The 144179-nt window shown below is 40.2% G+C and overlaps 1 protein-coding gene across 2 annotated transcripts; it reads right to left on the bottom strand.

The window, feature by feature from the left end:
• Positions 1–34176: 34176 nt before the first annotated feature.
• cdh8 (cadherin 8) lies at positions 34177–118224 on the bottom strand. Of its 2 annotated transcripts, none has more exons than XM_046399291.1 (12): positions 117785–118224; positions 115240–115773; positions 84951–85245; positions 61950–62069; positions 55766–55933; positions 55310–55497; positions 49917–50164; positions 42843–42979; positions 40509–40630; positions 39659–39776; positions 36483–36734; positions 34177–36314 (listed from the first exon to the last, which is right to left on the bottom strand). In XM_046399291.1, exons 2-12 carry the CDS (start codon positions 115495–115497, stop codon positions 35821–35823), a joined length of 2400 nt encoding a protein of 799 aa, XP_046255247.1. In that variant the 5' UTR covers positions 115498–115773; positions 117785–118224; the 3' UTR covers positions 34177–35820. The 2 variants fall into 2 exon arrangements, with proteins under 2 accessions (XP_046255247.1, XP_046255326.1); XM_046399370.1 differs by having other exon boundaries at positions 34177–36308.
• Positions 118225–144179: the final 25955 nt, after the last annotated feature.

Below are 144179 nucleotides of genomic sequence, written 5' to 3'. Positions count from 1 at the left end.
TGACATACCTTTGCTGTTGAAAATTTTGAAACACGAGTAATGTCATTGTGACCTTTGGCTTTACCATTTCCTCACTATCGTCCTGCAGATGCGGGTCTGGGAGAATATGAGCTGGCATGCTGAACACCCCCAAAGCAGCGTTTTAGTGGTGCAACAGCACTTACACATGTGATCAATAGAGACAGTTGCCTGTAAAGGTCAGGTGGAGCTGTTGGTAAACACTGAAGTGAAACTTGTAATGACTCTTGACTGAGCCTTTTGATCAGCACCCAACACTCGCCTGGTGAATTGTGCCTGGGGAGCAGTTTGAAGTGTCGCTGGATAGTTGTAGGCTCTTCTGTGCCACTTGACTGGAACATGACTGCGGGGCAGACAGAGGCAATGCCAAGAAATAAAGACAAGATTGATTAGTATTACTTTGATACACCTCCGGCAAACCCTCGCAACACCCACACCCACCACTGCCAGAAAAGGAGCCAGCCTGAGTGTAGTATTCCTAGTCAAATGTTGCTTAATTAAAAGAAAAAGCGCTAACCTTTTCTTTTTATCTAACATCATCTGGGGCTATATGCTATGTATCACCACCAAGGCGATACACAGCACCTTATACAGATTCTACATCACAGTAAAAAAGGTATCCGCATGATTATGAACTGAAGAACCAAACCAAAGCGAACCAAATGTAGAGCTATTAAGCACCATTTTGTGTCTGTTTGTGTTCATTCATCTCAAACAGGATTCAATTTAGTTGTCATTACAGACAAAACCCATACTACTAATAAGAAATGAGGCCATGAGGAGGTGGGGGCTGTAAAACACACTGTAAGGACAACATGCATCATCAAGCTTATACCCTTCGTCCACACCTGAGACTGCAACCCGACAGCCTGTAACACACACGAGTTATACAGTAACAGCCAATCTGTCCATGTAAACACATGAATGCATGTGACAATGAGCATTTTGTCAGACTGTTTATTCTTCTCCTTCCTTGTCAGGGTGCCGTGTGCCATGAGGCACCTTGCTGCAGGCAATGCAGACGTGCATTGGCTGGTCCTATGTGCTTTTCAACATGGCAACACTGCACACAGGTTAATATGATAGTCCCCCGCCTTATCTAATGTGACGAGGGGCCTTTCTTGGCCGTGCCACAAAGCAGCTTTGAAGCATCTGTCAATGCCCTCCCCTGGATAAATGTCATGTGTGGAATATCTCAGGTGGCAGCTGCGCCATTGCAATGGCAACGGCAGAAAGCCATGAAACAGCCCAAAGCCTTACACTCCTAATCTTGGGAGGACAAGAGAGGTTTCCTTATTTCTCTGTCTCTTTCTCTCTCTCTCTCCCTCTCTCTCTGTCTCTCTCTCTTTAGAACAGTCTGCAAGGTCATACATCGGCAAAATAACAAAACTTGTGGTGGATCTTTTCCTACTTTGTTGCTTTCCATTTCCCAACCATTTATTGCTTTTTATTTTATCTATCTGATAAAAGGATGTGTGTGTCTGACGTTTTTCCATTTAGAGATATTGTTTAAGAACCACTGCAAGCCAAGCATCTGTCTCTCAGAAATTTTTCAGAGGCCATTTTATTCACAGGGCTATTCACATAATGTCCTTTTTAAGGGAGAAACCCCTTTGATAGCAATGGTTGACAAGCCTCCTGTGGCATTGAAACTCACTGAGCCTTGCATGCTCATTGTAATCTTTGTACCTGCCATTAGACTGAGGTGGCAAAATGGAGAAAGCCTTGAGAATCTAACCGGATTGTTTTGCTGTTGCATGCAAGGAGAGGTTTCTTTTGCAGCTTGGCAACATTTATTTCGAGAACTTTTAATTCTGCTTTATTTGTGTAGTGTGTCATCCATATTCTTAGTCCTGAATAATATACATCTCCCATCAAAGAGCAGCACTTCCTGCATTAATTCATTCAGTCATTTTTGCAACTAAGAATGTGTCCATGAATCATGAATTGAGCTTTCAGGCTACAAAATTAGATCAAAATAACGGCCTTCATTTAAAAGAGGGAGGTCAGTATTCACTATATAGCTTTTGTTCAATCACCACAAGAAATATTGCTTTACTCACTTTCATTTTACATAGAAAATAAGATACAGAGAAGAGATATATTTGGTTATGATAGTTGTGAGCAATGGATTATCACTGGGAATGGGTTTTTAAATGTGAGCATGTGATAACCAGTTGTGCTGTGGCAGCACTTATATTCCATAACAGCTTGATTTTGAGAATGTCTCCTTTACTGCTGAACTGATTTTTCAGTCACCTAGGGGCAAGATGTGAACTCAGCACTGACACATAAGATGATCTTTTATTCATCTCACAATGAAGAAATTTACAATCATCACTGCTTAAGTTTCTGCAGGGAACTTGTTAACAAACTGTTGCTTATTATACATTCACAGCTAAGGAGTAACATTATCTTTCATTTGGAATTGCATTTGGCCCCGCATTCATTTTCCTCTATTTTTTCCTTTTTTTTACCAACTCCTGTGGGAAATATTTGTCTCTTCAGCTGCCAAATGCGCCACTATGTTCACTAGCAACTCACTAACTGTGTCTGGCTGCTGCTAAGTTACTAATGTACAGTGGGATTTTAGAGTTTTTGCACTAAAAACAGCTGCCTGTTCCAGGCACAAATTGGTGAGAGTGACCCTAAACACTGAAGTTGTGGGCTGGACGGCAAAACAGAGCGGAGCTTCAGATTCAGGTGATGATTCTCTGACGTGGTTCTTGTCATTGATTATTGCAGTGATATTCATGGTTTGTGTTTTGGGCCGTTTAGCATTTGTTTTGCGTTTGAGATGTGTGTGTTTGTATAAAAGCCCATCTAGGGACAGCCAGTACTGCAGACAAGCTCAGGCTATAAATGAAAAAAGTGGTGTGTTTATTCCATATGCTCTGTATAAAAAAAAAAGGCATTGCAACCCGAGATTATTTGTGACTATTATGACAAATTTATCATCACATACATAATCAGACCTCTGTAGTGTTTTACACCCCAACTCTGAAGAAGAAGAACACAGACAAGTTTTTCCAGAATCCTACTGCCAAAACGATCAGCTGATCATTCCTGAGGCAAGGAGACACCATCTACCATGGATGAGGGAGGTAGATGGATTAGGACTTGCACTGTCCAAACCTATTTTTGCACTGCACCACACCTGAACTGTAGTGTCCAAAAACAAGCATTAGCAATCAGCATTAAACAAGTGATATTAAGGACTTTAACATTAGAATAATAACACAAAACACATCAAAACAACAATATCAAAATAGGGCTGCTGTTCAAGAAAGAAGACAGTTTCAGTGGAGCAAGTGGAGAGTGAAACCGTTTCGGCTCAGTGTGGATGCAGATTACTGTTGTTCTACTTATCCAGCAAGAATGGAGAAGCCTTTCCACTCCAGTAAAGACTTGGATAATTGGAGTTTTGTATTAAGATTGACACCAGATGAAAGTTGGTTATTAACACGGGGTGAAGCGTGGCAGATTGTTTATTAGAATCCTGTCACTATTTACAACCCAAAACGGCAGTGTCTTGACATTGAGAGTTCAATTGAAAGTGAGGTGTCAAATTGATATTCTGGCAAAGGCAAGTTTCAGTTGTGGACTTTGTTTCCTTGCTGCTTTTGAAGTGACCAACCAAACTGAAAATGTACAATAAATACTGTGAGGTGTCCATTTTCAAAATCAAATTGCTATTGTTAACCACAACAGAAGATGCTGCAGTATAGATTTGTGGAGTAAATATGTTGCATCGTTGATATCTCCATTTAAGCTTTTCTTATTTTAAAGGTAACCAGGGAGGTGAAACAGAAATGAATCAACTGCAATTACAAACAAACTGCGTTGACATTTAAAGTAAGATGAGGCTAAGCTGTTGTGTCAATACTGAGACTACAGTCACATAAAAATGCAGATTAAAATTACATTATTTTGCTGAAAATGTGATACAAATAAAAAAAAAGTCTGTTTTTTTGAGCCTGTCCTTTTATGGATTATGAAAAGGTCAATGGAAAAACAATGTTTTTCCCCTATTTATAGGCTTTAGGCAGTCTTTAGACCTGCAAACATCAGGAAGACAAAAAGGTGTAAGGTGACAGTTCTGAGAGTAGGACTAAACTTCAATCTGAAACACCATTTTATTGATACACAAATGAATTTTCCAACAAATTCCTTGGAACAACTAAAATACTGCGCAGAACCCTTAGAACATACAGTATATGTATATATATATATATATATATATATATATCCCTTACTGTGATAAAATACACAAATGACAACCGTGTCTCTTGCTCCCCTCATTATAAATCTCAGTTAAACAACAACAGTTAAACAAGTTACCATAGCTGAAAATAATTTCATTACAAACATGAGGTCATGGTGCTAGGCAGGGACCTTGAATTCTTTCGATCTAAGTGAATCACCAGGGTGCCATATTTTTCATTCAAATCGGCAGAGAGATGATGAATTTCGCACCTGTGAGTTTTCTGCAGTAAGAATGAAGGGCAGAGGAGGTTTGCAGTTCACAAGTACATGCAGCTGGGCAGTTTGGAGGTGGAGTTTGGTTATATTTATATGTGTGCATGCACATGTACCTGTGTATTCTGTATGCAGGGATATACTGTACTATATACAATGTCAAAATATATGCATGTGAGCAGGCTCTTCAGACTTTTTTCTTTCACATCTTGGTGCTGTCGAGCCCAACTCAAGATCTTTGGCAGAGCTCGAAGCTGTCCTTGGTGTGGGGGTGTGAGGAAGGAATTGGTGGTGGAATGCTTTTGTGTGTCTGTGTATATATGCATGTGCAAGGCAGCTCATGTCTGGCTTAGTTTCTCAGTGTTTCTGCTTTACCCTTCCAGTAAGTCAATGTGCAGCGATCTGCCATAGGTTGGCCAAGTCTGACTCAATCTCTTTCACTTGCACCAGTTCTGACTCCTTTTCTCATTCTTATTCTTGTTTTCTCCCTCCCTCCCTGACAAACACACACACACACACACACACACCTCAACCTAACCTTAAAGCAAGTCTTCACCATAATATTTAATGATTTATGTTGTCTTGCATTTTGTCCCCATAAGCAAGATGGGTCCTCACAGTGTGACTGTGTAAACAGAACATTGTCCTCACGACTACAGGATATGCGTTCACACACACACACACACACACTCACATGAAAATGTTAGAACCACCATCCTCCTAAAAACACCATGACTTTCCTAATGAATCTGTGCAGATTTTGTGAGCTAAAATCTGCTCCTGTAGTGTGAAATCACTTGATATGTTTTGTATTTGTCCTGTTAAATCCGGCAGCATCCTGACTTCAGCCTAGCAGCTTCAGTTTCGAAAAACTGATGATGACATGAAGCGTGAGTCTTCGGTGCTGCAAACACGCCACCAAATTTGACTCATCTGTCATCTGTCCCCTAACCCTTTACAATGAAGATATTCAAAAAATGCAGTGTTCTGCAGCCCCTCTACCTTCAAACCTCTTGTCTCTCTTTTCCCTCCTTGACAATGTACAGCCTGATTCCCTCTCATGACTTGCGAATAGAAATGGGAGCAGTGCTAAATTATGCACAATGGGGATATCTACTTTCCTGCTTTCTCACAAGATAACAGTTTGTTGTTCCATCCTTTGTTATGGACGGTGCATGCCCATGGGATGATTAGTAGAACAAAGGATGGGAGAAAGCAGACCTGCTTGTAGTTCAAAACAAGTTCTCCATGCCTTTGAAGACGCGCACTTACTTCAGGCAAAAGTGGGTTTGGAAGAGATGTGAATGCTGTTGGACGTGCACACACATACACACACACTCACACATAGGTTCGTACTCACAGCAAAGTGATAACCAAGACTTTTGACCAGTTTGATCTCCAGCTTGCTTCCTGGTGACACACACATGCAATTAAGGAAGTGCTTGGAAGGGAACAGATAGTGTGCACCCTCAAGGTGAAGGTTACGAGAGAGCTGTTTAGCAAAGATATTTGATCCATTATACATTGTTTGTGTCTACAGCTGGTACAACGAGAATAATAAATATTGTATTAGCCGTGAGACCTACATCTCCGTCTCCCAGACAAGTTCATAACAATCTCGGCAGGGAAGGGCGGGACCTCCTGTGGCTTTTTTCCAATCCTCCTCTGTTCTTTTCCCTCCTCCTCACTGAGATCAGCAGCAAAAAAGACTACTTACAACATACAACATGTGCACCATAGCTAGGCAATCGTTGCATTTTTCATTTGACCAATGAGCAACCGGAACACCATCATCAGCAGCTTGTTAAATATGGTGATCACTTTGTCACAAATCAGACTGCTGTTGCTCCCATTGTTGCTCAATCCCACTGAGGTTTTAGAATTTGCCATTTAGCCTGCAGTCTGTGTTGTACTGTGAGGTATGTACTGTTTATATATATATATATATATATATATATATATATATATATATATATATACGTATAATTATAAATTACAAAACAGTATTTATAACAATAAACAGACTTTACAGAGTATTCTGCTGTTTTTACAGTTTATCATAAGACACATGATTTCTACATGGGGGTGGGGTTAGACAATTTAACAAATAAAACATTGATGCAGCACCACAGATACCAAAATCACATTAATTACTTACCACTTCCACAGTTACTACCACTACTTCCACTATTTGTGGAGCTGAATTCACATACTTCAGTACAGGCTGACTTAAATCTGCATAACATTACTCAAAGTCAAACTTTCGTCGCTTCAAGCTGATGCTAAGTTACATTAAAAAGAGTATTTCTAAGCCTCTGAAGGTAGGCTTTACAAGTTGATGCAAAGTTTTTTCAGCAAAAGTAATGCCATCATTGAATAAACAGATGAATGAGTCAGAAAGTGTCAGTATTACTGACTGCCCTGCTGTTTCGTACCTGGGTAAATTTTGTGGCTCAAGCATCTGACCATAACTCAGGGGAGTGAAGGTTTCACCACAAGCTGTCAATCTGCACACTAACTGCTACTGGCTGGAAGGGAAGACAAAGATACTACTGTCCTTCAAACTTATACTCTGTGGCTTCAGGTAAAGCTTTTATCCACGTATAATTGAAATAGATTCGTGTTGCTGTGATCATGGTGACTATCATGATTTTATGTGCTTACCTACAGCAATTCGTTTTCATGATATATGCAGTAGTAGTTTTGCATATGTTCTGCTGTCGACCTGCATCTGTTGTTAGAGGCAGTTCCTACACATGGTGGGTTATACTCACCATGCGTTTTCTGCAGCCTACCTTGTTTATGGTGGATTGCTATTCCATGACAAAGGCATTGATGTTGCTCTGCGCTGTTTTCTCACCTATAACTGCCTTGCCATCTGAAAGCAATTTCATCTCTCAGTCCCTGAATAACTGGTCTGGTGTTATTAGGGTCAGACATCACAAAACTCCAGTGGACACAAAGAGAAACTGTACTCCAACCAGTTGTCATGGTGTTAAGTATAGTCTGGAAAATCACTGAAGAAGTGTGGAGACTGGTTTAAGAAAATCATATCACTTTTGAAGGCAACTGTAAAATCTACGCCGTGAAAAAAGAGAATACAGATAACCCTTGTCGACTTGAAAATTAACCAAAGAATGAAGAAATTCTGTTTATACTCTTAGTATAAGGGTGTGGAATCTGGGTGTAATCCGTGTATCATTCATGTATCATCTGATATTCCACTCAGAATGAAAAATCAAAAAATGGATGAAATGATGAAATTTTGAAATGTGATACAAAAATAAAAATCAGTGATTTGATTTTCACATTATAACAAGATAACTTTAATCATGTGAAAGACTTTCACGTTACTTCAATCCAATCACAGCCCAGTTCTGTCTGTTAGACGTCTTTTTTGTTTAAGGTTGTGCTGAACTCAGGATATTCACTCTCTCTGAGTGAGTAAGGTTGGATGCCTGTCTGCTGCAGCATGGTGGAAATCTCAGCATGCGTCTTGCCTGATTCAAATAACTCCACAGTTAAATTGCCGCATGTGTCCAGCGAGGCCATTGTGCCGATAGATGGCCAAAAGCAACACGCAAAGAAGTAAATGACTTTCCAGTCACACAAATCAGAGAAATGAAATACAAATGGATTTATCGGAATATCCTCACCATATAGATGGCTGCACAGGTCATCTGTGTCAAGCACAGGACTTTCAACCATTACACTGCTCTTCATGTCCTGTGTGAAACCAGAAATCACCATTGACTTAGTTGTGCAGCTATGTACATCCATCCATCCATTTTCTATACCGCTTATCCGTCAGGTTTGTGGGGGTGCTGGAGTCAAACACAGACAGAAACACACTCTCACACCTAGGGGCAATGTAGAGTAGTCAATTAACCTAATGTGCGTGTTTTTGGGATTGTGGGGGGAAGCTGGAGTACCCGGAGAAAACCCACGCAGGCACAGGGAGAACATGCAAACTCCACATAGAAGGGCCCAGACCGGGAGTCGAACCTGGAACCCTTTTGCTGTGAGGCAACATTGCTAACCACTGGACCTCCGTGCCGCCCTAGTTACGTACATTTACTTGTATAAATGTACTTGTCTCATATGAAATGTAACTTATGTACTTTACATAGGTAACTAACATATTTATTTTGACTCAAACCATTATCTTTTCCTGAACTTAAATCAGTGCTTTAAGTGTCTCAAAGTATCCAAACTACAGTACAGTAGGCCTGTTGCTGACACTCTCTAATAGTCTTATATATCATTTTGAGAGTCCTTGGCGTAATACTTATTTTGTTGTTTAGGAAGATGTGTTTGTCTTGCAAAATATGAGATGTTAATTAACTAACTAATTAATTAATTTCCCTTCCAGAATGCATGATGTTTAAGTGGACAGAAATCATGGTCACATGGCAGAGATGTATGCTTTGGTTTATAAAGCATAAGACCATGATACTGGAAACCAACAAGTTGAGGACTGGTCATTAGCAGAAAAAAACATTAGAACACTTATATTAATGTTATGCTAACAGCTAACCTGTCTCAGTGCAAAGTACCAAAATAAGCAGTCCCTCTTTAATTTAACCTAATCAAGCTTTCACCGCAGAGGTGGCCAGTTTGATGATGAGCCGATAAATGACTTTTGTAGTGGTGTGATCAGTTTTGGAAGGAACTGGCAGAGACATTTTGCCAATAGATGCAAAGCATTTTTTTATATAGGTTTGAGAACTTTTTGTTTTCTAATTCCTAATTCTTCAGAGATATATAGAAATATGTATATAATAAAATCTAAATATAAAGATATATAGAATAAGATATAAAGAAAAACATCAGCAGTATTGTATCAACATGACTGCTCTGATAGATTGAAGAAAACATAATCACAGTAGCATAAAAATTCTCTCACTGTAAAAAAAGTTGCATATGAATATGATACTGTGTGTATTTCTTAGGCTAAAATATAGTTTGTGTGTGTGTGAGCAGTAGACCCGTGAAAAGGATAGGAGGCCTGGGCCATGTTCATGTTTCAGTATCCAAGGGAAAATCCAGGAATATGGTATTTACCTGTGGCCCTCAACTATATAAGATAAGTAAAATGTAATTTTCCTGTGCAAATATGTGTGAAATTAAATATACAAAAAAAGGACAGCTTTACAGGGCCTGGATTTATCCTGACCATATTTACTAACTATTTTATTGCATGTTCAGTTTAAGAGAGAGAAATATCACAAATGATGTTATGACATTTCATGTCTGGGTGGTTCCGCATTTCTGTGGCAGCATGGAAGGAGATATGGGATAAGTAGTTCTCTATTGGCAGTGATATACCACTCTATCAACAGGCTGAAGGAGGGTTGTGATTGAAACAAGCTACAAATCCCCTTAAAGTACATTTTTATATCAATGATAAGTTGTAGATGATAAACAGGTTGGGTGCACTGCCTCTAAATCTCATCAGAGGCCGAGCGAGAAGTTTTCAGACGCGCTCCGTATGCATCACAAGCCGAGCCACTTACATGCCAACTTTTGCTGGTTTCCAATCCATTTTTAAAGTTGGTCGCATTTCCAAGTCTGGATCATATTTTCTGCTCTGAGATGTTGCCAGCTACAATCAAACTGTATTGAACTTTAACCAGCCCAGCCATTTGCATAAGCTCCATTTTCTATTTGATGTGGTGAGGGCACACTCATCACTCAAACCTTACAGGGGAGTGTTTTTTTTTTGTTTGTTTGTTTTAACAATACCTTCCAGCTTCCAAAGTCAATTCAACATCTTGTGTTTAAATGATACCCGATTTTCAACCCTCTCGTGCTGAAGCCATCCTGTGGGGGAGGGGGACGGGGGGTGTAAATCACTGGCTCCAATAAATAGAAGTGGTTAAATGCTGCATAAATGGCACATGGTGCTAAGCAAGTCTTCACAAGTAAATCAAAGAATTGCCTGGAGTGGTGGATATAATCAATAATCAATCAATAATCTAAAGTCTTTCACATTTTTTCTGTGTCCAAGGGTTAAAAGAATGCTCTTAAGACATGTCTGTTTACATTTCCTAAAGGTATTATTTTTAGGAAAAAACCATAAAGGAAAAATTAGCAAAAAAATAAAAAAAATTACAAAGTCCCATATGCCCCAAAACATAAAACACTGGAGGAAAGACAGTGTTGTACAGCTCCGACAGGGAGACAGCTCAATAAGTATTTCATTGGCAGCTATATCACTTCCCCAACAAACTAAATTTCAGAAATTGAAATCATACATCTGCACTTCCTAGAGTAATGCACTGCAATAAACAGTGATTATAGGCTCCATATCCTCTGGGAACCCCATGTAGTGCTGTGAATATACAATTTACTTGATTGATCAGTCTGAATGAAAGGAAAAACTAATTGAACTGTGAATAATGTCGAATAAGTCTCTGATGGAGCCATCAATTGAATCATTTTGTGTACTTCCTAACATGCTCGCCTTTACAGCATATACTTCTTCATGTGGGGCGCTGAGAGAAGGATCTGATGCAATAAATTTATTCAGCTACAATCCTCCAATTACGACACACAATAGCTGTTTGACTTTGAAAATCAATTTCAAACAACTTAATTTTGAAAAGTTACATCAGACGTGCGATAGATTGTAATAACTCAGCATCTGAAAAAAGTGATTCTGAACAGCAATGAATAGTTAGCTATAAATATGTGCACAACATGTTAGAGGAAATATATATGTGTGTGTGTGTGTATCTGATATTTTATTATGTATTGTACTAGATGTTTGATTTTATTGTTGTTGCAGTTATTGTTGTTGTAGACAATGCATGCCTTTGTTAGACACTAAGAAAATGAGAAAATGATAGAGATGTCAGGAAGAGAATCAGAGACAGATGCGCCCAAGGTTCCCGGCTGCATTCAACCTCAGGATGTTGCCATTTATGATTTTGCTTAAGGATGAATGTCATTCTTAAGCATAGAGGATGCCCCAAATATCATTCTTGACACCAAAATTGCAGTGTGCTTCTAGATTAGCATATCCACACCCTCTACCATGCCATCCCACCCTGTGGGGCGCATAGTGAGTCACCAAGATAGCAAACGAGTGCAATTTTGGAATAACCTCAATGTGTTTTTGGAAAATACCAGCTCGCCAGTGCAACACTGTGTTCTGGGGTCTGCACCAGCGCCAAAATAGAGGAGAAGTTCTTCTTCTCCCAGTAGCCCTCCAGTGGATTTTATTTCAGAAAAAATGTGTGGTAATTAATGGCAAGTGAATTGTGCCAAGAATTACATGTATGATGTTTGTAAAAGTAATTGATAATTTTGCAAGTCATGAAAGTTGCAGATTGTTGTAAAAATTGTGAAGTATTTTAGTTTTTAGTGAGTGTTAAACAAGACAACATCATCATATATGTATAATTCACGGCATAATTCAGACCAGATCAAAAAATTATTTTTCCTGCTAGGGACCTTGGTCCCATTGGAGATATCAGAAGGGGAGGAACTTCACCTCTCTGACAAACCTTTAATGTCTTTGTTAAACAATAACTCTAAACTGCCTTATTCATCATTTGCAACAGAAAAACTCTACAGGAAACAAAGGAGTGAAGATGTTTTGCCCAATTCTTTTGCCTTATTATGGGTATAAGATGAGCAAAAGATAAGTCAAACTATCAGAAACTGGAAATTGCCCTTTGAGGCAGACCTACACTTGTAAAGCTGTTAAGTCGAATCCCACCAAATCCCCCCCACAACAACAGCGATAAAAACAGATCAACTTGCTGTGATCGAAGAAGCTGAGGCTGGCATCAGAGTGTCAATAAGAGAAGACCATTAGCAAACTCATATATTAGTGTAAGTGAAAAATGATTGTAAGGCACATTGCTAAGTAATTTCCATGTGTGTAAGTGTGAGTGAGTGATAGACAGAGACTGGAAGAGGGACAGAGCAAGAGTAAGGGAGGGGAAAAGGACAAGGAAAGCAAAGCAATTTGTACATTTCCGCCCACAGCGCTGCCAGCTCTGTGATGTGAGGGTCAGAGTGTGACTAACCTACTAGCACTGGCTGGGCTGCCCTTTCTGTCTCGCTGCACCTGTTTCACCACATTAAACACTTCACATGTTCCTCAGGGTCCCAGCTCCACACTGTTCCTAACACTCCGAACAGAGACTCGAGAAAATGCTCATATACTCATTTGACAATATGCACAGGCACGCATTCATGAATACACACACAAACGTTGGGCTACCATAAAATGGAGTGAGAATGAAGGTCGAGAGTAATAAAGATGATGTATTGAGTAAAGGTTATCCTGTCTCTAAGATGCTAATTGTTCTGTCAACAGTATTCATTTGCCAGGACTCCCAAAGGGCATGCATCCATTTTGTTTGTTCCAAGCAGATGGGTTCTCTCTCTCTCTCTCTCTGTGTGTGTGTGTGTGTGTGTGTGTGTGTGTGTGTGTGTAACAGTGGTAGCTCAATGTTGATATGTGACTTTATTTATGCATATGTCGTGTGTTTGTGTTTGCGATGTGCACACATTATTCGCGTGTGTCTCTGTGTCCCAAAGAATGCAAGTTTAAATTAACGCCTCTACATCTGCATATGTTTGTATGCATGGAAACATTTGCACACTGCAGAAAGACTGAGCTTGCACTCAACTCTGAGGGTAAACTGAATCAGATGATGCTTTCAACAGTGGTATGGCTGGGGTCTGAAGACACTGGTGGATTATTAGTACTTGTGATCTGGCCCAATAATCAAATTTGGCCTCAAAGTAAAATGTGTTAGAAAGAAGAAGAAAGAAGTACAGATGACAAATATACTTTAAATAGATCACTCACTAGGTCACTACAGACTGTTTCTCGTATCTAAAATCTCTTTTTAAAATCAGTCTCTATCTGAAAGGTGAACAAAATTTTGTCTGCTTCAGCAGTTGGGTGGACAAAATTCATCAAGTCTTCAAAAATGGTTAATTAGCTAATAAATTAATTAATTAACATTAACTAATGCTAATGCTGAGGTCTTCAGAGGGAACTTTTAAGCAATCAGAAAAAAACTAGGAATAAAAAGGAAAAAGTTGCCAAATGAGACAAAAGGAGGGAAGGAAACCGATCAAAGGCAAAGTGGCCTTTTTGTGATCACAAATAGCTAATGTTTTAGAACACTTTGATATTGGTATCAAACACGACTTGATAACTGTGATAATGGTTATCTTGTCATTAAATGAAGCAATAATGCTGTAGTAATTCCTTTCAAACATTTGATCATGATACACGGGGTAAAGTAGGGATACTTTGGGAGCAATACATATTCACAGCCATGTAAAACAGCTGTACATATTGACAGAATGACAGAAACATAGATAGCTGGTGGAATTCTATTTATATTTCGCCATTCATCAGCAGGTCTTCTGACCAATAAATCCACAAGATTCTGTACTTAATTTGGCATATTGTTGGTCTGTCTTCTGTTCTTTAGAGGACCTAGAGGCCAATTTTGAGGATTTAATGCTCATTGTCTGTATAACAAATTACAAAATATTGACTTCACTTAATTATTGCTTTGTACTCACTGTCAACCCAGCATAAGCAGTAACAAAAAGAACTCAGTCCTTTATTCTGCATCTTCATCATTATGGCTTTTGCAACTGTTTCTCTCTTGTTGATGCTAATTGTGACTTTCTCACATTCCACTTCCCAAAGATCACTTGTCAGTCAAGTTGAGTGTGATGTCTTATTCCTTCAATTCTGAGTTGATTTTCAGTGTGTTCATCCTCGCTGGCTATGGGCTATGTCTGCTCGTGTTTGCCAACCATTTCATTTCTGAAATTACTGAATTTGACTAAATTACTCTCATATCAAGTAAGTTCACATGTGGAAGAATTATGTATTGCAATAAAAGTACTGTGACCTGAAGGCTGAAAGAAAGAAAAAAAAAAAACGCTTAACTAAGCCCATGAAAAGGTCAATACAATATAGTACTGCTAAATATAAATGTCATACATATTTTAAAGAAAACATTTTCAGATGAATGACATTAGGTTGAGTCTTCAGTTTGGTAGTCATATGTTCAGAGGCAGGCATGGAAGAAATGGATCTGGGAACAGTAGGTTAGTCCCTTTGCCACAGGCTTGCTTTCAGTTAAAGAGACCACTCTGTCAGAGTGTGGCTGGTAATGAGGGGCACACAGCGACACAGCTCACACTTACACTGTACATTCTTAAGGTTAAATCATATGACAGTCTCTAACTAAGTCTTTTTTGCCTTAAAGGTCAGCTGAATATTTTATTGCCAGCCAGGCCTGGCAGTGTATTGAAATGGTAATGTAGATACCACTACAGGACAGCTTCAGTGGGGGAGGTCCCCTGAAAGGTCAGACAGTCTCTGCACTGCTCCCTCATATTCATACACAGGAAGCAGCGGGCACTTAGACACACACTGGTACCCAACAGTCAATGACACAGTTTCACGGGAACAGAGGCGGACTGTGACTTAGACACAAACACGTGAACCTATGCTTGTGTATCTTTGTACATTGTTATTAGTTTCCTCTTTTTCATTGCTGTTAAACTTCAGTGCACTGGTTCATTTTGCTGTATCATTAGAGTGCAATGCAATTTCCTGCCCAGAATCAAGGGATGGACATGAAATGAAAATGACTCAGACTGGTTGCTGTACAAAAGCTTAGAGCCAATATCTGAGGTTGTGACTGGTAGGACATGTTTCTCCTTCTCCTGCAGGATGTCGGGAAATTTTAGCTTGAGGCAGAACAAGAACTCTGTACAATAAGGTTACGTAGAAATGGTGGATCTACTTGATATAACTGATACATTCATGTCTGACAGGTGGAGATGATGAGGAGTTCTTAATTTGGGAGGAAAAAAGCATCCAAAACACTGATGTTCACATCCATAAGGCCTGCATTCCATTTAAATGGATGGATATCTTGGTTTGGTCCATGTTGATTCAGTGTCACACTGAGACACTTAAATGTCATGTTTATTGTACTGCAAATACTGTGTGCCTCCTGTGCACCAGTACTGTGGTCATGCAATTACTAGCAATATGTTGGCCACAAGGAAATCCAGCACTGCTGCTGCACCATGAATTCTTGTACATTCATCCAATTCATGCACCAACGACCTTTAGCCTGCAGAAAATAAAAACATCTGGATGCTTATAGAACTAGATATTTAACAGACAGAAACAAGAGTAATATCAGTCATCTTATCTAACTCAGCAAGAAAGCAAAGCAAAGAAATTAGTGTATGTCACAAAAGGTGTGAAGAATCACTTTAAAAATCTGTCTAAATTTTAGAATTCAGGGGAAAAAAATATTGTGATATCAAGCTAAATAAAGTGAAGACAGCTTTTTAGTGGCTCTGTTTTCAGTTATGGTTCAGACCTCTGCTCATTCTGAAGGAGGAGCTATGATGTAACTTATGTGAGGTCCCTGGATCCCATGTAGTAACAACAATAAAGGTGCAATTTTTTTGTTATGTTTCAACAGGTGCAGCAAAGCAAACGGAGAAGTCGGACACACCTACACAGTTCTGAGAGAAGTTTTAATCAGATATAGAAATATAAAAATAATTAACAATCACCTGTGTGGGTTCAGGATGGAAAGATTTTTTTTTATTTTTATCATTTCAATTAATAAGAAAAAAGTTCTTTTTCAACTTTTGTACTTCTGGACAAATGTGAGAAACAAAAACATATTAAGACTGAATATATTTTATTTTTAATATTGTAAAATTGTCAGTGAGTTACTTTGCACACAGTTGTACACAACACTACACAAGCTGGTGTGTATTTATGCCAGCTTTAGTCAAGAGAAGATAAACAGAAAAAGAAAACAAGAGCAAAACCTTTATCTCCATAAAGTCAGCTTTTCATGAACGAGAAACACCAGTCTGCTTTCTGCTCTGTGCATTTTTCAGTTAATCCCATGTATTTTTAAATGTTTTTCAGTTTAAAGTGTAAGAGAAATCTCTCCACCCATAAAGGAACACTCAAACCTTGAGTTTATCTGAAAAATTAAAAATACGCAAATCTGGGGATATGTGGTTTTCACTTGACAGTGATGGTGTTGTGTTATGGAATACTTCTGTTTTTGATAAGATCCTCCCAGCACATATAGTTGTTTCAGAGACAGTTTGTATGACCTTCAGGACAAGGACAAGGCTGAGGGATGAATGTTAACCTGTAGATATTCTGCATGGATTCAGAATGTTGACTTGACAGTTTCAGTGTCTGATTGTCCACTTTAGCATGCACAGCTGGGTTTCTTTGTTGAATGATGTTAGAATTACGACAGTAGTGTCTACATTCATAATGAGAAAACGCCACAAATGTACCATTAAATGTTCACCGCCCAAAGTTCATTCATTCACTCTCATGATCTTAACAAACACTCTCTGAGCTCATGTTGGATATGCAAACAAAAGGAACATGCCATAAGGCATTACAGGTTGCATGTAATAAGAGTGTGTGGTATGTGGAAGGTGGGAAGGAATGGACAGTAACATGGTGGTTTTGTCAATAGACAGAGAATCATTAAAGTTTCACAGCCACTATTTTAATCCTCTGACAACACACACACACACACACACACACACACACACACACACACAGTGCTCTCTATTTTCCATCCCTCTCTTCATCCCTCACTTCCCTCCATTTGATTTTGTCTGGGGTCAGCAAAGCTTCCTTTCCTTTCTTCCTCATGGATGCATTCCAGGCTGAGTTTCCACATATGCTAGGTGGTAGGGAAAGTTGCTGACGCTGGTGTAACAATGTGGAGCCCTGTAGAGCACATCTGTGATTTCAGCCCTCACTGAGACCATGCTGTGCAGCACAAATTAACCTACTCTTGTACACACTGGTGAACGGCTAGAATGAAAAGGCAATTTTTCATAAATACCACCAAGTTTTCCTTCTTGTGGTATTGACACTGCAGATTTGGTTTATGTCTTACAAACACAATATCAATCACTTATCTTGATGAATTAAATTTTAGAAGTGAAGAAGATGAAGAGATTTAGCACCTGATTTTACAGTTCCTCTAAGATCTATAGCATGGGTGGCACCATGGGTAGGCTTACAAGGCTTAAGTCCTGAATGTCGCAAAGCATTTATACCGTTCATCACACATGATATTTTTGTACTAAACCCAGATCAAAGCTGATTAGGAGCCAAGGTGTTCTCAATGCAGCAGTCACAGCAAAGTGCCGCGTGGTCGTTTTGCTCAGTCTATCACTGATACCTGAAGCACAGCTGGGTGACTTTTAAGTGGGCAGCTCTAACACCATAACAATCAAGCCACTAAACGACACAAGTAAAGTAAACACAACACATGACAACTTTATTAGAACTAAGTCGTAAGAGCTTTAAAAACTGTTCAGTCAAACTGGGAGCTTTTAATACTATAACCAGGGGTGATTGATAAGTTTATGTCCGGTAAGAGAAGTTAGTTTTAGAAAATCTAGTATATTTATTTTTAAACATTGTCCCCACATACATTTACTCACTTAATCCAGTGTTTGTGGAGCGTATGGATCCTTCCTTGGTAGATGCTGGATTGCAGAACAGGACAGAAGCATCAATCATGGCAATCCTCAAGGGTTGCAACCATGTTCTTGTGGACCTCCTTCGGTGACAAGCCCTTTAAAACCAAGTGTGTGGATGACTGCTTGAATGCAGATATCAGCGGTGGGAGAAAAAAAATTAAAAAGGGAAAGGACAACAGCATTATTTTACTTGTTGCCATTTACAAACATGCGAGTAGACGACTCTCAGCACAGTGTTGTCCAGTACAACAACACCACTAAATACAGCCTAAAGAATAATACTTAAATTTAAAAGGCGTGGCAGATCTGCTTTGTTAAATTGTATGAATTCATTTAAGTATACCAAAAAAATTGGCGGAGATGTTTTTAAAAGGAGGCAAGAGCTGTTTTCAGTCGATGTATTTAAAGTAATAACTGTATTTTTTTTCACTCACTAATAATGAAGTATTTAGCAGGCAGATAATTCCCCAAATGAGCTGAACCAATCTGTAAACACAACACTGAGATGTCATTACCTTTTAAGCTGATACAAGCTGTTAAAGAATTGTTTATTTAGATATCCAGCAGTTATGGAGCATCATTATCATTCATATTTCTGTCCACCAGAAGAATGGAAGTCCAACATTTGCTCTGTTTCAGCTCTGTTGTTGGTCTGTACCAACTCCTGAGGGAAATATGTGCATCTTTGGCTGCTGAATGCTCCACTATGTTCACCAGCTCCTCTGTGTGTGTGTGTTTGCTGCTGAGCAGGTAGTGGACTGTGGGTTTATCAGAGCTGAAAACGTATGCCTCCCACAGACAAAAAAACTGCTGGTAAAGCTCTATAATGTTAAATTTGGTTGATTGCTGGCTAGTTTGTCAGAGCCTGTTGTTTAGTACTGGGGAGGCTGTGTGCATTGATTGATCACTGCTTTTTTTTTTTTTTTTTTTTTTTGCTAAGCTGGATTTGTCATTGATTAACATCTTCCCCAAAAAGTGTTTATTCATATGAATTTAAAGAATAAATTAAATTAAATCAAATTATAAAATAAAATAAAAGAATATTAAAGAAACATAAAGAAAATTGAATAAATACTTTATTAGTAAAATCATAGACAAAATTAATCCAACATGTTTCCAAATCAGCGTGGAAACAAAACAGCACCAAACCATCTTTTTATCCGCTCCTTCCAACAGCTGCACTGTGGCCACACATATTTAGATCAATAAGACAAATAGGAACGCCCTGAAAACAAAGAGTGTGCCGCCCAAGAACTCCATGAACCTATTTATAACTGAGGCTTTGTCCATCGGAATAATGATCCCACAGCAAGGCTGAGACATCTCCCCAGGCCGGGATCCATATCCCTGTTAAAGCTGCCACTGCTGCAGCCAAACACATGCCAGGAGCAAGAAAATAACCCCTGGCAGTGGCCTCTGTCATGTCTTACACATTATTCAAACATGCACTGTGGGCTTCATCAATCTTCTGAGTGATGGAAAGGTTGTTTGTTAGATTGAAACTCCCAGAACTTGACTTTATCAAATCTGATGGAAAGAGGATGTGGTCGAGCAGAGACAGCAATTTGGTTGTTTTGGAAATAAACTCCAAGTATGTAATTCATGCAGACAGTGTAAAGTTAAAAGGAAATGCAGGGGAATTGCTCAGTGCAAATGTTTAATTTATGCAAAGAGTAATGTGGTTTTCGGGGAAGATGAGGCACTTAAATATTAGTAAATACGATAGATGCTCTCATCCGCTGGGGTCCCTATGAGAAACCAAATGCAGAAAATTTAATTACATACTGTAGGTTTTTGTCTTTATTTCCTTAATGTAGCCCTCTAATGGAATTACTTGACTAAGAGCAGGATTTTCATTTATCATTTGAAATTCAGATGGGTGCATTGTGGGGAAACTTGCTGACAAAACTGAAACACATGAAAGTGAAACACAAGGCTGTTTCACCCCATTTAATTACAGACAGCAGAGGACAGAAACAGAGGGAAAGCATAAAGACATCCAGAATGTGCTTACAGATGAATATTAATAATTACTGTTTTTTTTAAACAGTGCTGTGAAAAATTAAGACTAAACACTGTGCTTGGTCTCTATTATGTCACTATTGTGTATGCTGGAGCAAACTCAAACTTGTGGACAAAGCTATTGGATTTATAATGCATCAAGCTAATCTACTAGCTCAGTCTAATCATTAAAGCCGAGGCCAAATCTTTGACATATCGATCAGGCAAGGGTTATTCAGGGTTAATGTGTCTGCTTTTGCTCAGGCATTCTCTATATGTATTTACTTTATCAGATTTCAGTTGCTGTGACTGCCTTTTCTCTTCTTTATTTTTCTTTTTGGTTCTCAGTGCATGAGAACTTGTTATTGCTGAAGGGACTATTTGGTGAAGGTTTTTAAATTTTCCTTGATTTAGATTATATTCGATTATCTATTTTTTCTGTACGGGCAACTGTTCAATGACAGTAAAAGTCTTGAATCTTGACAAAGAAATAGTTAAGTTCAAAAATACCATTTTGTGTGTATCATGGACCATAAAGGTGCATTTTGCCATATGCAGAACAACACAGTCTCTGTGTGGAGGCTTACTTTATACTTTTACAATTGTCAATATGTGTAGTGGAACAATAAACTCTAGATCTGGATACTTTAAATTAGTAAGGGTTGGTTATAGTGTAATCTCTTGAAACAGTGCCATTAATGATAGTCAACAGTTGTCATAACTGTCTACATATTTTTTGCATCATGATGGACATTTAGCTACAGTCAAGCTAAGCAGAGCTTTCCTATAATGAAATGCATGTCCATTAAACCCATACTTGTTTTGCTTTTTCAGTAAGAGTGATAATGACTGTTCGTTTTGGGGACATTACATAGAATTTCATTCATTTCCTGGAGGCTTAACCATGACCTAACCATAACAATAAACATTACTTGCCTAATCCTAAGTCTTCACCCTAATATTTAATGATTTATGCTGTGGGGACTTGCATTTTGTCCCCATAAGTAAGACTGAGTAAACAGGTTTTTGTCCCCACAATGTCACACACACAGATACTTGGTACACAGTTTGAAAACCGATTCATTTCCAAAAAGTAATGTGTATGTAGAGCGGCACAATGTGGAGACCAAAGCACTTAGCACACTTAGCCAATCAGTGGACACTCACTTCAGTTCTGCTCTGCTGCCTGGTGCACCAATTCAAGGCACATTCTGCAGTCATCTAAATAATCAGTTAGTACTTCCACCCTCCACACACTCCCAGCGCTGCATTTAGAGAGTGTGCCATTTAGACCTAGGAGAAGACAATTAAAATTCAAATGTGAAGCTGAACTCTTTGTGCTTTCTTACATGTTACTTACCAGTATGCAGCGATCACAGTGATGAGTGACATAATTAATTCTGAAATCAGCATTTGCTAGAGTGTTTCTCCTTTTTTTTTCCAGCCCTGGACAAATCATGGGATTCATTGGATTTCTTCTGAAAAGCAATCAAGCTGCAATTATCACAGCTTTATGTCATGTTATTGGTGTCAGAGAGTGTTGCACATTTCCAAGTTAAGATGTTTATCCCACTCAGGCACAGATTTCCTCCATTTTGAACTGAATAAATGTGAAGTCATATGCCATATATACAAACGTGTTTCTGTTCGGCCTTTAAATGTTGAAATAAATTTGAAAAAATTTTATGCAAACACTTGTAATAGGTAGCTTTGTATTACTTGAGTGATATAATGACAGTTGCTACATTTGTTCAATTCATACATTATATGTAATTCTTTCATATGTGAGAGATGGCATTTATTTATCTCCTCTGTCCACACACACCATGAGGTGTTTTTTTGGCCACCTTCTTATGTTTTATGTTCTAGTCCTTCTCATGGAGATATGGAATGTACAACCCTAAAACGATAACCAAGGTTAAGTTCAGGTTAAAGAATGGTTCACAGTATCACAATATGATAGTATCACAATTGTAAAACAAAGAATGCTGGTGCTGAATGTAGACTGACACCTGCTGTGTTCACCTATGATGGTCATGCAAGTTCCTGCATTGGCACTGAATGTGGCTGGCTGTTTGCCCAAAACATAATGGCTAATGCAGACGAGAGGTGAATGTGACTTTTAGAAGAAGAGCGGTTTTCTGGCTGAGGCTACAAAAGCAGCAATCAATAGGTGCCTGTTACTGCAGCAGCATGTTAAATACTCAATATGTGGAAATTCTGTTTCACATGTGAAAAAACTCAATCACACATGGAAGTAAGTATGTAATTCACATGTGAAAATGTCTAATACATTTCTAATATGGACATTTTCATTCATACACTTGTGAAAACATCCAGTTCCTGTTATTTCAGTTTCTCATGTTAAACATTTAGTTATGTGGAAACAGCAAGTCATATGATAATATGTGTTAAAATGTGGAATTGACATGTGAAGAAGAAAATTTCAATTTGTATCCACATACAGAAGTTCTAATCCACATGTGAAAATGTAAATTTCACATATGGAAATTTTCATATGTGAAAAAAGCCAGTCACTTGTGAAAATGTCCACTTCACATTATTTTCTTTTCACATTTTAAAATTTTAGTTCACAAGTGAAAATAGCCAATCAAGTGAAAATGTCCACATGATTTGCTTTTTTGAGACATTATCAAAAGGGTCATGCTAGATTTGTTTTCACATTCTTTCTATGATGACCCCTTTCCTCTCCTTGTATTTAGGGTGCAGACAGCTAATATTCACTAACAATCCATTATTTTGTCGCATTGATCAATCTGGTGATCAACAGTCGTAATACAATTGATGCAAAGAGTGAAAAGCTATCTTCATCTTTGAGATACATTCTTAAATTGAAATTCCCATTGAAGGTCTGGGTCTTCAACTATGTCCAAGCATACCAACTTCCTTAATATTCAAACAGCGCCAGTGTCAAACAGATAGTGGCAAGCAGGTAAGATAAAGATGATGAAGATATTTATTTCCCTCTCTTGATTTCAATAGTGTTCTGTCAGGAGATGCATTCATTTAAACCTACACTGAAAAGTCAGCTAGCTGCTAGGCTAATTTATGCAAAAAAAAAAAAAAAAAAAAAATACTAATTGCTCTTGTTGTTGTTTGTGGAGCCTAGATTAAGTGAACTATTCTACACTTAACCTGTTACAGTTATTTACAATTATTTATGTTTTTTTTAAAGTCCAAAGTCACAAATGAAGGTTGTGACACTTTCTTCTGTAACTGACTGTGGTAATTTGGTATATATATGATACCATATAATATATAGTATCATTTCATATTGATTGAATGGCCCTGAACTGAAAATAAATTGTACCATTGCAGATTTATCATATCGGCAAATATTGTGTCTCTGTCCAAAGAACTGACGATGAAACTTGTGATTTACACCTTTATATCGACAATAAACGCTGAAATAAGCTCCCCAAATAAATAAGCTGCTTCTTTTAAACCTGACCTCAAACTTTTAGGAACTAAGAATAAAGTGTGGAATGTGCTACAGAAGAACACAGCTTATCACCCAAAAGTGTCCTGTTTATACTCACTGATCTCCATCACACTTCTTTTACTCATAACATCATGCCAAATTGGCATCAGTTAAGTGAGAACCCTACCTTTGAAAGTTTAGAGGGGCCTGTATGCTTTTACAGTAGCCTTGAACTGTAAAGCAGAGAGCATGTTTTATTCCGATTTCAGACTGAGGTGGAATCGGGCTCCCTTCACGTCCATCTGCAGCTGAGAGATAGCCAGGGATTGATGCACAATCAAGAGAGGAGGGTTTCAGTGTAGTGAAATCATTTTTCTCTTTTTTTCTACATCTCTGTTGCTCCCAAAAATCACCAAGGTTCATGTAGTTCCTCTGTTGTTTGTCTGTCTATCCTTACCTTTCTTTCACTCACTCACTCACTCACACACACGCACACACACACACCTCTTGTTGATGGTTCAGGCTGACTTGGGCTATGTGGGGAAAAGAATCTGTGAGTGCAAGCCGCTCATGTTGAAAGAAAAGTGTCTATTACCTGAGAGATAGAGAGAAAGGGCCTAGGGTTTGGGGTTGGGGTTGTGCTGGAGGGTGGTGGTGGGAGGGTCAGAGTAAGGAAGGAAGAGGAGAAGGAGGAATGGAGCAAGAAAAAAAAGGAAAAGAGAAAGAGAAGAGTGCCATTGTCCCCAGGGACATAATTAGGTCTAAGAAGGCTAATCATTGGACATAAAATACAACCTCTCTTCCTGTATTAACACATAACCTCTTCCCTTCACTGCCAAGGGGGTGGGGGGTGGGGCGGTGGAGGAGCCCATAATCATTTATCCGGTGTCACATCACTTCCAAAGAGAACGGGGGGAGGGCTGGGACAAGGTGCTTTGAGGCAAAAATTATCTGCATCAAAAGCTTTCAAGAATCAAATGCATTTCCACAGGAATGTGCAGCTGACGTGTATGAGAAGCATGAGAAAGAAAAGACAGAATAAAATGAAGCCTATACATCTGGCAAATTAGTAAGCCTCATATGTTCTGTCCTCCTATTCATATCTAGCTGCCGGTGTAGGTTCCTGTGCTCCCCTGCTGGTTTGATGCGTGGTAGGTATCAGCCATTTGCCAGCTCACTGGGGTGTCTTTAGATCTGTCTCCAAATGCCCATATTGGAAAATAAATTATCCTGGGTTGAGAACATATTTGTAATGATTAAAACATGCAGCGCTTATAAAAGATTCACATCAAATTTTTGAACTTTCAATCTCTTTCATCAATTCAAAGTTGTTTGAGGAAATTAATTGATTTTAATGATGCATGCGTCTGAGACGAGTCAATCATGAGACAGGCTGCTGTTGACCTGAATACTCACTGTCAGGGTCAATATGGCAAGGAAAGGGTGAACTTGACAGAAATTCAGCTCAACCAGCATTCCCTGTCTCTGGACAGCAACATTTGGCCTGCAATAACCTTAGCCCTGTTGCTTGTTGCTTTTTTCCTTGCTATCTCTCAGTGTCTGCCTCATTTTCCCCTTCTCTTTTATTCTATCCTTCCTGATATCTCACCTCCCGTTCACTTTGTGTCCCTCGGCCCCGTCTTTCTCTCTCCTGCTCGTAAAATGCAATATTTATCTGAGTCTGTTTGAGTTCACTCACCCTTATCATTGGGTGAGCTCCCCCTGGCTCTGAGGTGGATTAGTGTAGGACTCATTGACATTACATTGGTCATGAAATATGCACATCATGATCAAAGGTGATGGCAGGAGAGATAGCATCTCTACAAGAGCTCACAACCTGGAGTTGATGTGCTCCTTGAAATCGTAAGCAACGGTGGATCTCATTGTGCAAAGCTGCAGTGTTACAAATAAATTACTTTAATAAATCATCATTTTGAGTGGATGAATATGTTAGGTGTGTAATGGAGAAAGATCCAAAGGGAGAGGGACAATGTATTTATCTATTTCACAGATATATGTACATAACACTTGGATTTGAATACTTTGATTTTAATTTGACTTTGATGGTATTGATCTTTTATAACTCAGCCCAGCTGGAGGTTAGTTCCAGTCATCTTTTTTACCTGAGGCTCTGGACAGAGAAGCCTGCCAACATTTTTCACATCAAAACATCTTACAGGATGAATAATACATTTGGGGAGGAAGAATATTAGGTTTAAACCAACAAGATTACAAGCCAGGGAACATCAATAAATGCATAAAGCCTGTGAAAAAAGTCTCTGCAATTTAGTATACATAATCAAAATTGAAGATCTGACACATAAAGAAAGGTTTACCATGATTCATGATTCATAGTTCTTTTTTTAAAAAATCATGAGTATACAGAAAGTTTAGGCAGGAGTTTAGATATAAGAGAACAAGTCTACAACCTTGCTGCTGGCTACTGGGCTGTGGGGCTTTGAGCTTAATGCTAATGTCAGCATGCTAACATACGCAAAATGACAAAGGTAACTTGCTGATTTGCAACAGGCATTTGTACCATCTTTGCCAAGTAGCATACTAATATTGGTACAATTGAAGTGATTAGTCTTCCAGGTATAAATAAAAGTATGGTTGAGTGAGTTCACAGTGATCTGTTCAACCATCTTAACTATCTGTATTTGTACACTTGGAATGGACAGTGTTTAAAACTGAAGTGGATGAGAAGTTGTTAATTAAAGCCTGCCACCGATATGGATTTGCAGGCAGATATTTGATACTAATTAGAACTTTATTTGCAGAGCATCTCCAGAATTGAGCTCATATCATAGTTTTGATCACAAGAATAAAAACTATTTACAGAACAAGCTTTGTATGACCTTAAGGAATAAACTTCAGTCAACTATCCACTGAGGATTTCAGAAGATACTCATACTCATAAAAAGCATTTTATCTGTACTGATACTTGTTTCAGTTGTGGTAAGTGATTAAGGCTCATCCTCTTGGCACCACGGATAGTAACTTTCCTGACAATTCATCCAACAGTTCTGGGGACATGACCGCCTGCATAAAATTACACATTAGTTATGTCAGCCTGGACTGGTGCACCAATCAAACAACAGACCATGCTTTCCAATCCTCAGGTCACACTGCTAGCTAGCATGGCTAAAAAAAAAGTCTAGCTTTCAACAACAGAACCATTCTGATCCTTTGTCGTGTGTTTTATTCTTGATTATTGACACTTTATTGTGTGTACATGTTCACGTAGAATGCATTTAATAGTTAATACCCTGCTAATACTCTTTAAATTCCATAACTTGTTTAAATTCAGAGAGTGTCACCTAAGGTGTCACGCAGAAGAGGCTTTAGATATACTTTGTTTTGATTTGAAACTTTCTCACTGTGGAACTGTTGCCCGACATAGCAAACGTCACCCATCTCTCACACTCAAGTGAGTTGAACTAAAAGCAAAAGGCAGTTCTAAATAGTTCTATGACAAAGATCTTTACACAAACAGACACACAAAACAACACAGGTTGATGTGACAGTGTTGGTCTAAGTCAATTTGGCTCAACTAATTAGACTCCTTTCACAATGTATGCAGTCATTTGATCCATTGTTAATATAAAGATATTAATGATAGCTTCTTTAAGGATGTGACTTTGTTAATGGCCACTATATATTTAGGACTGGAGTTTATGTGTGCATCATTAGACTACAGTGTTAACTCATAAAACTTTTTGTCCATTTACAGAATTTGGATATTTTTAAGCATATAGATGGTAAATATATTCAAATAGAAACTACATAATATAATCACAATACCATATAAAGCCTCATATTTTCAATGTGTTTGAAAGAAAAAATAAACTCATGATATTTCAGTAACCAGCTACATTAACTTCTGGCAGAGTAGTGTCAAACAAAGACAAACACAGTCCCATGCATCTGCTCATGAGACTCTCTCTGTAGTCCAGCAGGGCCAGGCTTTCTTCATCCCGTGAGCAGCTGCGAGGGGACCAGTTGGCTCAGGAGCCGTAAAAGGTTCCGGTAGTTATTTGGCTGAAGCCGAGACAGCGGTGCATCGTAGAAACGGCAGGACAGTTATGGTGCAATTCCGCTGGCTGTGCTATCTACCAACAGAGGTGCTAATTAATGCTAATTGCAAGAGGGGGTCAATTATACACTCCATGGTGCATGATTAGGACCACTGTGTTAGCGGCCAATGAATCAAAACAACAGCCATCCTCTCCTCTGCTGAAACCAGAACGCAAAAACATATTGGTGTTGAATTAAAGGTGCAATAAGAGGGATTTTCTTTTTCCCTCTGTGCAAAATGACTGTAACATTAATCCAGGGAAAGGATATAGTTCTAACACTAGTTTAACAATTAGGTTAGTGCGCAGATTCCTGGTTTTTAAAGCTTGCTTTCTAGCCTGTACTCTTGTTTTTTGCAGCAGTGAGACAATGATGTTCCTACTTGCCCCCACCTGCATTCCACCTGCTCTGCAACTGAGAACGCTGGGACAGAGATCAGACATACGGATACGGGAGTACCAGACACTTCTTTTAGACCTTTAGATGCAGGTTAAGCAATATGAACACCTGAAAGTTCTAACCTCAGCTCAACTGGATGTCAAAGTTTGCTGAATTAGCTTTGGCAACATAGTCCTTCATGTCAACAAAACTTTGAGAACTGCTAGCAGAATGAATTAGACCAGCAGCTCTGACCATATGGTGTTAATGTGGTTGGGCGGTTCAGTGACCAATGGTGAAAACACAAGATTGGTTAGACCATTAGCATGATTCTTTTCCAGTACAGAACACACAATGGGCCCCAAATATCTTTGTCCACTTTGGAAACAAACTTTGAGACAGCCTGCCTTTAATCTTTGATGATTTTCATTATCCTTTGTTTAGACAAGTGTGCTTACTTCACTACATATAGCTGCACCTGATCACACCATTTACTTTGATTTTCTTTTGTAGTGATGTTGTGGAATATTTTTCACAGCAACCTCAGAAGATGAAAGTGGACTAAATTAGACATGTAAACAGTGTTTGATGGAACTTAATTAAAAAGTTACAGTTAAGGTTATTCTGCCTGAATAAGTTCAATCATAATGAGGGAATAAATTCACATAATAAAGAAATGGGTTTATTTGTGAACTCTGTTGGGACTTTGTTACTGAGAGGAAAGGTAAGAAACTATTTGTTTAACAGAAATTGCACAGGGCTTCCCTTTTTAAATACAGTTATATGTATGTGTTTGTAGAGGCTAATGAACTAGTTCTAGGTAATACAAAGCCTTTTTTGGAATAGTACTGTGAATTAGATTACAGACAAATAATTATTTTTTATATTTATAATTAAAATTATTTACAGTCATTTCTAAATTGTAGAACACTAGAATGGGATAAGCTGTAAAACATTTTCCTATAGGCAAAAGAAGGACACAAATTCTCACTTCATTGGTGAGTATTAATTTAAATAGTGCAAATTTGTATTATGTATTCACAATTGCCACTAAAAAATATCTTAAAGGGACAGCCAACACAAATTTCAAAATATGTACGTGTCCTCCAGTGATATGTACCCATGGAAATAGTTAGAATTTAATTTTCTCAGACTTTAAGATTTTCACCATGGAGATATTGAACAACTGCATGTCATGCCTGGTGTTTTTGGTTATGCTTTGTTTATTGATTTTTGGTAGTCCACGTGCCATGTTCCATGTTTGTCTCTCATGTGTTTTCTATGTTTTAAGTTCAGGTTTCAGTCACGTCCTGGTTTTCTGTCCTTTTGTTTTTGAATCCATGTGTCACGTTTCTTGTGTTTCCATGTTTTATGTTTGAGTCCATGTGCCTTGTTTCATGTTTGTTTCTCATGTGTTTTCATTTTTTATGTTCAAGGTTTCTGTCACGTCTTGGTTCTCTGTCTTTTGTTTTTTGAGTCCTTGTCATGTTCCATGTGTGTCTTGTGTTTCCATGTATTATGTTCAAGGTTTTTGTCATGTCCTGTTTTATTTTGAAAAGCGTCACTTCCCCTGTGTGTCCTGTTTTCTTGTAGCTTTGCTTTTAGTTTTCTTGATTGCTTTCTCCCTCCTAATGTGTGTCACCTGTGTCTCGTTGTCATGTCTATTTAGTCCTTGTCTTCCCAGCCACCTTTGTCAGAGCGTTTGTGTTATTTCTTGAATGTCTTCTTGTCATGCCAGGATCTTTTTGCCTTGCTTTGCCAAGTCATGTTGTGCTTTTGCCAGGAAATTTGCCACAGTAGGTGTGCTTTTTGAGTTTTTTTTGCTTTATTAAAATAAAGACTATTGCTTGGACCTCCACCTCTCCTGTCTGCCCTTTTGGCTCTGCATCGGGCTTCAGCCGTTTTCTGCATCAGTGACGCTCGTACCTGACACTGCACTGAAAATGAACTATTTCAGTCTTACATAAGGAGTACTCGCTAGATATAGAAGATCTTTTACTATGTTGATTATCTTTACTAGCATCTTCCTGGGGAGTGAAGAAATAGAAATATATTATTTATATGGACTATTAATGCACTGTTCTGTTCTTAATTAATTTTTGCAGTAGTATTTGCCTACCACTGCCAATCAGACCTGCTTCCTGACTGACACAGTTCAGTGCTTTTTGTCATGGTCATAACTGAATCCGATAGAACCACACAGATATCATACACACACTGCTATAATCAGCGAAACTGACTCTTAATAGTGGTGTTGGGATCACAGGTGTCTATTGTGGATGGATGGTATGAAATCAAAAATGTGCACCTTTATACAAAATGATGTGGATGTATCAAAATTATAATCGAACAGACCATAGGCTGAAACCATGCAAATACTCAGGAAGCTTAAAAAGTGTATGCTAATGGGGCAGGGGACTTTGTCAATAGCTTTCACTCCTGCCACTGCATGGACAAACTACCTATGACCTTTTATGGCTTGTCTTTTTGTCAATAAATAAATTAACCCAATTATTAACTGTGCTGTACTTAATAAAACACATGGAGGTTAGAGAGTTAGTAAGCACTAAGTGGCACATTATAACTGAATCAGACTTGCTGTTGATTCATTTTGCAAATGTTTTTTTTTTTTTTATGTTTCTATTAATAAATTTAACTACACCCCAAAAGAAATATGGAACTGGGGCTGGAACTGTTCAATGCCATTGGATGTATACAAATGCTGCATTATTAACTAATCTGGGGACTTGTGTGTGGAGGGACCATATAGTTTTTCAACCTTTATTACTTTCATTAATATTGTGTTTACATGGTGCATATTGAAAAAGGAATTAGTGTTTAATCAAATTCCCCCAAACTAATTGGCTCATAGCAAAACCTGCACAGAAGGACGGGTTGGTTTCTGGAGCTTTAGGCAAAATATCCTAAGAAATCTCTCATGTGCAGTCTGCTGTGTGCTTGATGGGCACTTGAAGGGAACTGGGTGCATGCAATACACAGATCAGTGGGAACAGTGAATCAGTAGGGGTCCACTTCTAATTTTTGCCCTAGAGCTTCCTAAATCCAGCCCTGAAAACAGCACAGTGGAAAAAAAAAAACAAAAAACAAACGTAGTATACATATCTCAAAATCCAGAACAGAAAACAGATTTCTTAATTTGTATGCAGCAAATTAAGTTTGTTTGTAATTGAGGGCAGCCAACAGTAATTACAGTTTCTATACCACGCAAGCGGGAGCCACAGGCCTGCCTTATGAAATCTGGCAGATATCAGCAGGGAACAACAAGTGCAAGGTTGTCACCCGAGGGACACTTCCATTACGTGACAAAAGTGAGAAGATAATTTGATTTACTATTTAGTTAGGCAACCTCTGTCAGACCTGCAGCCATACACAGCAATAGGGTTGCATGAAGATTGACTACAAATGAGTTTGCTGACCTCCTGGGGTCGCACATTCCAGAAAACAATTTGTGCTATCATTTAGTGGAAGATATCACTTGGTAAAATGTGTTCCATGGCTGATTTTTGCCTAACTGATCAGGTGCATAAAGATAGCAGCCTCCAGGTTTAACGTCACTTACAATTGCAGAGGGCAAAAGCATTTGAAACACCAGTACCACTTTGGCAAGTTTTTAAAATCATCTCATCTTTGTTTTCATTACAATAACACTATCAAAAGGAGCAGTTTCTAGTCTTCATCATGTTTGTCTGTATGTGTGTGTGTGTGTGTGTGTGTGTGTACGACAAGCTCCATACATAGGCATATGTGCAAGTGGATTTGCGCAGTTCTGTGCTTTTGAGTTCAGTGAGGCACAGCAGTTAATTGATATGATCAAAAGCCTTTGTTATTTAGGAGAAACCTCAAAATCAGATAAAGATGAACAAAAGACTAATCTTTCAACAAGATTAACAAAGAGGAGACAATGTTCAAAAAGAAATAAAAATAAAAAAGGCGAGAAAATTGGAAATTGCATTATATCTAATCTGCTTTGCTCTTGAAAAAATGTAATAAATAACGGGGATAGATAAGTATTACTGTATCACAACACCACAGTTTACACCTCAGACTAATTAATGTAATGAAGGCCGTTCTAGTGCAAAACTTTTATCTCCCTGGGTTCATACTCTCTGAGATGGGAATAGAAAAATTATTATTAATACACAGTGGTCTCAAAGCTTTTTCCCCCCTCTTTGATAAGACAAGAAATGACTTTTAATAATCAAATTATGTCAAAAGAAGGTTTAAGATTATACTGTCTTGGATAGACAAACTAAGTGACAAGAATACACACAATGATCATTTACCCTTGATTTCCTTCATTGTGTGTATTTTTCATGCTGTTATGTTCCAATCAGTTTGACAGAGCCTCGCATCATTCAGTTCCTCTGTCGGCTATATCCTTCTCAAAGTTGAATTGTCCCAAATTCATAATGTCAAACTGATAAAGCACATCCTTAAGACAGTATATTTTCTGAACAAGCACAGGAAACTTTTATAAAGAAAAGGTTATATTATAAATAGGTTATTATATTATAAAAGGTTGCCTTCAACATCAGAGACATTTTCAAGCCAAGGAAAGGCTGCTGGAAAATGATAAGCATTTTTTTTTTTCTCGTTGTTGATGTGTTTTCCAATTGTGTTACTGTTGTGGGGTGCAGGTTCAGTCTAAAGCTGTAATAATAGAATTTTGAGTCAAGAGGGTTAAATGTCTGTTTCCACAACATCAAGAGATTGAAACAGACTTTTATAATGTTCAAGGAGTACAGGGTGAGAATATGCTAGGTGACTGAGTGAGGAACAGTCAGGGGATTATCATACTACATATTTTATGGAAGGGAATGGTCCAGTTCTGTTTCCTGCTCTTAAATTTTGGTGTTTGGATATTATTTTGTGAAATTCAAGGTTTTCAAGGCGATAACTTGTGATGAAACATTGGCATATGCTTACATGCTTTGTGTATTAGCTTTCGGTCAAACTGCCTTCCATTGTACTACGAAAACACCAAAATACAACCAGGAATGTACTGTTTCAGGGAACTCTGCTAACATCTTTTTTGAAGGGGTACTTTGGCAGTATACAGCAGTATTCCATGTCCATGTATATTCCCATGTTGTTTTTCTAAGGACAGTAAAAATTAAATAAATTTTGTCCCTGGCATGGCTTAAGTTCCAAAAGTAAACTGTTTTGCTCAAGTTTACAACAAGTGCAATTTTGCCATAAATTTGTAGTCTCCAAGCCAAAGTTAAGATAATGCTGATGACATCACTATGACATTATAGGGGTTAAGTCCCTCCAGAGCCACAGAAGACATTACACAACCATTTTCACAGACTGAGCCAACCTGTTCTCATTATCAATGCATCAGCACAGCCAGTATTTGCTCTGTAGCCCAAACACTTTCTAGGTATGACACACCAGTTTCCACTCTAGCTTCCACTTAATTTTCCACTCACTCCTGGATGTGCCCCTCCGTTTTAGTGGTATAAAGAGTGAGAAAAGTCTGAGTTGGAGGGTTGTTGTGTTGGTTGGGTGGGTCAAACACAGTTGTTCTCCCAGGAGACCAGGGTTTGGGTCCAGCAGGGGGGCAAATGCCAGTTTGGTTTATTTGTCATTAAATTACTGTAACTCTTATAAATTACAAGCCAAGCCATAACTACACATAATGTGATTGGTTGTACACATGGTATGACCATTATCATTTCCTATCACAGTTAGTTATTTTACCTTTAAACAATAAGCTTTTCCTAAACCTTGTTTTGATGCCTAAACCTAACCAAACTGTTAGTGTCAAATAAGCTCCATTCTTATTGTGTTGCCGGCCACAAACATATCTCTAAATTACAAAACATAAGTAGCATATCTTATGTTTGTACCATGACTAAACTTATAAGTAAAAAGTTTCACAGTGGTAATTAAAAATAAAAATCATAACTGACAGGTAGCATCTAACTTGACAAGAGTTAGAAGAGCCTTGCTGATACTAGAAGAGTAATCACACCATCATAGTTTGAAGATGAGAACCACTGATCAAGGTGCTGTATTTGATGAGGTGGGAGTGAGAACACGTTGGCTGAGCAGTATTCCTCTCATAATGTAAAATTGTGGTGGGCTCTTTAAATGCTGATGTTCTATCTTTGACTTTTTATTGTCAGTGATCTTTCATCTCCATAAGAAAACCACACCCATTCAGAAATATTTATAAAAATATATTTCACAAAGTAGGAAACAATACAGGGTATCTTAGATTACAGTACAGGGAGTAAATAATTGAACATACACATTTATAAGCATTAAAGCACAGTAGAAAATATGATCTGCATGTAGGACTATTCCATATATATTATTTAGTCTACCGAGGACTGCCATAATACTGTATCAGTACAAACTGAGTATGCACGCAGCTGTAGTGCCATTGAAATTCTCATTATGTGCAAGAGCTAACGTGCAGAGACAAAACCTACCACCTCATTGAAAGCTAATGACATTAGCAGTAACTCTATGTACAGTGTAAGTCTTTTTTATTGATATCATACAGTGTAAGCAGAATATGCACATAGTCTGGATTTGTATCTCTGTTTTTCTTGGGCTAATGCAATCTGTTTTTCCTAAATGAGATTTTATGTTTGGAGGGAGCCACGTACTCAGGTATCAGTTGAACTATTGTGCTGTGCTCAGTCACTCACTGGCTTTGCCTCAGAATATATAATGAGATATATTTTACACAGAATTAGCATGTGTCAGAATGGTCCCATTCCTGCGGTCCCAATTAATCAGATTAATCTGTATTGTTAGACTAACTTAGAGCTCTTGTTTGCTTACATCTAGTCTATATTATCAACTGCAATAAATTCATGATATGGTTTGGCTGTTATGAAATAGTGTTCAAGTGGTTGAAAAAACAGCTGAATGTGAAATAATCTAAACACACTCACTTCAAATCGTCAGCACGGAAAAAATGATTTAAGAACAGAAATACAAAAACTCATCAAACAATAATGAAGAATCAACACGTCTCTTGTCAAAAAACAGTAGATTACAATTGTATTTAACGTTGCTTCTGTAAAAAGAAGGCCTCAGAGTTTCTACATTTATCTTTTTTCTCTTCACTTCAGTCTTTTATAGGCTAGTGACACTTGCGACCCACACCTGTAGCGTGTAAATACAAATAGTTGTATAAAGCAAGCCTTTCTGGGCTTTAGATAGTTTATAAATGTGGCCACCAGAGAAGATATCAAATGATAACAAATTCACCTTAAAGCCAATACTGGTTTGTCTTTTTGCTGTTTTCAAATCATACATACATTCATCATTGTAATGTAGACCATATATTGCTTTTCATTGTCATTTTGTTTCAGGTCGCCGATGAGCTGGGTGGCTTAGGGAGACATGAAACAAGAGTCCCTCTGCAGCTTCTGAGATCCAGCTTGCTGTCCATGGAGCGCGGAGTATGGTGTCCGCTCAAGCTTCAGAGAACCCCACGATATTCATTATTTCCTGTCATCAAGCAACTTCCAGCAATCCCAGGGTTTTTCTGCTACTGGCAGTCACAGCAAATGACTAACACCCAAAATACTGCTAGACACTCCACAACGGAATCTAAGATACACTCCACAAGAATCATAGATCTCCTAATAAAGACATTGTTTGGCTCAACACTTACAATGCGCTTGACGTAGTGGATGACAACTGCTATACCTCACTCTAAGAAGAATACAAAAAGGTGGCCTCCCTTGTCATTAACTGTTTTTTTTTTTTTCTTTTTAAACACCTGTTTCTAAAAGCCAGCAAACCCCCTAGCGTTTGATACACAAGTATGTGGACAGAAAAAAAGAGATCAGAAAGGTCTTTTTTTTCTAACAAACCAAAGGTCAGGTCTCGCGGTCACTCTCACCCACAGAGTAGAGCTCCCCAAGTCTTCTGAAGCGTGGACCCCACTCTCTGAGATAGTCATAGTTCTGGTCTGAGTCTGATGATGCCGTCTCCAGTGAGCTGAGGGAACCGGCAATGGATCCCCGGCCCTCGTATCCATAGATCTGGATGGAGTCGTAAGGCGGCGCTGTGGGATCATTGTCCGCCTCATGGAGCCGTACGTTGATGAATTCATCCACATCAACACCGTTCGGGCCTGAGTGCTGGCCTGCTCGGGGCATAAACTGTAGGTCAGGCTTGATGTCCTTGCGTGGGAGGTAACCATTGATGCCATCCGGGTTCTGCAGTGTCGCAATGTCGAAGGCCTCTGTGTCCTCCTCGCCTCCTCCTTCATCATCGTAACGAATAATATTCTCCCTCACATCTTCGTCATCCTTTATAATCAGGGGCTCATTCTTGTGTCTCCTCAGGGTCACAAATAGTACTACTATTACTGTCGGAAAGAAAGATGGAAAGAAAGGAGGGGGAAAAGAAGTCGAGGTCAAGCTTTGACAAGTTAATTTTTTGTCAGTACACCAGATTATGGTCAGATTCAAGGTCTGATGGTGAAAAATTTCATCCCTTCATGGCAGTAGCGTTACAATGCAAAAAAGTACCTCACCTAACAGCAGTATAATGCAGGCCAGGATGGCAATGAGAGCTCCCATACTGAGGCCGATCGGTAAGACATAGGCCTCCACATTGCAGGACTGGACAATGCCGTCTTTACTGCACCCACATACTCGGATGGTCAAGGTGTTGGTGCTGCTCATGGGTGGATTCCCATTGTCCGTCACAATGATTGGTAGGAAGTACATCTCCTGTTTCTGTCGTCGGAAGGTATCATGCTTGGCTAGTACACTGATTGAATTGTCTGTCAGAGAGAGGTAAAGCCAGAGATGAATTTTTGCAAGTATGTGTGAAAAACCCATTATTATTCATAGTGGCAACAGACTGAAGATCTATTATTAAATTGTGTGAAGATCAGTGCAGCATGAGGGTAAACTAATTTCACATCAATCGTCACTAGGCTTTCTCACATTCCAATGCTGTAGATGGATTTCAGCCACCTTCTTTTTTTTTCCCACAGCAGTCCAATTTTGGGAATTCTGAAGGTAGGAGAGCCCGAGTTTTCTGTACGTATTTGAAAGCTGAGGAAATGAAGGGACCACGGCAGGCAACACCAACTTAGAAGATGGCACATGTTGACCCAGAAAGGTGCCAGCTGCTCTTTGATGACACTTCTGTGAAGCTGTCTGCTCATTAGCTGGCTCTCCTTACCCTGCTCACATTATCAAACACTTGCATTCCCATAAGAATCTACTCCTGCTGATCTTATGGAAAACGTACAATTTCTGATAGTCTAACCTTTGCCACTCTGCTTGAGGGTGCACTGAAGACAGGGAAAATTGAGCTGGTGAGATACGTGATACAGAGACGAGCCATGTTGGATCATTCGCGTTGACAGAGCAAACTTAATCAAAAGATGGAATGCTTCATGATAGAATTATTTGCTTTGCATGATCTGTAATTGATATGAACATATGCTCAGATTTATTTTCTTATGAGTGCTGCCACAAAGTGGTACACTTTGCTTTGTGAGCACCAACATGTCTTATTTCACTTGGATCATTCAGGAGTGCTTAATGAGTATGCAAGTGTCTACTATACTATATTTAACCATCAGTGCTTGATCCCATATACAGGTCATTGTCATTTTCCATTGCTATTTATGATAAAAATAAAATAAAACATTTCCCACATGTCAGCTCATCCACAGAGGAAAAAGTCTCAAAGAAAAAGACATTCCTGCAGGAGTTCCTGCAGTTTTCTCCACTATGAAAAATATAGTTTTTCATTCTCCTTAAGGCACCATCTGAGAACCAGAGCTGTCAATAATTGAATAATTACCAATAACTAGACAATGATCACTGCTTCCTCGCCTTGTTGTAACAAGTTAAAAATACATAAAACAAACAAACAAACAAAAACAATAATAATAATGATGGAATTCTTCCTTAGGGGTAGAAATTATAGACCAATGACTGTTAACATAATAATAATAATAATAACAAAAATAATAGTAATAATAATAGTTTAGTTTATGTTAATAAACAACATCCAGCTGATGATTATGAGATGCCACAGGTTAAGATTAGGAGCGGTAAAGAGGACTAAAAAAGTCACTTAACTCTGTAATGTCAGTTATAGAGCGATAACTAATCAAACTAATCAAAAGTTTGCAAACATTAGCCAGCACAAGGTACTGGTCATGCCAAAACAAGTTCAGTTGTAGTTGTATTGAATTGAGCATAGTTGAATTTCATAGCTATTGAGTTTAACTTTATATTTGTAAGAAGAAGATTCAATAATAACACGATTTAAAAGTAAATCATGGAGTCTGAAAAGAATTTCTATCAGCAGAACTACATTTTTGGCAGTATGGTGAACGTATGTTGTCTCAGTTACTGATGATGAGATGCTCTGCTCTGCTGCAACACTGCCTCCTGAACACAGTTGTTGTCAGAGTGCACGATATCTTGTATACAGCCTGTCAGAGCCCTAGCCGTTTTCCACCGTGTGGACAACCCATAACCTCTTCACTGTTCAATTCCTACAATTAGACTCATCATCACAAACAAAAGCAGCACACAGAAGCTCACAGGAGCCTGTTGCTCTTCACTGAAGTGTCTCCCACAGCTGCCGATTCAGATAGAAATAGTCACTGAAGTGCTGGGGGATATGGTGTGATGGGCTTCTTGTCCCTATTCAAAATTAGCAATACCATAGACAAGTGCTTGGTGTGGTATATAATATATAGAGCTCAACCACAACACATATTTACTTTGGTTTCAAGCATGTGAGAAAAATAGAGGCTTTTTTCTTGTTTGGACTAATGCAGAGCTGCTGTGTTAGTGGTGAAATATTACATCATAAAAAACTATTAAACCTCCTCTTAACAAAGGGACAGGGTTCAGAAACCTGCAGGTTTTATACACTTTGAGGTTCAGCCACAATTAAGGCTGGGTATTTTGCAATGAGTCAGTGCCTGTTAAAACAGCTCTTCATTTTTTTTTTTTTTATTTCACATATGTGACAGGAAAAAAAGAATTTGGTTAATGTGTCAAAAGATTATTGTGATTGTTACACTGGTATATCATGTTTCTCCCTGTTAATGTAAAAGTAAAATGTCTTTATTTTTGTCAAAAGATAAGACAGGCTAGTGGATTTGATGACCTGATTTTTATAGACTCTTTTCTCCGTTAGAGAGAGGTTGCAGTAAGTTAGCCCGCAGCCTGTGCATCTCAACAGAAGGCTTGTACCATATGAAGATTTTTTGCCTTGAGCTGAAAACATTACACAATGTCATCATGAACACAGCCTGTTCAGAGCCACTTATGGAAGGAAGGCAGAAGGAGAAGAATGGAATAAATACAGAGAAAACCGGCAAATAAACCAATCACAGTATTTAGCAAATAAATTTAGCACCATCTGCCATGTGGTAACAGCTCCTAAGGAGTCACCCTACATTGAGCTGCAAGACTACCAGGAAAAGCCATTTGGATCCCATTCATTTAGTTTCCCTCAAAACGCATTGGGGAGTAAAAAGAAGCTGGTGTCCAGACAATTTCACATCTGCTAATTGTGAGCTACACTGATCCACCAGATTTCATCTCGAGTACGACTAACATGCCGCGGGTTAGAGATTAGACTGGAAAGCCATTGGAGAAATTTACAGAAACTTCAGTCATTCTGCCACAAAAGAGTTTCTTCTCTATGATTTCTTTTGTTACCCACCTTGGTTGTTTTTGATGGTGAAATTGGGATTGTTGAGCATCTCCGGGACGAGACGATAGTCAAAGTAGTGTCCCTGGATTGGGTCGTCTTTGTCCACTGCGCTGACAGTCTGAATCACCTGTGTTGAGAGACAAGAATATACAAAGGAGGGCTCAAAGCCATTAGGAAAGGCAACCTATTCATTATTCTGTTTTTGCCACAACAGATTGCCTCAGTCTAATACTGGCTGGATCACACCTGATGAAATATATTCCCTATTCATTCCTGGATTTTGAGATTATTATCAATGAGGTCCTGTCTAGTCTGGCACACTTTCAGGCTCCTGGCTCTATCTGTTAATCTGTCATCATAGGTCTTATCGTGCTGTATGTCTTTATGATTGATTGGAAATTAGAATTCAAGGCCTGCAGGACAGTTTTTTTTTTTCATTCCTCCCCTTTTTCGTCATCCCTTTCAATAAAGCTCCGTATTGTACATACGCTAGTCCCCTGAATGAGGTCGACTGATGAGAAGAAGAATGCTAAGTACTTGTCCAGAATTTTTGGCCGGGGGAAGCATTATGCCATCTGGAGGAAGACATGAAAGACAGTCTTGAATTATGATCCACTCTGATCAATCCTGACTGCTCTCATTTCCCCTTTGCTCAGTGCAGACTGTGTCAAGGGAGGACTGTTGCAGGGAAAAAAGACTGCACTCCCACCTCTGTAGTTTCCCAGTGAAATAAATAGGCTATAATTCACAGTGGCCAATCATTACAGGGGAGGAGAGAGAAAGGGAAAGGAAGTGAGAGAGAGACATGGTGGGGGGGGGGAGATCACTAGGTTGATGAATGAGCTACTTCTTTCCTTACCTGTCCAGGTTTTCCATTTTCACACAGAAAGGCCTCGTATTCGGTGGCGAATTCAGGGGCATTGTCATTAATGTCCATTACTCTGATGGCCACAATTGCCCTCGAAATTTGACTGTGGTTCCCTAATATACAGAAGGGAAATCAAAAAAGGGGAGAGACACATGGAGATAAATGAGAAAAGACAAAATGGAAAACTGACGGGGAAAACAAGGTTACACATGAAATCCCAGGTAAACTGTGTGACCTAGTTTTAATTTCCTTTATTTTCCATCTTTATTTCTCCCTTCATTTCCTGAGCTGATGGAAGGACAGATGATAAGCCACATCAATCTACATTTCAGCTGGTATCAACGATGCAAAACAGGATTCTAGGCAACAGAAAAAAAAATCCATTCATTGTGCTTTTGAAAATCCCCAGTACACTGTAATGTTTAAAACATGAGGGTTAAAACATGCATATTAATGAGTCATTGGTAAGTGAAGTCTAAAAAGACAATAAAAGGCAATTTAATTAGATTAGATTTTGATTGGAATTATTCATCACTGGTAATTGACTGTCCCTTTCGTCAGTCCCCTTAAACGCTTGTATTTATTAATCAGTCGTGCAAATGCCAACTTTTAAAGCAATTATCTATTAATGTGGGTGCGAGATGGCTGTGTCACTGTGGCCAATGACACTTGTGTATTCTTTTTTCTATTTTATTGGTTCATTTATTCATTTAAGGCCATACAGCTTACTCCTTAACATTACTTTCTAAGAAGAATGAAGTGCATTGTCTTGGTGTTATAGACTAAACCTAAGATTTCCTGAGCTGCAAGGTTGAAAAAAGGTTTTCAAAGCAAATGCAGCTTGTTGATCCCCAAGAAGATTTTAGATCATCGGGAGAGTGTCAACGATGAAAATGTTTGACTAATAACTAGGATTAAAGCGAATCTATATGTACCTTTTGCTGAACAGTAGTCATTGCAATTACAAAATAATGGTAAATTGAAAAGAGTAACTAAAAATGATCTGATTTTTTTTTTTAAAAAAAAGAAGTCATAAGATTACTTTTACAGATTTTTGCCCCTTTTTTCTTCCTAACATACAGCAATGGACAGGCCACCAGACAGGCCAGGAGATAAGCTGAAAAAGAGGTAAGCGGCAAGACACTTGGATATTGACAGTCTGATAGACAGTGATAGATGGATTAGGGCAAAGGGAGACTGAGCAACCACCCCCACCCCCAGCCCCACCTTCAAAAGTGACTTTCCCTCAGCAGCAGACAGGGAATAGAATCTGATTAGTTAGATGTCAACTGGTGCGAGGCAGCAGAACGCGCCTCCGTTTGGGTGGCAAATGGCATCAGGATAGAACTGGGAACACATCTATTCCTCTTCACGCCAGAGAAGACACCAGCTTCCCCTCCCCAACCGTGAAGAATAGCAAAACTGCCATATTTATTTTGGCAAATTCCTATTAGGTGTTCTCAGAGATGCCACTATCTCAAACCACAGTTACTTTGCCAAGAGGCATGAAAGCGCAGTTTAAATGTATGGGTGCAAGAAATGACAAGGCAACCAGCTTATCAAATGAGACACATTCAATTCCTCCAACGGGCTGCTACGATGCTAGGATTTGTCTATGCTGCACGGCCAAAACATTATGACAGCATTTGGGCTTTCATTTACTCTGACAATTAATGTGTGTTTCCTTTGATTAGGGAAAGAAAGAGACAGATAGAGGATGAGACAGAGAGAGAGAGGGAGAGATACAGAGCAGAAGAGGACAAGAAAAAAAGTTACAAGCTGTGTCAATTTCTATTCCAATAGCTTTAAGGGGTACATTAAGCTTTATCACAACATACAGCCCCCCTGAAACAATCTGTATGCAAATAAAGTCTTACATATGGTTTGAGCTGTTTGTAGCTCTGCCGGCAAGATTTTCTACGTAGTCAGTGAGTTTTGCGGTTCGCAGATGTTCTTTAATCTGTAATGGATCCTGGCATTGGAGCAACCCACTCTGGAGCATGTCTTTAAAACTGTTTATTTGATACGTCTTAATGTTCTTGCACTTTCACAAATTGACTACTGGGCTGTTTCATTCAATCAAAACTCAGCAAATCAGCGTATTTAATGCCTCTGTGGATTCAAATGCTAATTGTTTGTGCCATATTCTCTGAGCGATTAAAAGTGCTGGTTTTCAAAGTGCAGAGGATTGTATGTGGCACGTCAGTGGTTCCTTTGACTAAGACACCCCATGAAGTCGCTCCAAGAAGAAGACATAGTACACGCCTTCCTGTCATTCTCAGTTTGTGAAACTCTTTGTGAACACAGTCAGGAGAGGTTACTTACTGACTTCTGTGGCTGTTACTGTGATATTGTGCCACATGTCTGTCTCCCGGTCCAGTGGTTTGGCCAGTGTGATCTTCCCATCGTCCACGTTGATGTTGAACTGCCTCTCCAAATCTGTGTGTCTGTCAATGAAGTACCTGCAAAGATAGATAGATTATCAGAAATTTGAACCAAAACTCTTTTGCGTTACTCCTTTGCGCCTTCACATGAGCTACAGGGGGCATTAAAGCCTAATAAGGTATGAGAGCCCATCATAGGCACACCACCTCCTGCAAAAAGACCATTAATACATGTTATGTCAGGGTAAGAGATGGGGTGTTGTTAACCCTGTTAACCGCTGAATGGCCCCCAGAGGGTTTGAATTAATGAGTTAGGACAGCATTGTGTCACACATAAGATCAGGAAAATGGGGGAAACGGGGTGGTGGGGGTGTGGGGGAATGGGGTGAGGGGAGTGAACCAACCATCATTGAGCCATTTATGTGATTTTTTTTTTAAATCCACTTTTAGACCTTTGTTAATACAGCAGCACACTTTTGAAATCACTCAAACACAGTTTTAAATTACACATTTGTAAAACTTCTCTTTTCTTCATTCTATTTCTCTGTTACCTTGCCTGTGACACACTGACTTTTTGTCTTAAAAATACAGTTGCAAGACATAACCCCCTCCACCCAAAAAACAAATAAATAAATAAATCCAGCAGCGGGTATGAAATTGGAATGCACATAAAAGAGAATTTTCAGATGCCACTTGAAGCTGTGAAATCGGTCTTTCATGTTGAGACTCGCAAAGAGCCAATTCTTGGGACAAGCCCACACAAAAAGGGCTAAAAAAGAATCTGTCATTATGGGTCATCTTTGGTTTCACACGTTTCATTTGCCATTATGCGTGACTGTCATAAACATCCTACTCGCTCAAAACACAAGGCCGCATTGATTCACGTGAGCTAATTACACCGTGTACTACACAAGTGTTTCCATATCTCCGGGACAAACTGTCCCTGTTCCTTTCTCTCTCTCTGTCTCACTCTCACATCTTCCCTCACAATCTCTTCCCGCTGTTACTCACTGACAGTCAGAAAGTATTTTTTTTATTCTTTTCTATCCAGCTGGGTCTCAAGCTCTTCCTAATCCAATCCCCCTATCCAATTCTTTGCAGACCCTCTTCCCACATAGGCATCCCTCAACCACCAGACGCCCTGCTCACCCTGTCTCCCTTCCTTCCTAACCCTGGGTCTGGTATCATCTCGCAGTGGAAACGTTCATCCCTATCAGTCCAGACCTGTTTATATGAGAGAGAGAGAGGAGAGAGGGCAAAGAGAGCATAGACAGAGGGATGGAAAGAGAAATAGAGAAAGAGCACCAGCAAAATCCAAAGTCACAACAGCAACAATTTATATGAAGGAGGACGCTGCTTATACAAGAATAGTAGGAAATGAAATAAATAAACCACTGGCCCAGATTCCAATTGTTGGGGAGATGTACCGAGCCGTGACATTTCCATTTTTGAGATGAAATGGTGTAAAATCCTCTAGACGCCGGGCTGGGAGAGGTCCATGAGGACCCCCCGCCACCCCCCCCCATCCCCTTCCCCTTCTCTCTTTCTCTGTTGCCCTGCAGACGCAGAGCACTTTCAAGACAGGCAGACAGCAGCAAGCCACCTGGGATCAGTCTCTCTCCTGCAGACTGAGTGGATCCCAGTCAAACTCTGACAGCCTCACGTGGAAGCGAGGAGACAGACCCTGAAATGTTCTGCCACCTGTCACTCAAACTGACAACGTGATGTGAAAAGAATTAAAAGCAAATAAAAAATGATATCCAGCGTTATACGTGCATGGTTTTCCTGGGTGTGATGTGAGAATGTGTGCAAATGCGTGCGTGTGTGTGTGTGTGTATCGTCTGGCTTTGCTGTGCTCTTCACAGGCCTTTAAATGGCATTTGGCTGACCCCAGTCAGCAAGTCGAGGCGGTTTGTAACAAATATTTTAAAGCAATGAACCATTTTTACAGACATCCACACATATTCACCCTCAGTGTAAAACAAATGTAATATGCTAATCAGAATACATCATTGTGGCACAAGCTCCTCTGTGCATAAAAAAGATAAACATGAGCTGTAATCAGTGAGATCATTATTTTTTTTTCTCCATTCATATAAGATCCTTTGGTGCCATTGATGTGGCATCTCTGCATTTCACACAGATCACTTGCCAATCAAACTGTATGGCCAGGACTTCTTCTCTGGTAGAGTTTCTGTGGGTGGCAATCTTTTGTCTCTGTAGCCATGCTGGCTATCACTGCTCAAACTAACTACCAATTGATCGTTCTTTCCCTTCACATAATGTGTGTCAAACGATTTTCTCCAGGAAAGATGCACGAGACACTGTGCAGCAAGAGTAAAAGCTTTCATCAACTAAATGCACAATAATAGCTTGCCATTGTAAATCCTATTGTGCAGTCAGTGACACAACAACACAGGTTTCTACTGGACCCTACTCAACTATTATTACAAACTGGTCTTAAATCATGAATTTAAAACTATTAAATTTACTTTTCACTCATCTGGAAAGCTCAGTGGGGAACATAACGAATCAAGCTGAGAACACAACACACTCACCTTGACAGTCCAAAACATCTGCCACCATCTAACCTCGAGCACTGAACATGTTGCACCAGTCTGTGTCAGAATGACTTAGTGCAAAGTAACAGTACTTAAAACTAACAAACCAAAAGAGCTGAATTAAACAAGAAATCCTTTGTGACCTGTGGATTACCTCAATACTTGTCTGTTGCATACACTCTTACATGCATACAGCATATTCAGCATCAAATTGTATTTCTGGTGAATCCCTCACCTATATGACATTGCTGTATGTCAGAGTAGAGCCACCGTAACTACCGTTAGCTACAGAATGTCTTGTTTTTCTACATTCAAAAATTACTCTCTAAATTATTATTAGTTATTTAAAAATTGTGACTATAGCACACAGAGTTGGAAAATGAACACCGTAATGAATGCATCTGAATGAGCTCAAAACTTGCTTCTTAATTGTCAGCCAACTTATCAGTTTCATATTCATATAAAGTATATGTTGTAAGCAACTGACAGAAGGAAAAGAAGACAGGCTAAAAGTTGAGAAGCCAAGGGAAGGTGTCTGTGCTTCTTAACATCTGTATGCACAATGGTTGCTGAGTTTTTATCTCTTTAAGAGTGTGAATGTGAGTGACTGAGTCCCTGTATGTTGGAAGGAGAAGAAGTGAAAATGATTAAATGACTTCTTTCCCCCTCCACACAGAACCAAATTCCTCTGTGACATTCCTGCTTGTTATTAGGCCAGTATGTCCACCGGGACGATCGCAGAACTAATTTTGCCCTCCCCTGAATGCTGACCAGTTGTGTTTGAACACTATATTTTATTCAGGTTGCATCCCACGTCCTTTTTTTTTAATGCGGAATGTGATTCTCCTTGAGAGTCTAACGTAAATCATGAACTAACACTGAGAACAGAAAGCCAGCTGGATCTTTCATATACTGTACTATATTAAATTATCAAAAATGAGCCTCTCTGACATCAAATCCCCCTTAGTTTCAAAACCATCTCCATTCCATGACTGCATGTATTTCCATTATGCAGCATGTCAGCTGTCAGGTGTGCTAAAACAACATATGGGCGTCTGCAGAAAGAAACAGTTTTACAGAATTCCATTATGGTCCTGCAATCTCCCTCAACAATAAAAGAAAAGGAGAACAAATACAAAAATGTTGTTTAAAATCCAAACTAGTTTTTGGCAATGTCACAGTATCAATACTTTGAAATTCAGTCACAGCTATTCTATGAAATCCAGCAGTTCGCGTGATACAGTCCTAGTGACTGTCAGATGTCACAGTGCCTTTTATTTGTGATCAGTCAGGTAGAAAACGACAGAGCACAGGCTCCAGAGAGAAGCAATACTGAGGGAGTATTTCACGGAGTGCACCTGAAATGTTGTTGGTTGGATGCATTAAGTACAGCTAAGGGGTTGTTTGTCTCCTGAGTGTAGAGGACATGGCAGCCCCACCAGAGCACTCGCCCCAAGTGGTTTAGACTGGTTTAGTCTGGTCCAGCTGGAGGGGGGGATTGAGACAGAGAGCGATTCTAATCAAAGGGGTCAACTGGAGAGCTCGTCCAGATGGTGGTCAGAAGAAAGTCCACACTAATGCTGCTATTACTTCTGCCACCCCTCCACTATAGATCCACTCACTAACTACAGCTTTGTTTTAGGGAGCTCATTTCTCTTACCAGTTTTTGAAAAACAGGGTTAGAGAATAAGAGGGAGAAATGAAGAGAATTGTAGGCTCTTAAGTAAAGTTTAATAATTTGAGTCTAAAGATCAACAAACTGTCTCTCACCAAGTTTCTTCTTTCCTTGGATAATGGTCATTTTAGCACTGAAAAAAAACGTTATAAACCGTATAATTCAGACATCCAGTGTATTTTTTTTTATAAAATATATGAAACAATTTGGCCCCAAAAGAAGAATAATTAAATGATTAAAACTTCCATGGCCATACATTAGTGCATCACAGAGGCAAATACTGCCATCCATGGATATATTTCTTTTCCAGCCTCAAAGCCTAAGTTACTCTACATCATTACTGATCTGCAAGGGTTTGAAGAGGTGTAAAACATGTTGTGAACCTTCGGTTTCACAGCTGAAAAAATAGTATTCTTACAGCCCTATTGTCCTGTTTTCTTCACTTTATTTTTTGTTACTTCAACTAAACAAAGACCAAAGTCATTTCATTAGAAAAAAGCTGATTTAAAATAACCAGTAGTTATTTTGGTAACTGCTCATTATAATAACTTTGATAACTAAGTCATTATTTAAGTAATGTTTCAGCAAAAATCTGGAACTGTTCTGTGGTTCTAACTTCTCCAGTGGGAAGATTTATTGCTTTTACATTAATCTATCAATCAATCAATCAATTGATCAATCAATGTCACTGAATATCTATGACTTTTTACTCTTGGATGGACAAAACATGTGAAGATGTCACCTTGGACTAGAAAAGAAATGCTGACCAGCAGAGTTTTCTGATGTTTTACACACCAAATGATTAATTGCTTTTTAGCAGATCAATCAGTATTGCAACAGATGGAATGAAACAGCATCGCAAACTGCATCTAATTATTTGGTTTATCATGTAGTGAGTGAGGCTTTTGTCCACATTTTCAATTATTTAGAACATACTTCTCATCTTGTAAGAGGCATTATTGAGGCTACGGCCTTCAGTCAGACAGCATATCTAGAAGGATTAAAATCTTGCACATTGTAATCATTTTATCAGCCCAAAGCTCAGAGATACTGGCTAATGCGAACCCTGGCTGGAAATAAAATCAAATGGTCTTTGTTGAGAGTGATGCATCATATTAAGCCCTCCATGACAATAGTTTGTTTCATCCCCAAAAAGAAAACACTTGACATCTGTGATAGATCGCGCTCATCTTGAAGATTTGCAAGGGGGATAAAAATGTACGTTTGGACAAAACACATGTTGTGACAAAATGCAAAATGGCAAGAAAATGTCTGGCTGTGTGTGTTTTCTTTGAACACTTATTTCCGATCCTGATGATCAGTGGCTTTACAGGCCTTGGCAGAAGATTAATGCAGCACTGTATTAGCCACTTACGACTTCTGCTGTCTCTCTGAGAATAAAATTGAAAGTTTGAGATTGAGCTTTATTAAAAAATTTAATAGCTCTTGAGAACATTTTCAAAAGACTCTATTATGCTTTTCTGACTGCAGTGATTTTTTTTCTTTTTATTATTTAGCCTGACAGTCACACAAAGCCCTTGAGCAACAATCCATTCTCAAAATAACAACTTCTCTACAAAATTGTAAAATTGGTGATTAAAAGCATAATGAACACTGCAAGTATAAGTGGATGACCTCAGGACAAATAACAAAAAAAGAAAGAAAGGTAGAAACAGACCACAAAAAGACAAATGACCTGGTGAATAAAAATGGCAGCCTATAACTCAGTTAGCACTACATCACACTCAAAGCATTTAACAAGTGCTAAGACATTATGTTGATATCTGGACAACTTCATAGCATCAAATAAAAGAGATCATGTCAGAAGGGTTTTGCGGTTTGTGTGTACTTTCATTCATCATTTTGTCACTTTTCTCTTCAACAGTGATTCACTGAATGAGCCAAACTAGGAGGGAGACAATCACTAGCTATTAATACTAGTAAAACACAGACATGCTCAACAAATATAGGAGTACCATGATACTGAATAACAACAGAGATGACATTATGCATGAAATATCCTTCTCTTTTTACCAGGATGGGGGCATCATGCAAAGGCAGGGCTCAATTCCTTCAGGAAGTATAATCGCTAAACATGAGGATCCCACCACAAAAGAAAAAAAAACAACTAAAAAGTAAAGTGAACTGGCCTTGCTCTGTAGCCTGAGCCAATCTATGAAACCCAGCCTGCTCTCAGTTCGGCATGCAATTACACACAACCTGTTGAGTGTTGTCCCGGGAATGCGGTCAGCAAGTCGCTGGAGAATTAATGAAATGCCAAGATGGAGGGAGAGAAATTGCCTGTATAACCTATCCTCAAGGTGCCCTTGTGGTATTTCCAAGAATAAGTCGCACAAGAGGAAAATATAGACTGGTCACACATTGAAAGAGAAAGTTGTGCTGCCTTCAACTCATAATCTCCTTTTTTCTGTACATCTGTGGAAATGAGAGCAATCATTGAATTGCTTCCTCACTGCCAAAGACACAACCACAGTCTCCAAAGGTCACAGGCATGAAGAGATTTAATTGCATGCCTCAGTGTCAACCTTTTTATTAAAACAACTCATTATAGCTCGAAAAGGCTCATTTGTTAACCTATTCTCTGCATCACATCTTGAAGTTAAACTAAAGAGCTTTTTCTTTTTCAGGTTTTATTACTGCATAGCTGCGGTCTGTCAGTTGCACATGGTTAAAGTTTCAGTTTTTTAATTATAATTATTATTATTATTATTATTATTATTAGTCAGCACTTCCGTGTTAACTGCATCTACACTCTTACCTGACGAGGCTCCCAGTAGCATCTGGATCCCTGGCGGTGACTGTCCCTATGACTGTGTTGATGGGGGCGTTTTCATTCACTTCCAGTAAGTACATCGGCTTGGAGAAAACTGGAGGTTCGTCAGAATCGTCGACCACAATCTTCACTGTGGCTGTGTCCTTGAAGGGCCCACCACTGCTGGGCTCAGAGCGAATGTTGGTGGCTTCCACCTTCAAGGTGTAGGCTCTCTTAGTCTCAAAGTCTAAAGGCTATGGAGGGGCAAAAGAGAGAAGTGGTCAAAGATAGAGTCATTATCTAATAGTTGTTGTGCCCTGCTTCTGTACCTGCTCCTATCACACATGCATAATCTAGCAGTGGAAAGTTATACATTTGAATGTTTTGATGTTTTACTACTTTGTACAGGCCTACCTTTCAGATTTAACTTTTACAAACAAAAAATATGACCAAGTTATGATATTGTTGCAGCTAGTCAAATATTGTTAAAGCCAAAACAGCTTCATCACCATAGCTGTCTCCTGTACAGGTCAGGTGAGCGCTGCTCATGATTGGATCAAGTGGGTGTATGGGCAGGTGCCCAATCCAACCAATACCACGGCTTCACTGTCTAGTCACTACTGTATAACCATCCTGACAGTTTCGACTGCGTCTCTGCCCTGTGAAAAAACGTATCTCCAAAATTCATTTTTTCCAGGAGCATTTTGTTTTTTCTTTACTATGCGCTCCAATGATGTGCGGTTATTTACGATCCTCCAGTCTCATTTTTATGTCCCACCAAACTTGATTGCACGCTATTCTACATCTCCACTTAACACCTTACGCTAACAAAGCTTTTGGTTTTATTGACGTGCACACATCAGTTTGACTGATGGTCGTATAAATACCCAACACATCAGTTGCTAGGGGGGAATGCGGACATGTCGTACAATGTAAAATGTCAAAAACGTAAAAAGTGGAGATACGTTTTTTCCATCGGACAGCAACGATATATATATATATTATATATATGTCAATGATACCAGATTTTTGCTACATGAACTTACAATATTCATAATATTGCAATATCTACAGAAAAAAATGTTATTAGTCAAATTCATCTTTAACTTAAACATGTCTAACTTAGACACTGTGCCACACAGAAATGCATGCCCACACCTCATCCCTCTAAGGTTACAATCAGAGGACTGATCTGAGCTCTGAGTTCAGCATTCATACTGTAAACTTTTCTTTTTTTTTTGCTAAAAAGAATCCATCATAATTACTTAAAAGAAGCTGTAGTCTCAAAAATTACACACACAAAAGGCGTTTTAATCCAAGGAGTTTGTGAGCAACTGTGATAATGTCTTTAATATCCCTATGTAACAGCAAGCAGAATATATTAGATCATTGTTTTGATTTAAATCAATGTAATTTTCAGTGTTTCAAAACCTAAAAATATTTTCCAACCTTTATTGGCATGAAATAACACAGATCTCCCTGCTAATGCTCTCAGTGACAGCAGATTATTGGAGCTTTCATACTGCTATCACACCCAGATCACATAAAATAAATGCGAACAGGTGCCTATTCAAGACTATGAAAAAAAGCTATAATTTTCCAGAGCAAGAGCAATGAAAACATTTTGTACAGGACATGTCATTGTGTGACTGACATATCTGTTTAATCACTATTTTCAATTGCAATACAATCTTTCCTTTACAGATGGCTCATCATTAATATTTAAAAGGAGAAGGGGAGTCACAATTTTACTCTCTCGGCATCTCTGCGGACATTCCAGACTGTCACAATTTCATTCTGAATCACCTCTGGTCGCTCTCATTCTACTAGAATAATGGGATCAAGTCACTTCCACGCTCCATAACCAGGATTTATAGGGAAATCAAAACTGGGCCTTGCCGCTTGAGGGGAGAGGAGCTGGCTTGGGGAGAGGAAAGAACTAAGAAGAGGGATACGAACAAAACTAGAAATGCATTCAGTTAGAGAGTTGGGGGGAGGGTTGTCCCTAAGGTCAGACAGGGCCAATGCTGAGAGCTCTGGGAGCACAGGGGGCAGGTGGGTGGAGGGGTGTCCAGCTGCGAGACTGTGCGGACATGGTAGGCGACCCAGGGCTTTGACTTCCACACTTCTATACTCCTGGCATCAGGTCTCTAGTAGACAGACCAAAGCCCCTGAAGCCTCTCCAAGCCCCACTCCTCCATGGAGAACCTATTTGGAACACTTTCATTATTAACCTCCCCTTCTTCTTCTCCTCCTCCTCACTCCTGACACCCCCGCCCCTGTCCCTTTCCTTTCGCTCTCTCTCTGATCCTGCCGTCTGTGCTGACAAAATACAGTGTTGCTGCATCTCAAGCCAATGGATTACACTTAAATTCAGGCAATAGTGGAAAGTAAGAGCATGAGCTTGTGGCTGGATAGTCAAAATAATTATATGAAAATGTAACAAGGGGAAACTTTTAATACGAATGATTATTTTAAAGTCCTATACTTGTACAAACATTGATTTAATTGGTTGGTGTCAAACAAATGTGAATCTAACTAGCCCTTTACTGTAATGTAATTAATTTTTTAAGCATTTTTTTTTTAACCAACTGTAATTTTAAACTGGTGACTTCAGTTACTTCTGATTATAAAACTGTGCATGGCATACTGGAAATTGTGCAGATTCCCAGTGTAAAATACTGTCATTGAATTGTTATGACAGATGTGTTACCATTAATCTAATTAACCTAACCACAGTCTGACTGTCTCACAACTTTTACAGTTCAACAGTTCAAAGTCATAATGTGTCATAATAGTTGCATAGTTATTCCTTGACAGTGGAGCTCTGCTTGTGTAAACCTCACAGTAGAGAGATGAGTGGATAGTCATAGTTTTATTGTTTTTATAGCCATTGACCCAGCAGCCGTGGTCAACCAGTTGAAAGTTACAGTGAGCTTGCTTTTGCTTTTAAAATATTTCAGTATTGTTCCCATTTGAAAGTATGTAGAAACAATCATTAAATTTGTTCCCAGTGTCCTAATATTAAGGGAAAAGGTGAGAGGGTGACTTTCACTATTGCTGGCAAATTCATTGCACTTATATGGTTGAGGTAAAACTTGAGGTAAAAATTGTGGTAAACAGCTTCTCTGATTAGCCTGGTTAAAATTGTTTAATTAATCTATCAATTATGAAGCAATAATCTATTACGAATTCATAAAAGCATCTGTGCAAGCTGCTTTCTGCATGACACCCATGGACTCAGAAAGCAAGGCATGTTTTGACCTGTTCAAATTATTCATTCAATAAATGCACATAGTGCTTTGACTGTGTAATCCAAGGAGACCCACTTTGATTTTTATTAGTATGCATGGTGGTACTCTTGTACAGCTATGGTTGATTATGAAGAGATTCACGGGTGCAAAAGGAAAACAGTAGAGCCATGCTGAAGTCAAGGTTGCATAGCCAGTTTACATTCTTACGTGTTCCCGGTAAACAACATGACTTAACTGAATGAGGCTAAATGTCTAAACAGGGGACACGAGACTTCAGCAACAAAAAAGCATTCATGTTTATCCCATGTTAACACCCCCTCAATGGTATGTCCCGCCCTACACGCCTGCTGTGTCATTTTTCGGTCTCTCTCAAGCGTTAGCATTAAATCAGTATGTACACACAGGCCATTTAGAGACATCAAAGTTCAGTGCTGGCTGCAGGGGTGAAAGCTCAGCATCCCACTAACATCCCTCGACAGGCCTGGGGGCTGGCAGATAAAAAGCTTAAACCCAAACAGCAAAGAATCTCTCCCCTGGTTTGTGCCTCTCCAGCCTCAGTTAGATCAATGTGTTTTAACCTTGCCGCAAAGGATGTTTAATAATTTGAATTCCACTTTAGAAGGCAGTTTATAGACCTGTGCAGCTGTTGACGGGGACAGGGTGTTTTGGGGAAAGAGTTACTCTGAATCTTTTCCCCTGTCATCCCGGCTGGAGGAACACCGGTGATGATATAGAACAAAAGAGCTAAAACATTCCAATTGCTTCTTTGCAACTCGTCTCAATTTCAGACGCTGTCGTCTGCAGGGATGCTAAAACAGTAAGTGTTCAAATGCCTTGCTGCTTTCCCAACACATTATCATCTTTCTTGCTTTAGCAATGTGGGCAACCGAGTCAAGGCCACAGAGAGAAAACTGAGCAGACATGGGAAGAGCGAGGCTCTCCGCGGGACATGGAAGTGGAGGTGGCCTACACACATTTGACATTTGCTTTGTCAACACTTAGAGATTTTTATACTTTGTGTCGAGTTCGTTCTCCAGCACTGATGTTTTCTTTAGTGGCACTGAATTGTAGTCCCGACAGATTGCTTTAGCTCTTATACATTCCACCTCCCACGCAGTTCATTGTTCACACTTTGACAAAGTCACACCACATGTCCTTGGGGTAATGTCATTTTACTTCACAACACAATGGCACTTTACGTTTGAGTGATGCATAGCTTTTCTCTACAGACACTGCACCAACCATGACTCAAGACTTAAGAACAACCATCCATCAGTCATGCGTATGATTCAATATATGCAAACATTTCTTACCAAGCAGAGCCTTAGACAGACTTAGAATGCATAATACATACACATACAGCATGTGCTTTGGTATCTTTGATCTGATGTTTTCTGATCTCAGTTTTATTTTATACAGATGTCCTTGAGATACACCTCCATCTAAACCTGTTCTTATTAAAATACATTGCAGTGTTCATGTGAAAATTTCACACACCTCCATATTAAGAAAATTATTAGATTGGGTGTCCTAAATGTCTACAGCAATGATATCCAGGCCCAATCCTCAGCTTTTATCGTGGAGGAAATATTCATTCTGTGCTTGCATTGAACATCTAGAACGTTACCACACTGAGTGAAAATGACAGAGATCCCAGGATACCAGCAAATCGCATGTCTTAGCCTCTGCTATATTTTCAAATTAGCTGATGGATACAATGACATTGATACTTCACAAACATCATATTGCATCATGCCATTATATGCTAATGTGTTGTCTCAAGGTTAGAGATTCAGGTTTTGTGAAGGGAATGCTGCTAGCTTGTTTTCCTCAGGACCATATACCTGGGAATAGCTGGATGAATGAGTTTACTGAGAATTGTTTTTTCTTCCCTGAACGACAACTGCTAATGTTCCCTTAAGCAAGGCAATTAACCAGCAACTGCTTCAATGATGTTGTTTTGGGGCCAGTGGTAGAAAACTGCAGCTCCCAGATGTGACAATAAGGAACTTTTATGATTGCTTCTTTTTTATGCAATTTTAGAGAAAAATGTATTTTTCATTTGGGTGTGATTTGTCTCTTTAATTTAGTTGTCCAAAGAACAGATAGCTTACTGTCAATTATCAATGAGTTTTGAGGTCTTACCTTTTTCAGTCGAAGAATCCCTTCTTGTGTCTGCGTGTCAGTAATAATCTCAAACATGCCTTGGTCATCGCCCTCCACAATGCTGTATGTTGACTTGGAATTATCGCCGATGTCTCTATCGTTTGCTTTCACCTTGCCACCCATTTTCCCTATTGGTAGGTCTTCAGGGATCACAAACTCATACAAACCTGAAAAGGAACAAATATAGCCCTGTGGTTTTGAGAAGTGTTTATCAAATTAAACAAAATTATGGAAGCATATTACAGTACTGCGTCCTCATTAGACATTACAGCAGTTAGGTGAATTAGTTCCCGAGAAGCCTGTTTGATGAAATTTACAAAGTAACATTTATTTTTCCCAATTACAGCCAATCAAAGGAATACTCATTCAGAGCAGCAATAGTTTGTATCTCCTCCGAATTTGATTTGGGATGTTTAAGGTCATGAAGTTACTCACTTTTAGAGAACTTTGGTGGATTGTCATTGATATCCGTTAGCGTGACGGTGACAGTCGTTGTTCCAGACAAGCCCCCCATGTGACCTCCCATGTCCTTGGCCTGAATGACCACCAGGTATTCCTCTCTTATCTCCCGATCCATCCCATGGAGAGCAACTTTTATGGTCGCTGGAGGTGGAAACAGTTCATAACACATGCAGTGCAATTATAAACATGACTGATGCACCGATCATTTTAATGATCTGCATGCAAGTATGCACACTCCTCAAAAAACAGTCTCCAAACCAAGTAGAGGTAAAGAATACAGGTTTATTCTCTGAAAAAGCACAGTGCTCTGTGAGCATGGCAAGGTGATCATGACTGAGCCAGCCCCAGCACTGAAAATCAGCTGTGTTTGTTTTTGAATGTGTTGTTCCGCCGTCTGCAGTCATTTGTATTCTGATTGAGTGTGAATTTTGCTGTCTGTCTTGTATAATCTTGAATATTGTATGCGGAATGGACCTTATTGACTCTGCCACGGCGCTGAATATAAAAAGGGCTCAGCACCGGCATATGCGGATAATCCACTCAGGAAACAGAGGCCTGCAGGATCATCAAATGAATATAAAACCCCTCATAAAAGCCAGGCTTTGGCATGACACCCTGCCTTGGTCCTGAGCTGCCTCAGACAATGAGAATATGCAAGATTATGATGAAAATGTGGGAGGGGTTAGGATGTTGTCTGCGTCTGCATTTTTTTTTCCCCTTAGAGATGCAACCTAATCGCAGGGAGAGTTTTGCTTTTGGAGGTCACAGACAGTGCTGATGATCTAAACAGCGAGAGGATGTGAAGAAGAGTTGAATATTGTAAACAAAACTGCTACCTAACCTCATCAGTGAGAGTGTATTGGGGGACAGAGCAATAACCTTGTTGTACAGATATAAATATCGCAAATAGCTACCGTAACATATAAAATAAATTTTTTTATTATTAAGTCACTGGGGCCAGGTACATTTTTTCCTCAAGTATTACATGTTGCTATTAGAAATATTCAATAACAATCTTCAAACTATTCAAACACAGACGCATAGCAGTTCATCAAATAGTCACTAAAATAATCATCAGATTTATACGTGCAGTTTGCATTTGTTGATTTTTCTCAGCACAATTTCTCTGCAGATTTTAGGGTTCAGTTCCGGTCTGTGTTTATGTTTAGGAAACAAATGCTCTTTGGTTAAGCTTAGGAAAAAATATCTTTCGTTTGTGAAACAGTCACAACATTTAATCCATGGTGTTCACTTCGATTCACTTTTGAACATCTTCACAGTAATGACCTAATAAGCAGCTAGTCTACTTTTGACATATGAGCTCTTCAGTTTATATGTCAAATCAAGTGATTCAAGCAACTCATACATTAAGAAAAAGTCATTTAATAGCAAGTTAGTAGTTTGTAGTAAGTAATCTCACAACACACTGATCTATTTCATCAGAATCAGAATCAGAATTCCTTTATTTATCCCTGAAGGGAAATTCTTATTCTTACAGACATTACACTTGCAGTGTTCCCGACCAGGAAAGGTGAAAAGTATAAAAATAGGATAAACAAAATTCATTAAAGAATAAATGAATTCTCACATTATTAAAAAGCTGTTTAATTTTTTTTTTTGGAATTTATTTCACTACTGCTACTACCAATAATAACAATAATCATAATATTACTTAATGGAGAACTGGAATAGCTATTTTAATCACCGAAACCAGACAAGACACAGACAATGTGAAGTGCTCAGTCCATTTCAGAAGCAGTAAATTCGGAGAGCCTTAAGGTGCTCTTGAGGAGAAAAATTAAAACTGGCTGTAGAAGACACATGTTTGAAGCACTCTTCAGTTGAGCAAGGTAGAAATGGTGTATCAGAAATACACTGTATAGACAAAAGTATTTGGACACATCTCTTTATGGGGCTGTTTTTCAAGAGTTGGGCTCAGCCTCTTTCTTCCAGTGAAGGGAAATCTTAATGCTTCAGCATACCAAGACATTTTGGACAATGCTATGCTTCCAACTTTGTGGCAACAGTTTGTTAAAGGCCCTTTTCTATTCCAGCATGACTGTGTCCCAGTGCGCAAAGCAAAGTCCATAAAGACATGGCTGGATGAATTTGGTGTGGAAGAACTTGACTGGCCCACACAGAGTCCTGACCTCAACCCCATCCAACACCTTTGGTATGAACTGGAATGGCAACCGGGAGCCAGGCCTTTTGGTCCAACTTCACAAATGCTCTACTGCATGGATGGGCAAAAATTCCCACAGAAACACTCCAAAATCTTGTGGAAAACCTTCCCAGAAGAGTGGAAGCTGTTATAGCTGCAAAGCTGTCTTTAGAATGCAATGTCAATGGAGTCTCTTTTGTTGAAATAGTCAGGTGTCCCAATTCTTTTGTCTGGCTTGCAGTTCTCAAATGTAAGGATGGATAAAACAAAACAACTTTTAACTAAATGCTACATGCAGTATGTAGTGTATTATCTCACTGGAACATATGAGACCCACAGAAAGACATCTGAGGGACAGAAAAAGTGAATAAATAAATCATCAAAGGAGGACGGGATTTTGAAATAACTTTTCACTTCTTTTTTATGTTTGTTCTACTTATAGAAACAATCATACGTACATGCAAGGTGTGCACAAGCAACACTGATACTCTGTATTAAGTAACTGATCTAAGCAGTAAAAATGCAAATCTAATTTTGATGCAAACTCTGACTAAGGTAGGTCTACCTGTCTTGTACTCGCACAAGAAATTAATCCATAAATAAAAAGAGCAATGCAAACAAGTCCCCGGTACTCCCTCTTCCACGCATGCACACACACACAAACACACTTCAGTCATCCTGCTAGGAGGAACACTCATCTCTGTTGATCATCGTTAATTATTCAAATTAATTCCTAATCACTGAAAAGGGAGGATAGACAAACACTCATTTCCATAGATATTTGCCTCAACTTTTTTTTTCCACCGACCATTAACCAAGTGATGAATTGGGGCATGATGTTTATTTATTTATTGAATGCTTTTCATTTCCAATGTGGCGCTGTAAGTGTCAAACACATTCTAATGGTTGTTTTCCCCTTACCTTTTATTTTTCATTAACATTCATTAAAACATCTGGCTCACTTGAATGAGCCATCTGCACGTGTTCCACAATCACACAAAGCAGCAATGGTAATCCTTAAATTGTCCGTTCAGTGTGTTTTCTATAGCCATGTTCTGGCTGCAGATGATTCGAGATTGCGATCCCTATAGCAGCGAGGACAAGCCCAATTTCTGTGTGTCAAACTGAATCTACATCCTAATTATGTACATACATTTTGAGAATTCCTTTCTTGAAGCTTGTTTATTGTGTGCTGTTTTCCAAATTGTGAGTGGTCGATTTCCATCTCATTTCTTATTAATGTAATTTCACCATTATTTAATCACATTGCTTACAGACACATGTTAAAAAGTCAGCTGAAGAAGCAATTAAAGATCCAATCTGGAATCTGTTTTGAGATAACTTTATGCGTGATGACGCTGCTGAAGAGTTTGCCTTGTGAAAGCAAGAAGTAATTATTGTTATTTTGAATTCCTAATGCAATGATGTTACACAGCAGCCTACGAGTACTGGCCCATTTAGCATTTAGGACAAACAGTCAGCTAATAGAAACTTGAAACTTGTGATGTCCGGCTCTGCTCATATGAATTTAATAATTTTGTAGTTTTAATAATGAACGTGAACGGAGTACCTCATTGTTGAACCATACAGTTTATCACTGACGATCAGGTGGCCTAGCTAAACCAGAACATGCATATTCAAGGAAACACTGAATTTGTTTTGATGTTGCCTGCCGATAGAGATATACATGTCCTCTTCTCCCTGCATGCTTAGGCTATACTTCCTGTTGTGAAAGGCTATGTGTGTATTAGTCTTATTAAGCACTGTCCTGACTGGTTCAGTATAATGACCGGGCTGATTTAATACACAAATTGCAGTCACCTGTGAGTTATACTGTGTTTTTCAAATTCTTTCCATTTATGATGGTGTTAAATGTTGTCTGACAAGCCTGATGAAGGTCTGTGTGAGATCAAAATGTTATTAAATTTATCAGGAGTCACCTACAAAGTGTGCAAATTTCTGTTTCACTGGCTGTGTGAGTGCTTTTTTTTTTTCCTCATTTAACCTGTTAATGCTTTTTTTTCTTATCATGTGGATGCAGTATTTCATGTTTTAATTAAAACTATACACTCCTCATTTTTGTTGTAATGCCCCCAGTAATACACATGTTAGTGTGGATGAATGTGCAGCTGTAGAGCTGCTGAGAGAAAGGCTAGAGAAAAGGAGTGAGCCTGGGAGTCTGAGTCAACAGCAGCCTCATGCAGCCTTAATGTACAAGCATTTCAACAAAACAGATGGGCTGACTTACCTGCAGTGCTGTTACTGTTACATAACTTTTAAGCAAAAACCAACATTGTCAGCTCCCTTTTAGCATGCATTTGTTAATGTTGTCCCTTACGGTTTTGCTGAAAAGAACTGGTTACATAATAATGTAGACATTAGACAACACACTTGTTAACATAGTTGCCATGTGGTCTTCTGCTCTCTCTTTATTTTTTTAAATATTAATCCCTTTTTGTCCTTTCAGCACAGCAACACACTGAGATTACCTCAGGTGGGTCAGCAGGTGGGGAGGCTGTTGCATCTCCACCTGCTGGAACCTGTACAACCTGTGACACCTGTCAGTAATGCTCACAATAAAACACACTCACTCAGTGCTGTCACCTCTGTCTTTCTTTTTCACTGAAATATACAGTACTGGCTGTGCAGTGAGCTCTGCTGCCAAAACTCAGGCAATATTATATATGCATGTAAATTAATTTAGAACTATAAATACAAAAAAGTATTTGTCGATTGACTGTTTTATAACAAATGCTGCAAGAAGGATGATCCTCCTGCCTAAATGGCAGAGGAGCTTCTGTTGATATGAGGCAGAATGTGCTTGTATATATGTATAGTAATATAATTTGCCAAGTAGCCTAGACTTCAAAGCAAAACTGATTTAAATATTCAAACATTTCCATTCTTTTATCCAGTCATCTCCTCTGAATGTATTTATTGGGATTCATCTAATTCTTTATCAATCTCTGTCATTTTTTTTTTATTCCAACCGTCCAGTGAAAACCAATTTAATTCAGTTCAAATCAGCCTCCCGTATGTCAACTTTTAATGATCTAAGAAATACTGTCTGAAATACTGTTTCGTACACATTTGTAAGGAACATTTTTGATTCTGTTCAATAAATAACATCAATTTCTCCATGAAAGGCAATTTAATCTTTCAGATTATCTGAAGAAAATATGAAGATATCATTATATTGGATCGTCGACACTAGTGTGATATGGTTTGTCCTCGTTTGAGGTTTGTTTGTTTTTTAGGTAAAGTTTTCCTCAGTGAGACATACTTATCTAAAGATAACCCACAACTTGACCTGGGTGGATTTTTTAAGCTCATTTATCTTAGCTGAAGCAGGTAATGACAAACGACAGCTGTTTAAGCACTAAAAGGTTGTGGCCTGAAGTACCTGGCCCTGTCAAGAAGAAAAAGAATATTGAAATAATCCTGAGATGTAATCTTACTGTCAGGCCTGTTTCTTTCCTTTTTGTCCCATTCTAGGTGTGGCGTTCATTCATCACATTTCGTAATACATTATGCTCTCCACTGGTTAGAGACAGACAAAGGATTTGCACGCTGTATTAATGGCTCCCATTAAATTTAATGAAGCAACGTTTCGGTTTCACAGAGATCTTCGTCAGCCTTTGTCAGGCAAACAATGAACAACAGCACAAAGAGCTTTGCCTGTGCCATAGAGGTGTCCTCCTCCTCCTTTTTTAAAAGGTCATAGTGAAAACACTGGACCTCTGTATTATTGCATATATAGTATTAAGAATGCTATTCATAGTGTAATACTTCAACTGGTTGCAGTAAGCAACTTGACAGAGCACTGGGGGCCTCTTGAATCCAATGTGTCAAAAATGGTCTGAAATGGCCTCTAGTGTGTGCTGCTTTGCATTTTAATCAAATTTAAGGTGGAAAAACACAACATTCATAACGTTTGCAGCCGTGCAACAGAGAACAAGCCTAAAATTTTAAAACACAACACAGAACTGCACTTACCTGAGCTCTGATCTATGGAGAAATACGGCTGTCCCTCCAGTATGCTGTAGACGAGTTTAGCGCTGTTCCCGTAAACAGGATCATCGGCATCTGTAGCTGTTACCCGGGTGACTGGGGTTCCTGTGGGGCAGAAAGAGAGAGTTATGAATTATAACTCTATGGGCAATTATTGTTACATAGCTATGAACTGAATGTTTGGAGGTGCTGAGCCAATCAGGATGAGACTATTCAACCCACTGTGGGGTTGATTTCTTCAAAAATCTGCTCCCTTCTATATCAGACATGTTTGATTGTTGCAACTCATTGCGATTGTATTGCTCTGAAATATCAACAGCATATATGTGTATATTTTTAATTTAGTACGGAGCATGAAAAATATTTGGAGGGACAGCAAGGGACCTCCCCTTGAAACAGAAAAAATCTGACATCTTCTCTCCCTAATATCTCATATAGCATGCTGAATTGATACAAGTTACTAAGTAATAACAATGCCACTTAAGGAATTTAACATTTTAAAGTTAAAATGTAAATGGAACCATAACTGTCACAGTTTACACCAACTTTCACACATGAAAACACAGAATAGTAATCCCAAACATAGCAGCCAACCACAAACTGCATCTTTTGTTGTGCCACCCGTTGTCCTTAATATGTCTTCAAGTTGTGTGTGTACAGTTCGTCAAAGTGTCACTTACTTGAGGCAAAAGTGACATGACTTCAGAAGAAATATGATATAATGAGTGTTTGGTCTAACTGAGCAAACCAGTCATGTCAGTGTTGATTAGCCATTTAACCTCTTGTAATGCTCGCTTCTGCTGGACATGGTAGCTAGTGTGCAAATCAACATGACAGTGATGGATGTGTCACATACTTAGTGTAACACAGCAGGGAAAGTAACCCTGCTGCTGTACTGATGGTGAGGATGTACTGATTTACATGATTTTCACAACTACTGGTCCTCAAGTACTACAGACCACTCATATACATACAAACAGTAATATTATTTGAAAACACTCAGTTGAAGGTTGTAAGATCATGGATGTCTTTGAGCCTTGTAACTTAAAGAAAACGTGTTACCTTCGTTACCAATCCGGAATGATATTCAGATATAATTCCACTACAGCAATTAGCCTTTACCTTCACAACAGCAATACTCTATTGAACCAGCCATATGAGATGGTAGAAAACGAATGTAAAGACCTTCATTAATATATCCACTCTGCTAAACACCCAGGGCGAATCAGCAAATCGATGAGTGACAATTCGAGGCTTTAATATTCAACATCGGGAGGGAAATGTACTGAAAATCTGAATATAAAGAGACTAATAATGCAATTACACTCATCCATTTTAATTCACAGTGACCTAGCTCCACATCAGTCTCAGTGTGAGGGAGCATGCATGTGAGAGAGATAGAAGGAGAGAAAATAAACTGACATGCTGACAGTGAGCAACGCGCTGGCAGGTAGCTACAGATGGTATGGTAATTGTTTCTGTGAAAGATGTTTAGAGGTGTTCTGACAACAAAGAGAGACGTCCCTCGTCGCAGACGGCACAGGTCCTGCCACAGGCACCAAAGTCTGTCCACTGCAGATGAAAAGGCTTGTAGTAAAGACTGATGCTGAGTACAGATTTTGGCTCCAGCATAGTGATTCAGCGGATTCAGGCTTCAATTAAAATATAAAAGTAAAAAAGAAGCCAGATGTGTTGTAAAAACATAATCCCTGCAAAGTCTACAGAGTGTAAACCACAAATCAGACATCTGTATTCTGCTGGCATATTGTCTTTTTCTGCCTCTACAAGCACTGAAACAACCCCCAACTGACTGAAAAAAATGTTGTGCCCTCTTGGATACCCCTGTGCTCGATAAAACATGATAAAGTGCCCTCTACTGTGGCCCAGTGTGATAAAGTGCCCTCTAGGGTTCTCTTCCAGCATAGAAAACACTGTGCAGTGCCATAGGCTGCCCCACATGCCGGAATATTTGTTGGCCTCTACATGAACCTAAGTGGTTACAAAGTTAATAGTTACCTGTGTGTTTTATTACGGAGGTGTAGTGGCTCAAATGTAATAATAATAAATAATAAAATAATCAAAAATACATATTTTTTCCTCTTATCTGACATGCTGTTTATCCATCTAGATTGTTTTAGTGTGGCTTGCAGAGTTTTGGAGATATCATTTGTAGCATTGTCTGAAATAATACAGCTGATAGCTCTAAAACACACTTTAAAAACTCAACAGCAGTCTCTCTTTCCAGAAATCATGACCTGATTACTCAAAATAAACCACAGACCTTGTTTTGAGCAATTTCATATAGGAGCTCTTTTCATTCTACCAAACTACATATATCATCACGCAGAAAACTTGTCCTAATGTTATTGCCATCCTCCCAGCTAGCCTCAAAAAAAAAATGTTGTATGTTCCTACATAAAATTGCTCACAACAAGGTTTGTGGATGACCTGCTTACTCAAGGTTACTCCTGGAATTACTCAAGAGCAGGTTACTCTTGAGTCACCTTGCAGGAGAAAGAGAGATTGCTTTTGCAGTTTTTGAAGTGTTTTTTTTTTTTGTTTGTTTGTTTTTTTTTCTGTTTTGGTGCTTTGAGCAGCAACCAAAACAATCTAGATGGATAAATGAGGTGAACAGTCCCTTTAAACTAAATCTAACACACATACGATTCAAAACAAACTACAGGACAACATATTTTATCTCTATTACAGTGTGATGAAATAGAAAGAGACTTTTATAATTAGCACAGTATGAAAGATGTTTTTCAGATCCACATGGTACAGTTTACAACTTATCTCCATCTTTCCGACGCCAGCCACACGAGTAAAACGTTGAATAATAGTCACCAATGTGTTTGTGGTCTTGTGACAGCAAAACAAAGCAAGAGCCACCTTCGCACTCTAACTGGAGGAGCAGTTTCTCTGTTGCAGCCCAATTATTTCACATTGAGAGAGCCTCAAGTGGTCCTCTGAGACAGAGTTGTTCTAGTAATTCATAGTCTTATGATGACCCATGCTGTTGTGTTTCCAAAGCTTACCTTGTAAATTTCATACTGCTTGTTACACCCTGTGCCTTTTGCAGTGTTCAGATCACAGCAGATCAATGAGCTCTCTCTCTCTTTCTGTGTTTCTGCTTGCTGCGATAGCGCCAGCAAAAAAAAAAACAGCATGTTATAACTTGATGTTAGCTGCTGACAGACTTGGAATTTTCTCTAATCCACTTAACTGCCACTCAGGTCACTTCATCTCAATTTACATGAAATAAATGACGATGATATTACCAGTTATCACATTTCAGTAGCTATTAATGCTGCATATCTTTGCATTGACTGTACTCACTTTAAACTGTGTTTGTGTTGTGAAAATATCACATTACTTTCAATCGACACACCATATAGGATGAGTCAGTATGAGGGTATTCATGTTTGCAATTCATCGTTCTGTCTAAAAACCTGCCATTATGTGGAATTCTCTCACAAAAGTGTTAGATAAGTAAATAAAATATCAAATAAATTGATTGACAGAATGAAGGGAAACATAATTATATGAATAATATCCTACAGATGTGTGCAATAATCCAAATTATGCACTCACACAATAATGCTGGGAAGCACATTATAACCTGTATGCCACAGATGTTTGCCAATTGTCAAATGAATAAAATGAGAGACAGCTAAGGAAATTGCACCTCATTTTTTTCAGAGATACAGAGCCTTATCTGCCTTAAAGTTAAATTACTACTACTACAGAGGGAGCTGGCAGCCATCTACACATCCCTAATTATGAAAAGTACCTTCGTACTTCTAAAAGGTGTCTGACTATTGCAAACAGGCTTTATAAATTCAGTTACACTATGGATTGAAGTGGGGGAAGTAGAGGGTAGGAAAAATCTTCATAAAAACAGTGGAACCGGTGAAGCATGAAATAGCTCCCTCTTTCTTTCCCTCCCACAGGGGTAAAATGCTCCTCACCACCCCTGATAAAGAAAAAATGAGGGATTAGGAAAGCCACTGTTTTGGCCCTGTTTCAAATCAGTGCAGATTAGCTTGTCCTTCCCCTTGATAATGCACAGAAATTTCAGGGACACTGCAGAAATGGATGCAGCTGTAGGCCAGGCAATGGGCACAGAAACTCAATTGTAGGAGGAATATTGTCTCTGGCTTTTATTCGAAGCCTGTAGCATTGTGGCGATTACAATAATAGCAACACAACACCAATAAACTTCCAGGGATGAAAAAGATGAATAGCTGCTAAAAACAAAAATGGTGCAAGGAGGAATTAGGCATGTAAAAAGCCTACAATGGAAAATGTTCACCCAGAATGCAGCTCATGTTCTTCTGCTGTGTTGTTGTTGTTGTTGTTTTTTTACCCACAAAATGTTATTTACACACCTTTCTTGGTCAGGCCTGTCAGATATGTGCAAGTCGATGCAGTCATTCTGTTTCCTGTCTAAATGGATTAGTCTCACTTTTCTCCTGCTGTCTAGCAGATGCCCAGACACTGAAAGATTGCATATAACCTTGTCCTGGGAAAGCAGATCTCCCCCCGTTGGTTTGGGCAGTAGCCCGCAGAGTGGCGCGCATTAAACATGTATGAAAATACAGCATGCATTTATGATTGTTTTCCCACGCTAAATGTAATCTCATTAATCACATTGTGAAGTTCACAGGATTTAATACCACACCAATAATTTAAACACACATCATTTTTGGAGGCCACCATTGCTATATATGGGGCATTTACTTCAAAATTACAGCTGCTGTTTTTGTGTTTGAAGGGCCTGTGGTTTCTAGAATAAAGACATGGGGGTCGAGCCTCCTGTTTTATCAACCAACAGAAATAATAGGGCACACACTTCCTATTTACTCCGCACACTGGCCAAGGGATAGGAAATCAATAGGAATCTTCCTTGAACCAGAGAGAGGATAAATTGGGGAATGCAGCCCAATGTGACACACAATGGCTGCAGAAGGACATTGCAGCTTATTTCTGTAACACATTATCTCACTACACAGCTTCATCTCTATATCTGCTTATTTCCTTAGAAGTATTGCAAGGATAATCAAACAGTGGAAAGTCATAAAGATGTAGTTTTGAGTCATCACGAGATGCTGCAAACTGCGCTGCAGGGTAACACAAGGGATGTGAACATAGTACACTTGTCTACAGCTTTATCTACCAATGGAGGTATTTCACAGATTTAAAAAAATTCTGCTCAGAATTGAAAATAATGTGTTTTTTTTTGTTGTTGTTTTTTGTCAAATTAACACAATTTGAAAACCATGTGTGACAGGCTGCCCTGCAATTAAGTGTCCTGGAAAACTTGATGAAATAAAATGTAAAAGAACTACACAAAATAAATTAATTAAATGAATTCATGAATAATATACAAAGATGCAACCAAATTTAGGAGATATACCCCAATGTGCAAAACACTACACTGAACAAAACTATTACAAAGTCTTCATTATAATGTTCACATGCACAGAGGTTCTATTTTCCAGTTGATCTAACAAGAACACAAGCTGCTTCCTCCCACCATTGCCCAGAATTCACCCTCAGCACGCTTCGTACAAGTCAGCAAACAGCACCACAGGGAAACACTCTCAGCTCAAGTGCCATCATACCTATAATCACTCAAAAAAATGTGCCATTAGATTTCATTTACTATTGCTGGAATGCTAGACTTGTCGTCCATATCCCTCAATGCAACAAGCATGGCAGCTGTGTAACATCTCAGCTCTGCTCACGTTGGACCAGCTCAGAAGCGTGAAGGGTAGAAGACAGGGGGCATTCATATGTATGCAGGCACTGAGCCATAGAGAAGGGATATCACTGAGGCATGGGGAGAGCTGTGGGCTGCATGAGGCAAGGGGCTAACAGTGCCCTGCTGTGAGCCCTACTCGGGTAAAACAATACTGTTTATGTCTGACTGGCTTTACACTGCAGGGGTCGAAAGAAAGAGAGAGAGTCACAGGGATAAGTAGAAAGAGGGGCAAAGGGGCAGTAGTGCGCATAAAAACACTGAATTCCTTGTGGTTTATTGGAACATGAAGGTTTGCACATAGCAAATATTAGATATTAAAAAGGAGTTGTTTTTCAGGAACACACCACACCATTTAAGTAGGCATTTTGAATGTGTGCAGCTCCTCGTTCAACACCAGCTCTGGGCTCAAAGTCAACTTTTTTTTTTTTTTTGTTTACTCCTAAGAAGTCATGTGACAGTCCAGGTACCATTTCAGTTACAGACAATCTACAATAGCTTGATACCAAACACGTACGAGACCTTAGTGCACTTGTTGTCACATTTGTGTCTAATGTGACATTTATGCTTTTGTTCACATATCTTGTTTTCTCACATACTCTAACTCTAACCTCTAGATGTCCATTTATTAGTCAAAATTCTGTGATGCTTCCATGGCCCTACACAAAACATTTCAAAATTATGTTTTAAAAAGCTGCCTGAGCTGCCAAAAAGAATGCCAAGCCTCTAACTGGCATCATACTGTAGTGTTCCATGCACTCATAATGCACTGATTTGTCATTTAGATAACTGTTCAGCAAATGATGTTAACTGCACGTTAACTGTCACCGGCCTCCTTAGAACAGTAGTCAGGCAGTTTGTTGGTCAGTAAATATTTCACTATGTTTCTATCCCATGTTGTCAACTTCACTTTGTCATACCCCTCTGCAATTCATGCAAACGCACAAGTTACTCTTTAGCATTGGTGTGTGATGTGCAAATCCTTCCCTCCACAAAGCCACTGTGGTTAAGCTTAGGTGCAAAAACTACTTGGTTATGTTTAGGAAAAACATTGTAGACATTTGGTTTCACACGAGATGCAAAGTCTGGTCTAGCAGTTGAAGATCCTGCCTGTGACTCAACCCCCATCTCCGCCTGAACTTCTGCATCTGGATGAGACAAGGAGGGAGGTGACACTGTGGCGGAATTAACCTTAAATAAGAGCTGGATTAATATTTTTCTGTTCTTGTTATTGTCTCTTTTCTTGTAAAGTAATGTAATGAATCCAAACAAAGTGAAAATAATGCATCCCAAGGCAATGACTGTTTAAATAGGTCCAGCCTTCACTTAGCCAATGCCAACCCCCCCCACACACCCCTGTTTTTCTAGGTCAGAAAGATGGCGTGCCAAACCCTTTTTCTAAAATGGCTGGTCTGCAGGCTTGGACTGTCCCCTGATAGCACCATTGTGGTGACAGGAAAGTGATTATGTATTGATCACGATCACATAGACACTGGTGTAACTCTCCCTCTTGTCTGCGGGCAGAGAGGATAATAGCTCATGATCAGACAGAGAGACTGACAGCCCATCTCTCCAGGCAGTGCCACCAGCACTATTTTTGGACAGTACCACCTATTTGATTGAAATGCATGCACACGGGTGGGGAATAATGCAAGAATTAAGAGGCGATTAGCGCTGTGAGGCAAGAGTATTGTCAAATACAAAGTGTAGCACTGCGCTGTAGTGTGACAGGCCAAAAAGGCCTTGATAACACAGAAACGGTTGTAACGAGGTGGAGAAAACAAGCGTGTCGAGGCATCCTTTCATCCATCCATCCCCGTCCGTCTATTCTCTCGGAGGAGAAGATGACATACTTGGAACACCGCCAGTTGATTTTCCTACAGTAGTCAAAGCCAGTTTTAGATTCCTGGGCTGCAGATGGGCTTTTATGGCAACATTGCAGATGGGCATTAAGGGAAACCCTAAACAAATAAGCATGCTCATAAACAACTGGCATGTGTGAACTTTTTGTCATTTGCCAATGCAGCCTCAAACCAGCCATCCTTTCATTTGTCACCATTTCCACCAAAACATACACATGAACTACAACCCGGGATGTGACTATACGTGGTGGCTGTCCCTTAGCTCCTCTATGTTTTTTTATTTATATCAGGCAGACGTAAGTATTTCAGATTGCAGGGAAGCACAGCAAATAATTGCAAGGCAGGAAAAAAGAATGCTCTCCCCTAGCTCATCAGTCTTTATAAGAGGACTAATGTATACTCATGGTAAACTGCATGTTTCAGCAGGGCCGCAAAGTGTAGTGGAGCAAAAGGGCAAATGAATGAGGAATACCCTGCTGAAGCCAGAAAGATCGAGAAATATGTGTTTATTTGAGGATCCAGCATACTTAACATACTTCAACACTTCAACATTAGACTGGCCCAAATGCAACATGGGCCAGAGGAGGGCTTACAAAAGGAAAAAAAAAAATATATATATATATATATATATATATATATCTTGAAGATAAGATATGGTTGTCAGCATCCAAGAAATTGTTCCCCAGAGCCAATGATGGATAAGGGATGCTGCACTTTTGAAGAGTAAGGGGACCGTCACACTTAAGCACTTACATTGTCATTGTTGTAGTACAATTACTAGTCTTCTATAAGACAGAGAGGGAGATATCACAGAAAAACAGGGGATAGTGTTTGTGTGTGTATGTGTATCCGTGTGTGTATCTCTGTGTGTGTACAATACGTATCAGTGTGTGTACATGACAGCCCCATTTCAAGGAGTTGGCTACTGCAGTCTGCCACCTTGACAAGCCATTTACAGGAACGGCAGGAACAAAATAATTAAGAGGGTCCTTTGTTCCCCACTGATGGCCGTGACATATGCCGCCATTTTAAAGGGTTGTGTCATTGATTCACTTTAATTAGTTCATAGGAAATGTGTGCGACATGCAGATAGAGTTCAGGACAGGAAGTCGAGGACGGAAAATTGGGCACTTCACATGTTTAATTGCTCCCAAGGCATTTACAATGGCAAGGTAGTAACAAAGAATAAGGCAAAATGTATTGTCTAATGAACAACTTTATTGTGGGTAAATGAACAAAATGTTGCTTAATTTGAGAACTATGCCACAGGGGCAGGGGTGTTTAATGTGAATTATGCCTCCTCAATAAAAAAAGGAAGAAAAGAGGAAAAAAAAACAAGTTTCAGCAAAATGCAAAACTGTGGTGGGAAATGAACTAGTGGTTAGTGTTTTTGCCGCACTAAATCAGCACAAGGTCTTGAGAGTGCTAAACCAGAGATCAAAGTTATTACTTCATATGAGAAATGAATTACTTATGTATACACTGTTGACAAAATGCCCTTAACGAGGTGTGTAGCCCAATCCTGTTCCAGCTGAGCTGCTCAGTGGCCAACAGTAGACAACTCACTGTGTGTGTGTTTGTTTATATGTTTCTCTATGAATTCAGGGCTACTGTACACCATGGATACAAGTAGAGTGAAATAATAAAACTCCCCAAATAGACAGAAATATATAACAAGAGGGCAATTAGGACAAATGGTCCGATATCCATGTTGTGCTCACTTAAACTTCCTGTTTTAGTTGTTCAACAGTGTGCAGTGCGCCTGCTGGTCTGTCAAGTTCAAACTTCTCACAGCAAATTAGCTGCAAATGCCCTCAGTATCAAATCCTCCTGCAAACCATCAGGCCACGACACGACGGAGAAAAACAACAAAAGATATATCAGAAAACTTCACAAGACACAAAACAACCCCGTGCAGATGAGAAGCCTTGCCTTGCCAATTAAAGACAGGGCAGCGACATCACCAAATTACTGGAAATCAACACTTTGCCACATTTTCAAAGAGCTTGTGATTATTTTTTGGCTTCCTAGTATGAGTTTTGGGCTCCTCTGAGCACAAAATCATCAATATTTGCATATAATCCTGATGGCTGTTATATTTGCATATAATCCTGATGGCTGTTGGTGGACAGGCCACTGTTAATTAACTGTGATCAAACCACACCCACACAACCCGATGAAGCCGATTAACTGTTTTTAGTGTTGTGCATGTAGTAAGTAATAACTCATTGTGAACCACAGAGGAGGATGGTTTTAATGTCCGCATTCACCTGCCCTCATACCCAATCCTCACCACCTGACCCCAACTAAATGTGCTAATCAACCATCCAAACCTGACCCTAACTACAAACTGTCAGCTTTGTGCATTAAATCTGTATCACCAGGACTGAGACAAGAAAAGGTGATGATTCCGCTGCTGGGAGCAGCCAGTGGAGTGTTTTCTTTCTCTTTTTATCTTTTTGAGCTCAGTTGTAGGCCAGATAAAATACAAACTGTTCCAAACAGTGTTCTTTATTGTCGAACAGCAGCAAAACAAGTAACCCTTCACTGAAGACATGCGCTTTGTCTCAATCTCTCTGTCCCTCACCGAAAAACAATGTGTGTGTGAGAGACAGAGAGAACGACAGAGAGAGGAGAGGAGAAGGTGGACTGTTGCCTTCAGTGTTCCTTCAGTGTTCCTTCAGTGTTCCTTCAGTGTTCCTTCAGTGTTTCAAGCCACCCAGGCTGTGGGTTATTGATCAGTCTGAGCATCACTAGTAACTTAGGCGTTTCCCCCCAAGATTACAGCTTTGATTGTTTTTTACAGACAGACACATTTAGTGCTGGTGTGATAATGTTAAACACTGGACCACGAACAATGAAAAAAGATAAAATAACACAACCCAAGTACATGTGTAAATATGGGACTGAATTTAAAAATAAGGCATCAGAAAAGGACAGAATTTAAACTTCAAAAAAACAAACCTTCAGTAAACCAAAAATCGAAAATTAGATTTATAACAGGTAATACTTTGACTTGTAAACTGAACTGAATTGAACTGAATTGGAATGGAACATGACACTTTCCAATTAGAGCAGGTCTAGACCAAACTCTTTCATTTAAATTTACAAAAGATTAAATTGAATCAGGAATGTTTTAAAACCATTTTTAACAGGAAAAGCAATTTTTTTTTCACTGCCAGTATGAACATTCATATTCCCTCAAAATGTGCTATTTTCATATTCTGAGGGCAGCACCAGCATTGAGGATGATGTTGCATTAAAAACAAAGGACAGAGTTGGAAAGAAGTGTTGCCATCCCTCTCACAGCATGCCTCCCCCAGGCTGCTGCAATGCAAGATGTTCTCAGTCAATTTCATGTTTTCTGTTCTTACAGCCTGCAGAGGTAAAATAAAAATAAATAAATAAATAACAACCTGAAGTCACTCTTTGACAGTGGAGCTCACAATCTATTGCCCATAACCTCACAAAATGGCCCATCTGAAGGCAATGAGTGACAGAGGTTCTCCACCTCCCACACAACTGCATTAAGACACTGAACTCCACTGAATCCGGCTGCGTCGTTTGTTTTAGCACCTAGCACCTTCTAAGTAATGCACTCTGTCATCTGACAGCGGTCCTGGCGGGAAAAGGGTTAAAGTGTTTTCCCAGAGGAATGTCGAAACACACTACGTGACTGGTGACTTAATGTCTTCGTCAGCCGGCGAGAGCGGTGCTATGCCGTCGTCTGACAAGCAATCCATCACAGAGAACACACAGACAGAAAGCCGCATGCCTGCCACATAAAGCGTCCGCACGACAGACATGCTAAAATACACACTTACAGTGCGCTCCTACCAACGGCCGCTGTCACACAGGCACGCATGTCTTCAATGGAGACAGATGCACATTCATGCACTTGTTAACATGCCGACAGTCATACAACACAGGGGCACAGACAAGATGCACAAACATACTCCAAATACTGAGCAAACACCTAAAGTAAGCCAAAACTCTCAAAGAAGGTGGCCGGCAGAGAAAAAGAGGAAAATAAATGACAGAGGAGAGCGACAGAAATGGTGGAATGTGGATTTACACTCCTAGTAATCCCAAGGTTTGTTTACACTCCCAGAAGTGAAGTGAAATTTTAAAGGGCTATCTCTGTAGCGTGCTGGAGAGCAGATTCACCCAATTACACAGCAGCCCCCAGTGTGACATAGTAAACCTGCTGTAGGATTGACTGCATGTGTGTTTGTGCCAGTGACTTTATGTGTGTGTGTGTGTGTGTGTGTGTGTCTGTGTGTGTGTGTGGACACCAGACTGTGACTGTTGTAAAAACCACAAACTGACTAAATCCATACTGCAGTGTTGAGAGCCATACAGCTGCCAATGCTCCAATACACAAACAGCCAGAAAGCTGTGTGATGCCACAAGTCGGCCGCCTGCATGATGGACAGCCAGACAGGAACACACTCAGCAACCAGACCGGAATTCGGTACCAGTCTGCGATAAAATACAATAAAACATCTAAAGGAATACCTGAGGAAGAAATGAGAAAAAAATGAAAAAGGCCAAAAATTAAATTACAAGTGGGACCATAAATTTTGATGACAAAAAAAAAAAGCAGTAAAAGCATGGCAGACTAGTCGTCCTGTTTTTTTTTTTTTTTTTTTTTATTTTTTAACTTTCCGTTCATTGTAGCAGACAGCTGAGGCGTGGCCGTGACTGTACGAGCCAGGCGAGGGCTTTAGTTAATGGGGATGGACATCAAGAGGAGGGCCTTGTCTGTGCTGGAGATTTGATCCTTTCGTCTTATCAGCTTCTTTTTCAAATGACCTTGCCATACGGACTTTTATGCCTCTCCCCTTTATTCTCTGCTGGTGATTGGATGGGCCTCTCTAGTCTCAAATCTCTGCCACCTTGATGTATGTGTTCCACCCCTTTTATGTTGCATTGACCAATCCCCCTCACTACCAGCCACAGTATGGCATATGAATCTCGGCTGTAGCCACTTGAGTATGTTCTCACCCACACACGTAACCACACATGTATGCTCTGTGTGTGTGTGTGTGTGTGTGTGTGTGTGTGATGTTTGGTGCAATCTTTGTTTCAATGACATTTTTTGCTTTGTTTCCCTTGCAGTTAAAATTAAGTCTATCCAGTCCTTTGTCGGAACAAAATGTAACTTTAAAGAGTATTATTATGTCTTTCAATGGGATTCAATTGCTGCTTTTAATTTTAGGTACTGAGTGCTGGGTGCCTGCAGGGTCCAAATAGCTATGGTTGGTACCTCAGACAATTAATAATGCAGACATGGAGGGATGAGAGTACAGGGGATCCTGTTATCCTGTTCTTGCTGCTCAACACTGTAAAATCACCTGAAGCATGAAAAAGGAGCACAGCCTCCAACACACACACACACAGAATGTTGACTTTTGTCTGCAGAGCCACAGAGCAGAAGTTCTTGCTTTTTTTGAAAAAAGCAAACCATAAGTGGGAATGACATGCCGCACAACGCAAGATACAGCAGGAAGGAGGCGAAAAGGAGCAAAGAGAGATGAGTGCAGAGCAGGAAAATTGTACAGGAACAAAAAAAGGCTCTACAACACAACATTAAATATCCACAACTCTCTTCTTGAATAATTAATAGGTGAGCCGTGGCTGTGTACTGAAGAATGTGTATGAGAAAGCGTCCTGGCATCTTAGCAGATATGAGTAAGCATTTGCCAAGTCAGAGGTGTGAACTGGAGCCCTCCTCATTTTACTGGTTATAGCGATGATGCAGAGAGGACCTCCCACTCACCAGCATGACTTCAAACAGTCCCTTGTCACTTCTGGCTGATATATAACACAGCTGATAAGGACACACACACACAGGCCCACACACAGGAAAGTTAGACTATTTCCACAATTCTCTGAAATGGAACTTCATAAATGTCATATTGAAGAATTCACTAATAAAATCAGTGCATAAATAATGTTCTGTCTTATCATTGGAAAAAGAAAAGCAGTTATTAATAACTAAACTGTCATGTAACAGCACTCCTGTTGTGTACATGTCAGTTGAACAATGAAGAAAGATAAGAAAATGCTTTTTTGTAGAAGTTGTCCATGACATTATAAAACTTGTATGATGCCAGCTCAGTGTGTCATCTGTAAAATAAGGGCCCAGTAGGCAATTAGTGAGTAAATGTATGACTGAGTGAGTGAGAAAATGATTGTCTCAGCTGAGCCTCACCAGATCTATCTCCAGTAAGATCCAGTACCTTAATGAACGCACCTGGCGGCGTTCACAGCAAACTTCACTGATCTCAGGCAGGTGAGGTTGCAGTGAAGCTCTGTAATTCTCTAATGACACATGACTTTTATTAGAGTCAACTACACACCTGTTGATTGACTGTTGTTCGTTATGCCTACTCTGTCACATAAATATTTTGACTTTTTTTTGTCATCTACATGTCGAAACATAACATCATCAGCAGCGTAGCCAAGGTTTTGTGTGTGAAAATATGTGTTCAAAATATGATCTTTATTTATCTGCACATCGTTATGAAGCAGAGAAAGACATGTTAATAATCTACGTGCTGCAGTGAGGTACTGTGATAAAACACATGAGGACACATCTGTGCCTGTGAGTTGTTGTATATCATATAACTCAATAACACACTCAAGGCCAAGCTATGCTGTGTTGTACAGGTCTGCTGGGAGTCACAGGGTCACACACTAAAGGCCGGCTGCTGTAGATCAGTGCTGATATGCCACATCTGTGTTACTGATATTTTTGTTGTTGAGAGGTTTGGAACCAAAAGAGCAAAGTGTAAAAAGCTTTATTTTTACCACACAAACACACAGAGGTTACATAAAATAGTTTAAATTTTTAAAAATGGATAAAAAACATTCAATCATGTCTCGGCCACAACAGCTCTGTTTGGTTCTGTGTCTTCTTATGAGTGCAGTTGCCTCCACTCTTAGCTCCAATGCAGCATCAGAAGGACTGAGCAAAGGATGACTATAAGCTGTGGCCGGTGCACACACAGGATGCACTTTTTGACAGCCGGTTCACTTTAGGGGTGAAAAATGAAGGCTACTCAGATCAAAAGCTCAATTCAATAGCACTCTGTTAACAGCAGGGCTGCACTGAAATCTTACTGAACGAGAGACTACGGCTTAACATGTTCCAAGTCATGGTGAGAACTACAGAACCTGTGAAAACAGTTGTTTCATGTCTTCTGTGACTCTGGAGGAGTTTGGTAAGAAAATTCTCTGCTAGCCATTTTTTAACAAATAGGCTGCATTACACACAGGAAGTGTGAATCAAAAGTCAGGGTATTTACCGGGCAAGTGGGTAACAAAAGACTCTATTGAGTTGCATTATGGGAATTGGAGGCGTATGTTTTAGAAGTAGAACCAAATTAGGGACATAAAATTGCCTTGGTCTCCTCTGCATTGATTTTCAACAATCTATTTTTTATCTGTCTCTTGGAAGTCCCTGACTTACCCTGGAAGTACGTAGATACATTGATGCAGTATGAATAGTACTCATAATAAATGTTCCCCCAGTGCACAGCATGGAATTATTCCTTCATTGTGCACAGGCTGTCTGTATTGCTGCCTTACAATGGCAGATCAGAAGCACACAGATTCAAATCAAAGACAAAGGATAACAAAGTCTCTACCATCCATTTTGGCCTAGTAGAAAGCCAATTATGGTTATAATTGGTGCTGCAACTAACACTTGTTTTCCTTATTGATCAATTTGCTGTTTATTCTGTAAAATAATCTATTAATTGATTTATGATTTGGTCAATAAAAGTTCAAAATGTTTATTTCAATGACAAAATGCCAATTTCAATTTACTAAAGCTCACAGTGATGTCTCTTAATTGTGTTTTGGACTATGGGTTGAACAAAACAGGCAAGCAACAACAAGCAGCATATCCTTATGACTGAGAAGCTGAAACTTGGAAATGTTTAGAACGTAACATTTTCTATCAATCGACTAATTAATTATCTGTGTCAGCTTTAGATGTAATAATGCCAACTTGTAGTCCATGGTCAAGACAGTATGAAAAACAGTTAACACTTTGACTTGTTTTTGTAAGTAACTTCTTCAAATGCAAACTCATTAATTCAGTTACTCAGCCACAGTAAGCCCAGGAGCCCCCCACCAGCCATTAGAATTAATTCCAAAACCACCTGACACACTGAACCAAGATCAGAGATCACCAAGACCTCTTCTCCCTTACAGTACTGCTGAAGGGAGATCGTCGTGTCCTTGTTTTCGCTCTTCGATTGATTGACTGACCTTGATGTAATGATCAGCAGCATGTAACAGCAAAAAATGAGTCTTACTTGAATTTCAGGGCTGTGAAAAATTTCATTACAAGTACTTAATTAAACACGACATTAACCTGAGACATTAGAGAATGTTTGTTTTTGACCAAAGGTTTTTTCATGTATTAAGTCTAAAGCAAATATATATATATAATAAAAATGCATTCAGCCAAATAGATTTCATATTTAACCTTCGCGTCCCTCATGTCCCTTTGTACCACTGCTGACCCTGCTGCATGAAATCCATTTAATCACATCCACTCAACAACACAATGGGTGGCATTTGTGACAGCCTCTGCTATTCGCATCCATCCTTCTCCCCATCATTACAAATACAGACACACAACAGCCTGCACATATGCACAAATATTCAAGTACTCTCTCATTTACCTTCCCTTTCATGAACTTTTTGTTTGTTATTTAGTTCCATTTTTTCAGTTTTCTTTCCTTGCTACTTCATGGGCCCAGCTTAAAAAAAAAATGTTTGAGAAAGGACACTGTGGCTAAGGAAAAGGCTGCTTTTTGTCCTTAGTCTCATTGAGAGTGTTTGGCTATTCATCGGGGCAAGGCAGCCAGGCCAGCAAGGGAGGTAATCTTATGCAGATCACATTGAAGGGCTTCATTACCTAGAAGCTGGCTACTTTTTGTTCTCCCTCAAGGGAAGGCTGAGAGAGAGCATTAGCTTAGCAAAAGAGAGTGATGGTGAGCAAAAGCGCGGAAGGAGGAGAAGCACAGGGAAGGAGAAAGAAAGAGTGTGCATGAGAGAACGAAAGCATAGTGAGTTCCAAAGAGTGTGCATCTCTGTGGACTACACAGGGGAGTAGGGAAAAATTACACCTGAGCAGCATCTTTATGACAGCAGAGCGACTTTATGCTAACACAAAGAAGGTATGTGTTTAGTGCACTTGTTTGAAATCTGCCTATGTGCATTTACACACATGCATTTACGTGTGTAGTGTGTGCCTGCCTGCCCGCATGCTCCAGAAAAAACAAATGCCCCAGGAGGTTCTAAAGGGCTTACAGTATATTACTGTATCTGGCCCAGTGAGTGATGATGTTACATACATTATTCAGAGGTACATTGGATAATAAATAACATTTGATGAATTAGTAATACACATTTGTATGTGATATTGAGCAGCTGCGACTGTGCGTATGTGTGCGTGTTTTTTACTCCTGAACAACATGTGCATTAGCAAGGGAATATCTGACTGGCCCTTTTTTCTTATAGAGGCTATGTAATAGCTAAGTGTGAAACTACAAGCTGCAAAATTAGCAGTTACTCTGTATCAGTGAAAGGAAAGATCAGTGAAGAAAAATGGATAGACACAAAGAGTAAGGAGTTAGTGGGGTATTGACATATGACAATTATCATGTAGGAATAAAACCAGGCCTACAAATAAGCCTGCATACACAGAAAAACGCACGTACACACAGATGCACAAGATGCTGTTGCCAAATGAGGTGAGATAGATAGGAGTAGCAGGTTATTTACAGAGAAACTCCGGCATGTCAGTTAAATCCTTTCTGCCTTGGAGGCCTGTCCTATCCCCATTTAGCATGGCCACAGAAAAGGGCAGGCTGGCATGAGCACCACCTGGCAGTTCGACAGGCCTGAGAGAGTCACAGCCTTGGCCAGGTTCACTGCTCTGACACCCTCTTACCCTAGCCCAGCCCGTGAGCCACCGACTACCATCAACACTGTCCCGATCTGCCACAACCCTGCCCAGCCCAGGAGCGCGCTCATCAGATGTGCCCCAGCCCAGCACTGGCCCAGCTCTGGCCCAGCTGCCCACTATGTTAAAGGGCCAGGGGCCCCCTGCCACTCAGCCCATCTGCCAAGCTGCAGACCAGAGTTTAGGATCAGAGAAGAGAGAGACACAAACGCCAGACACTCTCGCTTTTAGCTCTCTACTCCAAGCTCAGCAGAGAAATGCCAGATAAAAGATGCACTATAAATGTGCTTCTTTTACTTATGTGGGTTGCTGTGACCCTGAAATACTGCAAGGGTTTATTCGAGTTAAACTGCATTTAATGCATTCAGACTCAGAACCTTCCAAGACCAAGAAATGTTCAAGATTTACTGTAAGATCAGCATAGTACAATCGTATTTTTAGGTATATCAAAGAGGGGGATTTTTATATAACATCTGGCTCAAGTGGAGCATGAAATACTCTGAAAATAGCTCAGCTTTCCCTGTATCGATCTGAAAGACATGCAGAAAAATAAGTGAGAGAACATAATAGATAGATAGATAGATAGATAGATAGATAGATAGATAGATAGATAGATAGATAGATAGATAGACAGAAACATGACAGAACTATTTAACAGTGTTATTCTTCTTGCACAACTATGTAGTTGTGTATCACTTATAAAACTGCATGTGCGTTAAATCATCTTAGATCACAGGGAGCTTTCTGTTGTATGTTGGAATCTTGTGACGATCGGCTCTGATAAAGGTCTGCCTCTTGCTCATTTCCATACGTCTCCCCTTGATCAAGTCTGCTCATTTATCGTCCAAATCTGTGATGACAAGCCTTTACTTATTTTCCCAGCTGCCGGTGGTGATGAGAGCGTAATCAGAAACATCATTAAGGCCCCACATAGATGGCTGTGCCTGTTAGTCCTGTTACCCACACTCATAATAACTCTGAAAATGCAAATCATCTCCAGGTAATCTATTAATGTCACTTCAAGTTTATGTCTGCTCTCCAATTTAGCAGATCTTGACACATTTGGCGAGGATCCGTGCTTCCATACAGGTATTCATTTTGCTGTGGTTTCAGAGAGCACAGTCCGTGCAAAGAGGAGACGGGCCATCTGTCTACACGCCCGTTTATTAATCGCCCTGATAATGAAGCACACTCACAGCCCAACACTCCTGGGGCATCTCTCGCACGAGTTCCATCCAGCAAAACAACTTTCAGCAAGTTTGTTTCGTAGTGTAGCAATTATTGTCATTCGCACCCCCCTTAGCGCAGGGAGGATGGTCTAGCGACCTCCTTCTAATTACCTGAACCGTTACTTCAAGCAGACTTTGTAATTTCCAACTACATCACAACCCCCTTGTTAACTGCAGAAGGGTAGCAGAGCCTCATAATTCCAGCATATGGTCGACAGACATGCGGGGGAATTTGTCAGCTTGTATTGGCCTTAAAGTCGAAGACCCCATTAACGGGAAAACAGGATCTACTAATCCTGTGAGATCTGTGCAATCCGTGCAAATGAATTACAGTTCTCATCATGGCCAGGCTTGCAAAAATAAGCGATAAAGTGACAGTGAAACATAATGATCTTATGAATATACATAAGAAACTCTGGAGAGGTGGAGTATAACAAAATATTAATATGATAAAATAAATGATAATAATTATAATTTTTATCACATTGTCCTTTGCTTGCCTGAAGATCAGAAGGGAATCAGGGAATTACAAAACCCATGAATTTGTAAAACATATAAAATTATTTCAATAAAAAAATTTCGCATGTGGTTAAAGCTGCACTACTACACAACCCTGTATCCCTGGAATTACGTGTATTTACTGTTTTTCCTCTTTAGCTTCTGAAATACAGGCACACTATCTTGATTCCAGTGTGGTGGAGTTGTGAACTGTACATAATTAAGCCCTACTTTAACCAAATACAATAATTTGTCCTAGCAGGTGAGGGTGCAGGCACCATCTTCGCCATCAATGAACTAACAGGCGACATCCACGCAATAATTTGTTGGTAATTTAACTGAGTTCATATTTGCCTAACGACTCGAGTAGTTAAGTTACCTTTTTGTCATGTTGTGTTGTGTAGGTAACTATTGAAAGTAAACAATTTTGGGCCTAAGAAAGAAACTTATATATATTTGGTGTCAGTTAGACATTAGTATCAATTACTGTTGTTTATTAACAAATGTTCAAACATGTTGTTGCATGTTGGTATTGTAGATGTTACCTGGATAACTGACTAATGCTGCTTGGTGTAATACTCCCACCTAGACTCTGGTTCCTGGGAGGCAGCTGATAAATTACCTTTGAAAAAATGGGCAGTTTTTGCATTAAACTCAGTTAAGTGGCACTTTTGCTGGCACTTCTATAATTTTATATCATATGAGTGAGTATGAGTATGATAATTTTGAATTTAATTTTTAAATTTGAACTCCTTCTTTTGAAGTAGTAACACATTAATATTGTGTTCCACTGTGCCAGTAAAGATGGCCAAAAAGTTAATTAATGCAGGTTTAAAAACACAGCCTTTTTTCCCCCTCTTGACATCTATATTGTAATTCATGCACAGCAGTCACAAAATCGCTACTGACAACGGGCACACCACTGAGATCAAACTCTGTTCTGACTGGCTGTCTCTCCTGCAGCACAGCCACCACCTTTGCTCTGTACTTCCTCCCATTCATGCGCTGTACTTTGGGAGACGATCCACTGAACAATTAAAATGGTAGTCACCTCCATTCTCAACCATTCAGGAAAATGAAAGTCAGAGAAAAGTCACAGAAAGCCGCACATCTTATCCGACTGTCTCTTTCAAAGGAAGAACAAAAGGTCTTCCTCCTTCATTTCCCATTAACCTCTATGCTCCTCCGCACACAGGAAACATGGCGACCTTAGTGGCCCATGTCACATATCTCATCCGGCTGTGGGGACCGCTTCCTATGGGGGATGGTGACATTCAATGAGGGGGTTTTCTATCTCGCTGTAGTCCTTGACAGATAAAAGGTGGGTGTTGATATTTGTCCCTGGTCTCACTGATGCGGTGTGGATACACTCTTGATAAGCGAGGGGCTGCTAAGACATTGATGAAGTCTGGAGTGGAACTGACAACCTCTGTAAGCGGATAACATAGTCAAGAGAACCAGCCAGCTATCATCTGGATTAGATTTTTGATTATTCGACGCAGGTGCCTCACCAGAAATACATTAGCACACTCAGTATTGTCTGAATTCAGTACCAGATAATGCAGCATCTCTTAGCATGTGCCATAATTACATTTTAATGCTTTCCAGTTTCATGTCAGGGTGAAGATTTGCTCATATGCTGCAGACTTCACCAACATCCATTTATTCTCTACTCCCTTTCCTGTGGACTTTATTAGTTATACAAAGCTCAGCACACTTTCAGTAATCCACTGAGTCCTGCACAAATTCTCATTTCAGCACGATAAAGATGAAACACCACTGCAAAGAAACGGGTGATTTATGAATATGAGGCGAAGGAGATGAACGACTTATTGTTTGTTTGTCCGGAGCATCTTCTTCCCATAATGCCTCAGCCCATGAAAACTTAACAAGAGGAAAACTATTCGCTGAAAGGAAATCCTTTCAAGCAAACAACTGAGCATTCGTGAATGTTTAATTAATCAGTAGTGACAAAAGGGAACAACAATCAACAAAGAGACGCCGATTTCCATTTCTTATGCATTATTCCCACTGGCAAATCACAGAGTGCTGTCAACTACCACTTTGCTCTCTACCCCATCACTATGGCTGTCCCTGCACTGCACTGACAAAACCCTTTGAGAGCTACAGTGTGTTTCAACTAAGATCCAAAACAATGAGCAGCAGGAATCAAGCAACAGAGTTCAGACTACAAGAGTTCACTGTTATTCCATGTTTACATGGATTCCTTTGCATTTTGTTTTGTTCCTTTTTGCTTCCGTCGCAGCAGCAAATAAGAATCAGCTGCAATGATCATGAGAAGATGAAGCTAAATCGTCATTACCTCAAAGAGCTGACGCAAAGGCTGCAACCTACAGATGGGATTTACCAAACAGATTCCATTACATACCTAACACCATCTGCCCTAGCATGTTATGTCAGCTTCATGACAGGTAACAAGAGGAAGCTCAATGAGGAAACACGTTAACAAGTGCATGCCGGCCAACAACAGACCCCAGCACCCTTGCTGAACTCCTCCAATGTCAAAACGAAGTAAAAACACACTCTGATCTCCTTCCTGCTACGGATGGAAACATTTTCCACAAGACTCCCACTGCTCTGGGCTCAGTGCTTAGGTTCCCCTAACAAAAAAAAAAAAAAAAGCGCAAAAAGAGCATGCTCAGCCACATACAGGCCTCTGTCATTCCTACATAAGCAAGACATTTGAATTATGTGATCATCACGCAGTGGTCATTCAAATGCATGGAGGGAATAAGAATGTGAATATATGAATATATTAGCACAGAATGAAATGCAAAGTGTTTGCAGTGGTTTGTGTGCTAGTTTGTGGGGGACTGAGGACAAGTAGCCTGTGGCTCTTAGCATCAGTCACTGTTTTTAAGCTAAGTGACAGCGTGGTGCTAACAGCTTGCGAGTGTAAATGCAGACTCTTTATGTTTTTGACTCTTCATGAAAAAACAGGTCAAATGACCAATTTGTAATGCCTCTGATACATAATAAGGTTAGGTTTCCCTTTTACATTTTGAGTTTTATAATGTTTCCATAAATATGTTATTGTAACAATCACCAGCTTATATATCACGTAACTGACTTATTACATGGAAAAATTAAAGAAGGCATAAATTAGCATGGCTCTTGACATACACAATGTGGATCATAGCCAGTGACATGGCTACATAAACTGATGTTGCTGTAGCAGGTCTGAAAGGTGCTAATGATGCCTGTTTGTATGTGAGGGCTTTAGTATGATGGCCCCTGCTTTGCTGATGTGGTGAGTTCAGTGTAACATTGTTTGGCTCACGTTTTTCATTTTGTTTGCTCTGAGTGGGCTGTTTAGGAGAGTATGTAACATTAGCATTCCACAGATCTATTAAGAGTGTGTTGACACCAATGCCAATTGTTCAGCTGCAGCACTGAGCTATGGGTGAAGTTCTAGTGATTTGATTTATCATTCTTGTATTTTCATTAACCAAGATACTCATAGCAAGCAAGCATGTAAACAGGCAGACTCATTTCCTCTTGTTCATATTTGCTCATTATTTTTATGCAATAGCCCATTAGAGATCAGCAGTCTCTGAAATCTCACACGGTGATTAGGCTGCCGTGTGCGGCAGAGAACAGAAAGGAAATCTGTCTATCATGACTCACCAACAGCAGACATTTCTGGAACTGAGGCTCGGTATGGGCCTTCAATGAACTGCGGCGGATTGTCGTTAATGTCCTGGACCTTGATGATGAACTCGGACGGCGGCTCCAAAGGCTCGTCTGTGTCGGCATTAACGACCTGGGCTGTTAGTGTGTACTCGGCCTTCTCCTCACGGTCCAGCCTCTTCATGGCGTGGATGTCGCCTGTTAGTTCATTGATGGCGAAGATGGTGCCTGCACCCTCACCTGCTAGGACGTACTTGATGTTCTTACCGCCCACATCCAAATCTGTGTGTAGCTGCAATCAAAAGAAAAATAATAGATAAAGTTAAAAGCTTCAGCAGAGTTCTCAGCTTGGTCCCACTGTGTAAACAGAGACTGGGGGCTTTAATGAATGCAAGTTGATATGCTCAGCATATTCTAGAAGTTCTCACTGTGTAAATGCAGATAAGTGTAGACTATGACTGTAATTTGGTGTTTTTGTTGCTGTGCTTTGCAGCAACTAGTGTAGCAGGGATACTAAACATGGCTCAACATAGCCTACACTTTGCTAAATGAGGCCCACTGGGGACAATACATTTATAAGTAGCACAGGAAATGGACCTTAGCCTACATTGTTCCTTGTTATACATTGCAAATAGATCATACTAACACACTTTGTGGGGGATATTGCTCCCTACAGTCTGAAATTCACAGAACAAAGAAATGCTTTGAATGTGCATTTATTACATGGCAAGAACAGAAAAGTATCAGAATCCATGAAAAATTAAAGAGGAGAGTGTGCACACAATGATTCAAGTCCACAAATAACTAGCCCCAAAGTTACTGGACGATATGTTCCTCATTATTTTTGTAATTACACTTTCATTAGTTCACTAAAGCTGCATTATGTGCAAGGCTGAGCGGTTGGCTCCCACTCACTGCACGGGCTGAGTATAAGTAATGAGTCTGACAATTCTACAGAAGTCTGTTAAAACATCTGTGGACATATGAAAAGGCAAAACCTAGTGCTGTTTCAAGTTGGAAGGTAAATTGGAAGGGCAGGAGATTGGAGTGCACAAAGAAAGGTCAGAGAAAAAAGAGAAACACCGGGGTTTTGACACAAGGGAAGCAAAGAACTTTACTTTTATTGGCATAAACATAAAGAGCACTTCTTTCACTGCAAGTCACCTTTCACATAAGCCTCTTGATCCCCAGGGTGAGTGACTTTCAGAGGGGAGGGGAGAAGCACCGAGTAGAACATTTACAATCCAACAATGTTCAGTGCTGCTGTGACATGGCTGGCAGCCTTCTTTTCATTTGGTTTTTTTTGTTAATATACATGCCTCGCAAAAACACACAGCCGTGCATACACACACAACCTGGCATGCTTCAAAACATCTGTATTCAGCAGCTTTAATTTCATTTCCTGCCACAGTGTTTCAATGGAGATTCCTGTGGGAGCGTGGTTAGGGTACAGAATAGCAAGGTAAAAATCTGTCTGTGAAAATCCCGACCTCTAAACCCCCCGCACTGTTTTTATAAGCTGGCTTTTATGCATACACTGTCTCGGAGGTGTTGTTTGCAGACACTGACAAAGCACATTCACTTAAATTGTCACACCTTGCACTTTTGTTTTCCTAATTGTGCCATCATTTCACATGAATGATGTAGCTCATTAACGCAAATGCCTCGCAACATCCTGCACACTGAGAAACTCTTTAAATGAGCTAAAATTAATGATGGTCTGTCATTGTTTTTATCCTATGTATGATTTCTTGTCTGTAGTGGTATGCCTGTGCCATATATGACTGAATGTGTCTATATTTCCTTTGTAGGGGTGCAAATTGACCACTTTAGCTTTCATGGTGGTTTTGATTGTGTCATATATCATATCTATTTTTAGCAACTCATCAATAGTTTAATCCCGGTGTGCTTGGCACTGAAACTCTACTTCTTCACTTGGAACTAATACTGTCAGATGAGGTCATCCATGAACATAAATATGCACACATAACATAGAAATATGATTAATTGCTTAATCCATTCCTTCCAAACTCTTTTTCAAGGTCAAAATTTGTCATGTTTAACTTTGAACAAAGTTGTAACACCTACAACTCAATGACAACTATGCAAACTCAGTCTGTTGCTGAGGACCACGTGACTTGTCCAGCAGGTCCAGAACAAGCAAATAAGTGGATCTTGAATCTGCTATTTCCAAGGTCAAGAATGAACTGTCAAGCACAATAATGTTGCTCAAGCTGCATGACTGTATTTATATATGTAGCTGAATGCATGAGAGTGCTTTGTGATAAAAACAGGAAGAAAGGTTTGACTTTGCTGCTTTTACTTTTTATTTGACATTTTATTTGTGATATGCTTTCCATATTTGCGGAGAGAGAAAAATAGTAGTAATAAAACAAATAAACTATACGACAAGAAAAAGAAAACAATAAATAATTCAAAACCAGATGAGTTATGTAGTTAAAATCTCATATCCGCAGGCAGGCCATTTCAGCACTCACTGCAAGTTTTTATCCTGCACTTCGGAACAAGTAAAAGACTTGCCAGATGAACTGAAGGTTCATACTGGTTCATATATTGCAAGACCTTATAAACTGCTAATGTTTTGGCAGTGTTTTGTACAACTATGAAACCAACAGCAAGCCAAACATAGTCCAGGGGAAAACATATATCATGGCTTAGGTTAAAAACAATGGAAATGCCTTGAAATTGTTTAAGGGATTGATTCCTCTTCTCGTGATCAGTCTCAAGTTTTTAAACATTTTAAATATGTTACAACTGCTGTCGTCTAGTTAGCACAAGCCATGGTGCATTGATACTGACAAATTAACAAAAATTACATCAAATCTGCTGCTTTGCATAAATGGCGCACGGTGTGCTTTTTTTAAAAAAAATGAAAAGTCACGCAAGCAATCATCAGTTTGTTAGAAACTGCCACTTTACACGTTTTATTCCCTGAAAGTTGTGCCGAGCTGGCTGTTACCATCTGCAGCAGTTGTCAACACTGCTGTCTCTTCCAAATGTCCTGGTCGCCCACCTCTTAGACAGCCTTCGTGCTGGAGTGCACAAATGGTCATCAAAGAGTACAATTACTTGGAGGGTGGGGGGGTGGGTGTCTGTCAGAGGTCCCTGTCATTAACTGAGTTGCCTGGGAAACTGAAAGAGGACCAACAATCAGTGACATGGACTGTGGCATTTAGGAAACAAGCTGATAATGGATAAAAACATACTGTAGCCATGATGATTATGTGCTTCAATGCAGACTGGAGTCACAGAACACTGAGACAGTATTCAGAGCACACAGAGTGAAGCACACACAGATCGTTGTGTGAGCCTTGCCTATATTTGTATTATGCATGTGACTAGGAAGTGTGCTAAAATAGTTAATAGCCTGTCTTCACTGACTGTGAAGAAAACCTTTTAATTACTTGATTAACACTGAACTAAAAACATCATGTGTAGTTTCACTCTTGTAACCACAATAAACAACATAATTGTATTACTGTATCAATGTTAACAGAATCCATCATAAAGATGAAATAATGCAGCTTGTGTATACAGACTGGGGTTAGTTATTATAGCTCCTGACTTTGCCAAAGACAGACATCCACATATTTGGAAGCTGCAGTTCAAAATTGTAAAGAAAGCTTTGGCTTAATAAAAAAAAAAATAATGTGGTGCAAGCCCATGCACACACACATTCACACCTCCATTCGCCAAGAACAACTCCCAATCAGGGCCTGCACTGCTTCTCCTGTCAGCGGAGGTGGAAATATGTCAGTCCCTGCTCGAGATGAGCTTTTACAGCAATCACTTGAACAATCACTGAGTCCTAATGAGGAAGATTCTACAGATTTTACTTCCACCCCCGCCTCGGGCCTGGGTTCCACATTTAAGTGTAGCCCTACAGAGGGAACTAATGATTTTGCTCCTTGTCAGGGCAGATGGTAGATAGGACATGCGCTCCTCCTCTGTATGTAACCAGTAGGACTGGTGAAGAAGTGGGAGACTGAAGCAAGTAGCAGGAGGGACGGGATGCTGTCACTGTGATGCAGCTTGTCAGCTACTGTCTGCTAGAACAGACTGCACACAGTCTGACTACCTTCTCCGATTTCCCCCTCAGCTAGTCCTCTGTAAAGGTCAGAGAATTATTTTTATGTTTTTTAATTTAATCTCAATAAAAGTAACACCACAACAACGTACAAATCTTCAATTCCTGCATTTAAAATTCTACTTAGGAAAATGTATAAACATATTATCAGCATTTCTGGCTGATTTGTAATGGAATTTAAGTATGAAAAAAAAAACATAAAATGTAAAAATTCAAGTCAAGTACTTTACAACACATCAGTTTTGAGTGCAATACTTGAATGCTTATTTACTTTCTACCACTGTTATTTATAATATCATATAGGATTTGATGTTGCATCAAATGATGTGCTGTATAAAACAGTCACTATGTTAGCATTAAATGTTTGCTGCAGTCCTGATGTGATGAACACGACGGGATTGTATAATGAAGGCTGCATGACCATACAGTAGTAGGTAGATGAAATCTCATAATCTACATTAAATATGTAGTAAACTGTGTGTTCTAGTGTAAAATGTATAGGGACCCCATGGACATGCATTGTGTGTACTAGTTTACATAGCATTACCTTTTTTGTTGTCAGTTTAGTCAGTTGTTATGGCCCAGTTCTTCTCATCTGGTCAATGTTACCCACTATCACAGAACAAATCCAAAGAATTCATTCAAGAGGGCTTCATACTGCAATAAGGGATCAACAGGGGGTAATTCATTGCCAAAAAATGGTAAAATTAGAGCTACAATTTTTTTTCCCATCTGTACAGCCTTAGGCAACTGTAGCCTAAATAGTTACTCCAGATAGACTCAGCTCAAACATGTCTGGAAATTAATTGTAGCTTCCTCCCATTTGTTGGATTTCAACTCTGTTAATTACACCTACATGAATAATCTGTAATTCTAAATATTGCAATAACATTTTGAATGTACGGAACAGATGGTGCAATGCATGATATATGATACACTTAGCTATTCTTGGGAACATTTCCCTCCAGTCTGTCTCATAGCACGTAGCATTTTATCAAATTGGACAGAAAAGTTCCCTTCTGGTGCGAACCACAACAGACTTTATTGAAGGAAATCATATAGTGAACATCCGTGGTGATGAAAAATTGGAAATATAAAGTCTCATTTAAAAATATTCTAGACTGAATTTCAGGTTTTCATAAGCCAAAAGAGATCACATATAAATGTGTTAAGTAAATGGTTAAATAGCTATAAGAATCATTATTTTTTTTTACTGTTTGATCAAAAAAAAAAAAAAAAGTTCAGTGATGGATTATCTCTTGCACTGGCCACAAAGGAATTAAATCCACAGGGATTTGTGGGTATCTGTTGCAATAGAACAATAATCAATATTGCTCCTCTAGGAGGTCAAACACTGTTTTCATGAGGCCATAAGGGAGAAAGAGTACCTTGCATGTTTTCCTGTTCATTTATTATTGCTACAGACACTCTTCCTTTATGGAGACAATGAGAAAGCAATGGTGTCATGACCCACAGAAGAGCAGAGGTGATGGTTTGTAATTGAAGGCAGCTCCACTCAGAAAAGGTACAGTAATTACAATCAGTGCGGAGATTCCCAGTGTTAAACCTTCTCCACACAGCTTCTTTTTTTCTTGTATTGGACAAAAGGACTCAATTATTGACAAGCGCTTGCCCCCCGCTTTTGTTTTGTTTTATTTTCCTCTTGGACAATCATGACTTAATCAGCAAACAAAAAACAAGACAATTTGCAATAGATTTGTGTGCAATCTGCACGAAGGTCAATCAGGGCTAATGGGTTCTATGTCCATCCCTGCACTTTGAGCAATGGCACATGTAATGCATTCACTGCCACTGGCATATTATTGCTTCTGGAGAATAAGTCAAAGTCAAAGCTGCTACCTTTGGTACAAGAAGGAAGCACAATTAGATTTAGCCACCCATGAAAAGCCTTTTGTTTGTGAGCATGGATACATGGGAGGATGCATTTTAATCATAGGAGGGGACAGTGTCACTGTCGAGAGAGAATGGGAAAATAAAAACAGTTCTGTATAATACATCCAGTCTGCTGGGTACATCAGCCCTCGCCTCGAGAATGACCTATTGTATGCAAGCAATCTTCGGTATAGATTTTTACAGCCTGCTCATTACATCCTGTTATTACAACAAGAGAGAATTAGACAATCAGTCTGTTCATTGGTGTGTGCCCTGTGCAACACCAAACAATAAAGGTAAATTAAAAAACAAAAACAAAAACATGACTTCTGGTATAAAGCATTTGTCCAATTCATACCTCTACATATGTCCTTTGAAGACCTCTGCAGACTGAATTAACCCTGCAAGAAAAACCTTTTGGGAAAACAAATAAATTAAAAAAAAAAAAAAGAGAAACATTTGAAACAATAAAGACACAGAGCCGTGAAAAAGTGTAAATGAGCTTGGCTACAGTAGCTGTGGTGCACATGCTGAGTGTTAAATAGAGGGAGATTTTTTAGCATTAACCTCGACTACTGTCATTACCCTACCTGTGGGCCCAAAACTCATTGGTATACACAGCATGCCGAAGGTGGGTGGGTGTGGAGGAGCGCAAAACAAAACAAGCTTAATCAAGGAGCACAACAGTTTTCTCTTTCTTCTGTGTGGCTGACCTAATCAAATCAAGGAATGAGATTGATTTCACGAGGTGCAGATGGATCCCGTAGCAAGTCTAATTCAATGTGCCGGCTCTCCACTATGATGTGTGTTTTCTCGGTCCAGATGGTGCAGCTCGGGTTTGTAATTCATATTTCACCATTTTACTCCCCCCAACCCCCGATCCACCCTGTTCCTGCCACCCTCTTTCTTTCACTCCCTCACTGCCCTTGTTTTTTTTTTTGTTTTTTGCTCATAGTTTAACTGCTGAGTAAATTAGTGTTAATGTGGATAAGTATCACAAACTCATCTGTCAAACATGTGATCCTGTGATCTTGTTAAATGTCACAAACAACAAATGCTGATCATGGGGGATCGTGGGCGTAGCTCACGTTTAGGAAAGTGGAGCATAAGAAGTTGGTGTAGGCTGAAAATGTAAACAAAGTACTGAACTGTGTGAGAATTATATTGACTAAACTTTGCTGTATGTAGAGGACAACAGTTTTCTACCTCTGTCTCGGGGTTTTCTTTGTGTATACACTGGTGGTGCATATTAAAAGCCCTATTAAGATATTAAGGTTTAAATTGGCATACAGAAAAGTTAAACAAAAATGTAGCATTTTAATTTTGTTTTCACATGTTGTGGATTGGGTGTCGGGAGGAGGCTTCAAAGAATATGTTGATGTAGAGGGCTTTGCTTTTTTAGGTTAGATTTCCTTCTGTACAACGCTAAAGGCAGCAATGCCACACCAAAAAAAAAAAAAATGCTCAATTTTACCTCAATAAAAATAGACTGTCATGTCTATCAATAAAATCACAGATATCACAGATAAAAGTGCGTATCACCCAGGTTGATGAAAACATTTTAAATAATGGCGTAATTATGCCTACTTTCTGTGCTGTAAAGGTGACTTGAATTACAGGAATCATATTTAACATACTCTTAAATATAGTGATGTAGAAAAATACATTTTTCTTGGAGTAGATGTTAGTAGGACAGTACCACAAAATTTGTCCTAAGAACAGCACGTGAATGAATGTGCCTTCAAAACTGACGTTGCTGAAACATGCACATATTGTGCCATATGTGACTGCATAGTCTCCTGTGAACCTGGGATCAATTATGCTTTAAATAATGATAATGAAAAGAAAATACTAGGGCACCATAAAAATGAGTGAAAGTGCAGCAAACGGAGTGATAAATCTGCTTTTCTTTACATTTCAATCAGCATTCATCCAGTTGAACATATTACATATATAGACATGCACAAATTTCCATAATTGGAAGAAATGCAGTGCTGTAGCCATTCTTTGGGGCTTATTCCTGCGGAAAAATGCAGATGCATTCCGCAGTGCCTGTTCTAGCTGTCAAAGTCATTGTTCTCAGCCTGAGAAGCCCTGCAAATTAGCCAGTTTCAATGCCAAGTGCCACCGCTGAAAAGGCATGCATTGCTGGTGTTGAAAATTCCTGCAGGTATACAGTAAGTTTTCTATATGAGTACTTGAATAATGGCCTCTGACAGCTTTTGCTAAGCATTTTTGTTTGTCTTATAGCAAGTCTCTGCTGTATGGCTCATTTATAGAACAACACTACAGCCCCACATTATTATATCAATTCTTAATGTGCAATAAAAGTAGGTGATCAGTCAAATCTTTGCAACATAGAAAACCAAAACCTGTTCCATCATTTAAGGAAAGCCGTCAGATTCACAAGGGAGACCAGCTGCTGCCAAAAAAAAAGATCAGACCTGTACACGTAAAACAACTAAGAATGGGAGCATGATTTCATCTCCAAGAGGATCAATATTGCAGCCATGTTATTTGACATAGCCAAGTCTTTTTTTGTACATTACTATCTTATGCCAGCGTTCAAACTGACAAGGAGACACACAAAGGCTTTGCACGTATCTGCTGTAGTTTTTCCACATTCAAAGCCAACATATCTCTATGGGATACAGCTTTTAATAGGCAGGTATTGGAAAGCAGTATTTGCTCAGGCCTAAGAACAAAAGGCAGTATAAATGAGGGCTTTATTGGCTATATTAATAATCATCTGTGCCTTCTCCTTTGAGAGGCCTGTGATATCGAGTATCATTAGACATGCAAATAACAGCTCCATTTTCCCGTCCCTGGGATTAGGAAGGAAAGAGAGAAAAATGAAGAAGAAGCACGGCTGTGGCAGAAACAATTAAGCCATCCTCTTCGCGGAAGCACTTGGCAGCCGGCTTCAGACTCGTAAAGGGGGACAGGAGGGGTCCTTTGGCTAGGCAGCAACGTCAACACGCTTGTCTGAGTGAATGTGCAATTGCGCAGAGCATCGCTTTAGGATGTCAGATCACCTTGGAGTGGACGGCAGCTACAAGCACAAGCACTCCTTGTGCGTGTCATGATGCCACAATATGTGTTTCACACTCTGTCTGGAACACAGACCGAGGGGGGGCATGGGGGAGGCGGCGAGAGAGGGGTAACAAAGGAGCAAGGAAAGAATACAAGAGAGAAGAGACAATCATCTTTGTCGCCTTATGCAGTGGACAATGATGGCATGTTCCTTTTATCCTGTCCCTTACCCCACACGGGTGAACATCGAGTGCATTACCACATCGCTCTGAGACAAAATCCCCCAGTCTTCCTCTGCCACATTAGACAAATATCCAAAGCCTCTCTCGCTTGCATAATCATATCCTTTGGCTAAACAGGGCAAACTTTTACATCAGCACTCTAATAGCACAAACCCAAGAATCAGCAAGTGAAATGACACCAAAGCCCACCTGGAATGCCGCACTTGAAATGAAGTACAACTAAATATTTTCATACACCAAAGTAAAAGTCGTTTACTTTTCCCTTCAGTGCTTGGAAAGGAGGAGTGGGCATGGAAATTGCCTCTCATAACCCATTTCCCTGATTCCCTTGTTACCTTCACTTCATTTCCAAGTTGTCTTCATCTTTCCACTTTTTGCTATCGCACAACAAAGCTACCAGAGCCAGAAAAAATCAATCTTTGTCTGTTAAAAGGTTACCTAAAGAAAAGTAAGAAAACAGGTTAGGCCTAGAGGGTATTATAGCTGTAAGATCCTGCGGCTGAATTAAAGGTGCTTTTTTAAGACCAGTGAAAACAGGTAGTTTTCTCTGTATCAGCCTATAAAAGAGTGGATTAAAAAAAAGATCATTAAACATCAGCCAAATCTCAATGAGAGACTGGGGATGAAAAGCATGCAGCCCGCTGAGCGCACTCCATCATCCTGGAGACGAAGACAAGACAGCGAGGAAGAAAGTAAGAAAGTCAAAAGTGACTCCCTGAAATGCTCACGTCTCCTCACATCTCTCTCTTTCGCTCCCTTTCCCTCTTTATCACTCTCTTCCTCCACTCCTGCTCTCGCTCTGTGTCTTTTTCTGGAATCGCCCGTCGGTAATGTCAACAGAGATTTCACGGCACAGTGCCGGTGCATCAGTGGGGCTCACATTTCCCCTACCTGTGATTTACATCAGAGAAGAGGCTCATGGGGGATTTTCCGTGCCAGCGGAGGGAGGGGAGCAGGGATGGTGATGGTGGCAGTGATGGTGGGTGAGCGTGTGTGGGCAGGGTTTTGGCGGCTAGTACCCTGGGGCTTGACGCAGTGAGGGACTCTAACAATGGTGGCTCAGACCACCCAGCTGAGAGGTGCTTTTACTGCAAAAAAGAACCTGCATGACTGCATTCAGGCCCTGCTCCTTAAATGTCACCATGTACTACATACAGGTCTTACTGAGTTATTAGCAGCAATTTGCAGTTGGCTGTGTGCAGCTTTGCACGTATGTACAAGTTTAACATGCAGCTCATTACGCAACGTGTGATGTTGTTGTAAATTGTTGTGTTTAGCTTTTATTTTGACCACACACACACACACACACACAAAAAAAAAAAAACAGGTCAAAAAAATCTTGCTTGTTGCTATTGTAAAAACCTTCAGACCACTGTGAACAAAAATCAGTAATAATAAAATTATTCAATTATTATTTAATAATTGAATTATCATGATGAAAAAGGCTTATTTACTATAAATACAAAATACACCAATATTATACAGTTTATGAAAATCAATTTGAAGAATAACTTGATACTGCGTCGACTTTTCTGAGTTAGTAAACTACTTTATTGCTCTATGTATTGATCCAGGTCACATTTTATTTGAAGATTTGTGTTAAGTTGCTCTTTACACATATTACACAGGCTGCACTATAAGCTGTTGGAAAGGGCAGGCCGGGCTTAAATTCAGTGTATTGACCGTCACTTAGAAATGCTCACTTTCACACACATATTCTAGAAATGAAAAGGGATCCAGAAACTTTGAAGGCAAGTGAAAGATGAGATCACCTGATTCAATAAGAATTTGAGCCATTGCGCCTTCAGTGTATTAGCAGCTGAGGCGGACACTGAATAAGGTAATGAAAACCTAACAGAAATATTGTCGTTAAACTTTGGATCTCTAAAGACATGTGTGACATGTTGGTATAAGTAATTTGAGGTAACCTGTAAGAAACCGCATTGATCTGGGCTGGAATTATGTGTGTGTCTAGTAATGTGAGTGACACATTTTGACTGGAAGAAGGAAGATATTTTCTCACTTACCTGTGATTAAATTCAGCCACACAGATAGCCAAGCATACAGTTTCACATACAGTAAAGATGTTATTCTTTTTTTGATATTTTTCAATGCAGTAAAAACGCAAGTAACACGGTACGATTTTTCTGATGTAGTTTTGGTCAGACAGAAACCTCCATCATGTCGACAGGTAAATATCTCTTATATCAGCCTGATATATATGGTTACATTTTGATTCCCAGTGCGCGCTGTCTGGCACATTCACCAGCTGAAGTGGACACAGTTAAGTGAAATGTGTTGCGATGGTTGTCGTGTCCGGAGCTAATGAGTTGGGACACAGCCTGCGTACGACATGCCATTTGTCTCCCATAATAAGACATGAGAGCTCGCAGACATTTGAAGGAAGTCAGCGTCGCAAAACGACTCCTTCCTGGAAAGACACACAGTGAAGCTTGCCAGGAAGGAGTCAGTGTTTATGTGCATGTGCCTGAACGAGTGTGTGTGTACTTGCCTCACTTACTGGCTTGTGTGTGTGTGTGACAGATATGTGTGTGCATACTTGCTTGCAAAAATGTGTGGAAAACACAGGCTGTGGTGTGCGTATGTGTTTGTGTGTGTGTGTGTGTGTGTGTGTCCCTGTACAAATGCCCCCTCCCTATTACAGCTGACTAGTAGATGGATGCTGGCTGTCACACCTGCCTGACTTTGTTCCTGCCAGATGCGGTGGGGTCACAGGGAAAGCGCCCAAACACTCATCAATCTCAACCATTGTCCAACATTCTTTCGGCTCCGGCAACAGCGTCCAATATCCATTTAGTCGCTCCAGATGCTGGCAAAAATGCTTACATACACAGAAAAGGGGTGGCCAAACCTATTGACCTGCGCTGTCGGTACAGATGGATGAAAAAACAAAGGACGTCACAGGATCAGGAATAATCTCTAAGAGCTTGTGACAAATAAAAGCTGAACTTTGTATTTATTCTGTGAGGTCGTCATAGTCATTAGACTGGCAGTAAAATAAATTGAATTTGGTGTACGTTCCCAAAAGCTGTTGCTGTGTGTGATGCTAGTCCCTGCAACCTGAGGTTTTTGCATTTAATGACATCAAAGCCAAATGGAGGAGGATGGGAGTCACTTCGGGAGGAGAAGGGGAAAACTGGAAGGTCTAGAGGATGCAGATATAAAACCAAACCATTCATATGACTTTGTCAAGCAGCTCCAAGTGAATTTTGGAAGGATGTGAATGTAAGCTGTGCTAAAAGTTTGGCCACATGTCCAAACACAAAATAATGTGCATCATTTTGGTCACAAACACACCATTTTGCCTTTGTGAACACACCAAACTCAATTACATTTGAAATACACTCCTGGCCTCATACTTGCTCCACTCAGAGAAGCCAGAAAAGTAATTTACCTCATTCTGGCTCATGCAGAGTTTTGCATCTCCTTTGATAGAATAGCCAATACGCTAATGCGAGGGAGGGAAATGGAGATAGAAAGCATAAACCTAACAAATAAATGTTATCTTGCTGGAGTTTTTCTGGCTATCCCTCCCAAAAAAATCTTTTGTGATGAGTTTCAGTGTTAAGGTTTTGTGACAAAATATGTAACGGTGGGAAGACAGAAACTTTAATGCCAATGAGTAAACACAAGCTACTGTAAAGTCTTTAAGCATGGGAAATCATTCAAGTTATGTTTATGGTTTGTTGGTCAACTGCTATTGCTGTTGGTCACACTGTCGTATTCCAGAAAGATGTTTTCATGCAGCAGCACATCACTTTTTTTTTTTTTCTGACGTAGTGTAGTTACTCAGGGTGCTAAAACGCTCTACAAGCAGTAATGGTGTGAAAATACAGCTCTGTCACACTCGCTGCTCTGTCTGCTCCTCTCAGCAGCGTTTCTTTGGGTGTATTTTCTACATTTTCGCTCCTCAGCTCTTTCACTCTGCTTTTCATTCCCCCCCTGTCCTCCTATGGGCCTCCAGAGGGTCGGAAAATAATGCACACAAACATAACAGACGAACGGGATAAGCACTCATGTTGTTTATGGGAGGAGAGAGAAAAAGAGGAGAGAAAAGAAAGAGGTGGGAGAAATCATCACAGCACGCGTTTCCATTCCCGCACCCACTTTAATTGTGAAGAAATCAGAAAGTTGGGAGAATTCCCCACAGTATGCTGATGCACTTTGATGCTGTCACTCACACGGTGTGGGGCTTTTGATTAGGCCTTGTCTATGCACTGTAGGCTCATGACCACAGTTGGCAAGAAGGAGCCATTAAAATCCCAGCAACTCTGGCTCCCCCCTCAGTCTCTTTGTCTCTCTTTGTCTTTAACCACCAACTGGGTCACCCACTGCAGCATACTGAAGGTAACACCATTAATAACTAGTGCTTGTAATATTTAGTATTTCCAAATTCACGCCACTTTATCCTTCTACTCCAAAACCTTTCACTTAATTAATTACGTAATTTTTGCTCCACTACATTTATTTGACACAACAATCTATCTAAACAGCATGCAAATCAGTTCATATGCTACATAGGCAAAAGTATTGGGACAGACCTCTTAATTACTGAATTCAGGTGTGGTGCGGTGCTGTTTTTCAGGAGTTGGGCTCAGCCCCTTATTTCCAGTGAAGGGAAATCTTAATGCTTCAGCATACCAAGACAATTTGGACAAGATACAAGAGATACAAGATAGGTTTATTTGTCACATACACGATCATACACGGTAAAATGTGCAGTGAAATTCTTTGTGTCCCTGCTACCAAAAAATAGGTAAATAAAATTTTTTTTTTTAATTTAAAGAAAAAAATAATAAAATTAAAATTAAATTTCAAAAAAGTGAAAGTGAAAATGCTATGCTTCCTACTTTGTGGCAAGAGTTTGGTATAGCTGCAAAGGGGGACCAAGTCCATATTAATGTCTATGTATTTAGAATGCCATGTCAGATGGTGTGATGGTCAAGTGTCTCGCTAATTTTGTCCATACAGTGTATGAGCCACCTCGCCCCCTGCCACATTAAAATCCTGCTCACACATGAATGCATCAACAATAATTATGACACATCAATTATATACGACACATCACTTTTGGCTTTGACTTTTCACTTTTGACTTTTTAAGGACATTTTTCTGTACTTGTACTTACAGGTACAGGTAAATTTTTGAATAATAGCAAATATTTTGAGACTGTGTTAGTACTGCTTTTCCTAAGGTAAAGGTTACGAGAAATTCAGTTCTTCTCTCATAACCCCATATTTAGTCATTTTCTTTATTATCAGAGAAATCTGTGCCACCAAGTTTATCCATGGTTACTCCGCAAACAAGAAATTCTAGTTGCTAACGGAGCACTGGTTATGTGTTGGGTGCTCAGGTGCAGAACACAGCCCACTCACTGACTTCATGTGAACTCACTGTTTACATCCTCTAAAACAGGGCTGCCCAAAGCGTGGTTTGCAAGATAACTGTGGACCACCATAAGGTTCAATTTGGCCCATCAGACAAATAAAAAGCTGTTTATGCTGTTCAAAAATACTTTTAAAAAAATCCCTTATTGTTTTGTCCCCATAGTCTGAATATGGCAGGCTGAGTGACACTTTGTGCCAAAAGTCAGTCAATAAGGGGAATTTGGGATCCTAGTAACATTCATAACATCATAACAATCCAATACAATTGGTGTTTGTTTTCAGTCTGTGGCCTGACCTTAAGCTTCAGTTTTCCAGTATTATGAGAATCTGAGTGCAAACCAAAGATATTTAACTCAAGTGGAATAAGAAAAGATAAAACAATAGAAAAGTTTATTGTTTGTTTTGTTGTGTGCTTAAAACCTGTGGACACAACAAAAACCAAAAGCATTTCAAATGGAATGTAAATATCACACAGGGTATAGTGAGTGTGTGAAACCGTCCTAGTTTACACTTGCTTGTTTGAGTTGTACGATTGTGTTTTCGGATGTTTCACCTGTCTGTTACTTACGGCTATCTACTGAGTCTTTTCTTTGCCAGTTAGTGTTAAAATGTTACAAATAACCACATATAGCATATCTCCCTAAGACATGCCGTGCGTTCAGCGAGTTCAGCAGGTTAAAAAAATGTTTGTGTATTTGTCTGGTTGAACATTTGGTCAGCGACAGCACGTGCAAAGCAAAGATACAACGTCCATGTGCGACAGACAGACAGACAGCGAACCAGCGACAGAGTGACACTTACAGAGAGGATGACACTTCCACTCTGCCGCCCACTCCTCTGCACGATCACACTTCCTTTCTGCCTTGCCGAGACCCGGGGATATCTTCCATGCACGCTGGGTGTCACAGCAGACGGATGACTAGCTTCAGCAGCACCATGCCATTTCCCCTTCTCACACTAAACTGTCACACCCCACTCCTCCATGCCTTTCCAGCCTGCCGGGCCTTACTGTGTCTTGGCCTGCACTGAGACTCACACACACTCACACACACACACATAGACCACAATGAGGGCACACACGTTGCCATACATGAACACTCACACAAGCACAAACATTCATGCTTTTCTCGTTCTTCCTGTGATTTACACTCAGTGGGAAACTGCGAGGCCAGTCGTCATCCCACTAACCAACTCCAGGAGCCTCTTCTGCTAGGCTAGTGAGTAAGCCAGTTTCACATGCAAAAGGCCACAGCACTTGATCTGACCACACAGCCGTTATGGCTCAAAACAACAGCAGACTTTGATTATCGCTCATGGATTATGAAGTTTTTTGCTGAATAACTACTGAATTCTTTTTACAAACCAACATAAAATCCACCAACACTTCTTAAATGTCCAGCTTGTTTTACAAACTGAGCTCACACGAGTGTTACAGCAGTTTCTGAAGTATAAACGACCGAGGATTTAAAGAGAAATGTCTGCTTTGAATGGGTACAAACACATTCAGTCCTGTATGCACATATGCCCCTCAGGTGTGTGCCCAAGTGGCACCCAATACCAGGAATTACTGTTAGGACAGTTGCAACCACTGCCAGGAAATTATCATAAGCAGCCTATTGCTGTTTTCTCTGCCTTCCAATGATTGGAGAATAAACTGGAGAAAAAACAAAATCGAGCATAAAACAAATGCTTCCCCCAAGACAGTACACAACAAACGGAATATTCAAGAGAGGAGAAAACTATGGAATAAAAATGTCCCGCCTGCAGAATTCAAGAATTCAAGATTTGCCCATAAAAAAGCAGCACACTCTTGCAAATCAAAATTTGTCACCAATTTGCTGTTGTTCAGACTTGTGGAGAGGCCGGTGGCTTGTTTGTGTCCCCTGTTGTAGTTTGGAGGGTTCTGAAATTAAGCCTGTGACAAAACATGCACTGTTACTGTACTGGAAAGAGGGGCTCCCCCAGCACTGCAGAGCACCATTTATTCTTATCAATACTTGCGCATTAGGGTTCATTTGCAAAACCGCATTAACGCCTCTGGTAAAATGTACCCCTCCCCTGTCTCTCCTTTAAATCTCACATAAATCTTTGAGTATCCCTTCTTCCACCAGTGCCACTGCAGAGAAGCACACTTTTCAATTTCTGGAGTGAGAAAAGGACAGGGGGTAAAAAGCCTCTTCCAGTATTACATCATTTCTACTTTATTACCAGTCTTCTGGGAAAATTGGGGCAGCTTTGCAGCCTGGCTATCTGTTTACATTTTCTTTACAAGACTATATTGGAATTATAATTGTGTTCTATGGCACCTTCTTTTGGTGCCTTGCTCTGTTTGAAGGTCCTGTGGACCTGGGGAGATGAAGAAAAATGGACCCCTTTTGAGGGATTCGATTACTGAGGAAGAAAATACAGCTGCACACTGGCCCTTTTTTCTTTTCCCCTTTCTGTTTTCCTCCAGGTGCCAATCTCTCGGGATGCTCAGTATTAGAGCTGGAATGGCGCCGAAGCAACACAATAGTATCAACGCACTGGAAAATAATTTCTCTGTGCAAATAAGGTGAAAACAAAAAGAAGGAAATGTAACTGTCAGATTGGTCACTATGAATTACACATTGAAATTCATGATCCTGCCAGAGTGATATTAATTGCTTTATTGACTCGGGTAAGTATGCTATTTTTATTTATTTATTTTCTTTCAAGTAACCAGAAGTCATAAAGTTGATGTTCTGCATAATTTGGTTGCTTTAATGTCACCTTAAAAAATATTAAATGCATTTATGCAGTCTTTGAACCCAGCCTCTGATTCATAATTCAACAGAGAGTTGAAACTAAGTGAGCAGGTGCCATAACTTAAAACATCACGTCCCCCTAAATACACAACATGTTCTCACTCTCTGCTGGTCAAACACAACAGCTTGGTCAATGGCCCTGAGCTTACGTAACATTAAGTTAAAACCACCCCTACCAACTACTAACTTGGACTTTTCTTGCAGTATATATGATACTGGAGTGCACTGATTACTGTTGTTTTACTATAATTTATTATAAACTGCTAATTTAATGACATTGCTGGAGAAAGTAATTTGTTTTCAAAATATTCAAAAAAGCTTTATCGTTGTACACACACAATGTGACATGCAGGTTACACAAACATTGCATAAATATTCCATCACAACGGCTGATATTCCTGTAGCTCAACTACATTGTGTAGAGCAGTGGAGTGAGACAGTGAATTTGTAACCTTAATAATGTTTGGAATTAATTCAAATGCAAAGCCACAAGCCCAGAGTGCAACCACAGGTGGCAGAGAAGAGAGAGCCGTGGCGAGTGCGAGCCTCCATAACTCATGTCCATTTAGCTGATGACTTCTAATTTTATTATTGTTATTATTTTTTGCTACCATTTCAATGAGATGAGTTTGTTATTTTATACAACAATTTCCTGTGTAATATCATTCTATCAATAAGTAATTACTTGCTTGGCAAATTGCTGTGCAAAATGTTCATCGGAGGGGAGAAGATCCATATCAATTGTTCATTTGCATAATGCAAATGAATCCACAGAGAGGAAAAAAACAACTTTGCTGCCATCGCTGACAGTTGGATACCAGTGCTGTTGCTGGAAAAGCACAAGCGTCTTTACTACAGAGCAGCACAAAGATCTACAACATTTTGCTGCAGTAAACTGAGTCCAGTCCCCATGCTGATGGGTTAAATTTTGTTGTTGTTGTTTTTTTACAGATACTGTGTCAACCGGCTTAAGAAAAACATGCAACCAATATATGAAAAGTGGGGTGGCGTTTTGTGAGGAGTTGTCCATTTGTTGGAGCTCAGGCATTAGCAGAGTATGAGCTCCCTGCCACTCCATTAGGATTTCCCCTGATAGAGTAACACCATTTTAGCCCCCTGTTTACTTAATATGCAGGATCCGGCCCCGTCTATTTGCTTCTAATCAACTGATAAGACGAAAGGCCTTTTCTAAGGCCCCTGGAGGACGAAAACCAAGCTCCTAATGGTCATTAGTAGCAATTATGTTCCGTAACTGGCATACCCCTCTCTGCTTTTGCTGCGCTGGCTGCTTAGGTGCATGTGGATCTGATGTGGACGCAGGGGACCCTGAATGCAACTCAGGAACACTTCACAGAAAGACCTGAGCTGAGTTTGATCATGGCTCATGCTTGATGATAAGCTTAGTTTCCTGTCTGATTGTCTGCTGTGATTGGGATAAGTTGTTCTTTGCGCTCACATGTACAGAGCATTGACTGTGAGTGTGTTTCCTGTGTGTCAGTTGCTGCATGACTCAAAACACCCGTCCACTCTTCCTGCACGCTGAATTATTATTACAATAAAGCCATTGACTGACTTGACTATAATTGCGGTGTAGTCAAAGGCATCTTGAGGACACCATGTGAAGCTGTAGTGTGTCCATCCTGGCACACAGCGTCACCTCCCAATTAGCTAAGTCAGCTCCTTTACTAAAGGATTCTGGAGACTTGTGATTTTTATGCAAAACCACCAAGATCAAACAGCCCCTGCCCTAATCCCCGGAGTCAAACCTGGGGAGTGTGATCCTTATCGACAAACGCTGAGCTGCTGCAGAATAGGATCCCATTACATATGCACAGAGACCCTTTTGACATGCATTTCCCTCCACACCAGTGATGCAACAAAGGCAGGAATCCCGCTCCTATTTTTGCATTGTAAATGTTAGCACACATATTGTGTGCAAAGATCCTGCTGGAGATGCCTGATCTGAATTCTACCTTGATCTTATGTGATATTTGTTGAAGTAAGACAGCACACTCAGGTGTCTGCTCACCTAAATCCTTCCATCCTATTTTCATCTACATGTTAGACTGAATATGATCCATTTATGAATCCTCTGAGATTATTTCTTGGAAGCTTTCTAAGTCAATGAATATTATGGATATGATGACTACTGTGAAGATAAAATGACATAAGTAGCAGCAACATCATACACTCAATCCTGTGTCTATATCAGATGTGTGTGAAGAGCAGCTTGTACGACGAGGAAAGCTGGCGTGCTGTAGGATTCAGCTGTGTGAACTGGTCAACAGAAGAGCTTCACACACACACACACACACACACAAAGCGCACTCAGTGGTGACGAGGAAGGCCATTGTCAGAAAACTAATAAAGAGACAGCGTGTTGCTGCGGTGCGGTAATTACACATCCCAGGATATCAGCTCAGTATTTATAAAAACATCGGGCATCAACAAAGAAGAAAAGGTCATCAAGAAAGACATAACATTAGCATTTTGACTGCATGCACAACACACGGACACATGGGTACACACACAGACTTTAATGCAAGTCTGCATATGTGTGTGTGTGTGTGTGCGTGCATGCACAGCTACACAGACAAACCAGAAAGATAGCGTCATGTTTTCTTATCTGGCTACTCAATGAGACACAGACAATGTGTGTTTGCGTTTGCACGTGCATCTGTGTTTATGTGCCTGCATGTTACTGTGTGCAGAGAGAGACACTGATAAACATGCCACATCTTGGCAAGTGGTGATTCAAGCGGGCGGCGGCTTCTGTAAACACTGGGAGTGCTGCACAGATTGAGATGGAGGGAAATGAGGACCTGTGTGTCTGCTTCCATCCAGATGGAGGCTACAATGGTTTTGGGGTTGGCCCAGGTCGTTTCCCCCTATGACAAACCATTCAAGGATCCATGGAGCCATTAAAATACTGCTGCTTCACCACAGCTGCTCCTCATCTTCTTCAGCTAACAGCAGCAACACGGCTTCATGACGCAGATAAAGCACAGAAAGTAACGTAAAAGGGCAATGTGCCATTTGGCAGAGTGCTCCTCTTCTTAGAGGCGAGGAGAGTCATCTCATGAGACTCAGAGGGGTTTTCCCTCCAAGACACAGCTCCTCTTTTTTGTGAAATTTAAAGTATCGTTGCACTTCTTGTCTTCAGTGCTCAGTACGCAAAGAGAATGTCCTCAAAGCATAATATTGCTGGAAATACTTTTCAGTTCAATGCATTGCTCAAATGGCATTCCTAACCACACAAATGTATAACAAACCAAAGGAATAACAAATCAAGCTTTTGTCTTTATCCGTCATTTGGCAGCTTTTACCTTGCATGTTGCCATGAACATAATCCAGAAATAACATTAATTAATAAAGGCAGCACAGCAGTTCTGTATGGACTTTGCATGATTTTACTGCATATGCTCCTGTGTCCGCCCACAGACATGCAAGTTAACTGGTGAACTGGAAATACTAAATTGCCTGCAGGTGTGAATGTGAGTGTGAATGTGTGTGATAGCATGGCAGGCTGCGAGGGTGTACCCCGCCTCTTGGCCAGTGCATGCTGGGATAGGTGCCAGCCCCCTGTGGCCCTGCAGGGGCAGCAGGATAAGCATAGAAAATGACTATTTGTTTTCAAAAGCAAAATTCAATGTATGATATATTAAATGTAATTACCGTAACTGTGTATATCTAAATTTAATATTGAATGCATTGCATCAGTATGCATTTAAAAGTGTAACTTCCAAAACAGATAAAAGAGAATTTTCATTTGTTATTCTGAAACAGTGAAGACAAGTGAATTTTTGGTCCTGACTGTAATTTGTTTGTTACAAATTGAAATTAAGGGTAGGCTTTCACTTTTCACATGCAAGCCAGATGGTCTAGCTTCCGAGGAAAATACAAGCTTATGTAATACACGCTCTAAAAATGTTAAAGGTGAAATATACAACATTCGCTGCCACCAGAGCACCAGCAAATGTCCATGTCCAATATGTCTTTACATAGCAATTAGTTGTTCGCTGCTATATTAATGTTAAAATTGGCATATATTAAATTTTTAAATACTGTTAAGGGTGTGCTCATTGAAGCGAATGGGAAAAACATGTCCTGTATCAACACTTGTAGATAATATGAAGTTCTCCAGTTAGTAAATAGCTCGTCTCCTGCTGGCTCTCAGTCATAAAATATAAAATGTGCTGCATCATCAGAGTTTATATTTACTTACACGTGAAGTGACGTGACTTTAACTTTTGTTAAGAATAAAATCCTTGTTTGGTATTTAATAAAAACACTACGCTACGTCATCATCAGATCACAAGCAATCAACTTACGCACTTTGATCACTAAATGTTCACACTTCTCCAGAATTACACCAGTCCAGTGTTTCATCAAACTCGTCTGCGATGACGTTACACTAATTGGATGTTCTATTATTCATAATAGCAGAAGTTTTTCTTGGAACTCTTCCTTTCATTAAAACACAATAGAGAAGACCGGGTGTTAGCAAAGATTTGTTCATATTTCATCAGCAAGGCCATCGGTGCATATCCAATCCACAAACACAACAACAGGCAGTTGTGACTCGGATAAAGACAATTAGCCAGACTTCGATAACAGACGGCCTCTACCCCCTAAAAGCTTTTCACATGTTTCTGGCATGCTCTGTTCAATGTCCCTCAACACATCATTTTGTTGCCATCAAGAGAGAAGAGAGCAGCTGAGAGAAACGACATAACATGCCATGTCCCTTGTTGTGCACACGGCGCTGGCATACGACGCACATACAGCAGGATTCTTTGAGAACAATTTCAACATCCTGCACACTCGGCCATGATTCGCATTAAGCATTCATGATTCATCTGGATTTTATATTATAACGTTTTGAATTTTTCATGCACGTACCCTCCTCCCCTTCACTTCCCACCCCCTTTTCTGATCCAACTGAAAAAAAAAAGAAGAATTAATCAAACATTGGAGGAGGAAGAAAGTGTCACTTTCACACACACAAAGAAGTGTGTGTTTCCATCATCACCACCTGCTTGTGATATCCAGGGGACTTTTTCTTGAAGTCAGTTCATTTATAAGGCTCAGGCTGGATGCATCACATGCACCTTGGAGACACAAACAAAAGGGAAAGGCATTATTAGAGAGATACAGGTGTCTTCACAGGTAGAGTGTAAGTAAGGTCTGAGAGGAAAGTATGGAGTGTGTGTGTGTGTGTTGGGGGGGGCTGCCCTTTTACGTACCCACCACTCCTCCCTTGGCTATTATTTCAGCTACCTTTTTGTTCTTTCTGCAGAAGGGATCATTAAACTGAAATAATTCATTTGTGAGAAAGGTCAAAGCCACAGTCTGTTGGCACCCAGATACCTGAGTTAGGAGTGGTTACATTGAGAGAGAGAAGAGAGCAAAGGACGGAGCCATTGATTCTTCTTGTGTGTTTTTTCACTGTCAGCTCAGTGATTGAGGTGAGTAACCCTCTGCTTTCTGCTCAGCGGTGATAATAATCATCATCTTTAATACCTGTTATAGGTGAGGACACCGATCTTCAAGTAAATGTCACATTCACTGTTTACCAAGGCTGCTTTGTTGTTATTATATTGCATGAGACAGTTGAGGAAGAGTTGAGGAAGGCAGAGAAGAGCTAGAAAAGGACCAAGGAAGGAAAGTAAGGAGGCGGAGAAAGAGAGTCGAGGACTGTCATCTTTTAAGTGCCAGAAATAGCCCCCCACCACCCCCACCCCAGGATCCAAAACTCCTTCCTCATTGTCTCTCTTGCTCCAGCCCACGTGTGCTCCCAGCTAACCGTGAAGCCAAATGCACATCCAGTCGCACAATAACAACATCCATTCTTAACAAGATTACTCCAGCAGTCCCAGTTTGGCTGATGGGACGTGTATGGGAGCAGAGGCGCGGGGATAAGCCGTCTGCAGTCGCTTGCAGCATTTCACATACACTGGGCTCTATCCATAGGAGAGGAGCTGCCTGGGGAGTAGAGCCAAACATCGAGCCCACAAGAGCACACTGGCACTGGGAGCATAAATCTTTAGCTGCTGCTGCCACTGCTGCTGCTTATGCCCACGACTGCTATGTCAGAGGCAAGGGCCAATTAGCAGGTTTCAGATAATCATAATCATTTGATTTGAATAATCAGATTTGAATAATTGTAACCTCATTTACTGGTACTGATGTTTGCCTGGTGTTTTGCCTAGTCCAGATTCATACACAAGCAGAGTGACCAACATCAGGCTGTTTATGGTTGCCTTGATTTAGTTGTCTGTCGCTGCCTGTTTAAAATATGGCTATCCACGGGCCTGTGTTTTATCTAAGAGATCAACAATCCCTTAAATGTCAGCAGAAGACAAAGGCCGAGATGCTTAAGCCTGTTAAATTGCAAATGCATCTCTTGATGCTTCGAGAGAGATATAACCCAAACAAAGCAAAATCCCCCCATTTTGTAAAGAAACTAGACTAATTTAGCCAAAACATAACACGAGCCAGGCATCTGAGGTGAACTGCTTTAATTCCTATAAATTAGTTAGAGCAAAGTTCGAGGCAGAGTGCCAGATGATTTAGCCTGCTAAGCGCTCCACCTCCGCACAGCCAGCCCAGGCCAAGCCTGGTGAGCCAGGGAGTGTGAGGGAGGCAGGAGGACATGAGAGAAGAGGGGAAGGAAGGCAGTTAAAAGGTGACCGGGTTGGGCGAGACTTAATGAGAGGCGAGGACTTTGCTAGATTTCCATTGGAAGAGTTTGACACTATTGACTGAGAAACACTGACACATGAGAGAGCTAACTGCAGCAATGACGTCCGTGTTGAAACCATAAAGGATCCATTTGTTATGAATTAGCACCGATGTAGAGGCTCAGGAAAGTGGCCCCCGCATGATCTACTTACTGTACAATGTGGATTTAATCACACTGAGCCACAGATGTGAGTGATAGCAGCAAGCTTGTTATTTTGCTCAGGGACTCTGAAGCTGTGTGAATGGATGTGCTTTCCTGTTAAATTCTAATTGCAGCTGATGCATGTCCACAAGAGAGCTTCCAGGGATCACGGATGCGTCATGTGCCTCCTTATGATACACTGAGCTAAACCATGATTTCAGCTCCCTTATGAAAATACACAGGCAGAAAATGCACTACACGATTTAATGCACAGCGGTCAGCATGTACGTGTGAGAGGAAAGGAAAGGTAGGGCATTATGAGCTGTGCATGCTCCACGTTTATGTGTGTGGCTGAGTGTCTAAAGATACATAGAGGGGAACAGAATGAGTGACATCTACTTTTATTAAATGATCACTGACAGGCTGGTGAAAACAAAACTACTTGGCAATAACATTTAAGATAGAAGCCATTACAGTGTTTCTCGGGAAAGTAATAATGTCAATGAGGATGAGGTCACCTTTAAATTTGAAATGCTACAGCCTTCAGTCTGCAGTTTCGGCTCAAATCACACATACAGAGCAGTTAAGGGAAAATCTTTCATAAGTGCAAAGCTGTTTGCAAAGCTATAAAGCTTTAAGGACACACTGTATTTACCATTGCACACATAACCCTCATATCTAAACATACTCCACCCAAGCCTGGGTCCGCTCATCTTATTTTAGTCTATAACACTCCCAAATGGACTGCTGTGTGGCACACACATGCACATACACATACACAGCTTGTTAATGGGAACCAGGATGACAACACAAAGCCATAGACAACCTGTCAAGCTCTTCGAGGGCAGCACTAATGCGATCCCACAGCTCTATCAGAGCCACCGCTGGGCCTAGTGTTTTATTACAGACTGGGAGGGACAGGCAGAGAGAGAGAGCGATTGGAAAGCAAGAGGAAGACTGTGACCATGGCCCATTGATATAATGGCTCTGCCAGCATTAGTGATATACTGTACAGGTGAGCCTCTGGGAAACAGAGGAGCGTGGTAACAAAGCAGGGAAAAGAGGTGGAAGCAGAGGACAGAGGGATGTTAGCATGTTTTCATTTCTTTTTCCAAATTACACAAGAGCAGGGAATGGAGATCTAAGGGCTGAGAGACAGAGGAGCTGCTGCTAGACTGCAGCTCAATATGGATCTTTGTGGTGCTGCCTGAAGAGAGATTACAGAGCTGTATTTCAGGAGATGTTGTGGGTGTGAGAAACAGAATTAAATGAAGTCCAACAAACGCTGATGGGCTTTCCATTCCTGGATTTAATGACAGCTTTTTGATTCAACCCTCTCACTGTGGCACTGGAACCTGTGTCTAATTTGGGCTATATTTCAGAATTTATTATATTCAAGCCAATGCTTATAATTTATGTGTCAAATTGGCCATCAATCACTGGCAATAATTGGGCTGATATTCTCGTTAACTCCCACTCCTCATCCATCAATCAAAGGCAGAGCCAGATATCCGCTCAACTGCTGGAGCCAGAGCAAATGCAGATTAAGGTGGGGGATTCCCGCTAATCAGAGGCCACATCGGCACCACTCAGTCAAGAAGGGGGATCAACCTTTGATCTGTAGCAACCACAGGGCCACAGGCAAGGAGTCTCAGGGTGCTCCGGCAGCTGCATTCAGGACTCAATCTCGTCTTAGCTTTGCCTTGCATCGCCAAAGCCCGACACTTGGAGAAATTTTAACAATGTCATTGTACCACACCCCATCAGCCCTGGAGGCAAGCTTTCTTGGGCTCAAGAGTCCCTCTCTCCATAATCACCCCATCACAGAGAGACAGACAGACAAAGGTGGGGTAGGGGGGTGGTGGGGGCAGAACCAATGCAATCCAGCTGAACAGGAGTAGCTTGCATCAGTATTTAAAGACTGATGTCCCACATCTTGTACCAGTGTACAAGTACAATCTTGTATTAAGTTCAGAAAGCAACAAAAGCAACAAAAAGGTTTGAACTGAATTGGGAACACTATCCCAGAAAAAGATAATTCACTCAGGTGATAAAAAACTCCAAACTTAACTGCAATGGAAAAATTCATACATACACCATTCAGTAAAGGAACAACCTGAACCAATGAATCCAAGCTGTGATTTTTCATTAGCTTCACCTGAATCTCTAAAGGGGAAAACAAGAAAGAACAATTGAGCCCCTTCAGACAAGTCAGTACTAGAAGAGGTTCTTCATTTTTGAGGGGAACACAGCAAACATTGGTTATATTACTGAATATCACCTCTGCTTCCAGCAAAACAGCCTGCAGATTACACCACCAATCTGATGCTACTGTGGCCCCTCTTGTTGGGAATCCTGTCAAACAGCTTGTTTGGAAGAATGAAGCTTGTGTTTCTTTTTCCCCCAGCACACACACACACACACACACACGCACACAAAGAGACAAAACCATTTTTTTTTCTTCTGGACATATCAGCTTTCCTGGGTGAATCAATAATCAAAGCTTTTTTTCCTCTCTGTATTACTGTCAGTCCTTGCAGTCTTGCAGCTCAGCCCGAATTGATGAATATTAATGCTTGATTATCAATTCTCTTTGTGTAATAACACATACAATGCTGTGTTGGACAAAGTGTTGGACAATGGGACGAGGGATCAGTTAATTTCACCACATCTGCACTACAATTCAGCAAACAGGGATCCATCATTATTAATACTTGCACAGCATATGCTAAATGATTGCTGGTAAGCATAGGAGTCTAGAACAGTTACATCTGTGGCTGCAAGATACTCCAGCGCTAACTGTCATCAATCTGCCTCACACTACAAAGGAAACACATTCTGATTTCTCTTTGGTGCAAACACAGCAATTTGTTCACTGTTTGTCTTTTGTTCCAAGGCAGTGTTGTGCCTTTAATGGCCTGATGTAAATGAGTTGCTTCTTTGTATGTTTGAATAATTGAAATAGCTTTTACTAAAGAGGCAAAACGGTTGGGAAAACCTGGCTGACATTGCAGAGGGTTTGCATAGTCCTCATGCCAAAATGAAGAAAGGTCTTCAACAAGATTGCAACAACCTTGTAAACCACAGAACTCTCATTTCATTTTAAAATCCGGGATACACTTCACCATTATGGTTGTGCAATGGGAAATCAAGAGATGCTCTGACTAAAATTACCCTCTGCCTACCTTCAAATGGTCTGCATGAGAGTCTTCACAAGTTGAAGTGGTATCTCCCACTTGTTGTCAACAATGAGCAAATGTCCCGTGGCTCAGTTGGTATAAGCGATATGTTCAAGTCTTTCCACGCTTACACTCTATTTGTCTATTTCTATTCTTAATGATAGGTTATTTCTGAGCGGTCCCTGGCTCATGATGAGTAATCCTAAAATCCCTTCCAACACCGTGTTCATGTTAAGCTACAGCCGAGCAACAAGCTTTCACAGCTGTCTCCCCTGCTTCACTTTAACAGGTACTGCATGTCTGCCTCCCCGACGCCAACAGGACTGACGGGGGCTGACGAGCGAGCCGCTCAGTGAATCACAATGTCAAGAAAAAACGATGCGCTGAAGAAGAACAGCAAAAGGGAAGGGTGCTGTCACGCCTTGTGGCTGTCCTTCTCTTCTCACTCTTCCATACACCCCCCCCCCCACACACACACACTTTCCTGCATTTATGCTAATAGTCTCTGCTGAGAGAGAACATTGAGAATGACATGCCGTTAAAAATCGATGGCACAATCTCTCTCTGTCCCTCTCACAAACACTATCTCTCCCTCTCATTGTTGGGGTAGTTGAGGGGGGCCTGGTCACAGACAAAGATTGGGGAAGCACGTATAATTAAACCTCAGAGTGCACCAACACTACAAAACTATGGGATGGAAAGAGTCCAATCTTGGCTTGGAGTTCCTTGATAACGGACCCACAACCACAGTCACAGACGGCCTCACACACAGCAGAGGAAATTGTGCAAAATACAGAGAGAGCTGTATGACCCATTTGAATCACACCTCCCACCCATTTGATTCATTTTTTAATTAAGCGTGTGAAACACAGAGGAAGAAAAGGAGACACAAGGACTGAGAGGGAGAAAGATTTATAGTCTTAAACCAATACTGTGCCATCTTGGTGTAACACAGGACTTATCTTAGCTCTGCCAGGCATACTCATGAGCACTTAACCTTGCAGTGAACGCAACCCATCATCATCGCCTTGCAAAAGGCAAACTGAGTTCCTCTTCACCCAGAGCTGGCCCCCTATCCTGTGCCCAATCCTTGCATGTCCTTCAGCAGGAAGATGCCCATACCTATGATTAACCTATCCTCCAGTCAGGTTTGCTGCAACACATTAACTGAGGCCTTGAAAGAAAGCATCCCTCATGATCTGGAGAACAACTTGGTTTTGTGCCACCAATCCTCTGTTGACAATCTCAATCTCAAATTCTGGCCAGAGGCGCGCAGCATTCCCAGCAAGAGTGTGTGTGAGCTTAGAATTATAAATTAAAACTCTGTCATCCACATTTGTCCTCATTAAATATCTTCTGCTTGTGTGGCTTTCCTTTTTTTTTCTTTTTCCTTTTCTTTTTTTTTTCTTTTTTTTTTTTGTATTTTTTAAGAAATGTTTTCAGGTTAAATATCCATAAATATGAAACAATTTACTTGGTGATATGTCAAATGAAGCTCAGCTGCGATCTAACCTTCAAATTCTGAGCTCACGTATGGTCACTGTGGCCCTGGTGAGTGTTTGTTTGTTTCAGCATTTTGATGAGCAGCCATTGTCAAATCCAGCAGAGGCTGCCTAATTGACTCACTTGAAAAATTAATGCATCACTTAACAGCATTTTTGTGTTCGTATGGTATTTAGAAAACACAGGTGCAAATCCCGCATGGTGGCAAATGTTTAATTGATGCAGCCATATGACAACGCTCGGGATCGAAGAAAAAAGAAAGAGAGAAAGATGAAGTGAAATTAAGTACTTACTTGGACTTATTTTTCTTGTGCAACAAAAATGTAACCAGCTTTTTTCTGCTGTAGTGCTGCCAGGTGCCATGTCTGAAGGGCTGGAAAATATTTCAATGCACTACAGGTGTAATATTTCCTAAACAAGAAAGGAATATCCACCAATTATGAAATATTAGGCATGAGACACTGTTTGCAAAAGCTATTACTGAACTAGATCAAATATTGAGCTTGATAGCTTGCATTTCTGCCCATGCCAGAGTGGAGGGGTGATATTCTAGGGGAGGAAAGCGAGCGGCTGCCAGCCTGACTCTCCCCAGGTGAGTCCCAGCAATGAGCTGTGAACAAGCTGCTTTGGCCAGGCTGGCCAGCAGCCTTCCCTTCCCTTGAAACCTGCCTGACACAGGCCAGGGAGCAGGTGGCCCTTAGCCGCAGGATTAGCCTGCAGTTCTGTTCATTACAGAGCTGCGATAGAAAAGCTAGCCATAACTAAAATAGTCATCTCTCATCTATGTCATGTACAATTCGCACCTACCTAAAAATGGGTAGAAGCAAAAATGGGGCAATAAAATTAAAAAACGACAACAAAGTTAAAGAAAGCCAACCTTTCTCATGCATCTCTGTTTTGTAAGGAACATCGTAAGTGTGGTTTAAAAAAAAAAAAAAAGTAAAGTAAGAATGTGTGTATCTGAGATTTCACGGATACCCAACACTGCAAAAACATTGCCATTTTTATTTGATGATGAGTTTAATTATTTCTAAAAGCGTTTTGTGACAACACACACACACACACACACACACACACACACACTCTCTCTCTCTCTCTTGTCCCCATATCGCTGCTTCCCCTGCACCACCAAAACCCTCCCACTGCCCATGGGAAGAAAAAAAAAATGGAGGAACCATTCAAATGGCCGAATTAATGTTTCCACACGATAAGCAAGCTTAATATAATGCTGACAATCACAGCACTCACCCTGCCAACTAGAATTGGATCTGGTCCAGAAAATTCCTCCAGCACAAACATTTGATTCCAAACCCATCCTCTCTTGGCGCGACTCAGTAATCTTTGTCCTTCGCCAAGCCCACTCGCCACCACTGCAGACCCACCAGTTTGTGTACTTTTGGACTGGCCTATGATCGGAGTCATAGACACGCAGGGAACACACGTAATCCACACCAGCAGCAAGGACATCCACAGATCCATGAGCATCTCCTCGGACCGCTTTGGCATCCTGTCGTTGTGTGTTTAGTTTGTTTGTTTGTTTGTTTGTTTGTTTGTTTTACAAGACTCTTCTCTCTAGGTCTCTCGTTTCCAACTCCTCTGCTCAGATCAACAGCTCCTTCTTAGATAACAAGAAAAGGTTACTTGTGTCCTCTTTGAACAGCGGAGCTTGCATTCATGGTGTGATAAAGGTCACTTGCATGGCTTGGCATGCCTCCATAGCAGTTGGTGAGGGGGTGAGGCGCTCAGCACAGCATCCATTTGGCGTTATTCCGAGGGGGAGACCTATAAGGGAGCAATCACAGTTTGTTAGTTTGCTTTTAGTCTTGTGAGGAGTTGTCAGGGAGCACAGAAGAAAGAGGAAGGTGGGAATAAGAAAGTGGGGTCAAATAAACATTGGAACAAATCAGACAAGACAGCCAGAATAAGACACAAAAAAAATCAGTTTCTAAGCAGAAAGATAAAAAAAGAGGATTCAAAAACAGGAAGGGAATTCTCATTTTAGTATGTCAAGATGTCACATCACCATTACAAATGATCTATCTATAGCGGCCATTAGGCTTTATTCCAATCTTGATTTCATATTATCCTGCTACAACTGAACGACAAATGGGTATGTCTGTGCTCTGAGGCTATTCAGCCCACAACATCAGATTGCCCTGCTTTAATCTGTTGTTCTGGGGATTATCCTGGAAAGATTTTGAACAATTACATGTTTCTTATGATTAATGTTTTGTTTTTGACGATACATACGGATGAAAATGTTGTTAGAGGCTAACACTCACAATTCTTCAAACATCCGTGCACGCGTGCATGCAATAGTGTCAGCTTTAGATTTCGAGGGTGGCTGCAGGTGAGCGCTACAATGTCAACAGCGCTGTAGCTCACGGATATCACAGTAATCCAGATGAGATCATTGTGAAGGTATTTAGAGAATCACTGAATCAAATATACCATATTACATCGGAGCTGCTGTTGCCTGATAAGCATGGACATAAACTTTTTTTTTTTTTTTTTAAGCACAGAAAGACTGTAATCAAATAAGAATAACTGCATAGAGCAGAGTGACATAAGGTATCAATAAGATTATTATTTATTTATTTAAAAATAAACCGGTGTCATTTTTGTCCGTTGATCAAAAACAGTTTGGCCTTTAAAACACACTGATGTGCGTTTTTCACCAGAATGTACAACCACCGGATAAAAACGCACAGACACAAAGGGCTGAGCTTTGTGTTGTCCTCAGCTAAAGCTGATGCAGGTGGACATTCTATCACAGCACCGAATGGCTCGTCTGCAGCACAGTGTCAGTGTTAGTTCTGCTAACTTTTACTACACACGGTGTGTCACTGCGGTCATACGCTCATTTGTTCCAGCAATGCAGTTCCAAAGACAATAAGCTGTAACTTATTCCACCTGAAGTCAGCTGCAGTATCAGAAAGTCTGGAGTGATCCGAGTTACTGTGACATTCTCCAACTACTGGCACTGACCCGGAGACTCAGCGATACGGATCAGGTTAATAATAAAAAGAAGGGGGGCGGTGGACAGGGGGGAAGACAAAGAGATTGTAAACCGGTTAAAATTATAAACCTCATAAAATCAAACCACATATAAATGATTTTCCTCTTTTAAGTGCATTTTATGTTAGTACGGTGCGTGACTAAGCAGGCAGTTTCAGCACCACGGGGGCAGGACAGCTCCCCGCCAGAGAGCAGCCGGTCCAGACTGCTCAGCCTGGAAACTGAGCGCCTGCAGCCGGCAGAGGAGCTGTCCAAGGTGCTCCGTGCACAGGACCATGTATTTCCCAATGTATTGTTAGCCGGTAAAATAAATAAGCAATAGAAGCACGAACTGACCCACAAAGTTTGACGAAGCCGCTTTCCTTTTACGCATCCGCTATAGTCTGCAGCACGTACTCCGATTACTTAAATTCGTCCTCTCTCTGAAGTTTTACGCTTTGAGGAGACATCGTTTCCACTCAGCTCTTCTCTGTGCATCAAATGTGGCACTAAGAGCGCATAAGCAGCTCAGTTTACATACACAGACAGTATATGTGCGTCTCACACCGCGACAGATGCAAGTGAAATGTGAATAAATATGATAGCCTAAGTTGCAGACCTTTCTGTGGACTAGTTCTGGCGCTTCGTGTCATCTCGCTCCTGTAAATGTGGAAGGATATAACCGTATCCCCGAGGTGGAGAAAAGCTGAAGTCCTGTTAAACCCCTTCACTAAACACTGGTGTAAATCAGTAATACCTGTTAGGTTTACATAGCGTGGTGACGGGCTGTACTTACTAGTGAGACTTGCATCCTTTTCCGCTGCTGCACCATTTCACCGTTTTTTTTCCTCTCTCTCTCTCAAAATACGCAAAAGAAAGTCCAACGTGTTTCATTCGAGGCGGTGGGCAAATGAGCGAAAGGCGGAGAGGTGAGAGGCTAGAAATCCTTCCTGCAGTTTGTCAAGGCGGAGTGACAGTGTTTGAGGTTGTAGTTAAGAGCTCCGACCGGCTTGCTGGCTGACTGGAAAAGTGAGGAGGAGATGGAGCAGAGATGCACGGTGGCGAAGAGAGCCTCCCCTTCGCGGCGCTCATTGGGTTGATGAGGAGCCGGGTCAACAGGCGCGCAAATGAATGCATGCCGCTCTTCCCAGGCAAACGTGCAAAGCTTTTCGTCTCGGGTTGTTGTAGATATTACACTGGTGTGGGCAGTTAAATTTCTCTCATCGCTATATTCAGTTTCTGTATTTTTCTCCGATATTCCAACTCTTCTCATTGTTGAGTCTGCGGCGCCTGAGTTGGCCCTCACTCCACTGCGTTCGTGGTGAAGATGAAATAGGCCATGCGATCTGTGAAACGAAACCGAGGCAGCTCATTTACACTGTCATTTGATAGGGTTAAGCAATGAACAGATGGACACACACATTGTAGCCCCGTTGGCACAGTGGAAAGTAGAGCCAGTCATGTAGGCTCACTGCATTACAGTTCTGTGGCCTCCTTTATTTGTATTCTTGGCACATTAATGCTGGGTAAGAAATACTGTGCGTAAAAAAGAACTAACGCCCAGACTATTAAAAGACAAGGAGCCGGGAAAGTGTTACACAGGTCTAATTAAGACGGTTAGTGAAAAGGTCATGCTCATCATTGCGTAGCTGAATGTGAGGGTTTGTGTGAGAGCAGTAAAGTGTGTGAGTGACAGCAGAGGGGGCCCATGCTGCTGTCCACGGAGAGAGCCCTCTAGTGTTTGTCCAGCTACTCGGCAGCAGCCAGGCAGGCCCTGGGGGAGCAGATTTTATTAGTACAGCAAGAGAGGGTGGTCACTATACTGTGTGACACACATGGATTTTTTCAGCTGCGAGAATCTCTTTATGAAACCCATTTCAGCCCTCAGAGCCTGTGCATCCCTCTCTTATCCATCACATAACCTCACATTCACACAACCTCAGCTTGATGCTAAAATATTTGCATGCATATTCAGTGATAAGAAGGCTCAGTGGAAGAGTGAAAGAGTTTGTCTGTGAGCACAACATGTTATTGTACCTTGCCACCTCAACACAACAGAACTATTCCTCACAGGCTTTGCCTGGCGGAGGCCTTTCGACCCAAAGTGCCAGGGATCCCAATTAGCAAAGACATCAAGTCCACCATTATTTATTTCTGTACCATTTAATTTTCCTCCCACTCTTGCTTTGATGTTGCAGCTGTGTTTCAGTTGGGAATTCTCCAATCATCTTTTTTAGAAGCTTCTGCTGCATAATACATTAGACTGTAAATGTTGAGCCATGTTTCTCTTGCTCATGAATGAAGATTTCATTGACGGACATGTGGCTCACATCAGATTTGTGTGGATGGGGTTAAATGCATAAAAAGGACTGCCCGGGGGAGGCTGTTCATTTAAAATAACTGGAAATGCTTAAGTAAATAAACAGCCAAAAAGTACATTAACTGAACCTGTTGGAATGGTGTAATTATTTTTTCAGATGCAGTCAATCTCTCTCTCCCTCTGCCACAAACATATGCACTGTCTAAATCAACACAGTAAAAGTGTAAGAACTAGCTCATGCTTAATATATACACCGAGTAAAACTGCTGTAATGTTATTCAAAGCATGTTGTGTAAAGGCTTCATTGACAGGTCGGGTGAATTTGAAACAGACTAATCATTCAAAATCACCGTCTGCAAGTGGAGTTTGGTGCAAATGAAACGGTTCCAGCTTTAAATCAGTGATTAATTCTACTGACATGGCCCCTGCCAGCGATCAAAATATCAGATGGCTTTGAAAAAGGCAAAGTAAGTGAAGGGGAAATGGTCTTTAGAACCCAAGCATCCTCAATCGATCATTAGTTACTGCTTTGTCAGAGGTATTAATCACAGAGCTGTTGCGGGTTGCGCCACAGACTTCCACTTCTGAAACTCCATCACAGCGACTGTTACTATATGGAGGTTTTGTTACATTATTTATTTATTTTTTCTTCTGTGTTATTTGTTCAGTGAACAATCATTTAAAGCACAAGCATGCCCACTCTTATGGATAATCACACCAGTTTATTCTCAGATGCGATATGAGCCTGTTAAAGCAGCTGTAAATGTCATCAACGACACATTTTTTTTTGCAAGTAACCCCACCACCAGCACCGGGAACACTGCCTCCACACTCTAATTTGGCCAAGTTTCCAACTCAACACCTATCACTCATTTTGATGAGCAGTCTACCTTGAAACGGCATCCAGCCTGAGGTTGTGATAACCAGCAGCCGCTTTTAGCTTGATGTTCCTTCTTTACTTTGATTTACTTTTTCTTCATTGCTGTCTTTCCTGGTAAGCCCCCCTGCTGTGTGACCACTAGCCCCATCTTAACAGCTACAATTGACTCATGACTGGTCAGGCTCATCCATGGCAAATGCTTTCCTCCTAGGAAAGATGCCGTAAAGGCAGAACTGTCATAACAAGAAAAAATACTGCAATTTTTTTTTTGTTTTTCTGCAGTGACTCCTTGTGGTCATGCAAATAGTAACTCATAAAGATCAAAACATGTTTAGTATGTTATTCAGTTCTCTTATCCCTTCTTACCCATCTAACAACACAAGAAAGAATAAGAAAGTGACATATTTTGTCATTGGAGGGAACTCACTCCAACGAAATTTGTTCTCTGCATTTAACCCACCCAAGTGACGTGCACACACACACACAGCAAACCCGGGGCAGTGGGCGACCGCGTGCAGCGCCCGGGGAGCAGTGGGGGTTAGGTACCTTGCTCAAGGGTACCTCAGCCATGGACACCGGTACGGGGAATCGAACCAGCGATCCACCGGTTACGGGTCCGACACCCTAACCGCTGATCCACGACTGCAATGTTAAGCATCTTCCTCACACCTTCACTAAAGTCAAAATCCTGTTTATTATTTTTAATGTGTTAGAAAATTTGGTTTCACCAAATGTCAGTGTGTAACTGACCCTGTTTTCAATGGGTCCCCTTGATTATAATATATACAAGTAATTTTTCAGGCCATAGAAAATTTTTTTTTCATTATTGATTAATCTGATACTTGTTTTTCCATTTATTCAATCATTTTGAATAAGAATTGTAAGAGCCCAAAATGACACATTCAAGTATCTCATTTTGTCCAATTATCTAAACCAAAATTATTCCATTTTCAGTCATAAAAATCAGATGAAGGAAATAAATCCTCACACTGGAAAAAAAAAATAAAACCAAAAGATATATGGTATTTTTGTTGTCACATTTTGGTATTGATTAGTATTGTGATGATTTATTAATTAATAAATCTGTTGAGTTCAAATATCAATACAATCTTATTATTTGTTTCATTACTCTCTCAGAAGCAAAAACAGAAGTATCATGATAGTGTCACAAAAACCCAAAGTCACTGTTCTCATCTCATCCCCTACAATCAGTCAACAGTCAGCAGTCAGTGTTGGTTTCTTTAAGCCATGACCAGAATTTGTCCCTAACTTAAATCAGTTTAGTTTGCTCAACTGAACCAGTCCTTCACCCAGAGATGGCAGATCAGAAAATACTTATCATCAGATCTCTTTGGTCCGGTTATTGAGGCATTAAACTCAGGATTGTGCAGACTGGACCTGTGTAATATATCTCACTCATCTGGTACCATTTTTATTGGTTCAAAAAAAAAAACAAAAAAAAAATCTCACACTGCAGCTTGACGGGAAGTGGGACCATTGAGACCAATGCTCATTCCCTCCCTCCTCCCAGGATTTCTCTGGTGATTGAAACTACTGTAGTTCCCCCCCGGTTATAAATGTGTCTCACTAATGTTTGGGCTACTTCCACAATCGTTAGGGCAAGAGAAGGGTTACAATGACATTACAGATGAGTTACAATGCAGTTCATATGTTAGCGTGGTGTTGGGGAATAGCTTTATGTCTAAACTGACCAAATTTCCTCCTCTTCCTCCTCTTGTTCACTTTGTCTTGGTCAAAAAATCATTAAAATGGAACATCAGTCATAGTGCTTTACTCAGTAGGCATGTGGCAGGTGGACATGAAAGGCTTGGAAATAGTCATTGTTCTTCATTGTCAAGTGTTGCACTCACTACTTTGACAATATAATATTACCAGCACAACTGAGTACCACGGCTGGTTCCTTCCATTCGGCTCCTTCAAAACCACCATAGCTGATTTCAGGCATGCTTTTAAAGTCTTTTTTGAGCAACCGTGAATTGTTTAAAATGTCAAAATATGCAAATCACTCTTGACCTCTTTTGAATCATAAAATGCTGCATTAAATCCAACTTATATTCAAGCTGAGTATGAGAAAAATATGTGAAAAAAAAAAACATCATTCTTGCTTAAACACTTTGAATATTCCTGTTCAGACAATGTGCAAAGTGCACAACCAATCACCCATACCCACAGTTTTGGGTGACGCCTGTGTTTGAGCAGGCCAAGATTTAAGTACAGAATGTGGCACATTAGCATTACTAAAAGTCACACTTTAATTGGTTGCAGATTGAAGTTAATTGATTTAGCTGATAGTTTTAAAGCTCCTGAAGATAATTAAGTGCAGTGTTGAGAATTCTGATATGTTGACATTTTGAGAATGAACAACCTGTAACTTGTGGGTGCAACACACGTTAACTAACATCTTAATCATGCAAATTGAAAAACACGGCAGATTTAATTATCACCGGTCGAATCATTGGTCCTCATTAATTACATTTGGTTTATTTATTCACATTCACATATCTATTCCACTTACTTCCCAATTATGCAGGACAGTCCTCAGACCCCCGCTGATATAACAAACAGTAATTCCATTCCTGTTTCATTAGGGCATGCATGTAATAAGACGCTGAAGGGATGGAGGGACAAATGAGTATTCGAGGTTGAAGAGCTGCAGCAACAAGCAGAGCATCATAAATGATTGTTAAACTTCCTTAATACTCACATATTTACATAAACTGAATCTACTGTAGGGGTAATAAAATGTGTAGCGAGAAGTCCTCACATCTGACACACACATTAACTCATGTTACAGCCAACCGATCAGCAAAAAAATAATAAGAAACATGTTTATTCTGCCATTCTAAAATTACTGTTGACTCAACAAGGAATAAGACTGGGTGAATTTAAAGGAACACTTCAACCACAAATGAAAATTCATGCTGATTGAATGTTGAGGGAAGTTTCTTAGTTCACAAAACATTTCTGGAGCTTCACAGCAAAGCAGCATTGCAGCATTTTCCTGAATAACTGAAGAAACTAGGGAGTTGTTTTAAAAATGAAAAATAAAAGCCAATAGATTTAAAATGGCTCCATATAGCAAATCCAACATAATCTCAGTCAGGACAATGCTGCAATTATGTTTTGCTGTAAAACTCCAGAAATGTTTTATGGATGCAAACTAAAGATTTTTTCAATTCCAGGGTCAGTTGTTAGACTTAAGGTGGGCTCCAAATGATAGGCGAATGAGGCAGGATAAAAGTTAACAATCTTTTACTGAACGAATATGAAACAAAAACAGTTCACTGGAAGAGTTCCAGTGTAAGAGCCTGACATATTACCACGGCGACAGTATAATCTGGAGACGATCTGGACTGGGAGAGTTGGTCTTAAATAGTGGAGTGGTGGAGAGGAGATTGGCCACAGATGAGAAACAGGTATGCAGGTGTTGTGCGACTTAGTAGGAGCAATTTGGTTATTGGCAAAGAGTCAATGATTATGGGAAATAATCATTAAAGTAAAATCAGTGTATGCTTAATACACATAAATATCGGGGCACCACCCTGTCACCAGGGACCAATAGCCAAATTAATTAATGGGAAAACAGTCTCTTAAAATTGTGAAGGATGGATCCGAGCACTGGCTGTCATGAATTCAGCTGGTATCACAAGTACATACACAACAACCACAGACAACGACAGGTTAAACTATAACAGGATTTATTAAACAGCAACAACCATCCATAGATAAGCATCACTTTGTAATAAACACTATTATAATCTAAGTTTTATCAACACACATTAACTATTAACTAAGATAACACAGGTACAGCAACAAGAGTATATCTATATACAGGAGTGTGTGTGTGTGTATGTGTGTGTGAGAGAGAGATGATGACAACAGTATGGAGGCTAACAAGCTAGCCAGGTAGCAGCTAACAAGCTAGTGGCTAAAAACAAACAAAATGGCGGTTAGCAAGCTAGCCAGAGGGTGGCTAACAAGCTACAGGCTAAAAACAAACAAAATGGCGGTTAGCAAGATAGCAGCTAACAAGATAGCAGCTAACAACAAGCTAGTGGCTGACTACAATTAAGATGGCGGATGGCCACATGAGGGGAGGAGCTACAACCAGAATGGCGAGTGGGGAAACTACAACCAAAATGGTGGAGAACCACATGAGGAGGGGTCAGCACACCAGGATGAACAACCACATAAAGGATGACTCAGCAAACAAAACTAGTCACACGCATGTGATGACTCAGCAAACTCCAAATGACTACCGAAGAATACGCCGGCCGTATCATTCAGAGCCAAGATGGTGATAACCAACGTGATGTTGCTTATGTGGTTACAGAAGAGAACAATGGGCGGAAGCCTTTGAGCGCCACGTACCCCTTGGTTACGGTTCGTGATCGCGTACTCGGACTTTCGCCTCACCGTTCAGAAAGAAGAGTGTGAGGAAAGATAGAAATGAAAATACAAGAAACACAACCCAATAAAAGAATCCACTCTAATTCTTTAGAAACTCGCGTGTCACCACACAGTAGCGGAGTCAGTAAACCGGAGCTTATCTGCTCAGCTATTGGTCCTTTAACTGGTGACGCGCGGTCTCGCTGAAACGGCGGAAATGACCGACCGGAAACTAAAATCAATGAATGCAGCACTTAAAAGTTACAGAAAGCATGTGTAAACAACCCTACGTTACACTATCTCTGCCCAGACATAAGCCTCTTACGTTGCGTTGCTCCGATCATTCGGAGTTTGAAATAATGATCCGCTTAAACGTTCGCAGCGTCGTCCTCGGCGGGATGCTGGCGGTCCGTTATTCTGATGATGCGGAGTGTTGATCTCTCGGCGGCAGCGGAGAAAATCACCGATGAAAAAGTTAACAAACTTTGTTTCGTCCTTAACAAAGTCGGCGCGCGGCTCGTTAACGTGCGATCAGCTGATTGCCCAGCGATCCACGTCGGTAAAAGGAAAAAGGAAAAGTTACAGGAAAAATACAGCAGTCTGTTACTCGGCCTGCGAGTTGCAGAACTGTGACCCGGGATCTAAAATGATGTTAATCAAAACGTTTGATTGTTGCTCCCTTTTGGCGGTTTGGACATTTGGAGAGCCTGGAGGAGCTCTCACTGTCACAGCACGCACGGGGAAAAAGCGCATGCTGATGGTCGCAGTGACCTTTTATTACCTGAGTGACGTCACCTCGGACCCCCGTGGAGATGGCTGGCACACAGCCAATGTCCGTGCCGGTTCTGAGTTTAAACTCAGGAATTTATGACTAGTTGCACATCATGAGTGGGGTCTCTAACAGTTGGTCACTCTAACTCAGGCTTTATGGGTTACATGTAGGCCGCTCTATTGTTCTCCAGAGCGCATGGCCAGAGATCCCAACATCCCCCCTTTGGTCTGAAGAATGGGGTAGGGGCCACAGTCTTTAGAGCAACATTCTCTAAGGTCGAATGGTCCATGTGCGCTGAAGGTGGTCATCCTTCTGGCTTCCTTTCTGTTAGCTGATGAGCAGACACAGTGATCAACAGTTCAAAGTTCAGAGTTCATTGAGGGTTTAGCTCAGAGTTCATTGAGGCTTTAATTCAGAGTTCATTGAGGCTTTAATGTCTGGACAGAGTTGAGGCACAGTCTGGGCAGATATGAATAATGAGCTAACTAACTCCACTATGATTAATTGGCATTTCAACAACACATTTAACACAATTTCAAGAGAGCATAGCTCAATGTAGGTACCCAAGGAAAGAAAGAGAGGAGAAAGAAGAGGAGGAGTATCAGTGAATTGGCTATGTATTCTAATGTAGCCAGCAGCTTAGTGGCTGTATCATGCCGGTCGTAGGCTAATGAGCTTTGTGGTGACTGTATTCACCAACCATAGGTGGCCAATTCACTCTGCGAGGATCTCACTTTCCTCTGTTCTTGCAGACACGGTACCCTGGCATGTTTGCTAGGGTGAGCCAACTCTCAAACCACAGAGATCATTCACATCTCTGACAAATGGCTGCTGGGGCAGACCCAGTGGATATTCCTGGTTCAGGTACATGTGTTAAGGTTCAAAATCCAATGAGGAGTCTTCCTCATGATACACCAATATAAATGACATATGTGTATTGTCTTGCCAAAACCAACATTCAAAACAGACTTCAGTTGCTCATTCTGCCATTCTATGATAATTATGATTCCAACAGAGCCTAGCTCTAATTTCTAGAGGTCTATGATAATTATAAGGAGGGATTTATTACCTTCAGTAAATTTAGGAACTAGTTCAATCTAACTGACTTGAAGATTAGAACATAAAAGGGGTGACCCCCCTTTCCCTGAATTTGTGCTCGATTCAGAGGATGGTTGGTTAAAAATGACAGCAGGTAAGGCACCCTTGAATTTAACCTCTGGTGGTGTTGTTCATGGATGTCCGATATGCAACCTGCTGAAGTGTCTGGAGAGTGGCTTTGTAACCATGGTGACCACCACAGGTGAGTCAGGGCATGTGTGAGCATCAGCCCCCCCCTCTCCCCGTGGCTGGTCGGGTTAATCTATCCTATACAGCTGGTGACGCTATAAGAAAATCAAAAGGGAAAATAAACAGAAGAAAAGCAGTTAAAGGAACAGGGTTTCTGGTGTTAGGAGTAAGTTTGGGTGACTAGGCGGCCTGAGTGGTCGATCTGAACGTCTCAGCCACACACTTCCTTATAAGCTCTTTTAAACTTTCCTTTTGGAAGTCTTCCCCTTTAAATGGAAGTGGGGCTTTGCCACCATACCTCCTACCCTGTTTGGAGTTGGATTTAAACCTGCCCTTTCCGTCTGGCTGGCAAGTGTCTTTTGCCGGTGGGCTCAGGTTTCGTGACCAGTTAGGACTGTTGGTCCTCTGACTGGGGTGTCCACCCTGTGGGCGGAGTGATTGGTATGCCGGGGGACCTGGTCCCGCTTGCATCTGGGCACGAGGCATCTTGCTGCCTTCCAGTGCCACCTCTGCAGTGACGGACGGCTGGATCTTCAGTATCCTGGCACTGCTGTTAGTTGTCCTACTTGGGCGTACTCGTGTCTCCCATGCCAGCTGCGCGTACCGCCTCATCTCCTGCATGTTGAGGTTGTTAGTGCGGCAGTGCATGGTCACGTCGTAGCGTACGCTCTCATGCAGGTTATGGAGGAAGAGAGATTTGAAAGCATGCTCTTCCTCTAATCCAGGCGCATTACGCCCTTGGAAATATGCTGCTCTGAGACGCCTGTAATACTCCCAGGGAGGCTCAAGTTTCTTCTGCATGACAGCAAAAGCATCAAGAGTGGCGGAAGCATGGTCTGTGTAGTGGGAGTATTCTTCCCGCAGGGCTTGGCAGAGCGCTGAGTAATGGTCTCTGGTTCTTGGTGGGAGAGTCTCCATGAAGACACGGACGCTCCTGGAGGTGGTTTTCCAGATCAAGCGAAGTTTCTCCCGGGCAGACGCATGGGGAAGATCAAGGAGACAGCGATCTACCTCCCTCAAGTAGTCATCGATGGATGACTCCTGGTTCCTGGGGTCAAAGCACTCTATGTCTCTTGCAAGAGATTCAAGCTGACGTATGCGCAGACCCTGTTGGTAGTAGGTGCTGGCATCGTCAGAGTCATCTGAGGATTCTGGATTCCTCAAGTCCTGGTGGGAAAGACCATGACTACTCCTTCGTTGCAGAGAAGGGGTTTGGTCAAAGTGAGGGCGTGAGCGGCGCCCTAGATATGGCATGTCGGCCGGTGTGGGGCCAAAGTCCCTGTCGTCTCTCAAGGAGTATGGCTGATGTCCACCTTTCTCCAGGGAGGTTCTTCCTTTGGCAAAGTCAGGTATGGAGCGCTGGAGGGCTGATGAAGTTGCACTTCTTGTGCATGAGGCATTCCCATGCCTATGGTGGACCAGTGGAGGAGTGTACTGGTCAAGAATGATCATGTCGGGCATCTCAGTAGGGGCTGCTACCTCTCCACTAACTGTCCTCAGATCAGTGGGTGTGGCTCGAACTGTCTGTCGAGCACCCTCAAGCTCCTGACATGTGGCGGCTATCCGTGCGCGGGATGCCTGTCGTTCAGCCCGCAGCTTGTCCTCCATGGTGTCCGCCGTTCGCGTTTTAACCATCTCTTCTGGGACAGGGGCTGCATCTGGGTCAGAAACAATATCAGACGGATCAGGGATCAAGGCTGCCTTCACCTGATCCTCCGTCGTTTGGAGCTGCAAATTTAAATGAGGACAATCCTGCTGGATGGTCTCATTTTCCTCCTTAACTTCACTCAGCTGATCCCTAAGGTCCTTAACCTCTTGCTGTAGGATCAAGTTTTTGTGTTGCTCAGCATGATATCTGGTCTGCAACACTGTAATCTGCTCCATATACTCTGCAGCTTGTAACTGGGCTTTACGGTGATAAAGCATTGTTACCTGACTGAGCATCTGAGAAATGAGGGACAAGTGACAAGTGACCACTTCCTGTATTTTCTTATCACAGGTGCTAGCGTTGTAGCTGTTCAGGTCACTCATGCCATTAACTGCCAATTTCACGAGGCCAGTGACTGTGGCCTGCATGTCCAGGTCATCTGCCTCTTGGGAGCCTCTAGCTCCTGGGGTGTGGGAATCCCTACTGCTCATTTTGTCTTTCCACTGAACAGACAAAACAAAAAATCACAAAACTGCTACGCTGAGCAAGTTTAAGTTGCACAGGTGGGCTTCAACCTGTGGCTTACAAACCTACAAAAATCAACAATGTGCTGGGCTAACTATGGCTGCTGAGTAGTTGTAACTGAGGTTACACAGTAGCACTATACCTTATGCTAAAGGAGTTAGTGCACGTCAAAACAGGACTCACAGAACCAGGAAAGCAAGAGAACACGGCCTGTGTTCTGCCACTTAACCTAGGTAATCCACTGTCCAATCTATGGCACCTCTTAGTGCAATCACAACACAACACAACCAATACTCTTAGTACCCGTAATTAATAGTTAACAATTAAAAATGCAGGGGACGGCTTCTTCACTCTAATTCTGAGAAAAGAGGAGAATAAAGAGAATAATAAAACAACACAAAGAAAAGAAATTCTCTAAACCGTCAGCAGCAGGTTACTGTGGTGATACTGTAACACAGCTGGAATTAGACAAACTCACCTGGCACACCAATTATGTTGGTGGACCCGTGGAAAGTTTGGTTTTGCCTTTTTTGTTATTGTGTTTATACTGTAACACAGCTAGAATAAGACAGCCTCACACGGGGCACCAATGATGTTGTGCGACTTAGTAGGAGCAATTTGGTTATTGGCAAAGAGTCAATGATTATGGGAAATAATCATTAAAGTAAAATCAGTGTATGCTTAATACACATAAATATCGGGGCACCACCCTGTCACCAGGGACCAATAGCCAAATTAATTAATGGGAAAACAGTCTCTTAAAATTGTGAAGGATGGATCCGAGCACTGGCTGTCATGAATTCAGCTGGTATCACAAGTACATACACAACAACCACAGACAACGACAGGTTAAACTATAACAGGATTTATTAAACAGCAACAACCATCCATAGATAAGCATCACTTTGTAATAAACACTATTATAATCTAAGTTTTATCAACACACATTAACTATTAACTAAGATAACACAGGTACAGCAACAAGAGTATATCTATATACAGGAGTGTGTGTGTGTGTATGTGTGTGTGAGAGAGAGATGATGACAACAGTATGGAGGCTAACAAGCTAGCCAGGTAGCAGCTAACAAGCTAGTGGCTAGAAACAAACAAAATGGCGGTTAGCAAGCTAGCCAGAGGGTGGCTAACAAGCTACAGGCTAAAAACAAACAAAATGGCGGTTAGCAAGATAGCAGCTAACAAGATAGCAGCTAACAACAAGCTAGTGGCTGACTACAATTAAGATGGCGGATGGCCACATGAGGGGAGGAGCTACAACCAGAATGGCGAGTGGGGAAACTACAACCAAAATGGTGGAGAACCACATGAGGAGGGGTCAGCACACCAGGATGAACAACCACATAAAGGATGACTCAGCAAACAAAACTAGTCACACGCATGTGATGACTCAGCAAACTCCAAATGACTACCGAAGAATACGCCGGCCGTATCATTCAGAGCCAAGATGGTGATAACCAACGTGATGTTGCTTATGTGGTTACAGAAGAGAACAATGGGCGGAAGCCTTTGAGCGCCACGTACCCCTTGGTTACGGTTCGTGATCGCGTACTCGGACTTTCGCCTCACCGTTCAGAAAGAAGAGTGTGAGGAAAGATAGAAATGAAAATACAAGAAACACAACCCAATAAAAGAATCCACTCTAATTCTTTAGAAACTCGCGTGTCACCACACAGTAGCGGAGTCAGTAAACCGGAGCTTATCTGCTCAGCTATTGGTCCTTTAACTGGTGACGCGCGGTCTCGCTGAAACGGCGGAAATGACCGACCGGAAACTAAAATCAATGAATGCAGCACTTAAAAGTTACAGAAAGCATGTGTAAACAACCCTACGTTACACTATCTCTGCCCAGACATAAGCCTCTTACGTTGCGTTGCTCCGATCATTCGGAGTTTGAAATAATGATCCGCTTAAACGTTCGCAGCGTCGTCCTCGGCGGGATGCTGGCGGTCCGTTATTCTGATGATGCGGAGTGTTGATCTCTCGGCGGCAGCGGAGAAAATCACCGATGAAAAAGTTAACAAACTTTGTTTCGTCCTTAACAAAGTCGGCGCGCGGCTCGTTAACGTGCGATCAGCTGATTGCCCAGCGATCCACGTCGGTAAAAGGAAAAAGGAAAAGTTACAGGAAAAATACAGCAGTCTGTTACTCGGCCTGCGAGTTGCAGAACTGTGACCCGGGATCTAAAATGATGTTAATCAAAACGTTTGATTGTTGCTCCCTTTTGGCGGTTTGGACATTTGGAGAGCCTGGAGGAGCTCTCACTGTCACAGCACGCACGGGGAAAAAGCGCATGCTGATGGTCGCAGTGACCTTTTATTACCTGAGTGACGTCACCTCGGACCCCCGTGGAGATGGCTGGCACACAGCCAATGTCCGTGCCGGTTCTGAGTTTAAACTCAGGAATTTATGACTAGTTGCACATCATGAGTGGGGTCTCTAACAGTTGGTCACTCTAACTCAGGCTTTATGGGTTACATGTAGGCCGCTCTATTGTTCTCCAGAGCGCATGGCCAGAGATCCCAACACAGGTAAGTGGATGATTGGAGGAATGCCCGCTTCGTCCAACTCCAACCTGGTAGGTCAGGTAAACTCAAACAGCAGGGAAAGGGATGAATAGCTGGAGAACAAGGAAGCGGGAGAGAGCAACAAAACAATAAGCAGAAACCAAACAAGACAGCAATCCTAACATCAGGATTGATTGTAATTAAAATTGCTAATTAAAATTATCTTACCAAAAAAGAGCTATAATTCACCAAATTTAGCAAATAACATTCTGATTTATTACTAATTTCTTAAGAATACATTACATGGCCAGTGGACACAATCATTGCTAATAGGTGTATCAAATTCTGCACATCTCCACAAACACTCAGAATATAAAATGGGTCATAAAGAGCTTATTGATTTTAAACATGACAATGCCACCTTTGCAGAAGTTATTTTGTGAAATTTATGCCCTACAAGATTTTCCTTGGTCAAATATAAGTGCTCTTCTCCTTGGACTAGCCAAGGAGCAACAGTTGTAGACTAGACAAACTCACAGAGCAGGACTAAAGAGTGCTGACGAGAGGATTCAGTAAAAACCTCTTTCCATCTGCTGCATCACTCACACCAGAGTTACAAACTGCATCTGGAAGCAACATCGACACGCAGATAGTGTCAGTTGGACTGGTGTAACTCTATAACTGGACATGTTCTTGTGGCGAGATCAATCATGATCAGTATCAATCAGTCTGATAGTAGTATCTGGATTTGACAGATGGCAAATGAACATTATTTATAAGAGTGCATGGAATCTTCTGGATAATGGTTTTTCAGTGTTTGGACTAGGCCCTAGTTTTAGTGAAATGTCTTGTTAATGCTATGGATATGAAGACATTTTAGCCAGTTAGGCACTTTCAACTTTGTGGCTGCTGTTTTGTGAGGTCCATAAAGACATGAGTAGATGAGTTTGGTATGGAGGAACTCGACTGGCCTGCACAAAGCCCTGACCTCCATCCAGATGATCACCTTTAGGAAACAGGACACTTCAAGCCTTCAGCCACTGCCCTCACAAATACTCTTTTGGCTGAATGGGCACATGTCCCTCAGGGACAATCTTGTTGAAAGCCTTCCCAGAAGACTGATTATCATACTCACAACCAGGTCCATATTAATGCCCATGGTTTTACAATGGTTTTAAAATCAAATACACTCAAACAGGTGTTATGGCTTTTAGCCAAAAAGCGTAGCTAATGAGTCTACTGAGATTCTCATTGAACTGTTGCATTGAACTTAAGTGGTGATTTTTTTTTTTTTTTTTTTGTTTTTGTTTGTTTTTGCTTTTTAGCACAAGCTACCATGATGGACCCAGTACTGCCCCACACCAGTGCTGGGTCAATGGAATATTGCCAATCTGAAGCATAACTTAAAGTTAACCAAGAAAATTCAGCCTAGAACATCACGCCAATTTTGTCATCTCTAGAGCTGATAGTGTGGCAAAAGTCTAGTTTTTAATGGATGGAGTGTGTTGTGTGTACTGGTTGCAGTATTCTCAGTTTAAAAGTTACTGTGTCATCAAAAGACGATGCAAAATAACACACCTTACCACTACATGAAAGTAGAATGGTTTTAACCTATAGAGGACTCACAGTTTAAACTCTACTTTGACAACATTTCCAATCCTTTATTGATTTTCACTGGATTTTGTTTTTTATTGATGTGGGTACCCCAAAGTATGATCATCTATGGCAGAGAATGTTTGGTAACAATGAATGTTCATTCAACTCAGAATTATCTTCTACAAGTAACCAACTCAGTATTTGAAGTTAGATTAGATCCAGACAACACCTGTAATTTGAAATGGACAAACCCAATTGGTATGCACTGATTTGATTACAGGTGAGTCGGTTTTACTAAACTGAGTGTTTCAAACAGTTCCTTATGGAACTCACACTCAACATCAACGAAGGTTACAGCATAGCTTTTACATGAACCATCTTTACTTATTAACAGCGGTTGTCGCTCCATCTCTGTCAACCTTCATGAGAGTTGTGATGCTTTATGGGAATGGGAATACAATGGCAAAACTGAATGTGGCAAAAATTAAGCAATTTGACATTAATCTAGTATAATGTGATAGGGAGGTTATAGATGGAGACAAGTGCTAGCAGAAGAGTTCCATGATTAGATGAAGACAGACATCAATAGACATTGATGGTTATAATGAATAGACAGAGTGCTGCCATAATGACACTTTACGTTTAATAGTGCTCATTAAGAAGACTAGCCACTTTGGTTAGCAAGGATGAGAGATGAGCTCTGCCATTTGTTGGCAGGCCATAGACATATAGGAAGAGTCTTAAGAGCTTGTGACTTATAAAAAGAAATGTTAGAAGCCAGAAGGTTCTTACTGTCAAGTCTAAAGGTCTAAAAAACTTTGAACAGGGGGCCAGATTGCAGCACACACTCACAAAAGGTGGAATGCAAATTAAAATGTGTTATTTTATTTTATTTTAAGGCAACAACTACAGAAATGTATAGTTTAATTCAGTGTGTCTGTGTGTGCCTTCAATTAAAACAATTATACATTCTCCTGTACAATGATTGGTAAAAGCATTCATGAAATGGTGAGTAGATTCTGGTGCTGTGTATGAAAATTGTAATCATAAAGTTACAGGTGCTGAGTCATTTCTGTGTAAACTGTGTAGTATACTGCTCTTAATTTGAAGCACACATATCATTACTCATTGATATTTGGATTCAGAGGGACTTAAGAAGTGTGTGTTCATGCCTCTGCCTAAAGCCACATAGGAAAAAGGTCATGCATCCTTGTTTTAGCTCTGTCCTGTTTTCACCTGCTACAAACTGGATGAATGCATGTGAAATTGCAAGCTGCTATAATGATTTTTTTAAAAAAAACAAAAAAACAAAAAAAACAACACTGTATTTTATGAAATGACAATGTGAAAACACCCACCCCAGCCATGACCTGTTCACCCTGCTGCCGTCTGGCAGGAGATACATAAGTATCCCCTGCCACAGCAGCACGCTGCTTCTTTCCTCAGGCTGTAAGACTCCTGAACTCATCCACCACACTTTAGGTTTCAAAAGTTTATTTTGTGACATGACTATTTATTCAATAATTTACATAGTTTCAGTTTTAATGTGTAACGAAGGGAACTAAAAAAATGATTCTGTTTTACAGTCTTGAACTGTATAATAATAATATGGATAAACCAACAGATAATACTCAGCCAAATCTCCAGATCACCACGACTTCCTGGAGTGTTATAGTTTCTCCCACAAGTGTACCGCTATGATTGCCTCTCACAGCTCTCACAACTCGGTTCTAAATACCCACTGTACACTATCTGTTTAATAACAAACAGCAGACAGACACAGCCGGAGACTGAAAAACATAAGAGAGCATTTAGTAGCTAAAGAGTCTGAATACTTGGAATTGGTAGGGTCCCACAATAGAGCTAAAAGAGAGTGAATATTGGATTTACATTTGCCAGCTGGCTAGAAACTTGACTCCAAGTGAATACTAATGATGCCCTGCAGCTGCTGCATGTGTAAAAGGGCAGCTGTTAACAAGTTTGCCATATCAACATAAAAGGTGGAGATATGACAATGACATGTTCGCAACTTATCTCCGCTGCCCCCAAGTGTCCAAAAGAATCAATTTTTGCATGTTTAATGACAACTGATAAATAATTTATTTCAGTTTCAAATTAGGTAATTTTAAACCAGCATTTGATAAATTGAATATATAAATTGATACAGTAACACACAGTAAAATAGCAGATTAATTAATGTGTTAGTACAACCCAGAACTAAAAGCTCAAGTAACTGTATCATTGTATACACACCATATAATCTGAACAGAGATGCTTTGATTTATCTATACATCTCACGTGAATACTTGGCAGTACACCCTGCCTTTGAAAATAGACTTGAAATGGCTTGCAGCTTGGCAACTATGGGATTACCTAATTCTTTTTTTTCTTGCACCAAGACGAGATCTCAGAGGGATTTCCAGTTTCTAATTAATAATTGGTATACGTGGCTGACGCTCTGTGAGATGATTTGAAGTCATTAGAAAACACCCCCTTCCACTGAATCCAGGGGAGAAAGAAGGCGACCATAATCCTGCAGGGATTGCACTGCCGCACCAAAAGTGTTTTGTTCAGGAAATTTAATTGCGGCATCTACAAACTTGTTCCTGTGAGTATTACAAAATAATGACTCTGTTCTAACATGAAATTAAAAGCAAAAATGTTTTTTTTCTCCAGGCTGGAATGATGTCAATGGAAAAATATTAATGCTAACACCCTAAGTCCTGTTGTTCTCAGTGACTTACTTCATTGTTTGATGATAAATTGCCACTTGTCCCAACTCTCAGTCAAATTCCCCATGTGTTTGGTTTTCCATAACTTGCAGCTTTCACGGTCCAAAAAGGCTTCTCCCTTGGTGCTGCATACAGAAAGTTCCCTTTGTTCTCTATAAAATTAACCAAAACAGACAGCCAAGTGTGAATTACTGTTTGATGACAAACACTGGGAAATACTGTGAAATATTGTATCATGACAAATTAGCAGAAGGTGCAATGTGCAACAGCTTTTAGATCATGCCTAAGAAATAAGTTTAAAAACAAGATGTAAAAGAAGAACAAAGAGACATGGATATCAAAGGCAACGTGTCTGGGGTAACAAAAAGAGAGAAAGGTACTTCAGGACAGGAGAGTATGGAAAGGGCTGGAGGAGAATAGAAAGCACCAGGACAAACACGTCTAGGCTATTGATTTATTGGAGGGTATAGTCTTAGAGACGGGTGCAAGATTGATCAAATGGAAGGTTATCCTTACTCACAGAGGCAAGCTGTTTGCCAATATCCATCACTGGAAACTCAAAATGGCTCAAAGGATCCTTGACATTCTCCAACATTGCAGAGGCAAGAGATGGCCAGGTTAGAAGATTCTTTGTGTGAGGAGGGATTGTTTTAGACTCCACACCAAATGAAAGGCCGTACAGTATCCTCATGGAAGTAAAACCACAGGCAGCACCAGCGCCTTCTTGGCATCAGACCAAGGGAGGAAGGAGATTTATTGTTGTCTTGTCTGAAAATACATTGTAATATTCAGTCTAACTGCATACATATTCATCTTTACTATCTTTCTAGTAAGGCTGGGTGATATGGAAAATAAGATCACAATTTTATCAAGTCAGATGATATCAATCATTTTTTTGCTAATATAAATTATTCCAGTATTTCTGCCAGGACCCCTTTGCAGTAGATTCAAAACTTGGAAAATTAACTTTCTGTAGAAGGACCTCACATTTTGGGTCAGTTATATTTATCAGTTTAAATTTTCAACCATGGGTGTTTGGTGGAGTGTGGTTCCATGGGACGGTCTAATTGCTGGTTGTGCATTAACACTGTATTTAATTTATTTGATGGCAAACTTGAGGGGGATAATCTTTGTCAGGACAGATCTTCAGTATAGTTAACAACGTCTGGTCACTTAGGAGCAGCAGAAACAACACAACATTAACATATTATTGCAATTTAAGTTGATTGGGCTATCTAGCAAATAGTTGCCTATATAAACATCAAGCAGACATGGATCAACATTAGCAGTACTTTGGATTGTGTTTGTTCAATATTCAGTTTCCTTTTAGTTTAGTTCAATATTCAATTTCTGAAACAAATATCTGATTCCTTAACTTCCAAAAGCTCCTCTATGTTCACCACGCAAATACATTTTTCAGTCTGCTATTTTGTGCTGGACATGTAGCATACAGTGGCTTTTTAAACGTTTTTCAATGAAATACTGAGAAATGGATAGTGAACCAAAATAGCAATATTTTTTTTAAGTAGCCCTGCCCTCTTCAGGACTATCTCCGATCATGGCTAACCAGGCCTTAAACAGCTTAAATAGTTTGATCTCCTGCCTGTCCATCTGACTTTTGATACCAAAGCAATGGCCTGTGTTGTGTTTAATAAGCCAATGCTTGGGAATGTGATTGTGGTTGGTACATTGTCAATGAATGTATCTTACAGCATATCAAGTATTCTCACTTTCTTATTAAGGAAACGCTTTGATTGTAATATGTGCTTTTGTTGCCATTTAGAGTAGAATCTAATATGATGCTTACCTAGTTTACATCTTTTTGTGGACCAAGCCAGGCTAAAGCAATACATCAGGTACATCAGTTACTGTTAGGTACAATCCAGGAAACAGTGCTTTTTTTTTTAAAGCATTTATGGTACATGCAGAGACATTAAACTGCATGCACTGCAAACAACACTTTGACCCTAACAAGTGAAGGAGAAAACCAACAAAACAATGTTATAATGCCATAACTCTGACAGGGCTTTGTGCATATCCGCTGTATCCTGAACCTGCCCAGACTGCTCTGGGAAGTAATGGCCTGTTGAGCATCTATTAATTTGCATCTGCATTCGTGTTGACAAGAATCACCACCAGGTTTACTGCCCTGATTGTTTCATCTGCAGGGGCATGGGAGTAAAATGAGACACAATTAATTCTTCTGAACCAAAATCCACCCCGACCATTAATCTTATGATTGTAACAGAACACAGCAGAGGAGGCAGCGGTGGTAGCTTGTCATGTGGGGAATGTGAGGTGAAGGAGATCCAGTCATCCCACAGACTAACTGTGAAAGCTTTAATGACAGTGATCTTTGTAAAGATGTTTAAACTATTTTTTTTTTTTTTTTTTGTGGAGCCGAATATGAAATCAAATATATGAGAAAGATACTGCAGTACATGAATTCATTCATTCTAAAAACACTGAGACTCAATCAATATCTGTTTAATTGTAAATGATTAAATTTAAATATTCTGTCTGTAAAATACAATAGAATGAGTCCAAGGCATCACACACAATCAAAAGAGAAATTAGATTTATAATACAATGAAGAAGAGCTGCAAATTTCCACACTTCAGATATAACAATCTGCAGAATTTCTTGCTTCACAAAAGTTACATAGTTACATTTGATGACAAAGATGTTGCTCAACACCTCAAGAATGTTCTTACAAATTACAGTGTTATGAATAATTTATCAAGTGTTTAAATGCTGATTATAAATGCTAAGTGGGGGGTAAAATTAAGTGTCATTGATTAAAGGATTATTAAAATAGTCAACTAAATGATTAATCAACTAATTGTTTTGACACTATTTACCTACAGCAGTGCAATGCTGCCTAAACTGCACAAAACTTATTACAAGTATGGGACACAATCCTGGCATCCAGTATTGAAGATATTGAAGTAATAGCTGTGTCCCAGTTCTATACTATATGCAAATCATAAACGGGTTTGGAGTTTGTAGTGTTCACGCAGAAAAAGAGTCAGATTTAAATATCCTCTGAAAGAAATGCACATTCAAAGATTTAAATTTTAAAAGTGCTGTTGATCTATGCAACTGACCTGATGATTATTGTCCTTCCATACAATGCACACATTTCTAACAAATATTTCTCAGTAAATTGAGAATGGTAATTAGACAGTTTCGGAAAGATCTATTATGACATTTTTAATTGGCAGTGGCGTTCAAGTCACAGTTTGACATCTAACCTGTACCATTTTCTGTTAGCATAAAATATGTCAGTATGTTGGTTTCTTGGAGACCAGCTGCCAAAACCAAATATTATAAAGATGAGTACATAGTGCTGTTATGTTTTCTTTTTCTAAGAATAAGGACCCCAAAGGCGGACACAAAACACAAGGTTGAAGTGAGCAAACTTTTACTGGAGCACTAAGAATGTTTCCACCAAAACAGAGTCTTTTAGATTGATGAACAAAAAAGGATTCAGTCCAGGTCACTGAGATGGCAGGTGAGTCTTTATGGTCTTTCGGAACAAAAGGATTTTCCTCTGGGGCTGGAGACTGGTAGATCCAGAGCGAGGGCTGGGCAACAAGGGCAGAGACTGGGCTTGAGTGGGCTGGTGAACACAAGTCGGTGAACCTGGACACCAAAAAAGGGTAAGTTTCCCAAGTAGAGACAGAGATCCGGAGATAAAAGGAGCTGATACTGTACTGCACAAGCGCAGGAACAATCTGGCCTTCAAGGCAGGTGAAAACTTTAGAAGGGCTCAGCTCAGGGCGGAGTTGATTGCAGAAAACTCAGGACAGATGCACCACAGGTAAAACCGCCCAGCTTCACTCCGGATTGGAGCAGGAAAACACACACACACACACACACCAGTATAGACACAGGCAAAGGGAAGGAGAGAGGACACACTTCAGGAGATCCTGACAAGTGCATTCTGTATAAAATTAGCAAGCAAAAATTTCCATTTGGTTGTTGCCAATCAAAATAAATCATTAATACAAAATAGTTGCATGTAGTTTGAAAGCAGAAAAACAGTGACCATGACAGTGCTGCTAGAAGGACACACTTGTTGAGTGTTTCATATGTAAGTTTTAATTTTCCAAGGCACTGTGCATCACAAAAATGACTGAGGAGACAAAATCTCAATACAAAATCTGCATGGGCAGATACCGCAAAATTGTTTATTTTATTTTTTTTTGTTTGTTTTCAAATTTGTTTATTAATTTATTATTGGAGAAGTGACCCTTAGACAAGACAATGTTGTCATGATGCAGCAGCATCTTAAAGTAACAGCTTACAGCAATAACAAGGGCTACATTTCAGGGTGCCAGAAACAAACAATGTACATGAGTGACATTATAATGTAAACAATATAAAATGTATGCTATATTTCCAGATATTATAGAAGTCACAGAATTTTCTAGTCTACAGTTTAAGCTGACATAAAGCTGTAGATTTCATTGCTCTCACATCATCATTTCTAGTAATCCTCGAGTTGTTATAGATACCTTACCTACATTCGCTGCATTTGATTAGATTATAATTCCTCTGCACCCTGAATCTCCTCTCAAAGAGAAGTGCCAGGTGTTTCACAGATAGCGTGATTTGTCATCTGGTATGTTCTGGTGGTGTGTAGGCCGCTATATCATAAGAAAAGTCCCACAGTTTCCACTGCAGGCGCTTGTGTCACGCTCATCATGTTTGACAGCTGTTCAAACTTCACCGCATCTGCTTATTTGGAGGAAAAGTCTGCTGCTATCATTAGCACATTCACAGCATTGCCATATTGCCCCTTTTTTGCATCTGTTCTCAGAAGTAAACTGTAACTGATGGTATTATCTAAAACCATGATTCAATAATCTGGCTAATCCTTTGGGACTTCTTAGAACTGGATGTTGTAGTGCTGAACACTTGCTGTGCACTTGGAAAAGTAAGGAGCCTTAGAGTCAAGTGTTGAAATCATGGTGTGCAGGATAAAACTATTTTGGGGATTAAGAATATTTCATTTGGAACATTATTGCACATACTCTGCAGAGATAGAGACGACTTTTATTCTTACATACAGATGATCAACACAATATTAAATAAAAAGAAATGATTAGGACTGGAAATAGGTGCTTTTTACAAAAATCTTCATTATTATTCCCATTAAACACAAACAGCAGTGTGACAGCGATTAAAATGCATGCTTGTTTAGGGGATGCACTGAATTGGAAGGCTATATTGTATTTGGAGTGGGGCTATGTTTAGACTGGAGGAACACTGAGGTCATAAGAAGCTTTGGGGTGGGAAAAAAAAACACATACCACCTCCTACCCTCCATCCCTTATTCCTTCACACTTTACTGCAAACCCTGCCATTTCAGAGATTTATAAATAGTATTAAGCCTGTTCTTGGCTCTCTTGTCGTTATGGGCCGCTCAGTTTGAGTGGCGGTTGTCACAGACAATTTCTATCATACTTTTATAGAAAAAGGCTGTTCATCGAGGAGTAGAAAATTCCCTTTGAGGAGGCAAAGTCTTGGTTAGAAGAAAATTTAGCACAATAAATGCTGCTCTATTTTGGCAAATAATTGTAAAAGGCAAGGATATTTCAATGTTGCAAAAGCTCTCCAACGTTTTCAGGTAAAAACTTTAACTTCAAATAATTGTTTTCAAGTGTTTCAAGACAACAGAAAAGTAAGATGTGATAACCTGCAACCATCCTAACCTAGTTCATATTCCTTTACAGCTCATGATTCATGTATTTAAATGTGTACTCCTGCAAGGACAGTAGATAAAGTTTCTATAAATATAAATTACGGCAAATATACATCATTAGTTGCAAGCCGGTCTAAATTTTTTAACATTTCACCTCTTAAATGTGTTGTATCTTCAGAGGGAGTGACTGGGACCAAGATAGGCTGATGTATCAATAAAACATTCTGACTAGACATATCTTCTGCCTAATTGCCAAGGAGGTAAAACAAATCCTAAACAAAGCTGTAATGTATATTTCAGTGCTCTGTTGGAAGGGTTTAGGCAGAGACTCAATGCACAGTCTGACAGGCATCAGGGAATGTCAGAATGGCAAATCCCTTTTAGACTCTGAACTGGGAAAAATAAATGATGTAATTGGCAGAAAATGTCTGGGGTGTGAAACCTTGTGTTTTGCAGAAGTTCTTCATTCGATCTGACAGAGGAGGAAAATTTATACATATACTGCAATAACTAAGAAATAGCCTTGGCTCTGGGAAGGTTGCATGGAGCTCTGCTCTATTCATGAAGCTCTTTGCCCTCAGGTTCATGAGATACCCTGAGATCTAACACTAAAGACACCTACTCTGCTCCTATACTTTTCGACTGTTTTTGCCTTGTAGCTGAGTAACAACGCATATTATTTCATTTCTATTTAGCTGCATCATTCAATCAACATCTCATACTTTTTGTCAGGGATGGAACAGTAGCTATTAGTTAGTACTATAGCCAAGAAGTCTTTGAGGAAATCTGGCTCAAGTAAAGGTACTTGCATAAAAATTTAATCAGATAAAAATGAAACATAGGTCAAAGGAGAGGCTGAGCAGTGTTTATACAGCACATAGTTTACACTTGTAACACTATCGCTAGGCTACACTGAAAATAGGTAACTCACTGCAGCAACATTAAGGGGCCTCACTTCTCCACACTAAACAGCCCACTTAACTACTGTCCTACTGAGCTTCTTAAAGTTTTGAAACACTGAGCTGAATGACATTCTTCAGTCATAACATGCCAGGAATTACTGTCAAAAACAGAAAAAAGGCCTCACTGAAGGTAAAAGTTGTTAAATAAACAAAGTCACTGTAGAATCTACTATGAGCATGTTAGCCAATGTGCACCTACTGCTCACAAAATATCTTGAGTGTGTTTGGTTTGGGTCACTAAATGTCATGGCGCATTAAGTCAAAGATTAATTAAGATGGACTTTTTTTAAATTACACTGAGGTGCAGCAATACTAATGAGAACACACAATGACATCATAATTTTATTTCATCCTATACATTTGCAACCACATTCTCTATACTGTAGTTTTAAAAAGACTTTGTTACACTGATAAAAGTAATACAGTAAAACATAATAATTCATCACTTCTCCCTTGCTTATTGTAAATGCTTTATATTGACTTATTTCAAAGAATCTGACATGATCACACACAAGATATTTTAAGCAGCAAGATGTACCCTTTTGTATAATAATTTTAATGAGTCTAAAGAATAGCTTGCTGGTTTTGCACCACAGGCACCTGACGTTTTCCTGCTTCTGGCAGTTATGAGGAAGTGGCTGGTATTCTCAGAACTAAAAATGATCCAACTCTTGATTTGCTCCCAGCAGAAAAGCACCCTGAGTTACTGTCATTATTTTTTCTCTTCTTGTCAAATTGTATGAAAACAGGAGGGCCTTTCTTCTGATTGTAAGCGAGAGAAACAGTGGAAAAGTTTGATGTTTCACTCGCACGGTGTTGCTGAAAAGGCGGATTGACGTAGCTAAAATCAATGGTAAGTGGTACAAGCGATTCTCGTCTTCTTTCGTAAAGGTAGATAAAAAGCCCTAATTTACCCACATTAAGCACCGTCCCTTTGATCCATATGTTAAGTTTTCCAGTCTGGCATGCCACATGTGCAGCTTACAATAATACTACAGCATATTTACTACTTCAATATTTTTTGAAACAATGGGTACCTGATATATAGTATTAGCTAAGTCAGGGAGTTAGCTAATACTAACGCCCTGACTTAGTTGGCATGCAATAAACAATATGTTTTACTTTTACAAGAGAATTAGGACAAAACACTAGAATCCAGGACCAGCATTTACACAGTGGATGTGTTGGTCCTGAATAGGGATTTTTCCAATGTAACCTCTTGCAACAAATAAAAAATGGTGTGAAATATATGGAAAGGCATTATGTAATTAGGATACTGTGTCTGCAGATTAGTATGCTTGATTTTCTTTGGGGATCTGAAGGTTGGTATGGTTAATGTTTTCCTGGGTCCCCTTAGTAAATTTGTCTCAAGTCCTGATTAGAGAATGGTCCCAAGTTCAAAGGTATATGGCATATAGGAAGAGGGTCTTTTCTTCCCCTCTTTCTGTTGCAACATAGCCTTGAGGTCCTTTGATGATAGACAGATGTTTTATCTCTTGTCCACGTAAACATCCATCCATCCATCCATTTTCTATACCGCTTATCCATCAGGGTCGCAGGGGAGCTGGAGCCTATCCCAGCTGACTACGGGTGAGAGGCGGGGTACACCCTGGACTGGTCGCCAGTCAATCGCAGGGCCAACACACAAAGACAGACAACCACACACTCTCACACTCACACCTAGGGGCAATTTAGAGTAGCCAATTAACCTAATGACCATGTTTTTGGTATTGTGGGAGGAAGCCGGAGTACCCGGAGAAAACGCAGGCACAGGGAGAACATGCAAACTCCACATAGAAGGGCCCAGACCGGGATTCGAACCTGGAA

This window comes from Scatophagus argus, chromosome 1, assembly GCF_020382885.2.
Source record: "Scatophagus argus isolate fScaArg1 chromosome 1, fScaArg1.pri, whole genome shotgun sequence".
Taxonomy (NCBI): Eukaryota; Metazoa; Chordata; class Actinopteri; family Scatophagidae; genus Scatophagus; species Scatophagus argus.
This window is presented reverse-complemented; position numbering and strand designations above follow the sequence as displayed.

Coding starts and splice junctions, on each gene's coding strand:
- cdh8 (XM_046399291.1), bottom strand. CDS start 115,497: ATGCCAAAGCGGTCCGAGGAGATGCTCATGGATCTGTGGATGTCCTTG. Junction 62,070..84,950: donor TCCAGAAATGTCTGCTGTTG/GTGAGTCATGAT, acceptor TCTGCCCCACAG/GAACCCCAGTCACCCGGGTA. Junction 42,980..49,916: donor GCTACTGGGAGCCTCGTCAG/GTAAGAGTGTAG, acceptor CTATCTTTGCAG/GTACTTCATTGACAGACACA.